We start from the raw sequence: 140,089 nt of genomic DNA, 5'->3' as shown, positions 1-140,089 counted from the left end.
ATTTCACTGGACATCTAATCTGACCCCCTGCTGTCCGCGGAGACACAACTCCTGCTTGGTCACTCTGCTTGTGTATAGTAAAGGTGTGAAAAATGTCAGCTTAGCAGGAACCTGGCATATAGTGACCCAGGGGGTCATTAAACTGCCAAAAGGCTGGAGGATGAAGCTGGAAAGAATGACCCATTTGGCTTTGGGGGGGGGTATTTTTCCTTAGGCTGCTTGAAAAATAATAGGTAAGTAGGTGTTGCCTCCGTCCCTGTATGTGCTATTAGGGGGTTTTTTGGTGCCTCAGGCCAAGGGGGATTGGGACTTTAAGGGCAAGTGCATAAATATAGAAACAAGTATATGAATATATGATAGATAATGTTCCATTTCAAATAAAACAAAATTTATTTACAACAATGTAAATCCATATATTGTAGAAGAGACAACATATATAGGTGAACAAGGTGCTTGGGGGTAGAGACCCCGGTGTGAAGGAAGTAATAAAGAGGTTGATTCAGAGATGAATCAGTGACAGTGGTGAGAAAAGTGACTTTTTGGATAGGATTTCCACAGATATTGAGTGGGACATTGGTCCCTTAGGAGAATCCTATTGCTGACGCGTTTCGGCTCACTTGGAGCCTTTCTCAAAGCGTTGAGTCACTCTGTACTTCAGTCTATGAAGATAATATATAATATAAATAGTTTAGATCTTTATTCATGTCAGGTGTAATTTCAAAAAATTATTGATAGCAAATTTTACCTACATGGATATAGCTGACGGTTACTGCGCATGGCTCCCTTCATCCTGTTGCAAACGCAGCGGGATCAGGCTATGCATATTGCCTGGGATGGGTGAGATGGTATTAATAGGTGTAAAACACATAGTATCTTTATGTTTGTGGAATGGGTAAAACCACTTACATTTACTGAAGGAGTTAAAGTATTTCCTCCACGGGGAATAAATTTCCCTCTCTTGTTTTCAGGTTGTTTGATCTATGTTAGAGAATTAGTCTATGTTACCTCAAATTGCATATGGTGTAAACATAAAGAGTGACTTTTCCCAATGGAGGTGTATAGCCTCCTAGTGCTTGTACAATACAAAGTGACTTTTGGTGCCCATAGTTATTGGACAGTGAAGCGGTCCAAGGAGCTTACATTTTGAAGAGAAAGGTGAGGTGATCCTTCCGGCTAAACGCAGGTCCGTCCGTCCTCTTCCCTCGGTTGGAGAGAAGTGAGGACCTGACGTTGATCCCCGGCCTTTTAAAGCCCTCCGCGCATGCGCAGTAGACTGCTGCACGTCGGAGGGTTCGTTCGAGCGTGACGTGGCACCTTGTAATGCGCCTGCGCCAAGTGGATGCGCGCGCAGGCGCTGGAGTAGAGACGCTCATTGGCCGCCAGCACGGGAGGAGGGGCCCTCCTTTCCCCGTGGGTGATTGGATGGGTCCCGGACAGCCCCTACGATGATGCGTAGGGGCTACCCGTGCTGGGTGCGATTGTCAGGGATGAAGGGGAGGGGGCCGATCTGCAGCGCTGACAGCTTATAAACCATGCGGGCAATTGTAATCATTTGGTAGTACATCTTATTGTAAAAGGTATATTCAGCTTTATAGTGTATCGAGACCGTATTGGGTCTTGGAAATGAACATGTATACAAAGCAAGGTACAATACAATATTGCATGAGTATTAAACAGCAGAATAACAGTAATAAAGACTTTGCCTCAGTGAATCTGATAGATTGGGGGGGAAAAATCTCGATGGGGCGGTCATCCAGAATGGTCCCTGGATCATGTTTAAGCAGGATTGGATGTATAGGGTATATATGACTAATTCATGGGACTCGTTAGGTTGTTGCAAGAGACAATTTAAATATCTCATTCCTAGTTGGGAGGTGTATGGTTGAGAGAGATAAAAGATAAAAAATGAAAAATAAATAAAATCTATGAATGGTGAAGGAAAAAGAAACGCATAAGGGGAGAAGTATGGGTGGATCTTTATGGATTGGATAGCCATAGGCCATATCAACTCAATTGGGGGGGAGGCAGATACCTAACTGTAGGAGAAAGAATATCTGAAGGCAGTGATTATGCCAGTAGGTCCCAACTGTTTATAAAGTAATGCGTTTTTGTTTGGTTAGTCTGTCTTTCCTGATGCAAACCCTTCGAGAAAGGGGCGAAAACTCTCGTTTTCGTTTAAACCAGGTGGTTTTGTGGCTTGGAGACGTCTTATCCATCTCATCTCCATTTGTAGCAGGTGTTTGTTCCAGTCGCCCCCTCTACACGGTATGTGTATCCTTTCCAGTGCTGAGAATGTAACATTAGGCATTTTGTTTTTGTGGAAATGTGCCACATGCCTGCCAAGTGGTACATAGAAATTACACATCTCCATACTGTTGATGTGTTGGTTTACACGTTTTCCAAATTCTTGTTTTGTTTTTCCAACATAAAAGGATTCGCATTGGCATCTCATCAGGTAGACCACCCCTCTCGTTCGGCAGTTAACAAAATGTCGGGGTGTAAAAAGCTCTCCATTGGGGAGTGTGGTGGTTGTGCATTTTTTAATCACATCACATTGCCCACAGTTTCCGCATGGGAATGTGCCCTTCTGTTTACAGGGGGTCTTTTCTCGTTTGTTTGTATTCACTGTGGGTGAGCGATTGCTTCATAGATCCCGCTTTCCTGTATGTGATCTGTGGGTGTTCCGATATGAAAAGATCAAACAACCTGAAAACAAGAGAGGGAAATTTATTCCCCGTGGAGGAAATACTTTAACTCCTTCAGTAAATGTAAGTGGTTTTACCCATTCCACAAACATAAAGATACTATGTGTTTTACACCTATTAATACCATCTCACCCATCCCAGGCAATATGCATAGCCTGATCCCGCTGCGTTTGCAACAGGATGAAGGGAGCCATGCGCAGTAACCGTCAGCTATATCCATGTAGGTAAAATTTGCTATCAATAATTTTTTGAAATTACACCTGACATGAATAAAGATCTAAACTATTTATATTATATATTATCTTCATAGACTGAAGTACAGAGTGACTCAACGCTTTGAGAAAGGCTCCAAGTGAGCCGAAACGCGTCAGCAATAGGATTCTCCTAAGGGACCAATGTCCCACTCAATATCTGTGGAAATCCTATCCAAAAAGTCACTTTTCTCACCACTGTCACTGATTCATCTCTGAATCAACCTCTTTATTACTTCCTTCACACCGGGGTCTCTACCCCCAAGCACCTTGTTCACCTATATATGTTGTCTCTTCTACAATATATGGATTTACATTGTTGTAAATAAATTTTGTTTTATTTGAAATGGAACATTATCTATCATATATTCATATACTTGTTTCTATATTTATGCACTTGCCCTTAAAGTCCCAATCCCCCTTGGCCTGAGGCACCAAAAAACCCCCTAATAAGACCCATTTGGCTTTAACACTGTCAGCTAAGCTTGTAACACAAGATGGATGCCTGTGACAGCGCCTGAACAAAATGGCGGCTTGACAAACCAGAGTGCCAACGCAAGATATCATTACAGCGTGTACCACTGTCCTCAGCTCCAGGCCCTGGTGTTATCATTCCAGGGGAGGAGGAGCACAGGGCAAGGAAATTAAGATTTGTGGCCCCGTGCACAGAGGCACGGCATGTGACGTCACAGCACATACGGACGTCAGGTGCATGCATGCGCCGCCTGCACAGACCCAAAACAGAGAGGGTCAGCTTTGCTTTTGCATCAGGTTTCTCAAACCTTTGAATGCCTGCTCTTTATGTGATATTGACCAAGCCCCTCCCCTTCATGACATTTTTGAAAAGGGGCTGAGCATGACTGACCTTAAAATGATGCCCCCGCCTGGAAAAAGTCCTGCGGATGTCCATGACTGGCTGTTCATCAAATTGTGTTTGGAAGGCATGTCATATATACAACTTAGGTAGATCATAAGCTTGCTTTAAGCTATCAAGGGCCCGCAGCTTTCCCTCTAAACAAATCTAGTCTAGGTATTTTATGCCCTTCAATACCCATAGGTGTAGATCAAAAATGGACCAGAACTCCAGCAATGTGGGGTTGAACCACAGGGGAGTATGTGAGGAGAGATGCACAGGAGGGTTAGGACGGGTGGCATAGACCACTGACCAAACTTTTAAGACCATTTTCATAGAATTAGTTAGTGGAAGAGAGGAAACAGGATCTTGATACAATAGATTTCGCAAAGCTTTGCAATTGCCTAAACTGGAAGCCTCCAACACCATTGCAGCATTAGAAACATCTGCAAGTAGCCAGTTATGAGCATGTGTTAATAGGGAGGCCAGATATTTATGGAGATCAGGGCAAGCCAAACCCCCTTGATGCCAGGGTCTTTGAAGGAATGACAATTTGATCTTGGCTGACCCAAGCCCCAAAGGAAAGAGACCAGGCAAGAATAAGTAGGTCAAAAAAAAAAAATTGGGGAATCCATTCAGGTGAATGACTGAAGGCATATAAAAAGGTTTGATTTTAAATAAATGTATGTGTCCAATCAGGGAAAGAGGAAGGATGCAACCAGGCCTTCAATTTAGCTTTCATGTGTTGTATCAATGGGGATAAATTTAAATTGCAATAATCAGAAGTTGATGGAGTGATTACAATGCCAAGATATTTAATCCTGGTCATCCATACCAATGGGAGGTCGGAGTCAGCCAAGCGCCTAGCCTCTGTGTCACTGGGCAGAATTTGAGATTTTTACCAGTTTACCTTTTAACCCGAAGCGTTCAGAGAAATGTGAAAGAATTAGAAGGGCCTCCTAAAGCAAAGAGCCTGAAATAAAAAAAAAAGGAGGGGGGGTGGTACCCACACGCTATCTGGCTCCAGAAGTAAAATAATGACGCCAAAGAAAGAATTGCTGCATACACCAAAATGACAGAGTCCTATGTCAAATAAATCATTAATGTAAAAACAGAGGTTCTGCGCTTTTCTGAAGTAATAAATAAATAAATATATAAAAACTATCAAAGTGGCAAAGTGCTGTAGCATCCAATAAATATATAAATAAATCAATCAAGGAGGCAGAGTGCTGTAGCATCCAATAAATGGATATAAATAAAGTGAAAAAAACTTCCAATGGTGAGTAAATTGAGTATCAGTTTGACAATAGTAAAAACCAGTGCGTTGTTTAAAGCATAAATAAAAATAACCAATAAGTAATTTCTCAAATCCTCATCTGTGAAAATAAATATGTGAAAAATCATAGGTGCTGCGCTATTCTGAAGTAATAAATAAATATATTAATAAATCTATCAAAGTGGCAAAGTTCTGTAGCATCCAATAAATATATAAATAAATCTATCAAGATGGCACAATGCTGTAGCATCCAATAAATGGATCTAAATAACAAGGTGAAAGAATCATTCAATGGTGAGTAAATTGGGCCTTGGGCAGCTGGCTGATACGGAAGTGTTGCCGGAGGTCAAGCCGGCCGGACATACTGATCGCTGGAGTTGTTAATGTGAGTGCTCTATTGCATTTGTAATAAAATTGTTTTAAATACTACACTATAGGAGCCCCCTTCTCTCCTGTCCACCCCCCTGCGATCCACTTCTCAAAGGTCACTTACACACGCCAGGAGCAGAGAGGATACCGGCATCTACTGACTACTACCGTGACCCCTGGGAAACATCTTGGCATGAACAACAGGATCCAGACACAGCGGAGTTATTATCCCTCTGGCTTTCCATGCTGTCACTTTACAGCTGTGAGTTAAGGATTTAGCACAGCCAGAATCACCAAGGATCATCTACTTATTGATATAGCTTTCTGCTCTCCCCCATCCCCTGCCTGGCCGAGGCTCTTCTATTTTGACAGAGAGTATATGGGTTTCAATTTTTCTACATCGGAACCGAACAGAGCCCTGCAAGGCTCTCCACCAGATGGAGAATTTATTTACCCAAACTGACTGTTTTTGGTGATACAGTAAAGAGTTTCTGTGCTTTGCTGCCACTCATTATTCACTCAGGCACTGTGGTTTTATCACACGTATTATTTATTTTCACAGATGAGGATTTGAGAAAATATTTATTGGTTATCTTCATTTATGCTTTATACAACGCACTGTTTTTTATTATTGTCAAACTGATACTCAATTTGCTCACCACTGGAAGGTTTATTTCAATTTCTTATTTATATCCATTTATTGGATGCTACAGCACTGTGCCACCTTGATTGATTTATTTATATATTTATTGAATGCTACAGCACTTTTGCCACTTTGATAGATTTATTCATATATTTATTACTTCAGAATAGCGCAGCACCTCTGTTTTACATTAAAGTGCCTGGATCATTAAGAAAATGGATCAAATCATCTGCATGCATGGCTAGCTTCTCTTCAAAAGGAGCCCTCTCAAATACCTGCTACTGCTGGTGAGCGTCTTAGAGCTGTGGCTAACAGCTCCATCTTCAGATCAAAAAGTGCTGGTGACAGTGGGCAACCTTGCTTCGTGCCCCTGTGCACAGCAAAACAACTAGAAAGAGCCTCCCCTCCCACCCGCCTGAATTTGATCTAGGCTGTCAGAGACCTATACAAAATCTCCATCCTCCTACGGAATTCCACACCAAATGCCATGACCTCCAGGACAGTGAACATATATGACCAGACTACTGTATCAAAAGATAAATATAAGTGTAGCACCCTTGTCATAAGCAGGGTTGCTGGTAAAATTTAGTTTGCTGGGGGATAGCTAGCCTTGTTGATTATAGCACTGTGGTAAATTGGATTTCCTTCTAATCTGGGTTTGGCTGTAGTTCTCCCTTCTGTCAGTAGGTAGCACTGTTGCCTTGGACATTAGAGTGATAAATACAGTCAATTAGGTTATAAATATGTATGTGTCTCCTAGCCAATTACATTGCAGCTGGAGCATGCTGGGAGAGGCTATGTATCTGGGGGAAGTCCAATGATCGTTCTCTTGCCACCCAGACCCCCGTATGGGGTGGGGGTGTGCTGCGGTGTCTGCTGCTGGGTAGGCCTGAAGCCTGGGGCCTAGCCACATGCCTGAGACTCTGCCAAGAAGACAAAAAAGGGGAAGGGGGTAAAATATCCCTGGGTAAACACTTCCTGCCCTGTAAGAGTTAAGGCAGGGATGTGACACCTATAATGTTTTCATACCTAACGGTAGTATTACCGAACAGCCAAGCAACTAAACAAAGTACTAAAGTAGAAAGAACAAAAAGGAATTGCAAAGAATGGCTCAAACACAGGTTTGTAGAAAAAAATGGTAAAATTACACTTTATTGAGATTGTAACAGATATAGAACCATATGAACAGATATACACAATATTGGGTATGTTCAGAAGCCTGTGAACACTATCCCAGAATAAACCACGTCCCAGGTCATTAAAAACACACAATGTACCTCTGTATCATTCCACCCCACACCCAGGTCACACACAGCCTCCCCTCTAAACCAATCTCCCCAGAATAGGGACCCAAATCCAAGATGATGTCAGGAGAGAATCCCCTTTTTCCTTTTAAAAGCTCTGATGGGCTAAATCAATGGATAGGATTGTATAGGGTCGAGGGGGCCGTGTGGCCCAGATGGGGAAGATGGGTAGTCCAATGAAATATATTAATTGGATAACCAACACAAGGATCTATTCCCGCATTCCAAACCGATGTTTAGATGGAAACAAATATTCAAACTAGAACGGTTTTGACACTTAAATGAGCTGCATTAGTAACATCCAGATCACTGGGAAATAGTAAAAGCAGGGCGACCAAAGGGAAATAACAATGATAAGAATATATTTAAATCACTTATCCATCCTCCAGACAGTTTTTAAGGGAGCATACAGATAGTCAAATGTGGAGCTCATTAGACTTCAGTTTGTCCCTCCAAAGTTGTAATCATAGCTATGTAGTGCCTCAATGTTCCATACCTCATGAAGAGCTGGTTACTTTTGGCTATGAGCCAGTGTCACTTACCAGTTAAAATATGTAAACAGTCCAGATAATGTCCTGGTTCAAGTAGTGCAGTGTCTGGCGTGACAAAATAGAATGAGGAATGTCTCTTACCAGATATGAGGTGATGGTTGAGGAGGCAAACAAGCACCTGTATGCTGCAGATCTTCCACCGAAAATAAGGCCGTTCTCACGGCTCCCAAAAAAAAGGGGGGATCTCCTCCTATTGAATCAGAGCATGGGAATGCGGGTGGACTTGGATTGGACTCCAAATATGGCCGCCAGCATGCAAACTTAAGACCGCAGGTGTCGGGTAAGTTCCCGTGTTCTGGACAGCTGAGGGGAATGGCGTCACCGCCCAGTTTCGTCAAAGAATGATGTCGTCACACCCCCGATGACATTCTGTGACGAAACCGGTAGGGAGGAAGAGTTTGGGACGCTCGCACCACACTGGCACTTGCTGGCATCTGGCAGCTTTCCCCTGCATTTCAAATGCCACACTGACTAATACCCCTCAGGATCACCAGTACTTATTGTGAGTGGCTATATATTGCTTACAATAAAATTACACAGATACACTATGAGAGGTTTCTATCGTCTTTTTACATATATCCACTGAGTGCTGATATGGCTGTCTATGGTTCTTGAGAGGAATTTGGATATAGCTGAATGCTGAGCATTTGCCTATGAGCCTGCATCTGGATCTTCATTGAGACATTGTGTATCTGTGGCCAAGTGCTATTTCCATCATGCCCATGTAGATCTCTGTAGTGGGGTTCTGCATTCTCTGGTAAGAAGCTGTGTGATCGGGTGTTGGTGAAGGCTATCTCACTGAACTATATTGATTTTTATAATTTCTTCATATGGACGGTTCATCATCTATGGACTGTTCATCATCTATGGACTTTGTTTGCTTAATTTAGCGCTGCACCATTTTTTATATTTTGTATCCTGTTGGTGATTGACGATATTGTGCTAGCTGCTATTTCTTTTAACCACTTAAGCCCCGGAAGATTTTACCCACTTCCTGACCAGGGCCTAGTTTGCGATTCGGCACTGCATGAATTTAACGGACAATTGCGTGGTCGTGCGACGCTGTACCTAAACGAATTTGACGTCCTTTTTTTCCCACAAACAGAGCTTTCTTTTGGTGGTATTTGATCACCTGTGCGATTTTTACTTTTTGCGCTATAAACAAAAAAACAGCGTAAATTTAGCAAAAATAACAATATTTTTCACATTTTTTTATATGAAATTCCCCCCCAAAAAAAAAAAGTAAAAATCAAAATTTTTTAACATTTTGGGCCAATTTTTTTTACCATATGTTTGGTAAAAAAAAAAAAAAAAAAAAAAATCGCAAAAAGCGTATTTTGATTGGTTTGCGCAAAAGTTATTGCGTTTACTAACAAAGGGAAAGATTTTTGTCATTTTTGTTTTTTTTTTTAACGCGTAATGGCGGCGATCTGCGATTTTTTTGCGGGACTGCGACATTGCGGCGGACAGATTGGACCCTTGACTGACATTTTTGACACTTTTGGGGTTACCAGTGACATTTCTACATATGCACTGTTACTGTAAAATTACACTGGCAGTGAAGGGGTTAACTTTTTTTGCGAGGGAGGGGTTATGTGTGTCCCTAGGGGCGTGATTCTAACTGTGATTGGCTGTGGCTTGAGGTGTAGTAACAGTGATCAACGATCCTACATAGTAGAACTGTACGATCACCATTCCTACACAGGGGAGAATGACAGTCGGCTTGTTTACATTAGCCGCCTGCCTTTCTCCCGCTCTAACGGACGATCGCGAGTGACCGGCGGACATCGGGTCCGCCGGGCACACGCGCGGGGGGGTCCATGACCACGCAGGAGTGGGAGCGCGCCTCCGGCAGCGCGCGCTCACTCCCTAGACCCTCACAGGCTAGCGACGTAGCCCTACGTTGCTCTGCCTGTGAGGGGCTGACCGCCGACGGAAATAGTCGTGCGGCGGTCGGCAAGTGGTTAATATTTAACATTATAATCCATTTTTTCGCCGAGCGCAGCAATTATTACAACTACTTTATCAAAAGCCTTCTCTATATCCAGTGCCACCAATACTCTAGTGGAAGAGTTGGCTGGGGGCAGTTGTAAAGAAGACCCTTAGCAAGCTGAGGTCGGTCAACTTCCCTGGCATGAAGCCAGTTTGGTCTATATTATTTATTGATGGGAGGACCATCAGTAATCGGGTTGCAAGCAATTTCGTGAAGACTTACAAGTCGTAGTTCAGTAAGGAAATCTACGTGTAGGAGGCACATTGCTTCGGGTCTTTTCCAGGTTTGGAGATAGGAACAACATGCGCCTGGTACATAGTAGGGGCATGTACATAGTACATGGTACATAGTAGTACTCTGCTCTTTACAAGTAGTGTACAATTTTAAGAGTCTAGGTGCAATTAATGGTGCAAATATACAATATCATTCCCTAGGCAAACCATGTGGGCCTGGCATTCTGCAGCTAGGAAAGGAGCAGATGGCGGTCTTGACTTCGACTGCAAAATCGTTGTCCAGAAGTTCAAGATCAGCTGTCGATAGTGGGCAAATTAAGGGCAGTGAGATGCTCATGTCAAGGTCTTACCTTGGCCTCCTGTTGGCAGCCATCTTGGACATGTGCAGACTACTGCCTCTTATAAACTCTGATTGCATCATCATTTGCCTGCTGTCTGGGTGTTGCACAGTGATGATGCTGCACACCTGACTATATTAATTACCTGATGGGTTGCAGTCCTTGCCCTTGCATTTGTGCTCAAAGGTGCATCTCTGCTAGCAGTCTTCTGTTCTCCGTGTATAACCTGGCTTGGCTAACAACTGTCCTGGCTCTCGACCCTGAATTGGCAGACGACCCTGCATCAGCAGACGACCTGCTTCTGGGGGGGTAAATCGAGTCAGTGTCGTTGCTTTCTAAACCAAGTGGACATTTCTTATGAGATGGTTCCTCAGGAATTTCCTTCTAAAAGGTCCAAGGTGGGCTTCCTAATCTTGTTGCTCTCGGACAAGGCCTTGGCCTGGGCAAATCCCTTATGGGAGAACGATAATCCTGTGATACTCGATTATCCAAGTTTTGTTGCCTCATTTCGTAGGGTATTCTATGTGCCTGCTTGCTCTGCCTCTGCTGCTAAGCTGCTCCTGTCCTTTTAACAGGGTATATGAATTATTGCAGAGTATGCCATTGAATTTTGTACCCTGGCAGCAGAGGTGGACTGGAATAATGAGGCTCTAGCGGCTGTATTTTCTCATGTGTATACAGTTTAGGCTTTGGCATAAGGCGCTAAGCCTAAACTGTATGCACATTCCTTACACCCCTGATTCATTGGGGGTGGGTTGGTGGCAGCTTACACCTGTTTTTTTACTTAGGCCCTCCATAGGGCTGGTCATACCTGACTTGTATATGTATTTTCTCATGGTCTCTCCCATGCATTTAAGGATGAGATTGTGGCCAAGAATCTCCCTGACGAGCTTGAGGCTCTCATTTCCTTCCTGATTTTGATCGATACCAGGATCAGGGAGAGATTATCGTTTAAGGAGCGCTTGTGGAGGCCTCCTACCAGATTGGCTCTTACGTTTTCTTTCCCACCCATTCCCCCCTCGCCTCCCACGTCTCCTGGGAATGGTGCGTCTGGCTGTGAACCCATGCAGCCGGGGTTCACTCGCCTTTCTGAGGCTGAGCGGGCCTTTAGGAGGGAGGGCAGGTGCCTGTATTGTGGTCTTGGTGGGTATTTTCTGAAATCTTGTCTGACTCGTCCGGGAAACGTTTGCACCTAAGGTCCTGTCGGGGCAGACCTTATGTGGAATTTCCTCGTCCCCGGTTTCCCCCAAAGATAAACCACTAGTCACTGTTGTCTTCTCTTGGGCAGCAGGTTCAGTGGTTACTCAGGAGTCAGTAGACTCTGGTGCTGGCGGTTATTTTATTGACAGTATGTTAGCTGCTGCGAATTCCATGCCCTTGCAGCTTCATGTTTTTACATTGGTTATCGAGGCGATTGATGGCAGACCCCTGCAATCGGGAAAGGTTACCCACGAGACTGTTCCAGCTGATATGGAGATAGGGGCTGTTCACAGGGAGTCGACCTGTTTACAGGTTATTTTGTCCCCACACTACTTCATTGTTTAGGGGTAGCCTTGGCTTCTTTACCGACCTTTGATTGACAGTCGGTTGGGAGCATCTCGATTTCCACAGTGTGGTGCGGTTTGTATCCATGGACCTGTTAAGGTACTTTGTACCTCTTCGGATTCAGTGTTGCCTACTGAATATCGTGAGTATCAAGATGTATTTTACAAGGTGCACGCTGGTACTCTTCCTCCTCATCGTCCGTACGATTGTGCTATAGACTTGCAACCTGGTGCCATTCCCCCTCATGGCAGGGTTTATCCTCTTTTGGTTGTGAAAGAATAAGGCCACGGAGGAGTAGGTTGTGGATGCGCTTGCCTGGGGGTCACATTCGCAAGTTCACTTCTCCAGCGGGTGCCGGTTTTTTTTCTTCGTAAAGAAAAAAGGGGATGAGTTGAGACCTTGCATTGATTATAGGGCCTCAATCGCAGCACGGTCAAGAATGCATACCCAATTCCTTTGATTCCTCAAGGGAGCAATGGTCTTTACCATGCATGAACTAAGGGCCGCGTAGAACCTCGTAAGGATCAAGGAGGGTGACCAGTGGAAGATTTTTTTTACCAGAACTGGGAATTACGAATCTCTGGTTATGCCCTTTGGCTTGTGCAATGCGCCTGATGTCTTCCAAGAGTTCATCAATGTCGTCTTTCATGATATGTTGCAGCAATGCGTAGTAGTCTATTTGGATGACATGTTGAGTTGCTGGGACTCCATTGAATCACACTACCTGGATATTAGATGGGTGCTGCAACGGTTACGGGAGAATGGGCTTTTCTGTAAGCTGGAGAAATGTTAATTCCACCTGTCTCAGGTTGCCGTCTTGGGCTACATTATTTCTGCTGAAAGGTTCTTCATAGATTCTCAGAAGGTTTCGGCTGTTCTACAATGGCCTCGCCCCAGTGGTCTTCGTTCCATTCAGCGTTTCCTTGGCTTTGCCAACTACTATCATAAATTTATCAGGAACTTTTCATCTTTGGCCAAACCTCTAACCAGATCTAACCAAGAGGGGCAGCATTTCCCACAATTGGACCTCTGCTGCCATCCAAGTTTTCGAGGCCCTCAAGTCTGCTTTCGCTTCGGCTCCCATTCTGTCTCATCCCAATCCTGGTTTGCACTTTGTCCTAGAGGTGGATGTGTCAGACGGGAGAAGGCGCCCTCCTGTCATAGCGTTGGACACCTGATGGACCCTTACTTCCTTGTGAGGTCTACTCCAAGAAGCTGTTGCCAGCTGAATGCAATTACGGAATTGAAGACAGAGAGCTCTTGGCCTTTATCTTGGCTCTCAAAGAGTGGAGACACTTGTTCGAAGGTTCTGTGGTTCCAGTTCTCATTCTCACCGATCATAAGAATCAGACATAGCTCTTAGGGGCCAAGAGGCTCACACCCCGTCAGGCCAGATGGGCCTTATTCTTGTCTCGTTTTAACTACATGAATTCCTATTTGCCCGGCTCCATGGTTTCCTATTTGCCTGCCTCCAAGAATGTTAAGGTTGATGCCTTGTCTCGCCAGTATTCCGAGTTGTCCAGGGAGGACTCTGTGCCGACACCGGTCATACCTTCAGATCGTATCCTGGCTGCCATCTTCAGCAACTTATCCTCTCCTCTTGGGGAACAGATCTTGGCTGCCCAACCTGACGCTCCCACAGAGAGACCTGCTGGCAAATGTTTTGTACCTAAGGGGTTTGCGGATTAGACTTACGCACGTACCACAATTCCAAGGCTGACGGTCATCCTGGTAAGAATCAGATGTCCTGGGCTATTTCCTGTCAGTTCTGGTGGCCATCTCTCCACACTGATGTTGCTGCGTATGTGGCTGCTTGTTCGGTCTGTGCCCATAATAAATCTCTGCACATTCCCTTGGGTCTACTGCATCCCATTCCCAATGGGAAGCATTCCTAGTCTCCCTTGGCAATGGATTTCATTGTGGAGCTTCCCACGTCTCGTGGTTGCACGGCTAGCCTCATGGTTGTTGACTGGTTCTCCAAAATGTGCCACTGTGTTCCGTTTAAGAGGCTGCCTACCGCTAAGGAGCTTGCCAGGTAGGTCTTCAGTTTACAGGGGTTGCCTAAGGAGATTGTCTTAAACTGTGGGAGCCAATCTGTCTCTAGTTTCTGGCACACCTTTTGCTCCCAGTTGGGCATTGGACTCTCCTTCTCCTCGGCCTACCATCCGCAGTCCAATGGTGCCGCTGAGCGATCCAATCAAGCTCTGGAGCAATTTCTCTGCTGCTATATCTCAGACCATCAGGAAAATTGGGTTGATCTGCTACCCTGGGTGGAGTTTGCCAGGAACTCTGCCATCAACTCGTCCTCTGGAATGTCTTCATTCATGGCCAATTATGGGTTCCAACCCACTGGGTCGTTCTCGCCACAGGACATCACAGCTGTTGAGGATCCTCTTTGTGCTCTCCGTTTCACTTGTGTGCAGATTCAAGAGTGTTTACAGGTCTCTGCACAGTGTCAGAAGCTCCAGACAGACTGGACACATTTATCTGCTCCTTCATACCAGGTCAGGGAGAGGGTGTGGTTGTCAATCTCAGCCTCAGGGTGCCCACTCCAAAACTAGCACCCCATTTGGATGGGCCTTTTCACATCCTCTGTAAGGTGAACCTGGTGGCCTATGCCCTTGGTCTTCCCCCTGGCATGCATATCTCCAATGTCTTTCACGTTTCACTTTTGAAGCCACTGGTTTGCAATCACTATACTTCTTCACTTCCTCATCGTGTCCTAAGCCTGTGGGCAGACATGAGGAGTATGAGGTTAGCGGCATCTTTTTTTGTCTGTTCCACGGTCAGCTTCAATACCTGGTGCACTGGAAGGGTTATCGTCCTGAGGAGCACTCCTGGGTTCCCTCCGCTGAGGTTTATGCTCCCTCCCTTCGCCTCGCTTTCCTCAGAAAATGGTTTTTGCTCCACAGAGGAGGGGCCGTTGAGGGGAGGGTACTGTCAAGGTCTTACCTTGCCCTCCTGTTGGCAGCAATCTTGGATATGTGCAGACTGCTGCCTCTTATAAACTCTGCTTGCATCATCACTTGTCTGCTGCCTGGGTGTCGCACAGTGATGATGCTGCACACCTGACTATATCAACCACCTAAAGGGTTGCAGTCCTCGCCTTTGCATTTGTACTCCAAGGTGCATCTCTGCTAGCAGTCTTCTGTTCTCCATGTTCCTCCGTGTATGACTTGGCTGACGACTCTCCTGGCTCTCGACCCGGCATCGGCAGACGACCCGGCATCGACAGACTACCCGCTTCTGGACTCGACCTTGGCTTGTTCCTCATTTCACTTTCCACTCTTGCTGTTCGTTTATTGTTGTTTTGCTCCAATAAACTGCTTTATTGTACCTGCATCCCTGTGTGGTCTGGTTTCCTGGCACCCTGACAGCTCCTGAAGGACTGTGACTGAATTAGCCAGCAATTTACCATTCTCATCCCCCAACTGGAAAACACGGCCAGACAAAGATTTTAATTCTAAGTAAGTGGTCGCAGTAATGTGTAAAAGATAAGGCTTGTCTAGTGTCAGTGTGTGCAGAAGTTAGAGTTTGGGAATCTGAAAGATCGCACTAGCCTCCAGCTGCTGGAAATGGGAGGATAGTTTGTTCCTAACTGTTTTAATGGCAGAAAAATATTACACGTGTATGGGCCCTTAAAGGCCTCCCACACCATAGGGATTGTGGCCGTACCCTTATTACTCCAATATTGCGGCAGTGTAGGTGAAAACAGCTCCTTAACCTTTGGATCCTGTATCCATTTAGGTGTTAAATGCCAGCAGTCATGGTGCCAGGCCTCCAAGATAACTAGTCCGAGTTTCAAGGAGGCATGGACAGAAAGGTAGGACGGAAGGTAAGATAAATTGCCTTGAAAAAGTATAATTAGCCCTTGAAACTTTCCACATTTTGTCATGTTACAATCAAACATGTAACTATTTTATTGGGATTGTATGTGCTAGACCAACACAAAGTGACAATTGTGAAGTTTAAGGAAAATGATAAATGGTTTTCAATATTATTTACAAATAAATATCTGAAAAGTGTGGTGTGCCTTTGTATTCAGCCCCCTTTACTCCGATACCTCTAACTAAAATCTAGTGAAACCAATTGCCATCAGAAGTCACCTAATTAGTAAAGAGTCCACCTTTGTGTAATTTAATCTCAGTATAAATATCGCTGTTCTGTGAAGCCCTCAGAGATTTGTTAGAGAACCTTAGTGAACAAACAGCATAATGAAAGCCAAAGAACACAACAGACAGGTCAGGCATACAGTTGTGGAGAAGTTTAAAGCAGGTTTAGGTTTTTAAAAAAAATATCCCAAGCTTTGAACATCTGAGCACTGTTAAATCAATCATCTGAAAATATAAAAAGAGTATAGCACAACTGCAAACCTACCAAGACATGGCCATCCACCTAAACCAACAAGGAGAGCATTATTCAGAGAAGCAGCCAAGAAGCCCATGGTAACACTGGAGGGGCTGCAGAAATCCACAGCTCAGGTGGAAGAATCTGTCCACAGGACAACTATTAGTCATGCACTCCACAAATCTAGCCTTTATGGAAGAGTGGCAAGAAGAAAGCCATCGTTGAAAGAAAGAAAACACGTGGAAGAAGGTGATCTGGTCAGATGAGACCAAAATTGAACTTTTTGTGTGTGGCGCAAAACTAACACACCATCCCCACCGTGAAACATGGTGGTGGCAGTATCATATTGTGGGGATGCTTTTCTTCAGCAGGGACAGAGAAGCTGGTCAGAGTTGATAGGAAGATGGATGAAGCCAAATACAGGGCAATCTTAGAAGAAAACCTGTTAAGTCTGCAAAAGACTTGAGACTGGGGCAGACGTTTATCTTCCAGCAGAAAAATGATCCTAAATATACAGCTAGAGCTACAATGGAATGGTTTAGATCAAAGCATATTCATGTGTTAGATGGCCCAGTCAAAGTCCTGACCTAAATTCAATTGAGAATCTGTGGCAAGACTTGAAAATTGCTGTTCATAGATGCTCTCCATCCAATCTGAAAGAGCTTGAGCTATTTTGCAAAGAAGAATGGGCACAAATTTGCACACAATTTGCACAATGTGCATAGTTGGTAGAGACATACCCAAAAAGACTTGCAGCTGTAATTGCAGTCAAAGGTGGTTCTATAACGTATTGAATCCGGGCAGCTGAATACAAATGCATGCCACACTTTTCAGATATTTGTAAAAAAATATTGAAAACCATTTATCATTTTCCTTTCACTTCACAATTATGTGCCCCTTTGTGTTGGTCGATCACGTAAAATTCCAATAAAACAAGTTTACGTTTTTTGTTGTAACATGGTTGTAACATGACAAAATGTGAAAAATTTCAAGGGGTATAAATACTTTTGCAAGGTACTCTACTTCCCTCACTGCCATTATAGCTTGGGCATTACCAAAAGTCAAATCAATTCTGGAATCGGATTTGTGTGTTGTAGAGAAACTGGAGTATGCCCTGGAGACTTAATGTTTCCTTTGCCAGATTTAATTCTAATGGAATGTCCAAGCTCAGTGGAGTAAGTAAGGAGTATAGGTCCTATGCGGATTAGAGGAGTCTAGGCACAGGTCCAAAGTACAATTAAAGTCCCTAGCTATATATAATCTGGAAAAATGCAACCTGGCTAGTTTTTCATACACAAGGTATAATACCCGCTTGTTGAAGGGAGGGGGAACGTATACATGGACTAGGGCATACACCACTCCCTGTACCTCTAGTAAGAGTATGACATATCTTCCTTCTTGATCTGTTAGAAGGTGTAAAACTTTGCACGCTAGTGACTTGTTTAAAAGAATGACAACTCCCCTCGCTTAGCTGGAATTAAGTTGCATTGCATGAAATGCTTGTTGTACCCAGGGTCTACGCAGGGCCAAGATCTTGTTGCTTAGGATGTGAGGTTTATGATGATTTAGGCATTTGAATATTAATGCTCTTTTCAAATTATAATTTTAGCCCCCTGACATTCAACGATAATACCTTCAGCTCCATGTGGGGTAGGTATAAGAAATGGATAAGGAAGGAAAATTAGAGTATGAGAGCCAGTTCCCACCAGATCACGGAGTGATCAACCTGCATGTGAAGATTATAAAACACATACTTGAATTCAAGTGTATAATGAGCATACGGTAACACAAACCAAAGAACCTTTAACTCCTTACAGACCATCTATGCACCAACAAAAATCGGGTCAGTTTTATACCCTAAAGTAATAACCAAGGTCTTCAAGGTCTGTCTGGAACCAAGTTTTTACATGAACCTGAGAACCCCCCCTACCGACTGGTGGCCCAAGCAATTCTGCCAGTCAGTTCAATATCTGTAACTATCTGAACTTCTGTCCTCCTTCAAGTCTCTCCAAAGAGTGGCAGTAGTAAAACTTACGATGTGGCGCCAGGAAAAAGAGGGATAGTTTTGAAGAACAGTCAACAATACAGTTGAGGTAGCTCCAAGAGGGTAAGGATCAAGCCGGAGTAATAAATACATAGAGGACCATAGGGCCTGTAGATGCCCAACAGGACTATGGAGGTAAGGTGCCACAGGTGGGGCAATGCAAAGGTGCAGCAACCACAAGAAGTGAGCCTTCAGAGGCCCCAGGCAGTTTTCTGTTTACTGACCCGGCCTGCCTCGACCTTACTTGAACACTACCCTCCCTGTGCTTGTACCCAAGACTCTGCTCTTGTCTTCTGTCTTTGCCTGATTCCCCTCACCATTGGACCTTGGCCTGTGTCCTGATCATTCTTCTGGCTGCTGTTTATGCCTGATCTGACCCAGCACGTCTGACCTTGCATCCTGCTCATCCAGTGTGCTACTTTGCCTCCTGACCAGTAAGTTTCCACTTGATTCTCGAGCACCTGCATTCTTTTGCCAAGGCAGCCTAGTACCTGCCAGTCTGCTACCAGCCAGCTCTGGTCCTGCTGTATCTGTCCGCTGTCAGCTGCCTCCGGCTTGTCCCAGTTGTGTGTCGGCTACCTACGCAGGGCTACTGGACTTACTCAAGCACTCGTATCTCACTGTGCTCCCCCAGCCACTTTCTCACTCCCAGTGGTTCCTTAACCGGAGTTGTAAGAGGCCTTCCTCCTCATGTCAGACTCTTTAACCAGTTACATGACAGGTCCAGTTATTAATGTTCACCTTCACAAGAGTGAGCTTTTTTTTTTATTCAAACCGCCCCCAATGCACTCTATCTCCCCTGATGCACTAGCTCTGAGCTCCTATATGTGATGGTAAAGATGTATAGTAATAGCTGGGCCTCTCCTAACGTCATAGGATTTTTTTTTCTGCCAGGCTTCACGTGGTAAGTAAAAGGCCTACACCTAAAGCAAGAGCATTATTTACCTTTCAAAGCTGCAAACTTTATTTTTATCCACAGACACCCCTTATCTCCCTAGGAAGATATATGGTAAAGATAAACTAACCCTTTAAATTAATCAGATTCAAACTGTTGCATTCCAACTGCCATGTTCTAGTACAAGGTTGAATTGATTGTTTACTGTAGGTTGCTTACTCCTAATAATCCTAGAAAGAGGCCCAATAGAATTTAAAGGCTAAGTTCACTTTAGCATCTTCACAAAAAATGTATTATTTTTTCCTGCAGGAGCCTGCAAAGTATTGCACCTGCAATCAGTGGATGGGGGGGTGCAATGTCAGGCCCCTGCACACTCTCCCTTTAGCTTTCTGCTTGTACCTCTGTACAGGGTGAGTTTGAAAGCTGGGGGGGGGGGGGGGGTGAATGCACTGAGCAGCATTGAAACTAAAATCTGTATGCCACAGTGGAAGAGTGGAAGATGAGACTTGTAATTTAATGCAGGTGCAGATGGAGCCCAGGCCAGCCATGCCAATTTAAAAAATGTGACAGTGGCTGTGGGGGAAGAACAACCCCCACTCACTGTCACAGGGAAGAGCTGGGGGGGGTGTTGGGGGATGCTGGACATGTTACACCTTTAACACAGGTGTAACATGTTCAAAAGGTGAACTTATCTCTTAATATGTGTGTATCTGTATGGGTGTGGTGTCAACTTCACAATACAACATTCTTTAGGGATCGTGAGTTGGTCTTTGTTTTTTGTTCTGCAGAATGTTTCTCTTCAATAAAGTGATATAAATAAATTGTATTAGAATGCATTTTCGAAATATGATAGTTACAATGGTGTGTGTGAAAACACAGTAACCACTTGCCGACTGCCGCACGACTATTTATGTCGGCAGTCAGCCCCTCACAGGCAGAGTAACGTAGGGCTACGTCACTAGCCTGTGAGGGTTTTGGGAGCGGAGGCACGCTCCCACGCGGTCACGGACCCCCCGCGCGTGTGCCCGGCAGACCCAATGTCCGCCGGGCACTCACGATCGTCCGTGACAGCGGGAGAAAGGCAGGCGGCTGGTGTAGACAAAGCCGCCTGTCAGTTCTCCCTGTGTAAGAATGATGATCAAACGGTTCTACTATGTAGGACCGTTGATCACTGTTCTTACACATCAAGCCACAGCCAATCACAGTTAGAAGCACACCCCTAGGACACACTTAACCCCTCCCTCTCCAATACAGTTAACTCCTTCACTGCCAGTGTCATTTTTACAGTAACAGTGCATATATATAGCACTGATTACTGTAGTAATGTCACTGGTAACCCCAAAAGTGTCAAAAATGTCAGTCAAGGGTCCGATCTGTCCGCCCCAATGTCGCAGTCCCGCAAAAAAAAAAAAAAAAAATCGCAGATCACCGCCATTACGCGCTAAAAAAAAACAACAAAATGACAAAAATCTTTCCCTTTGTTAGTAAACGCAATAACTTTTGCGCAAACCAATCAAAATATGCTTTTTGCGATTTTTTTTTTACCAAACATATGGTAAAAAAAAAATTGGCCTAAAATGTTAAAAAATTTAGATTTTTACATTTTTTTTGGGGAATTTCATGTAAAAAAATGTGAAAAATATTGTTATTTTTGCAAAATTGACGCTCTTTTTTTTGTTTATAGCGCATTATCAAAAAATCTCACAGGTGATCAAATACCACCAAAAGAAAGCTCTGTTTGTGGAAAAAAAGGACGCCAAATTCATTTAGGTACAGAGTCACACGACCGCGCAATTGTCCGTTAAAGTCACGCAGTGCCGAATCGCAAAATAGGCCCTGGTCAGGAAGGGGGTAAAATCTTCCGGGGCTTAAGTGGTTAAAGAAGAAACTCCCAAAAGCAAATATTGTCATGCGGCATGTGTATTATTCACAGCTTATGACGAAACGTGTCGGCTGGAACTTACGGCGACGCACGCCACACGTGGAGGAGACACGGCGGCCATCTTGTCAGTGGGATATCGGCAACAACAGACGGCTATGAGAGGAAAAACACAACGCTACACTATCTATGCGATTCTGTAAGTGATTTTTAACCATTTGCGCTGAATAAACTATGGAAACAGTATACACTATGAGGAGTGTTTTGTTATATGTTTTTTGAGCCTACATATGGTTGGAGAGGTGATCGTGTGCCATTACATGAGAGAGGAGAGGAGGACCATCCTGTACTTTGATTAACATGCTTTATATGACCTTTGTAATGAGGGTCATACATGTCTGGTAAGAGGCAGTGTGAACTGTTTTCTGGTGGTGGTTCTCTGGGCTTGTGGATCTTCACCTCTGTTTGAATTGGACACTTATGGACTGTTGTTTCCCTCTACGATTCATAAACATCTTGTGATAGCAGTGTTCAGATTAGCGCCACATTTTTACTACTACCTAATTGATCTGCTTTTAATTAAAGATTTGTGTTGGCTGCTTTTCGTCTTTTAATATACATTTTTATTTTATGATATTAGCGCATATTACTTACAACTTGGTGTGCTTTGTGTATTTTTTTTTTCAGACCTATGCAATAATCCAGTGTGAACCTTTGCTGGGTGCATAAGCTTTTTAAAATAAAGACCTTTTACTGCTGCTCGCTATCCTTGTGCACGGTGAATGGTCTATCTGCCCATAGTTTACTCCAGGCAGCCTGTAGTGGGTGGACCTGCTGGGTCTCTCCCATAGCTCTGCTCTCTGCATAGGTTAGTTACAGTACAGTGATAATGTAAAAAAGCATTTGGTGCAAGCAAATTAGATGTAGATCCTTTGTGGCTACTGAGGAATATGAATGTTTTTATGCCTGGAGCCAAGACCAAAAATGTAAGCAAAGATCAAAAAAATGTAAAGCTTTAAACTTTATTGCCAGCACATATAACAAGCAAAGAAAAAGTATAAAAAAGATGCAAATCCAAAAGCACCACAAAGTGAAATATTACATAAAAAGAGCTACCTTTTATTAATAAACATGTCTTTTTAGGTGTTGAAATAAAATAATGAAGCCTTTACCATTTAAAATGCTTTTAATGCTAGTTATTTCCTAGCATTTCGAAGACTAGAGCAGTAGAAGGGAACTATTCAGTACCGATTCTTTTACAAGATTAGAGTTCATAGAAAAAAGGCACAGCAATTCTTACCTACAATGCAAACATTGTTTTGCCCCTACATATTTGCTAAACACATACAAAATATTTAAACCATTTTTCTAAAGGAGAATTTAGAAAAAAAAATACAAAGCTCTCCATATTGAAACAAAAATCTTTCCCATAGTCAGTGCACATTTTACAATTTTTCAAAATGGGAACATGTAATTTCACTAATTTTTATTTTTTTGTTTTTTAAAAGACAAACCCAACCAATCGCCACCTAGATTCCAAGAGAGCCACTACTAACAGACTGGAAGGAATAGCTGTAAGTAGAAGAAGAACCTGTAGCATCAAAACTTCCTCTTCGAGATCCACTGCGTGACCCAGGGCGGGATCCTGACCGAGATCCTGGGGCTGAGGAAACATTGTAAGGACTACTTATGCCTTTAGAAGACACTGAAGCAGCTTCAAGCATTCTCAAACCTGTTATGTCTTCCACCATGCATCGATCTACGGCTTCTTTGTAAGAGATTTTCAGTTTAGTTTTTGGGCATGTCAGAATTTTGGGGTAGTTGTTTATGTCTCGCAGTTTCTGAGCGGCTCGACCATCAAGCATGCCTTTACGAATAGCCTCCTCTGTGGTTACCCTTGATTGTGTTTCTGGATCAAAAAGGCCTCCTGTTAGGTATTGAAACTCAAGAAAACGCTGTCCAGCTTCATAAGGCAACCAGTTCACCTTCATGGCTTCTGCGGCAGATAATTTTTTTTGTCCTTTTACTCCATCAAAGCCTGTGTAGGCCTTCTGAGCTTGCTTTAGCCTCGCTGACATATCATGGTCAATTACGCCTTGAGAAACTGCATCTTGCAAGGAAATTCTCTGCCCAGAATTAGGGCTAATAATTCCTCCAGTGCAAACTTGTGCTTCCAGTAAGCGTTGTCCAGTAATTGTATCTACAATGCCACGTTTGATACCTTCTGATATTGATATTTTTTCATAGTTTTCAGTATCAAATATTGCTGCAATAGGTGTGGTTTCTTCTAAAGTGTCTGAAAATGAACCACTTTTAGACCATGAACTGGTTCGAAAACTGGGCGAGGACAGGGATGCAAGGGATGAAACGGAAGAAACTGAATCTTGTCTAGCGGTAAATAACACATCATCGATTAGGTTTCTATTGGAGATCATATCTGCAAACTGAGTAAGGCTTAGTGTTCCAGCCCGATATTGTTCAAAATTGCTCTTGCTGATTGTACCTAGATCAATAGCCTCTTGGACATCATACTGGTTTCCTGTTTTTCGGTCAACCAGGACAACTCTCGTTGAACCATCTGAACCTGTAGTAGTTATTTCTTCCCATTCACATTCCTGTTCTGAAAGATCAATAAAGGTTTCATAATCAATAAGTCCTTTGTTATATGCTTCTTGTACTGTCATTTCTCGGTTTGTGTCTGGGTCAACTATGACTACTCTACGCTTCCTGGAAGTCTTCTTTTGTGAAGCTTGTACCAACTTTTTCTTTTCTTTTAGAGGCAGTAGACAAAGCTTGGTTTGGGAATCAACAATGCACCTTTCTTTTAGTTGTAGGTATGTCAAATTTTCTTCTGTGTTTGGGTCAAAAAAGCCTTTGGTATCATCATCTGGATCAGAAAGAATTGCATTCATTTCTTTATTAAAGAACCCACGTTTATAAGCAGCATCCACTGGTAAACGATGACTTGCCTTAGGATCAATGATTCCACCTGTGGCAATTTGGGCTTCCAGCAAACGGATTCCATGTCCTTTCTCAATTAGCTCCTTGTTCATAGCTTGAAAGAGTGATATTATATTCCCGGTTTCTGGGTCCTTGTAACCAGTAACTGCTCTTTCTGCAGACAGAAGCTTTTCCTTGAATTCAATTCCAACAAGACCTCTTCTGTAGGCTTCTTCCACTGGCAGCCTTAGATTATTTACAGGGTCCACTATGAATCCAGTAGCTGCTTGAGCCTCTAGTAGTTCAAGTGTTGTTCCAGGTCTCAACAAACCCTTTTTCATTGCATCATATATTCCTAATTTTTCCTTTGTAGCTTCATTATAGATTCCAGCAATGCAACTTGATCCCTGCAGGAAATCTTTAATCCTTTCACTGACCTCTTCGACAGATATCTGACCAGATTCTAGTTGATCTACTGTGGCAGAGCGAATAATTCCAGACTCTACTAATTCAGTCAGGGGCACTTGATGTCTAATACCTTGGAATGAGAGACTTTTCTTCATTACTGGCAACAAAAGCAATCCTGTGTGAGGTTCTACTCTGCACTTCTGTCTAAGTTGTGCATAACTGACATTTTTCTTGGTGACAGGTTCAATGAATTTCTTTGCCTGATCACTGGTATCATTTAATGATCGATTCAAATCCCTGTCAATCAAGCCTCGTGATAATGCAACCTCAACGGGTACAAAGACACTGTTCACTGGGTCAACAATTCCACCTGCTGCCAACTGGGCTTCTAAGAGCCGCAATCCAACATCTCGGCTGATCAAATTATTCTTAATTGCTTCTGCAACACACACTGTCTTTCCAGAAAAAGGATCTTTAAAGCCAGTGACTGCTTTCTCTGCAGTATAAATCGCCTCTCTGTCCGAAAAATCAATGAGATCCCTAGCAACAGCGTTATCTACAGTCAGCTTTTCATTTCTCTGCAGATCTATTATGCCTCCTGTTGCAGCTTGAGCTTCTAAGAGCATTATTGCACTTTCAGGTGAAATAAGCTTTTTCCGCTTAGCTTCCACAAATGAATACTTCTCTTTAGGTGTAACAGACACACCTGCAATTGCACCGGCACCTTTCAGGTAGGGCTCAATCTCTGTAGCTACCTCTTCCAGTGATTTTTGTCCTTTTATTAATTTTTCAAATGTTGACTTTGTTATTATTTGGCATTCGAGAAGCTGATGAGCTGTAATCTTTTTCCTTAGTCCATCAAAAACAAATTTAGATGGATCGATTGACATGTCTTCATCAGTCTGTGTCTGTCTACTGGAACCAGCAGGACGCCTCTTTAGATTTTCCATTTCCCTTTGCAATGCCAGTCTCTGTGCTTCAAAATCAGCTTGGCTAGTTCGATGAGTTTCCTCTACCTTACGCCTGTACCGCTCTTCAATTGATTTTATCTCTGCCTGCAATCTGTCAATTTCAATTTTATATGATGCCTTGTCCCTTTCACTTCTCTCCCACTCACTTTCAAACCTCTTTACATCCTCCTCCTTACGGGTATACTGACTCTTCCACTGATTAAAGTCATTTCTAATCTGCTGCTTCTCATCTTCTAGACGTTGCTTGTTCCGTGCTTCAGCATCTAGTGCTGCCTTTGCACGACTAAGTTCTTCTTCCAGACGCTGAAGCCTCATCTTGTCTTGTTCCAGAAGTTTTAGTTTCACAAGAAGGCTTTCTTTTTCTTGAAAGACTTCTGAGTATTTACTACTTGATTCCTGTATCTTACTAGTTGCCTAGATCAAAGAAAAAAAAAATATATATATAAACATGTTTATTGATCCAACCTAAAACTTTAAGTCTAAACATTTAATGTTTGTTAGTTACATTTTTAACACTGCTTCCAAAAGCAAACATGCATATCCCCAATAACACTATAGCTTTTTTTTGTAGCATAAACAACCTTCTTCTAGGGCTAAATCCTGTATTTTTAATTAAATTGTTATTCTGTGGTTTGTATTTTGTCCTTTTTAAAAAATGGAAAAATGATTTTCAGCTATTAGGCAATTTAAGGCTTTTATAACTTCTAGTCTAGTAGTAGGATTAGAGAATCATTAGCAAAGTAACCGAAAATAATAAAAAATAATAAAATTACAAACTCTGAAGGACAACATTTAATGAAAACAGACAATGGACTTCACCAACAATTGACAGACAATGTATATGATTAAAACAAGAGTAAAAAAATAACTAATCAAAATCACAACACATACAAGGATAGATGATAAAAAGGATTACAATGTTAGTATATTTCATATTGAGATCAAAACTTTTGATTTTTATATATTGTGCAGAATATTGGTAGTATAAATAATTTAAAAGCATATTTTATTTTTCTAAAATCTTATCTGCATTATAAGATTTTATATAATGTATACATAAATATATAAAAGCAATAGCTGCCTTTATCTGAGATTACAAGAAAAACATTGACTACTACACTGATGACCATGTAATCCTGTTCAAAGTGCATGAACCATGCATAAAATATAATGCCCCTATTAAATAAAGTGAACTGTTACAACACCAGTAAAAGTAGAATGTAATATTTTCAGATATACACCAAGTCTGCATGAGTTATTTTCTAAGGTACCCACTGAATTATAAATTTATCCTGACATGTTAGTAAACCGAGCCAGATTTAAACCTCATATTCCCATTGGTCTTGTTTCACTTTTCCAACTGCTAATAAACAATTAATATTAGTTTATTAAACAGATTTGACCTGATATTTGGATAGATTTGTTTAAGATGATTAATAATTGATATTATATCAGGACGCCAAACAGGTTAGTGCAAATGAACTACACTGAACTTAACTCAGGTGCCCTTGTCCTCAAAGCACCTGTAAATATACGTGTAATATCTACGATATAAATCTGGCTCTGATAGTAACAGATTATATAGATCAGGGAATTTACCAATTAATCTGAAGACAAATTAAGGAAATTTATCTGAATACCTCTAGTGCTTGCTTTTGGAATTTTTCAATTTCCTGTCTCAAATTTTGCCTTTCTTTCTGCAACTCATTAATAAGGCCCTGAAGCTCGAGGGATCGCTTGTTGCTGATTTGTAGCTGATTCTTTAATTCAGTAATAGTTGCACTTTTTTCACCATCCACTTCATCTTTACACTTTTTGACTTCTTCATTTTCCAGTCGAATATAGCGCAGCTCCTCTTCCAGCCTTAGGTGCTCTTTAGTCAGATTTTCTGTGATTGACTGCAGTCTTTCTATTTCTATTTTGCTTTCATTTAAACCTCTGTTTCTCTCCTCAATAGTTTTTTGCAAGTGTTCATTTCTAATATGAGCTTGGCGTAAGTTTTCTTGTTCTACATGTAGCTGACGGCGTAGACTTTCCACCTCAGCTACGAGTTTACTCAGCTCATCAATATTTCTTTGTTGGTCTCTCAGTTGACCATCTAAAGATTCCCTTTGCTGGCGCAAGTCGTCTTCGGTTTGCTTTTTAATAATAGTAATTTGTTCGATTTGCTGGGTCAGAGTAGTAATCTTTTTCAGTTGCTCACTGTTAGTTCTTCGAAGTGCCTCTAGCTCTTCTTCTAGCTTTTTATTTTTTGTATGCTCATCTGAAGCAATTCTTTTTTGCCGATTTATTTCCTCCTCTAGTTTATGCTTTTGTGTCTGTAGGTCTTTCAGATTGACTTGAAGCCTGTTGACATCATTTTCCTTTCCTTGTTTTTCTGTTGACAGTTTTTCAAAATTAGTTTTAAGTCTTATTAGCTCTTGTTCCTGTATCTTCAGTTTGCTTATGGTCTCTGTGGCAGTGCTGTTGGCTTTCTGCAAGTCAAACTGGGATCTCTGTAATTTAATATGCTCCTCCTCAAGTTTTTTCCTTTGGTCTGTTTCAACGTCAATCAGCTTTTTTAGACGTTCAATTTCCTTGTTGCGCTCCTGAATAGTTTTGGCAGCATCGTCAAGAGATTTCTTGTGTTTTTGCTGCTCTTCAGTCTTTAAAAGACTGAGCTGTCGCATTTCAGTCTCAAGATGTTGCCTTTTCTGAGTGAGTTCTGATACAAAGGATTTATGCTGGTGAGCATCATCTTCAGTTTTTTTAAGATTATTTGTTATTTGAGTGAGAGAGGTCTTTAGTCTATTGACTTCTGTCAACAAATCCCGTTTGTCTTTTGTTAAATTGTCAATTTGGTCATTCAAGCTGCTAATGTTATCTTCTTTTTGAACAGTTATCTCGTGGATGGTGGTTTTTGTAATATTAATTTCTGTCTCGTACTTGCTCCTTAAATTTATAATCTGTTCATCATAATTGTTTCTTACCTTTATAAGCTCGTTTTCATATTGTCTCTGACGTGCAGCTTCCTCTTGAAGTTGATACTTTAGCTTGTCAAGCTCGTTGTTTCTGTCCTGAATTGTCCTACTGGCCTCTTCTAATGACTTCTTGTACCCTGTTGTCTCCTCGGAATGAACACGGATTATTTTTTGTAACTCGGTTTCCAATTGCTGCTTTTTCTGAGAGAGCTCAGACCCTGAAGCCTTTTGTTGGAAAACATCTTCTTCTGCCCTTCTACGCTGCTCATTTGTTTGGACAATGGTCTCATTAAGTCTGGTAATTTCTTGTGTGAGGTCACGATTTTCTCTGGCTAGTTTCTCGAGTTGAGATCTGAGTTCATAAGTGTTCTCTTCTTTCTGAACAGTAATTTGCTGTATGGTAGTCTTCGTAATGTTTATCTCAGATTCATACTTGTTCCTCAAACTACTAATTTCGTCACTATATTGCTTCCTTACCTTTGACAGCTCACTCTCATATTCCCTCTTTCTGTGGCCTTCATCTTGAAGCAGAAGTTTTAGTTTTTCTATCTCGTATTCCTTCTCTTTGATTGTCTTGTCAGTTTCTAATTTATGACGGTTGGCACCTTCTAATTCACCTTGCCTTCTTTGCTGTATTTGATCAAATTCATTCTTTTGAAGCTCACATCTATCCTCCAGGGCTTTTCTCCTACGTTTCTCATCATCAATCTCATAGGTAAGCCTTGTTATCTTCTCATTTAATTCAGTTATCTGACTGTAACATTTATCAAGGTTCTGTTTAGCAGAAGACCCATCCATTTCAGCTTTCCTCTTCATGTCCTCCAAAAGAAGTAGTCTTGATTTATATTCTGAGCATTCTATTTGGTACTTTTGTAGGTTCTGATCAAGGAATTTATTCTTCTGTGAATGGTCACTGTGTGCATCTCTGGCAAGTCGAAGTTCTTCCTCAAGTAGCTCAATCCTGGTGTTTTTCATCTGGAAAAAAAATGAAGGAGATAAGTAGAGCAATCATTTTATGGTTTCAAAGGAAAGGAATACAAAAAATATACAATTTAGAATAAGTACTTGTAAGGCTGGCCATATAAGTTTAGTAATTTTTGTTTATCCAGTAGGCTGAATAAAAAAAAGGGTTCCTCCATCCACCCAAACATGGGAGTAGAAGGAGTCCTTACCCCCACCAAGACTGAACTGCACTTCTGTGACCTACAGAAAAAGTATAACCAAGATAACTTTAGCCATACTTCTCCTTCAAGGCTAGCCATTCACACTTATTTTTCGCAATTATCCCCTGGGTGAACGAGAGAAATGTAATAGGTTTCCTATCCATGCTTAACAGTGTGAATGAAGGAAACCCTGCTGCCAGCTATTGTATGCAGTTACTAAAACCCAATGGCTGCTTAAATTACCAAAAGTGACTGTATCTGATAAGGAGTAGTCACTGTATGGCTGACAATTTTCCACCCAACTCCTTCGATCTTTCAGCAAAAATCAGCTGAAATTTGAGCCGTGTATGGCCAGCTTAAGTAGCTTTTTTTCTATCTAGAAAACTAAACCTTTGCAGTCATTTCATGTGTTAGGGATGTGTTTAGTAGGCCAACAATCACGGGTTCCAAAATTTACAAGTAGTGCTTTAAAAGTCTGCGGTATCTTTTGATAAACAACTGAAACAATGAGGGCAGTGTGATTGAAAACAGATGATCTGTCCAAATTGGTGATTATCCTGAATGCACTGGTTTAGTTGGCTATCAAAGTATCAGAATATCCCGAAGTGCATGTGTGTTCAGCACTGTAATATGTTAATTTAAATATTATATATAGCAGGGTTGCACTTGGGCAAAGTCCATAAAGGAATAAGGGTAGTCGATTCTATAGCAAACTTCCCCTTTCTCTGCAGTTTTAAGAATCCATTTATGCTAATGTGTTGGGGTAACAAGTGCAATACAGCAACAAGCAACACAATATGTGGATTGGTGCATCCCCATGACCCCCCCAACACCCCTACATTGGGGTGCGTTGTGGTGCTCTGCTTTGCAAAAAATGGTTCCTTCTGGTGCATTGCAAGCCTTTTCAAATGGGCGGCCTAAAATACTTTTTTTTGGGTTTGTGAAAAGGAATTATACTTGCTGATCCGTGTTTCCATTAGTCCCCGGAGTTTAGAGATCATGTTTTTTTGTAGGTTAATTACCTTCAGGTCTTCCATGCTCTTTGAGATTTCATGTAGAAGTCTGTAGTAATCATTTCCTCTGGTAAGGAGTTCTATGTAGCGAGCCTGGGCTTCAGCAGACTAAAGAAAGAAAATATATATATATATATGTTAATAGCATAAGGTTTTATTTTATTTTATTTGTTTTTATATTTTAGGCCATATGTTTACAAGAAGAACTGCTGCTAAGACGAATATAGATATATATATATATATATATATATATATATATATACACACACACAAGCGCATATATTGTATATATTAGGGATAGACCGATATGTTTTTTTCAGGGCAGATACCGAAATTTTGGTCACAACCTATTGGTATCGGCCGATATTTTGTACATTTAAAGTTTTGAAAAATAAAGACAATTTTTGACACAAATATGGTTCTGAACATGTTATATTTTGTTTAATGCTTAATGGCTGGCTTGCTGGCACCCTGTGGTGGGTTGCTGGCTGGCAGCCTGTGGTGGGTGGCTGGCTGGCTTGCACCCTGTGGTGGGTGGCTGGCTGGCACCCTGTGTTGGGTGGCTGGCACCCTGTGGTAGGTGGGTGGCTGGCACCCTGTAGTAGGTGGGTGGCTGGCACCCTGTAGTAGGTGGGTGGCTGGCACCCTGTAGTAGGTGGTGGCTGGCACAGGGCCTTTGGGTGGCTGGCTTGTACAGGGCCTGTGGGTGGCTGGCTGGTACAGGGCCTGTGGGTGGCTGGCTGGTACAGGGTCTGTGGGTGGCTGGCTGTTTGGCACCCTGTGGTGAGTGGCTGTCTGTCTGGCACCCTGTGGTGGGTGGCTGGCTGGCACCTTGTGGTGGGTGGGTGGCTGGCTGGCAAAGGGGCTTGGGGTGGCTGGCTGGTACAGGGCCTGTGGGTGGCTGGCTGGCACAGTGCCTGTGGCTGGCTGGTACAGTGCCTGTGGCTGGCTGGTACAGTGCCTGTGGCTGGCTGGTACAGTGCCTGTGGGTGGCTGGCTCGCTGGTACAGTGCCTGTGGCTGGCTGATACAGGGCTGATGTGGGTGGGTGTATGGCTGTAATACACTCCCGCGAGATTAGTCCCGACTCCAGACGAGGCTGTCCAAGGCGAGGGAGGAAGACTAAGGCGGCAGAATGACGTCATAAAAATATCGGCCAGTTCCGGGGCCGATACCGATATATCGGGGAAAGTGCATATCGGCCTTGCCGATAATCGGTCTATCCCTTTTATATATATATATATAAAACCCCCACATTACATTGTGGGATTTGGAATGTTTGAGGTACAATTAAGTTCAAACAAACACTGTATTAGGTCAGGGGCTATAGGGGTATGCAAAATAAGAATTGTGTGTCTTACAGACTGTCTATGTAAGCTGTCTGCTTGTACCTCATACAAGCAGGCTGTTACATGCTAATATGAACAATTAACTATCTAGAGTTCTCATCAGGTCCTGGTAGTTCAGCCACAAAGGCTGTCAGTACTTTTAGATCTCCCATTCACAGAAATAAATGATGCCGCCAGGTGGACAGGGTTTTTAAAATTGTGATAGCGAAACCGGGAAGAAGATCCCCAGCTTGCTGTCACTACAGACAGCGGATTAGATGCTCCACACTAAAAATGCGTGGAACATGTAACATGTTCTCAAATGTGAATTTATCCTTTAACACCAGTGGACAAATCGGGTCTGTCGGTCTGTTTTTTTTTAGGCAGACCATTGTTCTCTATAGGGCAGCTGTTCTCTATAGACATGTGTCCGCTGACACCCGCCAGCATATGATCCGATAAAATCTGCTAAAAAACAGAAGAATGGAATGGGGATACGTTCGCCATCTGACCGGTGGATCAGATGGAAACAGACGTGTAGTCCGTTTCCATCCGATCGCCTCATAGGGCGCAATGGGCTGTGTGAACTTGTCATCCCCTTACTCAGAGGGGATCAGCGGAGAGATCCCCTACTGAGCAGGCGGATCCACTTCTGCCCCAGTGTGAAAGGGGCCTAAGAGTGCAGGAAAGAAAAGGTTGCAGGACCAGTGTAGCAGAGCAGAGGAGCCTGCTGGAGTGGAGGATTGGGTAAGTAAAAATTTATTTTCCAAATCTCGTAGACCAAATGAGCAATTAACCCTTGCAGTACCTCCAACACTGGCACTCCTGGATTTAGCATTTAGAAATGCAGAAAGCGTAATCTGAAAAGTCTAAATAACTTTTATACCACCAAGATAATTTTTTCCTGAGGTTCCTGCTCTAAAGTCGGTTTACATGCGTTTAGCTGCCTTCAGTGTGTCCAATCAGATCACGTACAGAATTATATTTTTTCTAAACGCAGCTAAACTGATTGCACTGAAAACAAGGTAAACTCTGTGTGAATGGCATCATTGAAAATTATTACATGCATTTGTATTCATTTTGAAATGTCTTCTAAACGCCTATAAATGCAGGTTTGACAGTGCCAGTGTGAATAATGCCTAAGAGATCATCTAGTTGATCTAGTGTTAACTTGATTGGTGAGGAAATAACAAATTCTTAATAAGAAAACATTGACCCTTATAGCTTTTGTATTGCAGCGGGTGAAAAGCAAAAGCAATTTCAGAACTCTTTTTTAAAACCTGCTATTCAGGTGTTAAAATTGCCTAGGAAAACTTTCATGCCCTAATAACACAAAGTTTTTACCTTGAAAAACTTTGGGTTTTATTAATGCTTCAAAGATTTCTCTCAATGAATCACACGTTATAACCATAACTGTAAATGTTGGAAGGACATTTTTTATTATGCCAGAAATGATCAGCTGCTTTTAGAATCAGAGCCCTTGTGCGAATTTACTAGAATGTTTAGCGTTCACAGCCATTCAACACCACATTGCAAACTACTACTGGATCAAGCTTTTACTGTTACTAAAGTGATCATCGCTTCCAAAACAAAATTTAAAACAATGCAGTGCCTATAATAGGAACAGTTATCACTTGCGTGTCCAGAGGCCTGTGCTACCAATCTTTGCAATGTTGCAGAGCTACCTTGCCTGAAATATCTTCAGTATCAAACACTTCCTGGAGTGTTGGATACCTGTTCCCACTTTCTGCTCTGAACTGTCCCACCAACCCATGTGTCACTACTGGACACAGTAGTGACATATGGGTTGGTGGAAGGAACCACAGTACACAGGAAACCTGGCATTTGACACACCCAGAAGTGTATGGTGGATGCCCAGGTTTCTTTGGCAGTAGTAGAGAGCACAGATCTGCAAGGCAGGCAGCAGGACTTGATAATACAGTGTTTTTTAACATTAACTGCATTCATTTTATCAAATACAGTAAAACCTTGGTTTAAGAGTAACTTGGTTTGAGAGCGCTTTGCAAGACAAGCAAATTTTTTTTTTAAATTTTGACTTGATATACAAGCGATGTCTTGATATACAAGTAGCGTCATGTCACAACTGGGTATGAAAGAGAAGAGAGGCGCCTCTAAGTGTAGCAATATTGTTACATTCAATGAAGGTTCAATATTTAGCAGCTCACATGGTTGATGATTAAAACAGGCACATCTAAGTTTGCAGGCATCCGGGGTAAAGCTTTCCACATAGACCATCCTCCGCACTGTAATCTTCATCACACCCTTCCACGCTGCACTCCAAAGTCTCGCTTTCAGATCACTCTACTGCAGGTTAGTCTTCCCAATCACAATTGCAGACTGACATCGGTGAGAGCCAGTGTTTCAGAAGATGGTCTATGTGGACAGCTTTATCCCGGATGCCTGCATACTTAGATGTGCCTCTTTAATCATCAACCATGTGATTTGCTAAATGTTGTACCTTCATTAAATGTCCCCATACTGCTACACTTCGAGGCACCACTCTTCTCTTTTATACTCTGTAGCTCCTGCTGGATTTTGCTTCTAATCCCCTTGTGGAGGCTGCCATTTGTGGATGGACATTGTATGATGACACAACCTATCACAATGCTATAATCTTTGTATATAGACTATAAACTGAAAGACTTATGAATAAATAGTTGTGGAATGGATCATCTGAGTTTCCATTATTTCTTATGGGAAAATTCGCTTTGATATAAGAGTGCTTTGGATTACAAGCATGTTTCCGGAACGAATTATGCTTGCAATCCAAGGTTTTACTGTATAGTCAAAGATACTGCTTTTACCAGTCCTAGAAAGGATTAAAAAATGTTCAAAATATTCAAAATCACCCATGTATCCTTACTGGCATGCATTCCAAATTCCCTAAGATTTGGGAGCCATAGTTGACATGCCTTCCCTGACCTTCCTCTGACGAGCGTGAGTTGACTTCAACAGATGTTTCAGGCAACCCCAGGTCCCTACCTTTTCCCTAACCCCCCTTACACACGCTTTACTCTTCCCTTTCTTCTTTGTCTTTGCTTTTTGTCTCTTTTCATTAGCGGGACTTTTTAGCCTCAAATTGTTTAATGGCATCCAGGACCACTTACATGGGGTTGTTGATATATGGGTGGGTCCTGGCTACTTTGGCAAAATTTGGGGTCTTCCCCCTGAAATTCACATAGGTTCTGTTTGGATTTAATGTGCTTGTTAGAGAAGGAGGCCCGCCCTCCCTCGCTTATGCTAGGTGTATGAATCTATAGGTTTTTTTTTTTTAGGTCACCAGTGGTAGCCCCTGCTTGGGCGGACTAGGTGCTTTTTTTTGTATTACTGCAAAATTTTGGACATATTTGCAATACAAGCTATTAAACCAGAAATATACAAAATCATTTGGTGCACTTACTTCGTGCATTAAAATTGAAGATGGTGATTGAACCATGGTCCTCTTTATTGGGATGTTAAGCAGGGTTTCCAGTCCAGAGCTATAAGATGCCAGTTGTAGCTCATAATCCTGGGGGTGAAAACAAAATTAAGCAAATACATCAAAACAGGGAATCTACATTCATATTGTAATGCATTCTGCAGCTTGAAGACTAGGTGGGAAAGCTAAGTGAAAACCTAATTCAAGCAACGTTCTCTCATATTAGCCCAACTCAATACAATTAATATGCTAGTTAGAGTCAATATACAATCTGAAAGTAAATATAGTCTTATGTGTAGTACTGCACATTAAATATAGTCACATGTGCAAAACCAGAAAAAAAAAACTCAATAGGACAGGCTAATTACCATATAGTCTAACCAGGTAAAATGAAGTACCTTAGTTTGATACCCATATGGCTAATAACTTTGGATTGTGATTACATTGTTGTACTTGGTTTCCTATTTTCTAGTGTAGAAACATCTAACAAATGTATTTGCCAGGTACTGCAAAATATGCATGCTTTGGCCTCGTCTTACCTTGATGCCCGATGCACACTGATCTGCCGTCTTTACAACTTCTTCGAGATTATCTCTCTTGCCTTTTATTTCTATATTCAAATTCTATTATAAAAAAAAAAACAAACATGAAAAAGTAATGTACATAAGGCATTTTCGATGAACAGTAACCTACTCCCTTATAAAGGAAAAGGAAGTAATTTCATTAAAGTACATCCAAGGAGTTCTGGGTTACCCTTTACTTTGGTTATATTGCTGTGATACATACCTTTTGCTCATTGATGTATCTTGCAACAGAGCTGGCATCTGTTAGCTTGCCAGACTCAAGGGTATCCTGCTTATGTTTGGTATCACCAATCCACCTCATTAAGCCCTGGTACATATCTCTATAATTTTTTAGCTGTTTTCCTTGTTTTTCTAGTTCCCATGACCTGAAAGAAAACAAATCCATTTTAACCACACACCATGCAGAGCAGCTAAAAGCGGTTTGGTGTATCTGCTGTTTCCAATAGACTTTCATTTAGGTCCCACATTTTTGGTGCATTTTCTAAAAGATTCAGCATGCAGGACTTTAGGTGCACTTTCGGAAATCACGTCAAAACATGGGACAGAATAGAAAGTCTATGGGAAACCGCACAAAACTGTGGGTACACCTGCGCTGTGGCCAAAACTGCAATGCGACAGTGTGAAAGCAGCCTTACTTTTACTTTGTGGGGCATGAATTGTAGCTTATTTTTTTTTTTGTTTTCACTGTAGGCTATAATGCTCAATTTTGAGAAAGGTTTACATTTAACAGCGGAAAAAAAAAAACAAAGACCATCATAAAAGACAAAAAGTATGGCCATTTCTTTACTAGCATCGAAATGGTCTTGCAGTGGAAACTTGGTTCCATAATTAAACCTGATAAAGAATAATGTATATATAGTATTTAAAAAATAAAAAAAGGAAGTATTTTGCCCTATGGCTTCAGTTCACACAGCACTGGTGTAGCAGGTTTTTTTGCACTGCGCACTATAACAACATTGCATTACAAAGCAGAAGGGTAGTAAAAAAAAATCCACCGCAGTACATTGCAGTGCAAGTTACAAAACACATGGAGATTATACATGTACTGGTGCATGTGCTATGATGTGAATGATCCCTACAGCAGAAAACAATGTGTAAAGGGGGAATAGCCCAAATGAATCCATTTTTACTAGCTTCAGTCAGGACACTTATTGACGAATGCCAATTGGTTGCGGAGTTCCTGTATTTTGCACATCATCCTTTGCCTTGTTGAATACCCAAACTTAAACATAAAATATAAGCCATTCTAAGTTACCTGTCATCTATTTCTTTCTCTATCCTTTGCCAGCGGTCTGTCAGTTGATTAGCCTTATTGGAGAATTTGGAGATGTCTACTTCACAATAAGGATAGGCCTGGCAAGCACGGGCATTGATTTGTAGAGCCGTATTCAGGTCCGAATCCAACCCCTTCAGTTGTGACTTTTTCTGGTCAAGCTCAGACTTCATTTTCTAAACATTAAATATTTATGTCAATGTCACAGGTCAATAAAAAGTTCTCGTAATTAAGCAAAATATAAAAAATCGAATTCTTAGAACAAGCAAAGCAACTTCAGAAAAGAATAAAATATTGACACTAGAACAGTAATTACAGTTATTGAATACCATGAGACATACAATATATGTGAAGCTGATTTTAAGTTGTATTTTTTGCAATAAAGGAGTTGTAAAGTCAAAAGTTAAAGTTAAAAGACTTCTGGGGTGTAGCAACCCCACCTCCCCAGCAACCCTAATACTTACATGTGCCCCTTTTCTGTCCAGCGATGTCCACGAGTCCCTCGGCTGTCTCCTGGAATTCTCCCTCCTGATTGGCTGAGATACAGCCACAGGGCCATTGGCTCCCTTGGCTATCAATCAAAGTCAGTGAGATATTCAGAAGAGAGAAGGGGTGGGGCCGAATGTTATCTCCGTGTCTGAATGGACACAGGGCGCTGTGACTTGGCTTGGGTCTCCCCATAGCAAGGTGCTTGCTGTGGGGGCACTCGATAGGAGGGAGAGACCAGGAGCAGGAACAAGGGACCCGAGAAGATGAGGATCCAGGCTGTCCTGTGCAAAACCAACTGCACAGAGGAGGCAAGTATAACAAAAAAACGAGACTTTACAATCACTTTAATGCTTGAGAAAAAACTGGTATTGCTGCAATACAGAGGCAGTTTTAATACTTAGTTTCAAATATCATTATTATTGGGTTATACTTTAGAAATAGCATACATGACCATCGTAATGGCAATATATATGACCAGTTCAAGTTACTTTCTCTGTTTAAAAAGATTCCATTCTGTCCTTACTTTTAAGGCATTTCTATATGCTTCAAGTTTTGCTTGGTCGAGGGAAATCGTTTCTTCCTCAGTCAATCTGGCTTCATAAACCTTAATGAGATCTTCTAACTGAAGAATACTCTGAAGCAAATTCGTCAGGGCCTGGAGTCTTGAAAGGCAAACACATGAAGGCATTGAAAAGCAATACATCTTTTTTTTTTTAAGAAATGTAATCAAAACAATATTGTTGGCTGCAAATTTAGGATGAGAATAGTAATTGTATTTCATAACACTCTTTTTCTAGTAGACTGTAATAAATTACAAGCGCCAATTACTGGATTTGCAAAAAAAAAAATAAAGTATATAAAGCATTAACACAGTGGGCGATATTTACAAAAACTGCTGCACTCAGAATCTGGTGCAGCTGTGCATAGTAGCCAATCAGCTTCCAACTTCAACTTATTCAAATAAGCTTTGAAAGCCGAATCTGCACCAGATTTTGCACCATGCAGCATTAGTAAATAACTCCCAGTATTACCTAGTTGAAAACCTTAAGCAAATATTGGTATCTCTGTGCAATGAAAGTTCTTTTGTACTTGTGATTCTTGTGTAATTCTAATTGTGGTTAGATAGGTCACTATGCATTAAAGAAATTCAATACTTTTGTAGACTGTAAACAGAATATTTTCTTCCATGTTAAACAGTAATGATACACCTCTACACCTCTACTGCTGCTTCTTATTTCGCCCACCCGCCATCAGAAGGCAACTCTACACCAGAAGGAAAAGCCCTGCCTCTACCAGGATGGGGTCCCTCTACACAGAAACTGTGTGGAACAATTCATACTAAGCCAGTAGTAAGAAAAAGGTCAGCTGCAGGGCTCATTCACACAGCCCACTGGGGAGCAGTGAAAATAGATAGTTGAGCCACATTTTTACAACCACAGACTGCTGCTCTTAAGCTACAATGGCAACCATACAGGGCTGTACACATTCTGCAGAAATGTCACATTTGCCGGATGTGAATAGGGCTGTGCTGCAACCAGGAGCCAAATGATTAGCCTGCAGTTGCAGCATAGTATTCTAATTTAAAACCTCTATTTAGCTGTCAAAGATAAATAACACAATCAGGAGGTGGCAATGTCCCTTCCTGAATGTCTGACAGCAACTCCTGTTCCACCTCAGATCGCTTTTCAGTGGGACAGCAAGGACTACTTTCTGTGTAAAGGGATCTGCCGGTAGACAACAGGAAATATACTGATGACTAGTCCTTTGTCCTCTACTTGCATTTTCTGGGCACAGCTTCTACACTGGAGATCTTTAAAAGGAAACCAGTGGTAACCATTTCTAACCTCTCCCTCTAATACCAGCTGCCTGGCTGTCATGCTAAAGAACAGCAGCTTCAATCCTTGAGTTACTAACTCAGAATACGCAGACCAAGAGATCTGACCTGCTCTCACTACTTCTGTTAAGAAAACATATCCGTCATGAGATAGCAAGAAGGCTGCCATTGCGGACTTCTCATTCTTCGTTCCTTAGCTGTCAAGCTGACCCTGTTGTATTTCAGGTCACAGAGCAGCAACAAACATTTAAAGACTCGTAACTTTTCTCTAACTTTCTAGATCTGCATAATTATTTCAGGTCAGAGGCAGTTTGGCTCAGCATAACAGTGACATAGCTGCATTTTTCCAATCATGAAAATTGTAGTAGCTAAGTCTAACAAAAAGAAATAGGATAAAAAAAAAAAGAAAAGAAAAAAAAAGTATATCTTATTTATCAAATTATTATTTGAATGCTAAAATATATAATGTAAGAAAAAGAACTTCATTGATACCAGAGTGAAGATTAAACAGAGTGCCCTTGATCTTTGTGGCATGCCAACTCCTGGTGCGAGAAGCCAGGGTGGTAAATATATTCCAATTGTAAGCTATTTCCTCAACGCAGACCTTCATATTTGGAAACTTTGTTTGTAACTCTGTTCCTCTAAGAGCTTTAAAATCTTTTTCGATCAGGCCACATTGCACTTTAACAGAATTGTGTTGTGAAGAGCGGAAAACCAAAATTGTGGAATGTAGACTAGAATTTCCAACCACATTCACCTGATTTTCCAGATGAGCTAGAAGTGGTATTTTTTCCATAAATTACCCTAATTGTTTAAGCCATTTATGTAGAAAATATATGTCAGTTTAAAATATTATTGTGTGTTTGGTAAAGTGGACCTTTATTCAAAAAATAAAAAAAATGAATCCTCATTCTATTCCTCCCCCAGCCTTTAACAAAATTGTATTTTTTTGTTTTTATTTTTCAGGGAGCAAATTTCTCTAGTGATGGTACTGGCTCTCACTTCCCAAATCCTCACGAAGCGGGCGTCACCTCGGAATATCCCCCACTTTGTAGCCTCCTTGATAACGTCTTACATTCCAGGAAGCTACAGGTCCCTTCGATCTCATCCAAGCTTAGCGTGGGGCCAGCTGTGAGTCATCAGAAAGTGACAACTGGATTGCAAAGCCAAGATAGCAGTATCTGTAGCTGCTTACTTTAATCCTCACATGTCCAGGTGGAGCCCCTCTTTGTAACATGTATAAGTGCATTTATCAATAGGAATAGAAAAATAAAATACTTTATTAGCCATATATGCAGAACTCACAACCGTTTTATACATTTGTTTTGCAACTGCATATTTTTGTGTGTTTATACGTTTATTGTAGCAATATACATCCATCAGTCATAACATTGATTATCTTGTTGGCATCTAAATATGGGTGGGATATATAAGGCAGCAAGCGAACATGCTGTCCCTGAAGTTGATGTGTTAAAAGCAGAAATAATGGGCAACGTAAGGACTTGAGCGACTCTGGCAAGAGCCAACGTGTAATGGCAAGATAACAGGGTCAGAACATCTCTAAATGGCAGCTCTTGTGGGATGTTCCCCGTGTGCAGTTGTCGGGACCTACCATAAGTGTTCCCAGGAATGAAAACTGGCAACAGAGTCATGGGTGGCCAAGGCTCATTGATGAATGCGGTATGCAAAGGCTACTATAGCTCAGATTGCTCAAAAAGTGAATGCTGGATCTGATTGAAACATGTCAGAACACAGTGTATCACAGTTTGTTGCGTATGGGGCTGTGCAGTCGCAGACTGGTTAGGCCGCCCATACTAACCTGTGTCCACAGCCAAAAGCACCTACAATAGGCATGTAAGCATCAGAACTGGACCATGGAGCAAAGGATGTAGTGGCACTTTTCCACTGCAAGTACCGGCTCGGCTCTACTCGGCCCTGCTTGGCCCGGTTTGGTTTTCCACTGCATGGTACCGCATGGTACGGTGTTGGAATGGTTCGGTACTGTTTAGTATGGTTTGCTTTTCCACTAAAGTAGTACTAAAGTAAGTGGGTGGGATAACAATGATTCTCTGACCAATCAGTGGCTAGTAGTGACAAACAGTCAGCTGCATGCAAAGGATTGTGGGATATGGTACCGGTATGGTACCTCTTGGAACCACAATCGAGGTGGTACTGTTTTAACGAGCCGTACCGTTCAGTTCCATGTAGTGGAAAAGTGCCGCCGTACTGTACCGAACCGTTCCTACACCGTACCATGCGGTACCAGCAGTGGAAAAGCACAAAAGCGAGCCGAACCGTTCGGTTCCATGCAGTGGAAAAGCGCCATAGGTGGCCTGTCTGATTAATTCAAGAATGGCTTGAGGAACAAAACAAGCCTGATCCATGGAGGCCCCAGCTTGCAACTAACAGGACGTAAAGGATCTGCTACTGACAGCTTGGTCTCAGATACCACAGCATACCTTCAGAGATCTAGTGGACTCCATGTTTCAATGGGTGGTAACAATGTTATGACTGATCTGTGTATGTTTATCATACCTCTCTGAGTGATCTTTTGAAAAGCCTTGAATATTTTCCAGTTTCTTTAGCAGCACAGCCAGCTCCGATTGTAGATATGAAGACTTATCAGAGTCCTTTAAGTTCAAAATCATTTCTTTAATTCTGCTAATTTGTGTTGCTAATCCTTGTCCCTCTCCTCTCAGGGCCTGATAAATGCAAGCACAAGACACTTTCTATTAAACAAAGGCAAAGAACACATTCTAGGAACACATCACTTCCACACTTCCAAATCACTTTGTTATAATGCCGATATCTGTATGGTATGTTCAAGCAAGGCCACTAAACACACAAAAAACTTGTAAATATGAACTATAGTTGACAAAACGTTTATGATAATGCTTAATCACTTTTATGGTATATATATTTGCCTGACACACCGCATAGCCAGATAGGGTTACCTCTATCCACTAAAACTGGAACACAGAATATGGTGCAGCTGTGCATTGTAGACAATCAGCTTCTAACTTCAGCTTGTTCAATTGAGCCTTGACAATAAAACCTGGAAGCGGATTTGTTGCTATGCACAGCAGCACCAGATCCTGCGTGCACCAGTTTTAGTAAATCTCCCCCAATATGTTTATAGCCAGCTATAGGCAGATAGCTTATCAAAAGGTTTATGTTAATGGCATTTCTAATTATGAAACAATAACACGCTCTCAAAATTTGTACAGTGTATCATTTCATGTTCGATATCAACCCTGGTGACATACCTGTAGCAGCCTTCAAGATCTTGCCATTATGACTGATTAAAAGGATGTTCTAATTGGCATAGCTGACACTTCCTAGTCCACAATGGTGGGCTGTCTCACTAGCCTATATGAATGTGCTAAAGGCAGTAAGAGGCAAGCAAGCTTTAAAATATAACAGTGTTTCAGAGCTTTTCAAATTAGTCCAGGTCATATGGGCCATTTTTACTATATAGGGTTTATTGTGCTGCTGTAGGTAATTGAAGATAACTTTAGATTTTGGGCTGACCTGAGTTAGGACCTGTCTCTGCGGGCTTTTGTATGCATCAGAACTACTTATCTCCCTGTACAAGTTGATAGAAAATACAAAAGCAGCTTTGCAAAAAAATCAACTGCAGGCCAAAAATACCCATCAGTGTTCTAAATGATCTCAAAAGCCCACCATCAATTGTCACAGGCTCCAAAGCCTGTTGATACATTTTTTTAAGCTTAAAATTGAACAAATAGACTCCGTAACACCTGGTTGAGAAGGATACAGCTAGACCTTATGAATTTGTGGTTGGTGCACACGATCCGACTAATCAAAGATTTTTCTTTAATTGATCTTTCTATTAGCAAACATGCTTGTGTTCCCCAAACATGCATACTACATTTTGTAGACTAAAGCCCCGTACACACGTACCGAATGTCGGCCGAACGATCGGCCGTCTTTTGTCCGGTGCTGTCCTGTCGGTTGAAAAGTGCTAAAGACTGCACACGAATTTTGTCGGCAAACAACAGCCGACTGCAGAAGTGATGCCATGTGATGGTTAACTTTCCGTGTGTTTTTTCTTCTCTGAGCATGCCCAGTCTTGCTCATCTGCTGTTAGTCGGCCGAATTCTGTACTGACTGGAGAACAATCGGCCGTTCTGGTGACGACCAACAAAAATTTTATAGCCTGCACACCCGATTCTGTTCGGCCGAAAAGTCGCAGTCGGTTGTCGGAAGCATCATACTAACAAGCCGACAATCGGCCGATCGTTCGGCGGCCGAATATTTCCGGCCGACAATCGCTACGTGTGTACGGGCCTTAACGGATCACTTGGTTCTCAAAGAATGAATAGCTAGGTGTGTCTGAAACTACCATAGACTCAAGAGAAGTCCCTTATCTGGATTAAACTGGCCAGATCAGGAAATGATCCCCTTGTTTCATTAATCCTATATGACAACACCAAGGTTAAAACCGTTCCAAGCAAAGTACTTTGGGAAATACAAAAGGGGAACAATTAAAAAAAAGGACATAGAAAAAAAAAAAAAGTAAAGATTGGTATATAAGTACCTCTAGATCATCTATTTTGCCGGAGAGATCGCGGAGTGTATCATGGTCAACATTATAGACATTTCTCTGTAGTATTCGAGTCTCATAGATCTCCATTTGCTGGCGGATCCTTTGCAGTTCCAGTAACAGCTGGTTTTCCTGCCTCAGCCGCTCCTGGTCTATTCCGATACTACCAGTACTGCTTTTCACATTCTGACTTTGTGTCGGTGTGACGTATTCTATTCTTTCACCTTAGAGACAAAAAAAAAAAAAAAAAATACAAAATATCTTTATTAAAAACAGAATATTTTGAATAAAAACATTTATGTAACAAATTTTTTTCCTGCCCAACACAAAAAAAATGTAGATATTCATCAGATTTCTGAAATGTATTTCAAAGTTACTCTTTATTACTAAATGTAATAGGTACCCAGTTGAAAGGATAAGTTCACCTTTTGTAACATGTTACATAATCCACTAATATTTAGGGAGTAATATGCAACATGTTCCAGTTCCAGCTCCTGCCGCCTCTAACCTCAGATCCCCCCTCAGTGCAAAATTGAGCAGTGGATCCTCTACCCACTGTCCTTATTCAAAAACAGTGCAGATGTGCGGGGCTCCGCCCACACAGCCACATCATTCAAAGTTTCCTATCCAGCCACTGCTGCAGATGGCTTGAAGTTCTGAATTAACTCTAACAGAGCTGATATGGATGCATGCGCATACAGCTAAAATAAATAAACCCTCTCCACCACCCCTTTATAAAAAAGGAGTAGTTGCTTAAGTGAACTGAACAAACATAACTGGGTGTGTTTCTACAGATGATCAACATCCATTAGTACATACTGTACACTGTGCATTTACCTCCATGGACTTGCAGACTGTAATTTACATCTGACGTGTTTTAGTTCCCACAACATCTGAATGAGTGCACCTGAACAGGCCTGCATCATGTTTACATTACAGAGCCCATTTAGGAGATATATATATATATATATATATATATATATATATATACAGGGCTGCTGTTAGAAAATCGCGGGACCCCGTACAGACTACCTGGCAGGGCCCCCCCAAGAAAATATTAAAGATATATTTAGCTAAAATTACAACAAAATCACTATTAGCAGACACGAATATAACATAACTTGCATAATTCCTGCTAAATCTAAAAAAACATATGTTAAATAAAAAAGATGAGATGAGAAAAATATACAGGCTGGGCAAGTTGGAGCTCAGTGATCAGAGAGACAGAGAGAGAGAAACAAAGTTCCAATTTACATATAAACTCCTGAGCAGAGATAAGTGCTGGAAGGGGCGCCCACACAAGGGAGTGAGGGACAACTGTCTCTTTCTCAACAGATACAAGCTGATAGCAGGGAGAGGGACAGATCAGATTCAGGTGCTGGAGGAAGTTTTCTGTATTTGTTGTCCACCACTAATCCCCCTCTCTGTGTGGGCCCCCCTGCTCGGGCCCCCTACAAGAGGGCTGGTGGTCCCCCCCTATCAGCGGCTCTGTGTGTATATATATATATGCACACACATACATACATACATACATATACACACACACACACACACACACACATATATACACACACACAGCTAAAAAAAAAAAAAAGGTACATTTCGAAATCACAGTATAGCATCAAGTTATTTAAACTCCTGTGATATTGATCTGATCAGTTAAGTAGCAGAGGGGGTTGTTAATCAGTTTCAGCTGCTTTGGCATTAATGAAATTAACAGGGGAACTAGATGGACAACAATGAGATGACCTCCAAAACCGAATGGTTTTACAGGTGGAGAACACTGACATTTTTTTTTTTCCTACTCCTCTTTTCTGACTGTTTTTCACTAGTTTTGCATTGGGCTAGTGTCAGTGTCACTACTGGTAGCATGGAGGGGATACCTGGACCCTATGGAGGATGCACAGGCATTCCAACTCCTCCAGGATGGCACATCAATACGTGCCATTGCCAGAAGGTTTGCTGTGTCTCCCACCACAGTCTCAAGAGCATGGAGGAGATTCCAGGAGACAGGCAGTTACTCTGGGAGAGCTGGACAGGGCCTAAGAAGGCCCTTTACCCATCAGCAGGACAGGTATCTGCTCCTTTGTGTAAGGAGGAACAGGATGAGCACTGCCAGAGCCCTACAAAATGACCTCCAGCAGGCCACTGGTGTGAATTTCTCTGACCAAACAATCAGTAAGACTTCATGAGGGTGGCCGGAGGGCCCAATGTCCTCTAGTGGGCCCTGTGCTTACTGCCCGGCACCATGGAGCTCGATTGGCATTTGCCATTGAACCAGAATTGGCAGGTCTGCCACTAGCAGCCTGTGCTTTTCACAGATGAAAGCAGGTTCACCGTGAGCACATGTGACAGACGTGAAAGGTTCTGGAGAAGCCATGGACAATGTTATGCTGCCTGTAACATTGTTCAGCATGACCGGTTTGGTGAAGGGTCAGTGATGGTCTGGTTAGGTATATTCATTGGAGGGATGCACAGACCTCCACAGCCTAGACAATGGCACCCTGACTGCCATTAGGTATTGGGATGAAATCTTTGGACCCATTGTCAGACCCTACACTGGTGCAGTGGGTCCTGGGTTCCTTCTGGTGCACGACAATGCCCAGCAACATGTGGCAAAAGTATGCAGCCAGTTTCTGGAGGATGAAGTAATTAATACCATTGAATGGCCCCCATGCTCGCCTGACGTAAACCCAATAGAACACCTCTAGGACATTATGTTTTGATCCATCTGATGCCACCAGGTTGCACCTCAGTCTGTTCAGGAGCTCAGTGATGCCCTGGTCCAGATCTGGGAGGAAATACCCTAGGACACCATCCTTCGTTTCATTAGGAGCATGCCCTAACGTTGTCAGCACGTGGGGGTCATACAAACTACTGAGTACCATTTTGGGTTGCTGCAATGAAGTTTCAGCAAAATGGATTAGCCTGCTGCATTATTTTTTCACTTTGATTTTCGGGGTGTCTTTGATCGGCCCTCTGTAGGTTGATCATTTTAATTTCCATTAATCGATTTGGCATCCTTTCTTTCTAACACATTACCCAGTCCATATAGATATCCAGCATGATATTTTTCCCCATTGAGATCTGATGTGTTTTCAAATCGTTCCATTATTTTTTTGAGCAATATACATATTATATATATTTATTACACACACACGGACCTGTAACTATGCCTCTAAACACCACTCAGCATTACAATGCATCTTTAAAAATGCATTCATCTACACATATGTAACAGTCTTGAAGCAGTCTTTAATAATGTTGCAGTACATATTATCCATATCTACGTACTAGTGGTAGGTGGGGGTGGCTTTTTCGTTATAACTGTAGTGGTTTCTCGCGTTTGGTACCCAGGGAGCTGTACCACCAACTTCTGATAATGATTCTGTGCTTCGGAGAAATGACTTTGCATTTTCCTCTTCTCGTCATCGCCAAACATGTTTGAGCCCTGGCTATTCCTCATGAAATCTTGGTAATGCAATTCCAGATCTGAAACCACCTTTTGGTAGTCTTCTTGGCGCATAGTCTTCAGCTGTAACATCAAATAATGCATTTAGTAACCATGAGATTTATACCCTATAATAACTTAGGGGCTACTAAAATGCCAGATTATAGTTAAAGATATATTTGCAGACACCAGAAATCACAATATTAGGACAAATGTAATACCTTAGCAAGTGTCATGGCTCTAATTTTCTCAATGTCAATCATACAGTAATGCCAAGATACCAAACTCTTCATGTTGATATATAGCTGGCTCCACACAGTTAGAATTGCTTCATAAAATTGCTCAATTCTAAAAAAAAAAAAAAAAAAAAAAAAGTTTATAAAATACAGATAACGGTATATGGGAAAATTAAACTGTGTATGGGATTTATACCTATAAAATCTACTAGAAATGCAGTAATCTAATAATCACATAATCAAGAATTGCAGAATGCCTCCACCTCTCCCATGGTTGAAAGCAGTGACATTCATTTTTTCTGTCAGTTGGAGATACAGTGCCTGTACATTTAGCAACTGCCTACATTTCCCCTTACTTTTGGGAGATATCCTTCAACCTACATTTATAGCTATTGGAAATCTGTTCAAGAATATGCTCTATCACCCAATTCACCCTTATACCAGTTTAACCTGCCAGTGAAGTCCACCTAATGCAGCTTCTTGTGATGGGGTGGCAATAATGCTGCACTGCTCTTGCATTCAGAGCAAATGTTGCACTTTTGAAAGCTGAGCCTTCTTGCACTACAATGAAATAAGAATGTTGTTGGGAGAGTGGCTTTCAGCTTTGTCACTGCTGATTTACAAGCATGTAGTTTGTCAATCAGCACCTGGCCACATCTACTCTTGCCCGCTGCTTTCTCGATTCACAGCACTGCTTGTGTTGCTGAAACCCTCCCACTGTGTGCTGCAGTGACTGGGAGGGGAAGCGTGTAAGATACAAATGAAAGTGGCTTTGCCTCAGTCAGGGAAGGTAGGTTGCATTTTTTGTTTACTTTATTAGGCTTGTGCTTTACATAGTACCTAGATTTGCTACTTGTTTAGACTGTCCTACAGAAGCCTTTAGTTCTACTTTAGCCATGCCCTAACCTATCCAAAGAAAGTGAAGAACTAAAGTCTCTTAATGAAAGTGAAAAAGGAGAGCGCAAAAGCTGGCCTAAAATTGAACATTAGGAAAACTAAGATCATGGCAACCAGTCCCATCACTCCCCGGCAAATAGAAGTAATAAAAACTGTGACAGATTTTATCTTCCTAGGCTCCAACATTACAGCAGACAGTGACTGTAGCCTTGCTTCTTGGGAGGAAAGCAATGGCAAACCTAGACAACTTTATAAAAAGCAGAGACATCTCCCTACCGACAAAGTGCCATATAGTCAAAGCTATGGTATTCCCATTATTAACCTATGGCTGTGAAAGTTGGACCATAAGGAAGGCAGAATTGGTTTTAAACTGTGGTGCTGGAGAGGACTCTTGGAAGTCCCTTGGATGGCAAGAAGATCAAACCCTGTCAAGCCTGAAGGAAATCAACCCTGAATATTCACTGGAAGGACAAAACCTGAAGCTCGAATACTTTGGCCACCTAATAAGAAGGGAGGACTCATTGATGTTGGAAAACATGGAAGGAAAAAGGAGGACGTAAAACAAGATGGATAAATTGCATCATCGAAACAATGAACATGAAGTTAAGCAAGCTCCAGGAGGCAGTGGAGGACAGAAAAGCCTGCCGAGCTATGGTCCATGAGGTCACAGAGTCAGACACGAGTAAACGACTGAACAACAACAACCACCTATCCAAAACGTAAACAAAATTACATAAAATGAAAAAGTTAAACCATCCAGTCATCCACAAGAGTTATACTTTAAAGTGGTTGTAAACCCCCCTGTAATGTTTGTACCTATAAGTAGGAATTATAGGCTTACCTATAGGTAATGTAAATATCTCCTAAACTTGCACCGTTTAGGAGATTTACATCATTGGCACATGCGCTCTGAAGGAACGGCCGCCTGTGTAGTTTCTTCAGAGCCCTGTGCTGTGACCAGCGGCTCCCCCGCGCAAGCGTGGGAGTGACGTCACACGGCTCTGGCCAGTAGCACAACTGGAGTCCGCAGACCCGGAAGGAAGATGTGCAAGGATGGATGCAGCCTCCAGTGGGGACAACGTGGGCTTCGTTTGCAGGTAAGCGTCACATAATGTGCTAGTATGCACATTATGCATTTACTTTGCAGGTAAACAAAAAGAAAACATTTTTTGTTTTACTTCTTCTTTAAAGACACCGTGATAAAGGTATAAAAAGTGAGATTATTATTATCCTGTTAAAAATGGTTTAAACCCATCTGTCCAGTGGCTCATTTAAGAATCCCTTGTTCTCTTCAAAAGTGCTGTGCATTGACTGAGGCTCCTCCAAAAAACTCTTAAATCACTACAGTGTCCTGCAGGGACTAGTGTCAGCAGGTAAACCACATTGGCAAGCAGGGGGCATGCTATTTGACAGACAAGAGGTGAGTCCAGAGCTCTGCAACAAAGTCAAATTTCAGCAAATGGCCATTGGACAGGTAGGTAAAAAAACACAAAAAAAAACACTGCTTTTTTCACAGGGTATTGCGGTTTTCTTTTTTTCTTAATCCCCCAACAGGGTTACTTTAAAGTAACACAAATGGACACAGAGCCACTGGAACCCTCACTGAAAACTTACTTGGAAGACAAATCCACAGCTTCTGGGTTTGGTGGTGGGACAATCAAACTGACAGAAGGAACAACCATATCCAACCCACCGGGACCAGTCACATTCCATTTGCTTCGTTGAGAGTTGTTCTTCAGAATGCATTCGTCTCCCTTATGTATTACTTTCTGTGTAAAAGTTGTAAGGCTTTGGTTATTTTTCCAAAACACTAATTTGGAAAACACTAAATTATATCACATGCATGTATAAATTGCTGCATAAAAACTAACACAAAAGATATACTTTCTAAATTACAGTTTTATATTGTTTACATGACTTCTGCTGTATAGTTTTTAAATTCCATAAGAAAGTAACCTAATAAAAAAAAGATAAAATTCCTCTCCTTATTCAGATTTAATAGTTCAAGCAAAAAAAAAGAAAATGCTTAATATTGCACCCAAAATAAAACTTTTAATGGAAGATCACAAAAACTAATCTGGATCCAAGGATCTAATCTACATATTACTAGATTCTGTGAGTACAAATAATCCCTCCCCAGCTTTGCCAGCCCATCCGCTTTTTCAGTGGGTTCATGCAAGGTTTTCACTTACCAGGGTAAAAAGAGTAAAGTATAGATATTAGGTGCAAAATACACCAACTTCTAGATCCATAAAATCCAGAATATCAGAATACAGCAGATAATTACTGGTTGAAACGGTTCCAGCTCTTTGGTCCTTGCACTATCCATTTATTTATTTTTTTTTTTAAAGTTCCCCGATTTAAAAAAAAAATGTACAGTATACCTCTCCTGCTAAGATTAAAAATGCACTTTATACAAATATGGAAACAAAAAAAAAACCAACAAATCTCTTATTCACAAAAAAATCTTATAATAAGTATAAAGCTATATTACCTGGTCCTGCTTGTAGTCACAGAGTGCCTTTAGAACAATTGGCTTTTCCCTCCTGTAGTCTGGATTGCGTGGTTTTAGTTGTATTATTTTCTTTGATTTATTGACTAGGTTTTGAACTTGCCTCTTGTACTCATTTATTTTATCTCGTTCTTTCTGGAATTTAAATAAAGATTAAAAAAGATTTAAAAGTTTGATAACGAATTTAGACTGCAATTATACCACGAGGGCTCCCTAGCTGGTAGGTATAGTGAGTTTCTCCCTCTACTACATCATTTCGGTCATACTTATTTTTTTTTACTGACTCTGGTACTAGGAGGAGCATACACATGCTTTTCCTATTTGTTTCTAACCACCGATTTCACCGGTTACAGTTTGTCAAAGGTGCTACTACTAATGTTTACAGGCTCAGTTACATATTTAGCATACAAATATCTTAATTATAATATATCTATCTATATTGATCTTAAAGTGTGAAAGTTGTACCTGGGAAACCATATTTTCCCACTGACACCTGGCAGTAAGAAAAACATCCTATAGCTAGTTTTCAGTGTCAGGTCATACTAGATTGTGAGCCCAAGAGGTACAATAGAAATTATAAGGAGATATGTTAAAGAGTCTCACAGTTATTGCTACAATCATTTACTAATTTCACCAGGTATTCCACTTTTTGGAGGTTTCCCTTTTGCATACATAAAAAAAAAAATCTATATATATGCTTATTGACCAAATATTAAAGTGGAACTTTACTAAAAAATAAATGTTATTTAGAAAGGATCATACAATTGACATAATAATTATGCTACCAAAATGAGTGTGTGCTGTAATTTGCCTCCAGCATTGTTCCCCTTTCTTCTTGCAGGAAGCTGCCATTTTGCTGAAGCCCAGAGCTCCTGAGGAGCAATAAATCTTTAGACCATCATCAGATCGGCCTCTAGTGGCTCTATTTTTGACACAGTACAGAAAATAAAGAGTCTCAGCATGTGCAGAGCAGGGTGAGACCATTGGATTGGATTTTAAACAGTATAGGCACTTATTGTTAATATTTTACAGCTATACCTGCAAAAGGGACAAGCCTGAAGTGATCTAGCTGACTTAATATTCTGCCTAAAGTTCCACTTTAATGTGGTTGTAAAGTCAGAAGGTTATTTATCTTAATGCATTAAGATAAAAAGTCTTCTGTGTGCAGCAGCCCCTCAGCCCCCCTAATACTTACCTGAACAGTAGCCTTCCAGGACTCTCTCCTAATTGGTTGAGACACAGCAGTGGTGCCATTGGCTCCCGCTGCTGTCAAACTTGGTTAGCCAATCAGAGAGAGAGGGGCAGGGCAGAACAGCAGCTCTGCGTCTGAATGGATACACGACGCTGCAGCTCAGCTCGGGTGCCCCCATAGCAAGCTGCTTGCTGTGGGGACACTCACCAGGAGGAAAGGACCAGGAGCTCCAGACAGGGACCCAAGAGGAGGAAGATGCGGGCTGCTCTGTGCAAAACCACTGCACAGAGGAGGTAAGTATAACATGTTTGTTATTTAGAAAAAAAAATAGATAAAAATGAGACTTCACAATCACTTTACCAGATAAACTAAAATAAAAAGCTTCATCTAAAAATTAGTCATTGAACATTTCATAAGATATACTTTATTAATCACAAAAAAAAAAAACAAAACAAAAAAAAAAAACAGTTTCTTATTGGTTTTCTCGTAGGGTGTTTCTGTCCCTAATATATGCAGGGTAACAAACTAGATCAAGGAATGGGTCATAAACATTAGGATAGATGCTGGTGTACCAAAAGCAATACATATTAAGATAGAGGTTTGTGTATTAAAAGTAATTTTGTTTTCTCAACTCTTAGTAAGCAACCAGTTTCCTTAGTTTGCAGTCAATGTATGGTAATCCTAAAATACCTCAAGATCTTTAATCATCTCCAAGACACGCTGCAATGGCATACTTTTGTCACACGGGTACTTCTTCCTGATCGTATCTTGAAGATTTGTCAAGTAAGTTTCTGTGCTTTGTGCCTCATCGAAAAACTGTATAGAAATGAATTTAGGAGTAAGAACAAGAAGCTTCATTTTTATCTTTTATATGTCTGCATAAATTCTATAGCAAGCCACAATGCAATTTATCATATAAGCCAGATGTTGCTTTTACAACTACTTTGCTTTTTCAGTCTTGCATTGTTAACGGATCATTTTCACGTGATCAGGCATGTCCTCTACCATACAGGTTTCCCAAGTCTCCATATACATTATAAGGATTACATACAATTTCCTGCCTTCTCAAAAGTGGTCAGTATTTCAATTCCTAGGATCCTAAGATTAAAGTGTATACCACAGTAATGTTTTAAATTTCTCTTTTAGCAATATATCCTTTACCAGTAATAGTAAAAGATCCTACACTAGAAGTCCAGGCGTTTTACTGCTCATTGATTATTTTGTTACACCCCATTCCTCACTGATCTCCATACCTCTTCTGAATTATGTTTGATTATCCTATAAACAGAATCATTTAGTTACAATACAACAAAGCTCATAAATCCTCAGCTAAGGATCATTTATTTCGACAGGTTCAGCAGGCTCCAGCCACGATTCGAACCATGTATGTGCAGGTTGAATGTACCCAAGTTGAACCAATGATACAGCTGGAAGGGCTTGCATCTGCTTTAGATAACTTGCACGCAACACCTAGTGTGGTTTCAGCTCACTTTAACAGCTTCCAGTCACAACACTAAAGTGCTCAGAAAATATATCGTTGCAATAATAGTGGTACTATACACACACACACACACACACACATATATACATACATACACGCACAAACACACAAATGTGGCATGATTGAAACCTTGACTTTCTACATCATGCTAGCTCATAGTCCTAGGTTTAATTCAGACTTTAGAACAGAAAAAAGGGCTAATAAAGTAAATATTTAATTGTCTGACTGGTGAAGTAAATTAAAAAAGACAGGAGTCATATCAGAGTATTCCAAAACTGAACAACACATATACTGCATATGGAGTAGAAGGACTCCGAAACTGAAAAGTGTAAATCTTGTAATTGTTAACTTACTTGGAAATATGCTGCATTTTCTTTCAAATGGACATCTATGCATTTGGTAATTTGAAGAATCCAGCTCCACTGAGTCTGCAGTGTATCCATGTATGCCTTAAAGAGGAAAGCCTTTGTAAAGACTGCAGTAAATCAACATTAAACAGAAAGACGGGGGACAAAGGAGAACAGACCTCCAGAGATGGACCTCTAATGGGAATAGGTAGAAGTGCCAGTGTTTCGTCACCGGAGTAGATCTTGTCCAATAAAGCAGGTCACAGACTATACTAAAATGGTGCTGAAGCCCACAATTGCAGATAAAATTATTTCCGCAACCTTGACTTTCCACTCTGCATACCAGTTTGCCAGAGTCCATGTCTTCACAAAAAACTTTAAGACAAGTCTGGAAAGGCTCCCGATGAAGCAGCCAGTTCAGGCAGTACAAATGTCTTAAGGAAGGCTTTTTCTTGGACTCCGTTCTACTACATCTTTACTGATTACTTTCACTGATCCCTTTCTGTTGAAAATTTGTTTAGCTTCTGGTGTTTATCACCCGTATCACGTTTGCAAGTACACCTTAGTACTGGTTAACTTTATGTTAGAGATTTTGTTTTTTGCCAACTAAGAGTGCACATTAGTTTATCCTGGTTATCTCTCGCCTCGACTATTGCAATTCCCTCCTCATTGGATTACCCTTACATAGATTATCCACTCTTCAATCCATAATGAATGCTGCTGCAAGACTTATCCACCTTACCAACCGTTCAGTGTCCTCCAACCCTCTCTGCCAATCCCTTCATTGGCTTCCACTCACCCAACAAATAAAATTCAAAGTGCTAACAATAGTTTACAAAGCCATCCACAACTCTGCCCCAAGCTACATCACTAACCTGATCTCAAAATATCAACAAAGCCGCTCTCTTCGGTCCTCCCAAGACCTCCTGCTCTCTAGCTCCCTTGTCACCTCTTCCCATGCTCGCCTCCAGGATTTCTCCAGAGCTTCTCCCATTCTTTGGAACTCTCTACCCCAATCTGTCCGACTGTCTCCTAATCTATCCATCTTTAGACGATCCCTGAAAACCCTTCTCTTTAAAGAAGCCTATCCGTCTACTAACTAATAACACTGTTTCACTTGCTCCATCAGCTCATCCCCCACAGCTATTGCCTTTTGTATCAATTGACCCTCCCTTTTAGATTGTAAGCTCTAACCAGCAGGGCCCTCTGATTCCTTTTGCTCCAAATTGTAGTGTAACTGTAATGTCTGCCCTCATTTTGTTAAGCGATGCGCAAACTGTTGGCGCTATATAAATCCTGTATAATAATAATAATAATCTTGGATTTGACATACATCAAAAATGTTGAATATATTTATTCGTATGCAAAATGTTAGGTTGCAAACCATTTTTTCATGTATACAGTTCATTTATGTAAATGTCACGTATGATTTAAGTCTGAATAAAGTGGGATCCAGGTCCAATCATTTAAGGGTATAGATTTATAGACCCTATGGTATCGACAGAAGGTATAAGGTGTGTTGGGAGCACAGTGAAAGGAGTCTGTTCTATTCCCAGTCTGATTTTTAGTTACATGGGTTGTAATTATTCAAGGTAGATACCAAAATTGATTAGACAATCAATGTTCATGGTTTTCTTTATTAGAAAATAGTCTGGCATGGCAAGTTTCAGATCGCTGACCCTAATCATTAGCTTTGTCCCAAGAATAATGTTTAGGTAGGCATACATAATCTTGTGTATGAAAACATTTCGCATTACCTCAATCTTGTCTGCTGCTGGGTGTTGGTTGAGAATCAGTTGGTCACTGTCTAGCTTCACCTTATTAAGGTCTTTTTCTTTTACTTCCAACTGGCTCATCAGTTTCTGGAAAGAAAAAAAAATCATATAGGACGTGCTTTTTAAAATGTTTTTAAATGAAATGCTTCTAAATTTTTGTTTGCAAATTTAAATTCTATTTTATGTTAACTATGGTAAATTTGGTAACCTAACACAAAAGGAGGTCCAAAATGTTAATGGACACCATGTTTCCCAATCATTGTGACACACATGTAACTTACAGAAAAGGCTTCTTGTTTACTTGGAATGTCTCTATTCTTGTCGCTCCAATCATAGACCAGTTCTTCTTCCTCTCTGTCATTGATCCACATGATCTCCTTGGAAGTGGCTTGAATGATGCCCTGCAGCTGCCGCAACTGGTCCATTCTTTCAAAGGAAGCTTTCTATATATATTTATATATGATAAAAATACATAAAATGTTAAGCTACCTATACTTGGGAAGTAATATCATCATTGATAATGGTGGTCAGGTATACTTTTAACATAACATTTAAATCTTTAAACATGGGCCTAAAAATAACATACAAATCAAATTTTTGCTGTTTTTGTTAATATGTTCTGTAGGACAGACACATTAGGATATCAAAAAGATAATATATATGTTATACTGCAGTACATGTGAACTAGATACTACTACATCTATTGCAACATGTGAATGCAGTAGATGTGAACTAGATACATAGTACTGAATGCCATTTTATCTTAAAAGGCAGTAAAGGACATTAACTTTAATGTGGGAAAACAGACAAGTGTGAAGGCTTGAAGAAAGACTTCTAACTGGTGGTAAGAGATTAGCATTTGGACACCGATTATGAGAATGTTTCTGGCAATGGCATAGGACCAGGCTCATTACAAATAGATCTGCACAATTTACATTACAGCAACATACAGTACAGTGCAAAAGTTTAGGCAGGTGTGAAGAAATACTGTAGAGCAAGAATTCTTTCAAAAATATACATTTTAGTTGTTTATTTTTTATCAATTTACAAAATACAAAATAAGCCAACAGAAGAAAAATCTAAATCAAATTAATATTTAGTGAGACTACCCTTTGGCATCAGTTCTTACACTTGCACACTTTGTACACTTGCAAAAAGTCAGGGATTGTGTAGGATTAGAGTCAAGTGTATGACTAATCAACTATACCATGTAGGTGCTAATAATCATCAATTTCATATGTAGATTGAAACAACCATTACCTGAAACAACTGTGTAGCAGGCTTATAACTTGGGGAGAAATAGCCAAACTCTGCTACTAAGTTGAGGTCGTGGAAGAAAGTTTCATGTCACAGTTCATACATCATGGCAGGGCTAAGCACAGCAACAAGATAAGGTAATTATACTGCATCAGCAACGTCTCTCCTTGGCAAAGATTTGAAAGCAGACTTAAAGAAGCACCAAGAAACGGCAATGTTAAGGACTCAGTGGTCGGCCAAGGAAACTTGGAAATGCAACAGGGGATGACACATTATGCTTACTTTCTTTCAACTTTGGAATATGTTCAGCAGTGCCATCATCACAGAACTAATGGAAATTAGTGGGACCCAGGTACGACCATCTAATGGTCAGAGACATCTGTCCAGTAGTAGTCTTTATGGAAGAATTGCAGCGAAAAAGCCATACATCAGATGTAGAAACAAGCCTTATGGGCCATACACACTATAAGATTTTCTGAAGACTTTTTCCTTTAGACTTACCAAAACCATATAATATGAGGTCAAACCTAAACACTTTCAATTTGTATGCAATCTGGCAGGCCCTTGCACTACATAGAAAAAGGTAAATCTGAAGGAAATCTAACCACAAAAGTTGGATAGTGTGTATCCAGCTTAAGCAACTCAACAATGCGCAAAAACATCGGAACTGGGGTGCAGAAAAATGGCAGCAGGTGCTCTGGACTGAGGAGTCAAAATTTGAAATATTTGGCTGTAGCAGGAGGCAGTGTGTTTGCCGAAGGGCTAGACAGCAGTACAATAATGAGTGTCTGCAAGCTACAGTGAAAGTTCCCTGCAAGTTTGGGGCTGCATTTCCGCAACCAGAGTCGGAGATTTGCTCAGGATCAGAAATACAGGCGGATACTTTTCCATCATGGGAGATGTGTAATTTGCCCCAAAAGTATTCTGCAGCAGGACAATGACCCCAAACATACAGCCAATGTCATTAAGAACTATCTTTAGCATAAAGAAGAACAAGAAATCCTAGAAGTGATGGTTTGGCCCCCACAGAGTCCAAATCTTAACATCAAGTCTGTCTGGGATTAAGAGACAGAAGGATTTGAGGCAGCCTACAACCACAGAAGATCTGTGGTTAGGTCTCCAAGATGTTTGGAACAACCTACCTGCCGAGTTCCTTCAAAAACTGTTTGCAAGTGTACCTTGCCTAGCATTGATGGCATTTTTAAGCCAAATATTGATTTGATTTGGATTTCTATTCTGTTCATTTACTTTCCATTTTTTTTATTATTAAAAAATAATCTAAAATATTTAACACCTGCCTGAAAACTGCACAGTAGTATATATAAAACTGTACTACTTTCTAGTGTATATAAAGAAAGTGAGCCATAAGAGATCCGTAAGCAATATAGATGCAATTTGAATCAGTTTTATCATTTTTGTTATATCTAAATTTTATAATCCATAAGAACAGGATCACGGTGGTGCTATTAAAAGTCTTACCAGCAATCCATCATACTCTTCCTCTAGCTGGTAAATTGCTCCTTTTTCTCTCTGTTGTGAGAAAGACAAAATAAAAATGAGTTTGTTAGCAATGTTAAATATATTGTAATATCAAGAAATGCATGTTAAATAGACTGCAAGTATCCTTAAAAAAAAAAAAAAAAAAAAGAAGACTTAAATAAAAAACTTTTTGTAAAACAGCTATATAAAAAACAGTACACACAGCGTTAAAATGCATAGAAGTAAACTTATACAGGTTTTAATATATTCCTAACTCTGTATTGCCACTCGAGATTCACACACCCTTGCTTTCGATGTGGATGTACTCTTTCCTATTGCAGCTTTACAACTGTATCATCCTGCCTGTTCGTTGGACTATTGATGATAATCCATTACACTGATGAGGCCACTGTAGGCTCCCTAAAAACAAGGGCAAAGTAGTACTGTATCCTTAGTCAATGCTGCCATGGGTACTTTTGACAAATATGCCAGGGAAGTATGTATCAAGTTTCTCACAGGCTAATGGCTTAAAATGGGGCCAACACCTTGTCTATCACCATTATGGTAAAGGTGGTACAATAAAGCCCTGCTCCATGATTCTTATAATATACCATAGCCTCCTTCCAGTGTTGGGGTAGTTACTCAAAAAATGTAACTAGTTACTAGTTACTTCTGTAAATTGTAATGAGATTACTTTACTAGTTACTGCATTTGAAAAGTAACTTCACTACTTATTACTTTACTTTACTCTTTCTTAATTGACCGTGTAGAAGAAGATACATGACACTCTTTCTGCATAGAGTTTATTGTATAAACACAGGCTTTGGGAAACATGAGAACAAAACCTGAAAAAAACAGAATAAAACAAAGTGCAACAAAAAGTCATAAACTTCATCCCTCTCTATTCTTCTTAATAACGATTGTATCGCACGGCTTGGGTAACGCAGGAAAGCGCGTTCCTATAGTCTAGTAAAGTAGTGTAGTTACTTCCTATAGCCTAGTAAAGTAGTGTAGTTACCAATATTAGTATTGTAACTAGTTACTTTACTTAGTTACCAAAAAAAGTAATGTAGTTACTATAATCAGTTACTTTGTAACTAGTTACCCCCAACACTGCCTCCTTCCACTACCATTCTTGCACATTTTCCTGCTTATTGTTTCTGAAAAATGCGTCTTGAACATTGCTTGACGCACTGGCATCACTGCAGGGGGCTGCAGGAGAGACATAAGTGGCCATTGATGAAAGGAAAGCACAGGGATGCACGCTTTAGTTCTTATGACTATAGGAGGCATATTATATATATATATATATATATATATATATATATATATATATATATATATATATATATATTAGTCAGGGCCAAGGGGAAAAGGTTGAAGGGTGCTGGTTTTCCTGCAACCAGAAAGAAGGACAGCAAGAGTGGAGGAATGAGGGACCATGGATTTGTTCAATGGTGATGAAGGTAAGGGTCACAATGGCCATTTATTTTGGGGGGATACTGAGGTATGAAATTGACAGTTAAACACATGAATAGAGTTTTACAAGTAAAGGATATACATCATTACAATTGTAAACCACACTTAAACATTTTATTGCAGCCCTAGACACTTTTAGCTAACCCACATAAAAAATTCAGCCTTTATGATCATAAAAAAAAAAAAAAACACTTTGGTAGCTGCTTAAGTATAGGAGAAGAATGAATGTTTACCAGATCTGCTTTAATTTTGTCCAGTTCCCAGCGATAGTCAGCGATTGCATTGTGAAACTTTCTGTGGTTACCAATTTGCTGTTCCACAGACGAGGCGTCAAACCCCCAATCAACACTCTCCATCTGACGCTACAAATACAAACGAGAGATCAAATGAATTTTAATCACAGTGTTTACCAATGCTGTATTGCGAATACAAAGCATCACATATCATGGCCTTTTAGCTATAGCTTTCCTCCCAAAATTTGTCCTATATGAACCAATGGGAATCCAATCTTAACGCAGACCTTGTGCTACAAGCGTGGCATAGGATGGCTGCTAATCATTAAAAAAAAAATCTAAAAATACTTTTAGTAGAGGCCAATTACAATACCATGTTGACCGGTTAGCTCTGGATGTGCATCGCTCAGGCTCGATACACAGGGGATATACAAACAGGTGCCTCCACAACTGCTGCTAGGAGTGCTGGCAGGGGATGGAGCCCATACTGGCCCCAGTAGTGGTTCAAAAGGAGAAGGGGTGTCCCCTAGTGCTGCACATCTGAGGAATTCTAAGAAGGTAAGTGGAGTGCCAACCTCAGCCTGGACTCTGGGCAGGCCATGATCCAACGTGTTTTGCTCAACCCCCTGGAGCTTAGTCATGGGGAAATTCTTGCACGTGCAAGAATTGCTAAATTTATTCCCCAGGTCTTTTCTAGACGTTTTAGGTAATGGCAATATGATCCTTATATAATGGACATGCAAGATGAAGAATAGATTTTAGATACAAGTGTACTCAGCGATTTACTTGCCAACATAGGCCACACTTCAGAAGTCTCCTCTCAACCCACAATTCATTAAAATAATGCAGTGTGGGTCACCAAGAATACTAACAAACTCATATTCTTAGCTTCTCTAATAGAAGGCCAATATGTCCACCCACATTATATAGCACTGATAATTCCTTTTTCTATGAAAACACGGATGGACTAAGATATGAATGCATACTTTAAGACTTTAGTAATTTTTCAAGATGCAAGGCAAATCTTTGATTGAGTGATTCCTCCTGACAAAATCTGTGCTTGACTTAAGGATGTTCACGGGTAAAATACACACAACTGTAAACATATAATAAATGGCCATTTGCCAATTTTATTGGTACAAAATACACTCTGTCTGTTATATAGAAATATGCCATACATTGTATCTTTAAAAAAAAAAAAAATAGAAAACAAAAACCATAATAAAAGAAAAAAAATAAAGCCATCTAGAGTTGTGCTTTTCATGTTTTATCCCTGGTTCACACCAATACGGTGTCGGAAACGCAGAGATCCATGCACATTTCCCACACCACATTCCAATTGCACTGCCTTTCCGCTGTGAATGTCAATACAAAGTTAACGACATCCTAAACTCGCTTGCCTGTACCAGATCGCATGGTACAAACTACTCATGCGATCTGGAGTTTTTGCAGCTCTAAAAAAAGATGCATGCACATCTTTGGTGCGATGCGGTGAAATTTGAGCCCATTCATTTTGAATCGCACTGCCCTGAATTGTATGTGAATTGCAGAGGAATTTAGTGCACTTCCTAAGCGATTCACATGCGGTCCAGTGTGAACTGAGGCTTAAAGTTAATAAATTGCTACAACATTTCGGGTTGAATGAAAAAAAAAAACGGACAGCTCCAGTTGGACCCGCTGTACTAACTATCCAAAGTTAGTACAGTGATCTCCCCTGCTGAGCTGTTGAGATGCCCAGCCAGAACACTCCGATTAGCGATCTCCACTATTGGCAGACATCACTGATCGGGAGCCAGTCGGCTGCTGGTTTCCCAGCAAGCTCGTCTGACAGAAGCCGGCTGTTTGTGTACTATACAGGGTGCCATAAACACAGGCCGAATATCGGCGGTTTTTTTTTAACTGGCCGATGTCTCCTGACATTTGGCCTGTGTGTATGGGACTTTAGGCCCCTTTCATACGGGGTGGATTCTGTGAAGATTAGCAGGGGATCAGCTTACAGATCCCCCTGCTGATTGGAGCAGAGTGGGAGGATTACGCATCTGTCTCCCCTTAATTTCTGCAGGGCAGACACGGACAGACTCTGCTTGCTCTGCTCTACATGTCGCCAGTAGTAAACAGACTCCACTGTGTTTACACCCAACTACTCTCTGATCCGCCTAAATGGAAGAGAACGAATCCCTTTCACTTCTTATTTGCTAAAAAAAAAAAAAAAAAAAAAAAAAAATGGATCTGGAGGTATGCGGGTGTAAATAGACAAGTTAGTTTACACCCACCTGTCCATAGGGATAAATGGACCTTCCAATCAGGTCTGCCTGAAAAACTAACAGGCGGATATGATCGGTACAAGTGCGTGAAATGGGCCTAAGCCCTCGTTCACATTGAACGCTGCTTTGAAATAGCACAATTTCAAAGCCTCATTACAGTGAAACTTCAGGTGCAACTTAAAAGACATCTGTGCAGCTTCATGCATTGATGTGTATTGAAGTCGCCCCTGAAATTGCCAAAATTATTGCAGGAACTAATTTGGGAATCGGTGCAGCCCTGCAAAGTCAGCGTCGCACTGATTGGAACGTTGCCATTGCAGGCTGCGACTTGTCATGCGATTTGACCTGTCAAATGGCATGACAATTTGCTCCAATGTGAACGAGGGCTTAGGCGCAAATCAGTACTGCAAAACATTTAAGTAACAGAGTTATTATGTGGGACTAGATTTTTTTTTTTTTTTTTAACCAGCATAGCATTTGGTACATTCTTAAAATCTGGGAGTTTTGTACAGATTGTAGCAAAAAAAATATATATATTTCTAGTAGCACTGAAATTAAAAGGATGGGTGGGGATGTGATCAATGTATAATTTAAAGCAGTAATTGCTGCATTGAAGCAACATGCTGTACACAGGCACACCCATACCTGCAGGAGTTTTGGCACCTTTCCAACAAGGGAAGCCATTCCGCACATACAGAGACACATAGGACAGACTAGACTGGAGTCATATGTTCTGGCTCATTGGCGAGATTGCTCACGATTTACACATAAAACTACTGGTCATTGTTGTAGGACTACAGCTCTGGAAGCTGCCACCACAAAGCATTTCTACAACCTGAGTGAGAACTTGAACCGTGACAGTGAAAATAAAAACTGATGGCCTGTATAAAAAAAATAAAACTTCCTTAACGCAGTTTACGGCTCCTGTATGATCTTAAAGGGCACCTGTTCCATGTACTGGATTTGTGAAAAACAGCAAGATAATGGAATACATTATTAGGTTTGGACTGTTGTAGGGGTGTCTGAAGTCCTATTTACATTGTTGCAATGCATTTACATATGTTGTTTCCATCCTTAATATGCATATTTCTAAGGCAGCCCAATTTTTTTGAATGGCCTTTCAATGTCTCACAAGACATAGAAAAAAATGGCACAGGTGCATTATTTTACCACCACACCGCAAGGCACAGGGAGGGCATTATCTGTTCTGTCACGCAGCAAGGCAACGCTAAAAAAGAGCATTGAGACAGATTTTGAAACAAATTTACTACAAGATTTTGAGAGCAATTTACTACGGGAACGTGATGGTATGCTATACATGTTCTATATAATGAATGCACCATGCAAAAGCAAAGATAAGCACTCATTTACAATCAGCATAAATGAGATTTCTGCTTTGTGATCATTTTTGTACCTACCCTTTGCTGTCGGATTTGGTTCAAGGTTTCTGTAGTTGTACGTTTGGTGTAATCATCCCATCCTGAGCCACTCTGAGAGGAATATCCACCACCTCCCTTCGATCCCTTGCGCATGCGTGGAGCCTGGATGGCTTTATCAATGGCACGCATCTGATCGTAATACTGAAGTAATCTAGAAAAAAAGCAAGAAATTACTGTGTGTCCATAAAATGTTCAGCATTTGCAGTGGCAAAGCAGTGTAGGACTGGCCATAAGAGGGATTACTTTGACACACCAGCTTAAGCATGTTTTGCAATATGTGTGAACTAAAAATCCCTGTTTTTTCATTGCATAGTTTGCTGGAAATGGTGTAGCAGTGTGCAGAGGGTCCACCCAGAATTAGTTTCATAAAATGTTCTTGTCACTCTAATTGTGGTGCAAAAACTTGTACTTTCAAGATACCTTCTATGATATGCATCGCTTGGCTGTCCCATCACACGCATTTCCTTGATCAATCCCTCCACTATCTCCATTTGCTCATGAGCACCCCCAAGACACTCTTCCAGTTCCCTATTCCGAATCAAGGATCCTCCATCTCCATACTGCAGTTCCTGAAAAACAAGGAAAAAAAAGAAAATCACACCTAAGCAAAGATTAGGGCTGAACTTTAGGCAGATCCATAAATCCAGCTCTGTATTTATTTATTAACTATTACATGTTAAAAGAACAGTCTGCTGGTGTTCCTTTATTGTTCAATTACCAGGCTGTGAGACCACTGTGATCCTTAAAGCGTTTTTTTTTTAGGGTAACAAACGATCCTGTTCCCTTAAAGCATGATATACAGCACAGTACTTGTGCTGTGTAATTTGGCCCCTTCTATCACCTAAAAAACCTGGCTGATCCTGCCAATTTCTACCCTCCTCCCTGTACACTGACCATGGTGCATCATGGCTGCTGAGTCCTGACACCGTGGTCAGTGTACGTGCCTCCATCATCCGCAGCCCGCCTCCCCCCTCCACTCCCTGCCTGTCAGCTCACTAGCGCTTCTCTGCTCCCCTTCCAGCTGCTATAAAACAATGTAATCTTTACGTCATCCCCTCTGTAAAATTACAAACTGTAGTTTACAAATTTACAAACCTAGTGCCTGTGCTTTATTAAAAAAAAAAGAAGACTATTTCTACCAGTTTTCACAGCGCCGCTCGGCCATCACGTGATTCTCAGCTCTCTCCTCTTTTCTTTCCCGCCTCCCCGGCTAACATCGGAGGAAGTTCTTGACCCTGCCCCCTGGGGATGTCACACAGGGAGAGAAGAGAGCCGGGAGTCACGTGATTGCTGATAGGAGCTGTGAAAACAGGTAGAAATTGGCTTTTTTTATTAAAGCACAGGCACTAGGATACAGTTTGTAATCTAACAGAGGGGATGACGTAAAGATCACATAGTGGCTTAACAACCACTTTAAATGAAACAGAGAAAGTCATGTCATCCACCTGGCTGTGCTGTGTGGCAGTGCTGTGTAAATCCCAGGACTGAATGGAAAGAAATGTATATTCACTGGCAGGTAAAACAATACCTATGTATGGGTTGCATTTATATTTTATATTTTTTTTTTTTCTGGAATGCACTGATGACTGAATATTCAGATTTCTGAGATGGAGAATTTAATTTGTTCTATTCAGCTTGACCCTGCGGGGATCAGAAAGACATGCATATATGTTGGTTAAAGGCTGCAAAGGCTCAGAACTCAATGGAAGACCTGCTCTGAGGACCACATGTAGTATATTCCAAAGCTGGACCTCCCTTTTAACTGTTGAGTGGTATTCAGAGAATTTCTACCTTTATGTGGAAACTGTAAGTAAGCAAGGCATGAGGATTGAGTAAAAAAAATGCTCTCATTCAAACTTCATGAATTTTTCACTTTAGTGAGGAAATAGCCCCTGTATATTAAAGCGGTTGTAAACCCACTGTGTTGACATTTACCTATAGGAAAGCCTATATTAAGGCTTACCTATAGGTGCTATAAATATGCACCGTTTAGGAGATATTTACAGTGCATGCAGCCGATGATGTCATCGGCGCATGCGCTCTGAAGGAACGGCCACCTGTGCCTTTCCTTCAGAGCCCAGTGCCGAGAACGGAGGCTCCCGCACGCATGTGCGAGAGTGATGTAATCGCGCCTCCGGGCAATCAGATGGCCGGAGGATGCGAACAAGGAAGCAGGGCAGCCGGACATGTCAGCTGCCCTGTAGCTGAACGGGCGGCATTGCGAGGGCTTCGTTTTAAGGTAAGTATTTCATAATGAACTAGTATGCAATGTATACTAGCTCATTATGCCTTTGCCTTTACAGGTTTTTTTTTTTTTTTTTTTTACTGTTTACTTCCTCTTTAAAAAGCATGCACCAAAGGTTACATTTCACTATACTTCTTAAACAGTAAAAACAGTACATAAATTATTCAGGCTGATTTAAAAAACAAAAGGAAGGAGAGGTAGTTCCAGTAGCATCTAGTTAGATTGCGGCTGTCATTTTTAAACATTCAAGTAGAATTAGAAACTGAAAGTGGAATTTCTGCCTAACGCCAACTGTGTTTAAAAATGTCCCCTCTCCCCCCCTCCTGCAACCTAACTGGTGTTCAAAAAAATAAAACAAATAATAAAGTGTATATCAACTTTTAGCCTGCTCTGGTACAGGCACGTGATCCTCTATATCAATGAGTAGCAGCTGCAGGGGAGAGGGGGGAGCTCTCGACAATGGCTGGGACTTCCAGGAGCCGCAACATGGCTAATAAGCTCCCTTGTCTCAGCCATTGTTGGCACTCCCTCCTCTCCCCTGCAGCCACCCCTGCCTGACAGCGAAGCTGGAGCGGCTAAATCATGTGACCAAACTGGGCTGAAAATGGTTAAATATACACATCTTTTTACACAGGTTAGACAACATAGTTAGTGGTAGGTGGGAGAGAACATTTAAAAAAAAATAGTGTTAGGCAGAAATTCTACTTTTAACATACCTCCCAACTTTTGGAAATGGGAACTAAGAACACCTATTAGCAAAGGTGTGGAGGCATAGGACTCATCCCCTGCCACTCCCTCTTAAAATGAGAATTATACAAAAAAAAGAAGGAGGATACAAATGCAGCTTAGAAATTGGATGAAAAGGTTTAGAACTGGGAAACCCTTATGAAAGATATAAGGTGCATTTTATTTACAACTCTATACATCAGACCAAAATGAGGGAAAAATGAGAGGAATGAGGGACAGAGGGACTTTTTTCCAAATCAAGGACAGTCCCTCCAAATCAGAAACAGCTGGGAGCTATGTTTTAAGTGTATGCAAACCATAAAAATTAACTTCTATTATTTTCTTTCTTTTGGCACGTTTAATTACCATTGGAAGCATTCGGTTTGATTTTCTTGATAAGTACAAAAAACCTGTAGATGTTGTCAGAAATTCAGCGCTATTCTTTGTTATTTCAAAGAGCCCTCCTAGTTCTTATCTTGAACTACAGAATGGTCAAACTTTATATTGTAGAGATCGGAGAGAGTGTGGGAGTGGTTGAGTAGGTTGACAATGGGCAGGCATGATAACACTTAGTCCTCAGAAAAGTTTAATAGTGGAGTGCATATCTGGCAGATTACCAGGTATTTTTCTGTACTTGTAGGGTCATTAGAGGTATACAACATGGGAAAATGCACATGTATTTCAGATATGTACTACATACTTTTTTATTTTGCCTTGACATGCGCTCTAAATTAATATACAATAAGACACCTGCACTCATCCAAACTTCCCCCAAAACCTATAACTACCCAGCTGCTGCACTTAATTGTACACCTAGTACAGTGATGGCGAACCTTGGCACCCCAGATGCTTTGGAACTACATTTCCCATTAAGCTAATGCACTCTGCAGTGTAGTTGAGCATCATGGGAAATGTAGTTTCAAAACATCTGGGGTGCCAAGGTTCGCCATCACTGACCTAGTATATCCAATATGGCTGAATAAACAGAAGTGCAGAGCTCTAACTTAACTAATAATAAAAGTTACAAGTGGGTATCCAAATAAACATCCAATGTGAGTAATTAATAAAGTGCAACATTCTAGATAGATTGTCTAAATTACATTATAAATAATGCAGAAAAAAAATACATAAGACACAGAAGCTTGTAAAACGCTCAGCTCTGAAGCTACATAAACGCCCATTTATTAAAATGGCCCGTGTTCACATAAGGGTGGTCGGTCGCCTGAAGCTCAAAAAAAGTACATAGGCTTCTTTTTGGCAGATTACAAGCATTTTTGGTCCCATAGTCTTTTTGGCCCTATAGAAACACCTGACTTGAGCAGAAAAACGCTTGTAAAACGCTCAAATAGCTAATTTCTTCTCCCTCTCCTCCCCCTAGAGCTTTCGATTGGGTAAGCAAAAAGGCTGAAGCTGTAAAATGCTTGTAATACACTTCTAAAACATTTTAGACATACTTGTAAAAAGCTGCAAAAAAAAAAGCATAAAAGAAAACGCCAGTAAATTGATACGCTCAGGTGTGAATGAAGCCTAAAGTGCATAAGCGTACATCACAGTTGATATAAATATATCTATTATAATCTCCTATGCTTTTTTTTTTGCCTTCTGTTTTTTTGTGACACAAAACAGTGGGAACGGTTTACTATTAGCAGCATTTTTGTGCATAGGAACTTATGCAAGAAAAATGGGACTGTGAAGCACGCTTGAGAACTTTACTGATTATTGATATTTATATATTTATTTAGGCAATCAATTTATCTAGAGTCCTGGACTTGACAAAGCGCATGCACGCGAAACATGTAGGCACAGCAACCTGAAGCTTGAGTTCCACGCTGGTCCGCTCTCCATCTTTGTCTCGGCTGCCACTTCCTGTGACCCTGTGCAGTAGGAGGTTCCCGGAAGTGACGAGAGGTCCGGCACCTTGCTTGTGTTACGGCCGAAACATGCGCCGTGCGGTTTCACCCATCCGTCCCCGAGATCCTCCGGATCCCCTTCCTCTTCCTTCCTTTGAATCTGGAATATTGCTCTTTTGACCATACTGAGTGGGACCCCCACAATGCCTTATGCGATGCCGAAGACCCCAGGACTGGTTGGTGGTTTTATCAATAATTGTTACCAATAAACTTTTTTGTCATTCCTGTCATCAATGTCCATCAGTTGGTTTATCCAAGAGGAACAGTTCTATACTACACGGCTGTGCACCATCCCTTCTTCCAGCCTTTCTACATTATACACATCATCCTGTGTCAGGGATTTGGCAGCATTACGTGTAACATTCTATTTTTATTATTAAACTGTTGGGACTACGGACTCCCACTATCCTACAGGAGGTTGTCCATAGGACCAATGCCAGGACTGTTTGGTTTGTTTATTTAGATACCCACACTTTAAATTCTCTTTTTATTTTAACTAGCGCAGTGCACTTAAATGTATTCATGCACTCCTAAATTACTAACAATGACAACATTTCTCTTTCACCTGGCCCTTTTCTTGTGAAATTCTGCAAATCAGCTTTAGACTTGGAAAGAATTGTATCTTAAAATCCAAGGGAGTAAGAGGAATGTGACACATAGGCGATACACTCTACAGCCCTCAAATCATTTGCAGTTGAAATATAGGAAATGTAATTCACAACACTATTTAAAAGCGCTTCTATTTAATTTGTCTTCTTCGTTTTTTATTTTGGAAAAAGTTCTGGATGAATATACCCGTATTTATTTGAGTATAACGCGCACACGTGTATAACACGCACCCCTAATTTTCGATTAAAAAATCGGTATAAAATTTTGTTTCACACCAAGCATTGTAATTGACAAAAAAACGTTGTTGAACACGTGCGGCCATGATAAAAATAATTTATTGACAACGTAAACTGGTATAAACACAATACCGAAATAAAATTACCGGTAACAATATTTATTACGCAAAACACTGAATTGTACAAAAGCAATGCTTACCGCAACGTGTGGGCGAGGCGAGGAAATGAAGCGGCGACCATACAGCGGATAATAAGAATTCTCACCCCCAGTTCGGGCCGCCCACTGTACGCGACGAGGGGACGTTTTTTTTTTCTTCGCTCTTGCGTACAGTGAGCGGCTGCAGCCCGGAAAAGGCACAGTGCGGACTCACAATTCGCCTTCGCCCTCAATGGACCGGCCGCCACTGCCACCCCACCCCTCGTTTATAACGCGCACCTAAACTTTGATTTCTTTTTTTGGTAGAAAATTTTGCGCGTTATACTCGAATAAATACGGTAGATTACAGTTAATTGGATATTGTTAAATCAAATTTTGTGAAAAGTGTTGCACTCCATCTGTGATGTGCAGCCAGCATGGGGAAATTACACTAGAAAAGAGATTTCAAACCGCTACGGTCAGTTATAAAACTCTTGATGTAATTTGATTATAAGGCAGTAGGAGCACAAACAGTCATACTACAAGCAACCAGTGGCCATTTTTGTTGCACGAAGCATGTGGATTTATAAATGCCACTGTACTATACTAAAAGTCTCATGTACACAATGTTATCAAAGGCTGATCTTCCAAACTATCACAGGAGCATGCTAAATTTCACTCACAATATTCATGTTTCCATAGTTACATTATCCTTCATTTTCTAAGAGCACTGAAAAGGAAACTTAGAACCACCATCAGGTTTTTATTGTGGTCGATTGTCATTATGAATATTCGCTCTAATGATCCTGATCACCAATGTTGCTAGAATGAAAGCGATGGTAAATCCAAAATTTTGCATTGCTACCAAAACAGGAAAAGAAGGGAAGTCTTCTTGTTCTTGTGACAACTAGAAAGTTTTCTCTAACATTGGAAAAATATCCTCTCACTTCCTGTTGGATCTACAGGACAGAAAATGAAGGGAAATCTTCCTAATGAGATATAGAAGCAAAAAGAAAAAAAAATGTATATATTTATATTTTTATTACAGCAGTATTAAACTTTTTTGTATCTTGTACCTGCAGGTAAGCCTATATTAAGGCCTACCTGTAGATACAGTGATTATCTCCCAAACATGCACTGTTTAATAAATATTCACACTGGATGCAGCCGGTAACTTCAACGGCACATGCACTCTGAAGATCCGGCATACCGTGCTGTAGCTGAGGACATGCGCGGGAGTGACGTCAAACTGAAAGGAAGACTGGGGTAAGGAGGAAACCCTGTCAGCAGTGACAGCGCACCGCTGGATGACTTTGTTCTAAGGCAGGCATGTCCAACCTGCGGCCCGGAACCGCAGGCAATGCGGCCCGGAACCGCAGGCAATGCGGCCCACTGCCCCCTGACAATAAAGTAGTAGAAAACTCTGTATTTTTATTTTTACCTACAGGTAATATAATAAAGCTTACCTGTAGGTTAAATGAACCACTTAGAAGTTATTCTAGCAAGCAACAGCAACCAACGCATGCGCTATGAAGGAATGGCATACCTGTGCTATTCCTTCAGAGCTCTATGCCATGGCCATGACTCCCGCGCCCATGAGCGGGAGAGACATCGCGGCTCAGCTATTCAAGCGGCCGCAGCCCGGTAGACAAGGTGAAGATGGAAGCCTCTGCGGCAATGACAACATGCTGCTTTTAACCTTTACTACAGATTTATTCTCTATGTACTGTGTCAGTTGGTTTCCAATCTGCAGATAAAGATTAGCAAATTTTCTTCAAATCAAAACATGTAAAGATATGGAATTACCCGTTGATTTCTGCTAAATTCTTGCATCTAAGGGGATATTAATAGTAAGAAATGATCATTATTTTAATGAATTTGTGCTTTATTGTTTTAGTTAAACTGATATTTGTTTATCCCTGTTTTTGTTATTTGTATAAAATCTTAATTCTACAAATCTATATTTCATCAACCCAGCATATCTGCATTTAATAACTGATCCTGTAAACTGAAGATGTAGAGAGCTCCTCTTAAAAAGGGTCATACACCAGTAGAATTTTGTTTGAAAGTCTTTGTTTTCAGAAAGTTCCTTTGATTTTCGAATGCTTTAAGGGGGTCAAATCAGAAGTCGAAGGGCTTTCAAATGAAATTAGTTGACTCAAAGATAACAAGAAGAACAGGACAGCTGATGTTTCTATGAATGTTCGAATGAAAAATGTATAGCCAGCTTTAGGAGAATTGGTGAGGTCTCATTCACCTGAATTATTAGGACCTATTGGTTGCAAAAGGGTACATATTATGCAATAATTCCAATGTACCTGACTGCATTAAAAAAAATATTTTCAAAAACATTTTTTTTTACTCTAACATAATTCACATAAAAAAAAATATGGAAAGAAAACTATTCATGGGCTTTCAAAATAATTACGGTAATCAAGCACCAGCATTCTACAGACCACACTAGCACATCAGTATTTGAAGTTACTGGCATACTGGCAGTAATAAATGGTATAACAAAACAAAAAACGTATTTTTAAATCAGATTACTTACTTGCTGCATAATTATCTCTGCCTTTGCTAAGCTGCTGGATATGTTCTGCAGCATATCCTGAACAGTATTGGGCCGTCGGGACATAGTACCACTTTGTCTGTTAAGAGAAAAAATAAAAAAGACAATTAGCACAAGATGATTGGAAATAAAATACCAAAAACTATATTAAATATACCACATATACTAAGCAAATGATTTTAAAGACCTTTTGTTGCCTGCTCAATAAGGGCAGATGGACAGTGCCTCCTGATAGCTTACTCCCCCAGCAAGCTGTATTCACAAATCTTGCCACCTCTACACCGCAGGAGCCTTACTTGAGTAAGGTCCAGTTTTGGTTACTATAGGATTTCACTGTGCTCATCACCCACATGACCGTGTTTGTGCCTGGAAAAAGGCTGCATGGGTTCGAGCACAGTCATAAAGAATAGGCTGAAAGCTCTCCGTCTCCATACCCAGAATCTCAGATGCATTATAGTGACAAAGCAGGAAGGCAACAAGTGACAAGTCAGTATACCATGCAGGGAGGTGGGCCATCAGGAGGCAGTGACACTAAGTTGTTTTATTGCTATCCACATACATCGATATTAGGAAGACTCCCCCTTGCTTTCTGTGAGGACAAGAAGAGATTAGTTAGGTTTTAGGTACTGCTTGCAACATTCGCAGCCTGAACTGGTTTCCCATTAGCTCCACCTAAGCAAAAAGAAAACTGGTCTTGATAGCCATAACCCTAGAACAAACACAGAGTTAAGGAATTGTGACTTTTACTTTCTGCATGTTTGCTTCATGTGTATTCAAAGTATTGAAGTCAAACACAGGTAATTTACCTATTCCCAACCAAGTCAACAATGGTAGCTTTTGATGATGGGCATACGCAACAAAGTCTTTCTTGTTGACCAGTTCAGTCAATTTAAATTTGCAAATTAGCAGTCAGTCTATCAGCAGGAACAAAAAAAAAAATTGTAGGTTACATATTTTAGAAAGCTAAACAGCTCTGCTACTAGACATAAGTAAACAAAGCCATCTAAAAAGGATTTCCAGGTCTATGACTTACAAGTAATTTGCAAAAATAGAGGCCAGCCCCAGAATTTGCACCTTTAAAAGTTAGTTACAAGCTAGTTATTTAGCTTGCTAGCCAGTCAGCTAGTTTGTCTTAAGAGAAAGTGTGAATTGCAATAAATTTAACCAAACCACCCCTGCCCACATTTACATAATAAGGAGGATAAGAGCCAGAAAGGGTTTTCCAACATAACCTCCTAGGAGTTATTTACCTTTCTAAGTGACCAACTTATCAAAACTACCCTATTTGTAATGTCCTTTATACTGGCTATACAGCGAAAAAATGTTGGTGTTAAAATGACTCTGCATCATTAGTACATATATAATGGCACTTTTCCACTGCAAGTACCGGCTCGTACTGGCTCGGCTCTACTCGGCCCGGTTTGCTTTACCACTGCTGGTACCGCATGGTATAGTGTCGGAACGGTTCGGTACGGTATAGGTTTGCTTTTCCATTAAAGTAGTACTAAAGTTAAGTGGGTGGGATAACAACGGGGTGGGTGGGATTCTCTGACCAATCAGTGGCTAGTAGTGACTGCATGCAAAAGATCGTGGGATATGGTACCAGTTTGGTACCTGTTGGAACCACAATCGAGTAGGTACTGTTTTTTCAGAGCCGTACCGTACCGTTCGGTTCCATGCAGTGGAAAAGCAAACCTATACCGTACCGTACCGAACCGTTCCGACCCTATACCATGCGGTACCAGCAGTGGAAAAGCACAAAAGCGTGCCGAACCGGTACGGTTCCATGCAGTGGAAAAGCGCCATTAGAGTACATGCTGAAGACTAACTTTGTAAATAACTACAACAGCATCTGTAAAATAAAAAAAATAAACCACAAACAAATGTAAGACACATTTTTTACAAGCGGATGTTAATGCATTCCATTGGCTAGAATATTAAATTATTCTGGCCATTTGAACGCATCAACACACAAGCCTGCATAAACATGTACATTTTTCTCTGCCAAAACACTCCTCTCTGAATGCATAAGTGATACAGTATTTTTAAACACCTGTAAATGCCTTTGTGTACATGGGCACATAGGCAGGCATGGGGGATGTTTAGGCTCCATTCAAATGTGGTGTTTCTGGAACATTTGACAAAGTACACAGAAAATGCAGGTTTTTGCCTGCGATTCGGAAATTCACTGCTAATTGGTAATGGCACCCCAAGTACAGTTAAAAAAGGCTTGTTTTGCCGCACTAAAAAAAAGCGCCATGCATAAAAAGATCCTGGAGGACGTAGGACAGCCCATTCAAACAGAAACACGAGAAAAAATTGCAAAAAAAAAAAAAAAGTTCTTGCTACGCAAATACGTGAATGCAGCCTTGGGGCAGAAGAAAGAAGAAAAAAAAAAACACGTCAAACGCCTGTGAAAGGCATTTTTTAAGCTGGAGTGTTACAAAATATATCTCCAGTTGCTTTATTTTATGCTTTGATACAGTGATAAAAAAAAAGTATATATTTTTTGGCTTCAACTTTCTTAAGTGAGTTTTACAAAAAGAATTTGGTAAAATGCTTTCAAAATTTCTAAACGTGAAAACTTAAGTTATTTACGATATACTAATTAAAAAAATATAACAGACACAAAATTAAAAAATTATAATACAGAAGAGCTTGCTGCACCATTTGCGTTTGGATGATGTCACACAATAACACGAACATTATGCAGGTTTCCACTTTGTCATCGACGTTAAACACCTTACATAGAGGCCTTACACATTTGCCAAAACAAGCCTTTGCTGGTTTGCAGTGGGTGGGCATAGTTTCATTTGAACAATGTCTCAACTTGCAAGCAACAAAAGGCTGATTTATTATGCTGACTCATTTAAAAGATGTGCCGCTTAGAAGAGCTTTAGAATATTCAGCAAAGTCTGCTTTAATTACACCCATATTTAAGTAACTAGTGCTGAAACGAATGAAGGATTTGAAGAACAAATCTGAGCATAAATTGGCAAAAAAAGGAAAACTCCTGACTTAGGTTTTGCTAAAATCACAATAGGAGAATTTGTTCAGCTACCCAATTTCAATGCTCCACTTTTATGCAGGATTTTTCTACACACTCCTCTTTCTTATTATTGGTCTTTATTATTGGTCATTAGGTAGGTATGTTTTGTAAATAGATCACAAAGACATCGGCACCTGCTAGTGTGTCCATCTACCTACCTATACCATAACTATGCCTGTAGCTGAAACCAAGGAGGAGTATATTATAGAAATACTAGAGGTACTTGAACGTCAAGGCAAAGTGACAGTGAATAGGCCACCCCACCCACTTAACTATATTCACCCATCCATGCTCCCCCACCACATCCACACTCCAAAAGGTGCCAAAGGATCAGTATTCAGGCAAGTCCAACAACCACCAGGAAAAACCTTAAAAATTCAGATTTTTTTTTTAGGTCATGTTTTTATAATATAAACCTATCCAATAACCTCAAACTAGGTAACCTTAAATATGGTATGTCAAGAAACCAGAGTATAGATTAGTGTTCATTTGCAGAATATGTTCGTTGCTGCTGAGCACATGCTCGCTGCATGGTCACCACATCAATTGAATCTCGGTTGCTTAGATAGAATTTTGAAAGCCATAGGTTATGCCAGGATTTTGTGAAACTCAAGGGTTCCTCCTGAGGTTGCTAGAGGTTCCTTGAGAAAAGGGCAATTTCTGCCTCTCAGATAAGTTCTCAATTACACCATTGTTCCTTTAAGCAATCTGTAAAGGGGGTAATTCTTCCCAATGATGACAAGAGTAAGGAGCATTCTTCCCACTGACTGTCACACTAATGTGTCATGAGTTGTAGACTTTTAATTTTAAGCATGGGGTTCCTCGAGACCAGAAATTTATTTCAAAGGTTCCTCTGTGTTGAAAATGTTGAGAAAGGCTGGGTTATGATTTTCAGTTTGACAATGGATCATAAATTAAAAATGCATCATGTCCCATACACACACACTTGGGTTCATTTAATAAAGCCAAATAGACTGTTCACTTTGCAAGGCAAGGTTCCCCAGAGCTTGCCTTTTTTTTTTTTTTTGTTAACGGTCATGTTATTAAGTGCCCTTTTTCCCACATTCGCTAAGCTCTGGGGGGAATTCTCTTCCAAAGTGCAACTTCCCTTGCAAAGTAAACAACCTATTGGCCTTTAGTAAATCGACCCCACAATGGCTAGTTTGGTACATACACCTACTCCATAATGCAAAGGCCACATCATGTAGCTGCAACTCAAAACATAAAGCAGGCAGACATGGGTTAGAGTTTAGACACATGCCTGTTCCCAGGGACCCAGTAACTGCTGACATTTAGGGATTTCCATGCATTATAAATTTTAAAGAGGATAGATTTATTAGAAAAGGGAGGAAAAAAAAATCAAGGGAAAACATTTTAACAGATTAAATTCACAGCACCTTTAAAATGAACTTCAAGTAAATGGCTAATCACACAGTTAAATTTTTATTACTGCACAGTTAAATATATGTGCATATATAAAACAACTAGTCTAGTCACCCCTACAAGGCACCAACGCTGTACTAGTGAACTGTCACCTACCCATTCCAACCTAAGACTGGACAACACAGCAGCTCAGTGATGAGGTCATCCCTGCTGTTCACTTCTGTAAGCATGCTCAGGAAATAAGCAGAACTGCCAGCAATATGCAAAGCATCAGAGACCTGACTGTCTCTGAGTAATGCCCTTTTCTCTCTTACTCTACTTCTCTGCTGTTCAAAGAATTACAAAAATGTTATATCAAGACATATTCAGATACTTATACTACTTTTAGGACCCCTTTGTACCACTGTGTTGCTTTAATGCCTTTTCATGCATTGGTGTGTGCCATGCATTCTGGACACCAGCACTGAGATACATCATGGGTAAAAAACGTATAGGTGCATTTTTGTTTACTATGATGCATTCAAATGCATAGGCTACCTTAACACAGCATTTTAAGGATCACCTTTACAAAAAAAATAAAAATCAATGTACTTTTTCTTTGCAGGTCTGGGCAAGGACTTCACCCATAGGCTAAAGAGAATAAAAGGAAGCTCTGGGTAACAAAATGACCTTCTTGGGGGGGGACAAATGGTCATGAAGAAGGAGCGAACATGCATGCTCCGAAACGCGGCACCGCCCCCTTTTGACATCACTTTGGTGGGGTATCTGCGTTCCACACTGGTCCCGACAGTGCAGCTGCACTTCCTGGATTGTGTCCTACACAGCTCCCCACCACTGGCCGGCTGGGTTACCACCTGTAGTGGTCACATCCTTCAGGAGACACCCCCGCTGGTCGCCATATTTTATTATTATGAGCCTGTACACGGCATACCTCTTGTAAGTGTTTTTAACCTTATTTGGAAATTAAAACCTTTTATTACTGCACTTAGAAGCACCTTCTCTCTTGCTTTGTCACCCATAGGTTTACTATGTTGCATCTATTGCTTGCTGTATTTGTGTTCTTTGTGATTTGTGCCCTTACAAAAGAAATCTCCTGATATTTGCTGTAATTTCCTCACTCCATCTAATTTCTAAAGCAGAACTATAGACAGATGCCACACAGTCACAAATTAAAGCATCTTCATATTTCTTAATTGTATTTTTAAAATGTATTTCTTAAAATGCAAGTAGTAGTAGTAGTGTAAGCCACTTAATCTGCCTTTGTACGAGTCTCTTCCATTCCTTGCCGTACTGGCACATAGCATTTGTTTAGAATAATCTCCCCTGCTAGACAAAGCCTTGAAATCCATATAGTCATTTTGTAGTTGCATACACTGAGCTTTAAAATAAAAAAATGTCCATATTGATTTGCGTCTAGTTCTGCAATTACAGGGATGCATAACCACTTATTATCAAGAATATAAAATCACATAAAAATACTTGCGTGAGTGAATATTGTAAAAACTAGTCATTAGAAAGCCAATTATAGCCTGGCTCCCTCCTTAACAAAAAAAAATATAAAAAAGTCATATACATTTTATATGCCGTACTCCATTTTTGCTATAGAATATATTAAAGGTGTGTCTATGGAGAATAGATCTAAAAAGGTCGGCAGCTGTGCTGAGAATTTCAACTGTGAAGTGTGCTGCTTACCCAGGTCTATGTGCCAAGCACTTCTTGTCTGTACAACAAATTCATGGAAACCTACTATTTTCAAGACTTGGCTTATATCAAAACTGTGCACAGCAGGTTTCAGTATAATAAGGAATACAAACATCTCAGCTTGAATTCCCTCATACCGCTGTTTTAATTTATATCTGATGTCCAGCCAAATATAAAGACAAAAAACGCGCTGCTCCATATTTATTAGCACATGATAAAAATAATTTTTTTTAATAGTAGCAGCGCAAGTACCTGAATTATACTTGGGTGTTCTCAACAGCACTTAAGCCGGGTACAGACTATTGTTTTTTTTTTTCACGCAAGACCATGGGTTTCCCGAAAAAAAGACTGTCAGCTCTGGTCGCAGCCGCTGTACTAACCATGCGAGGTTAGTTCAGCGATATCCCCCACTGAGCTGTTGTGTTCTGACAGAACACACCGATAAGCTCTCTCTGCCATTGGCTGAGAGCGCTGATCGGGAGTTGGTCGGATGCTGGTTTTCCAACATGCACGTCCAACATTTACACGGGCCGAAAGTTTGCCTTTTTTTTTTTAACCGACTGTTGTGTCCCAAGATTTGGCCAGTGTGTACAGGGCTTTAGTCTGGAAGAGGGAGGTGCAGGGCCGGGAGCCAATCAGGTGTCCTGTATGCAAATGTTCAGACAAGAAACATGCTGAAAGCAGGAGAGAACAGAGTGAGAAAGGAAAGGGACTCACTCTGTGATGCTCTTTCACTGTCTAGTCAGAAGGCAGAGGTTGACAAAGTACATCACCATGTTCCATAGAGAAAGATTTTTTTTTTCTATATTATAGAGTTCCTGATGCTACAAAGTAATGTAGTGTCTTGTCTTATCGCCCTACACTGTAACACTAAATGTGAGGTCAGCAAGGGTGTAGCTGGTTTGCAGTGCCTGTCTCTAGCTCCCAGTACTTGCCAGAGGCAAGCACCAGCAAGAGGGATAAAGATGGACAGTGGACAGACACGTCCCACCTTCCTCTGGCAAGTTCTGGGAACTGGGAGGCAGGCGCTGTCCTAAGGTGGTACAGATCATGGGAGGAATAGATGAAGAAGTCGTCCTGTCTCCCTGACCTCCTTCTGCAGGTCCTGTAAAAGGGGTGTTCAAGGCCATAGGGGCTGGAACACAGTTCTCATATGTGAGTAGTGGTGGAAGCCTGGAAATGGGATGGTCATCTGGGAGCATACCTGGCTGGGCAAGGCTATAGAAGGAACACTGAGAAGAGATGGGTATACTAATGGAGGCACCTTGCTCCCCTCCAGACCCTCAGCTGTGGGTCCTGTGACTTTGTGATGGAAGATGAAGACTGTAAACTTAGTACACACCGGGAGGTGGTCCCGCTACTATGGTGCTCCCAAGGCAGAAAAGGGAAGTTGGCTTAACTAAGATGTGTACTTGTGCGCTGCACTGAAATGACGGCTTTAGAATGTTCAACCTTACACGTGATGATCCGAGCCAAAGATTCTGACATCATGTCAAATGTGAACAGTCACAGGAAGTTCCATGAAGATGTGAAGTTGCAGTAAAGTGCTGAAAATGCATTTGTGCGTGGACATTCCTTTATTCTGAACATTAAGGCTTCTGGACAGGGATGCGGTGAGTGGCCCTATGGCCAGGAGATGTGTGTCCAATGTGGTGGCTACCAAGGCAGGAAAATGGGTGCGCTAAGATAAAGTGGGGCAGGAACTGTAAAACTTGGCACCAACATCTGCCCAAGCACAAGTCTACCCTACAGGCTAGAGGAACTAGGGGCCCATTAGAATGATTTCCTAATCTGGGGCTGCACTAGCAATGAAGCTGTGCATAGCCATCTCCTCTACTGGTATCCCCTATGCCAAGATTACACCGCCCCAAGAGCCAGACACCAGGAGAGTTGATATGCATCTAGATCTGGGGTTAGGCAATAGTAGGAAAATGTTAGAACTTTTGTTATTTGTGACTGTCCTTACAGAAGAAATTTCCTGATATTTGCTGTAATTTCCTCTCTCTATCCAATTTTCCAAAGCAGAACTACAGACAGATGCCACACATTCACAAATTAAATCTTGATATTCCTTAATTGTATTGGTAAAATGTATTTCTTAAGATGCAAGTAGTGTAAGCCACTTAATCTGCCTTTGTACGAGACTCTTGGAATCCCCTATACAACAGTGCTTAGACTGGAGGAGGGAGAAGCAGCAAGTGAGCTTATCAGTTATGCTGCAGTTCTCATATGCTAAGAGGGGACAGGCTGGTGGGGGGGGGGGGGGGAGTTCAGAGTGGAAGAAAAGTGAGATCAGTTCGCTGCTTCTCCTTTTATTGTGTGGTCATCGGCTGAGCAAGGGGGAAAACCTGAAAAGTAGTAGTAGTAGTACTGCAGAATAAAAAATCAAGTCTCCTGCTGTACCAGACAGGGCTGGGCTGTGTGGCATAGCTGTATGATTCTCAGAACTGGATAGACAGAAATAAAATTCTTAAGGCAGGTAAAACAGCCCTCATATGTGCCTTCCATGCATGGTTAGTCATGTCTGGAATGCCACTTTAACTTTCATTAAAAGAAAATACATCACTGATAAAACGTACAGCATTGGTGGCATTACTAAAACTAAGAATTGTGACAATCACTGTATAGTGCTTGAGACTCATGGCTGATCTATAGCTAGTATTTACAGCTTTGTTTCCCATGTTATAAATGCTTTAGGACACACCTAGCAAGAATGATGCAATTTTTCTCTCACAGGGAGGAGGGCAATGTCTCTTAATATGACATAGAAATGCAAAAGAAAACTCCTGAACTTCAGAGAAAATGATCTGCCAGCCGACAAGAAAACAGATGAAGTTCAAAGTACAAACACACAACTAAATGAAATCCTGCCTCCCTTCCTGTTATGTACATCTCTGTAAGTCATTTCAATTAGATACATCCACAAAGGGAGAAGCTGCTGCTGTGCATGCTGGAGAACAGAATGCCCTGCCAAACCAGTGTCATGAGTGCACTCTGTATTAAAAAGTCTAAGTACAGGCAAAACTTTTTTTTTACCTCTGGATAGAGTGTAGAGGGATTAGATCATCTGTCACTTTTTATTTCGGTCTGTGCTTGTTAGGGAGATTTTCCCTCTTTGTAAAGGTAAAAGAAAATCCCAAATTTTAGGTTGACATCAGAACAGAAATTTTACGGTAGTAATTTAAAAATTAAAAAAAAAAAAAAAAAAGAGAGATAAAAGCGAAACAAACAAAGTAATCATTCAGTAGTAGACAATCTTAAAACAAAAAAACAAAAAAACAAAAAAACCTATAAAAAATTGTTTACATTTCCGAAGAGGAGTGGGAAGAAGAAATACACTTTTTTAATCCCACCCCCTTCTACATAATTATTAACTATTTAGAGCAGTGGTTCTTAACCTGGGTTCGATCGAACCCCAGGGGTTCGGTGAGTCAGTCTTGCGGGTTCGGCGGAGGTCAAGACACACCCCTCCTGACACCCCATGGCATGTCCTCCCAACCCCCCCAGTGTGTGCCCTCCTGACACCCAATGGTATGCCCTCCCAACCCCCCCCCCCCAAGTGTGTGCCCCCCTGACATCCCATGGTATGCCCTCCCAACCCCACCCCAGTGTGTGCCCTCCTGACACCCCATGGTATGCCCTCCCAGCCCCACCCCAGTGTGTACCCTCCTGACACCCCATTATATGCCCTCCCAACCCCACCCCAGTGTGTGCCCTCCTGACACCCCAATGGTATGCCCTCCCACCCTCCCCAGTCACACTGATTTGCAGTAAATATTCATTATGTTTTTGTTTTTGTATGAAAATCATGTTTTAATCATGGTTTTGTTCTTTAACGGTTTTGTTCATTTTGTGCACCTATGTATAAATATATACCCAAATATATACCTATGTTTTGAATTTGAAAAAAATCATATTTTAATTTTCCCAATTAAGAAGGGTTCGGTGAATGCGCATATGAAACTGGTGGGGTTCAGTACCTCCAACAAGGTTAAGAACCACTGATTTAGAGTCTCATCGCTATAAATGGTAATAGGAAATATCTTCCAATGGGGACACTAGTTCTGGTGGTGGCACCCCTGGATTCCCTCACTTTTGGGAGGGGGGGGGGGAATTTCTTTTCACTCCCTGTTTAGCCATGGGACAGGAAGTGAAATCTCCTATTGGATACACAAGGCAGATGTAAAAAAAAAAAAAAAAAAAACAAACACACACCACACTGACTGAGGTTATAACCCCCCCCCCCCCCAATTTTTATTCTTTACAAAATTGAAAAAAAAGAAGATTTCCCAGCAGTTGATGTTTCTGCATTTCATTTCTGTTGTTATACAAGACTGCATGTATGTTTATTAATGTGCCTTAAAACTTCAATAAACACTATTAATAAAAATTAATAAAAAAAACACATTATAACATACATACATTATATATATATATATATATATATATATATATATATATATATATATATATATATATATATATATATATATATATATATATATATATATATATATATATATATATATATATATATATATATATATATATCGAAGGAAAATCTAAAAATATTTAAAATAAAAAAAAAATTTTTTATAGTTCTTCTTCTCTTGTATACAAGTTGGAAAACTAGATTTAAAAGTCAGAAAGAAAGATTTCTTCCATTCTTCTGTAGTGATCATGTTCTCTCTCACAGTTTCTGATATAATATGGGCAGAAAGGAAATGCATGGGATAGAAGTATGCCATATCATAGAGCTAGTGCGAGAGCATACTGTATGCCCACTACAGAGAGACTCAAACAAACTTAGGGTCTCTATGAAGCGAGCCCGTTTTAGATTGATGTATGTAAAAGTGCTGGAGCGGAAAGTAATGAAACCAACAACCCGGATAATTGCACTCTGTAGTCATTATTTAATTGAACGCTTGAAGTCCTTTAGGCGCAAGGGCTTGTTTAATAGGGGAAGGAGCCAAAAGTGTGTCAATCGTAGGAACCTATCCGACAACAGACCCGGCAAAAGAATTCTGGATTGCCCATAATCGGGGTAAGTGGGCCTGGTAATGAGGAAACACCCCACTTTCGAACAGTCCAGTCCCAAACTTTTAATAGATGTTGGGTCAAAGGAGAAAGTGTTTGTCTAGATCGGCGAGATTTAAACATGATCCAGAGGGGAGAGGTCAGGGGGACAGATGTTATTTGTTGTTCAATAGCTACCCCATGGTTTTGCTCGCCCGTCATGGAACCAGTCGAATATTTTAGTCAATACTGATGCTATATAATAAAATTCCATATACGGTAAGCCTGCTCCCTTCCTCTGTCTTCCGCTTTACTAAAATATCGTGGCAAAGTCTAGCAAAAGAAAATCAGCCAAAGATACCAAAGTAGAAGCCCGTGGAAGGACTATAGGTAGCATTTGAAAAAAGGTACAACAAGGTAAAATATCCATCTTGTATATTGCCATTCTCCCTAGCCAAGAGTGTTTCCATGTGGCCCTAGAGCTCAACATAGGAAGATAATTCAACTCATACATTTTCTCTTCTGAGGGGGCAATATTCACCCCAAAATTTAGGAGATTGCAATTCCCATTGGAATGGGAAGTTAATCTTCTAACATTTCTTCTTCAATTATTGGTAAAGTGATATTAAGACACCAAGATTTTGTGACATTTACGTTAAAGTTGCAAAAAAAAAAAAAAAATATATATATATATATTCCCTTTATATATATATATATATATATATTCCCTTTAGTTACACTTTAAATGCTTATCTGTAAAATTCAAATTTTAAAAATTTTACAAATAAATTGTGTAAAACATCAGTTTAAAAAACTTGTAAAAAGCACTCAAGCTGGCCTGTTTAGTAAAAGGAGTACAAAGACCATTACTGATTGCAAAATGTATCATCCCATAGGACCCAATCAGAGATCATGTCTGATCTTACAACAATAATCTAAAGCTTGGTTGCTGTGGGATACTGCATTTCACATGCCAGCACTGCTCATTCTGATACCCTATGAAAAAAAAAAAAAAATAAATAAATAAATTGCTCACATGTTTGTTTGTAAAAGTATTATAGCTTTGCTCCTCCGCTCTTCAGAAGCCAATCAGATACCACGTGCTCAGTGTGCAAATGTCATTTTCCATAAAAATTGGTCACATACTACTTTTTAGGACAGGGATACCACTTGCAGTGAAACCAAAAACTTTGCTAAAACAAACAGCAGGCAAACCTTCCCTGAGATCTGCCACATTTGCATGCAGCTTATAGAACAAAGTGGAAAAGAAAATCTTTCCGTTTATACATTCACTATGTAAACACCATTGCCTTCATAATATAAATGTGCAATGTAATATTAACCCAAGGTAGAGCGAGATCACGGCTATAAAGCACACGTTTAACGATTTTCAATCTCTGGCAACATGCAAACTATCCAAAGATGCAGATAGGACTGCTGGGTAAATATATTGTCCCTTTAAGAGGGTGGGGCAGTCACTTAAAGGGAAACAATTCTGTAGGCTAATTGTATATATTAGAAGATTTTTGGAAACATTTTTGCTCCCGTCTTATAGCTCCTGTCCTATAGCTACAGACATTCTATTATCTCTTTTCTGGGTACTAATCAGAAGGTCCATCTTCTAGAATCACATAATCAAAGTAAGAAAAAAAGTAAAACTACTAGCAAATCGAAAAGTAAAGCCTTCATACAAAATTATAAGCCATAGCCCATTTCCTATGGTGGGAACAAATATACAAAGCCAGTTTGTCCAGTTCTACCTTTGTAACAGATCCACGGAAAGCTTCTTGTGAATAGGACAGTCTTCACACTTATACTAACAATAATCCAGATATTTTACATTTAACACATGTGGAACATAGAGCCTGTGAAACTGATTCTAAGGGAGTTACAACCCCGAGAAATGGTGATTCACAGCAATGCACGCTGTGGAGTAATAGAGGATTCGTTTACAGGGGTGGAGGCAGGTAGGTTACTCACAGCCATAAATACAAAAGTTATCTGCAGGGGAGGAATGATGTAATACTTTATAAAAGGTGTACAATCATAAAAAGGTACAAAGATCTGCTACTACAGTGTCTTGATTTACATTTTTAACCTAGACAACTTGAGAGTGTCACTTGCTCCGAGCAAAATAATGGTTAGCATGGAGCATGGTTAGCATGGACAACTGCTTTTGGCATGGTAATGCTTTTCTTGCCATTGAATTAATAGAGGATCAAAGCACAGAACCAAGATTGCCCCTTCTGTCTCTATGCTTCTATTAGAATTCACTTGTTTGCATTATTACCCTCCTTTGAGTAATGGGCCGAATTTACAAACAGGCACTGTAGGTATGTGCCTACGTACCATTCCTAGAGGGGCACCCATCTGTATTTTTTTTTTTTTGTTAACCATTGCCCAGGGTCGGTGCCAGCAACATAAGGCAGCCTTGGCAGCTGCTCGGACGCCAGCCCTAGGGAGAGGGCTATACAAGCCCGGGATAGTGATTCAACCCCCCCCCCCCCTTCCCCAGCTGCTGATCAGGCACTCACTTCTATATGGAACATCCATGGGGTGGACCGTTATTGGTTATTATATTTATATAATGGTCCACTAAAAATCACATGGTATAAAATTTAATAGGTACAAGATGACAAATCTTAGGCTTAGGGTAGCATAAGACCTACCCTAGGTTCACATTATGTCAGTTTTTTGGTGGCTGCTCTGGTGCGGGCAAAGCAGCCCATTCATTAGAATGTACTTACAGAAAATGCAGGGAAAAGATCTCTACCTTTTCCAAAAACACAGCCATAGTGCTGTGCGGTTCGCAGCACGGCAGACCACATTGCAATTTCCAGTGCATGGGGTTGCCATTATGATTAATGGCAACCCCATACATTTGCTAAACAGCAGTGAATTTTTTTTTTTTTTTTATATATAGGAGGGTGCAGAAAGGAGTGAACCTAGCCTAAAAGTCTGAATTAGACTGGTGCTGGGGAAATATCTGCAACTCTTTAACACGTTGATACATAAGGCCGAATTGTACACAGAGAGGGTTATTTAAACCTACAGTGCAATGTTCTAAAAAAGGGTCAATTAAGGTTTCTACATTGTTTCCTTTGGGGATTTTCTTTCATCGGAACAATGGCAGACTTAGAAATATGCTATTTTATCTTATTAGTGGTCTGCTGCATTTTTAAGTGTGAATGTGAGAGAGGAGCCATTCTCTCCTAAAGGAAAATTACTCAACTGCCTTATGGTATAATTATATATACACACACACAGTATCCCAGAAAAGTGAGTACACCCCTCACATTTTTGTAAATATTTTATTATACCTTTTCATGTGACAACACTGAAGAAATGACACTTTGCTACAATGTAAAGTAGTGAGTGTACAGCTTGTATAATAGTGTAAATTTGTTGTCCCCTCAAAATATCTCAACACACAGCCATTAATGTCTAAACCGCTGGCAACAAAAGTGAGTACACCCCTAAAGATAGCTTAGGCTATAAGAAGATTGGCAAGACCCTAAAACTGAGCTGAAGCACAGGGGGCCAAGACCATACAGCGGTTTAACAGGAGAGGTTCCACTCAGAACAGGCCTCGCCATGTAGTAGTTGAGTGCACATACTTAGCATCATATCCAGAGGTTGTCTTTGGGAAATAGACGTATGAGTGCTGCCAGCATTACTGCAGAGGTTGAAGGGGTGTGGGGGTCAGCCAGTCAGTGCTCAGACCATAAGTCGCACAAGGCATCAAATTGGTCTGCATGGCTGTCATCCCAGAAGGAAGCCTCTTTTAAAGATGATGCACAAGAAAGCACGCAAACAGTTTGCTGGAGACAAGCAAACTAAGGACATGGATTACTGGAACCATGTCCTGTGGTCTGCTGAGACCAAGATAAAACTTCTTTGGTTCAGATTGTGTCAAGCATGTGTGGCGGCAACCAGGTGTGGAGTACAAAGCCAAGTGTGCCTTGCATCGAGCATGGTGGTGGGAGTGTCACGGTCTAGGGCTGCATGAGTGCTGCCGGCACTGGGGAGTTACAGTTCATTGAGGGAACAATGAATGCCAACATGTACTGTGACATACTGAAGCAGAGCATGATCCCCTCCTTTCGGAGACTGGGCCGCAGTGCAGTATACATACATGATAATGACCCCAAACACTTCCAAGACGACCACTGCCTTGCTAAAGAAGCTGAGGGTAAAGGTAATGTACTGGCAAAACATTTCTCTGGACCTAAACACTAATGAGCATCTATGGGGCATCCTCAAATGGAAGGTGGAGGAGCGCAAGGTCTCTTAACATCCACCAGCTCCGTGATGTCATCGTGGAGGATGCATTGTGATCTGGAAGGTCTTATATAGACAGGTGTGTGGCTTTCCTAATCAAGTCCAATCAGTATAATCAAACACAGCTGGACTCAAATGAAGGTGTAGAACCATCTCAAGGATGATCAGAAGAAATGGAAAGCACCTGAGTTAAATATATGAGTGTCACAGCAAAGGGTCTGAATACTTAGGACCATGTGATATTTCAGTTTTTCTTTTTTAATAAATCTGCAACAATGTCAACAATTCTGTGTTTTTCTGTCAGTATGGGGTGCTATGTGTACATTCATGAGGAAGAAGAATGAACCTAAATGATTTTAGCAAATGGCTGCAATATAACAAAGAGTGAAAAATTTAAGGGGGTCTGAATACTTTCCGTACCCACTGTATATTATATATATATATATATATATATATACACACACATATATATACACACATATATACACACACACACACACTCACACACTGCTCACAAAAAAAACATTTAAGGTACACGTTAAAAACACATCAGATCTCAATGAAGAAAAATATCATGCTGGATATCTATACTGATATGGACTGGGTAATGTGTTAGGAATGAAAGGATGCCACATAGTTTGATGGAAATGAAAGTTATCAACCTACAGAGGGCTGAATTCAAAGACACCCCGAAAACCAAAAGTGAAAAAGCGATGCAGCAGACTAGTCCATTTTGCTGAAATTTTATTGCAGCAACTCAAAATGGTACTCAGTAGTTTGTATGGTCCCCACGTGCTTGTATGCATGACTGACAACATCGGGGCATGCTCTTAGTGAGACGACGGATGGTGTCCTGAGATATTTCCTCCCAGATCCGGACCAGGGCATCACTGAGCTCCTGAACAGACTGAGGTGCTACCTGGAGGCATTGGATGGACCGAAAAATAATGTCCCAGAGGTGTTCTATTGGAGTTACGTCAGGCAATGGTATCAATTCCTTCATCCTCCAGGAACTGGCTGCATACTCTAGCCACATAAGGCCAGGCATTGTTGTCCACCAGGAGGAACCCAGGACTCACTGCACCAGTGTAGGGCTGGACAATAGGTCCAAGGATTTCATCCCAATACCCAATGGCAGTCCGGGTGCCATTGTCTAGCTCCATGGATATGCCTCCCCAGACCTTCACTGACCCACCACCAAACCGGTAATGCTGAATGATGTTACAAGCAGCATAAAATTTTCCACGGCTTCTCCGGACTCTTTTGAGTGTGTCACATGTGCCCAGGGTGAACCTGCTCTCATCTGTGAAAAGCACAAAGCGCCAGAGGCAGACCGGCCAATTCTTGTGTTCAATGGCACGGTTCCACGGTGCCAGGCAGTGAGCACAGGGCCCATAGAGAATGTTGGGCCCTCAGGCCACCCTCATGAAGTCTGTTTCTGATGGTTTGGTCAGAGACTGCTGAAGGTCATTTTGTAGGGCTCTGGTAGTGTTGATTCTGTTCCTCCTTGCACAAAGGAGCAGATACTGGTCCTGCTGATGGGTTAAGGACCTTCTACGGCCCTGTCCAGCTCTCCTAGAGTAACTGCCTTTCTCCTGGAATCTCTTTCATGCTCTGCAGACTGTGCCAGGAGACACAGCAAACCTTCTGGCACACACATATATTATATATACATACATATACACACATATCTTCTATTTTTTCCTTCCTTATGGCATCCTTTAAAGGAAGTTTATAGCCACAGTGTACACTTTCATTTTATAATATCAGCATTGAAATATCAATACAAACAACAATAGTTTGTTTTGACAATCCAATATAAGCCTACTTGAAAAATGTTCTGTGGGGTTTTGAGTTCTGCCTGTCTGCTGGCCATCTCTTTCCACAACGTCCTGGATTCCCTGCATGCTTTGCAGCTTTTCCTCTGCGGTTTACTTTTTAATTTCTAAGGACTACATATCCCATGGTACTTTGCTGTCACCTGCAAGCTGTGATTTCTGTACTGATTCTGCCTCCTGAAACTCCTTCTCTCAGCACTTCTGTAGTTCAGAAGACAGGCTCTGAATTCTGTGACACAGCAGTGCTTACTCACTATGCTAAATTTAAGGAAGAAATTGTGTGGGGGGATCTTCAGAAAGTCTACAAACCTAAAGATCATTCAAATTAAAAAGAGCAGCGGGTCCAAAGCGCTTTTTGGCCCTAGTTCTGTGGGTCACAGGAGTGCACTTATTTCTGCACTCCTGTAACCCAGGTTGAGCCAAGAGTGGGCTAAAGACCACTGTCAGCTAACATCACTCAGCTGCTCCAGACTCTGGAGGGATCTTGACTTCAATGTTGGGATCTACCCAGATGCCGCTCCTGCCCCCTCCACAGCCCAGCACCCTAGTGAGATTTGAAGAGGCTGGGCAGAGAGCCGGTGACAGTCACTGCTCACTGAAGACTAAGAACGGAGCAATCAGCTGTGCTTGACCGCACAGTTCTCGGTCTTCGAGGCAGCGTGGGACCGATGCTGCATCCACATAGGGGAGTATAAATAGTTTTTTTTTGTAATCCCGCACTTTTATTCTTATTAGAAATAGGCTAGAAATAATCTAAATACAATGTGGAAATGAAGATATGATTTTACATTTTGATCATAGATACACTAGATTATATAAAGTCCACTGAAGTTTCTGGGGCTTTATTATCAAATATTCTTGTGTAAATGATGTAAAGTGTATTTGTCTGCCAGTATTAGACAGGGGTAGGAAATAAGCAGGATGTGGGAGTAATGAAAGCCTTTCCTACAAAGGTTACAGTGCATGTTGATTCTGGTTTAAAGACCTGCATCACATTATGTAAAGCACAGTTTTGTGTTTTCAACAGCTTGTAATTATAAAAAGGCAATATTCATGGTTTAATTACTATTGAAGTATAAAGTCAAAAATTATAGCAGGGAACGGTTAAACCTCCTGTGGAAATTTCCCTGAAACACAACAGAAAATTAAAGGGAAATTTCTCCAAAGCATAGAGTGGCTGTCATGGGTCTGCCACTTAAGGGTTAACTTAGTGCAGACTAATTTCAGTGATTGGCAACAGGCTGCATTATTTAAACACCTTAGCAGCACTGTGTCTTTGCTGTCTGATCTGCATCTTCCTGTGACCCCTGCTCCTGTTTGCCTGCTTCTGTGATTGATCTCCTGTATGACCCCGCTTGACTTTTGGACTTCCCTTGCTTTCTGTCTGTACCTGACCTCGGCTCACCTCTGACCCTGAATCTGCCTGCTCCTTTGGATTCCACGCCGCCTGCCAGTTGTTGACCCAGCCTGTGTTCTGATCCATTTGCCTGTGGGCCCCGCTCCAGCATCTTCCGTCTGAGCTCTACCGGCCTCCTTACCTCCGCTTGAATCCACACCCATCTGAACTATGTACTGTCTGCCACCAGATCTTACTTCTGGGTGTGCGCGAGTGTGGACTCGGGTGTTCCAGCCTTCAGCCTGCCTGCTGTTCGGATCCTCCTACCAGCTGGTTATCTCCTCTAAAGTATCTGGGACCTTGGAGCTGCCCGTCCAACAGCTGACCTGCCAGGCCCTCATACCATTCTGCTCTTCCATGCCACCTGTCTACTCTACCAGGGGCTGCGAGTCAGATACGTAAGGGAGGCCTTCCTCGGCACTATCGGACTCATCAGTCAGGTACGTGAGAAGTTGACAATGGCCCTATACAACACAAGTTCCAAAAAACGTTTGAACACTGTAAAATCGACATAAAAACAAACTGCAAATGTTTTGCAAATCTCTTAAACATATTTTATAAACAATAAAAAAATAGAATAGAAATTGGAAAGCATTTAAAAATGTGTTATGGCCATCAAAATTACTTATTTTCTAAAATGGTACATTTTTTCATTTTAAACATTTGATATGTTTTCTATTTTCTATTGTAAATAAAATATGGGTTTAGGAGATTGCAAATCATTGCATTCTGTTTTTTTCACATGCAGGGCCCAGTGGCACCGGGGGACTTTGGCTGCCCTTCTGCACAGTGAAGTAAACAGTTGCAGTAGTAATTCGACAACATTTATGTATAGGAAGTTTGGGAACCTGTATAAGATTGCTTTGAAATTCATTAGACTTTTAAATTATTGGTCTTTGAATTGGAGGTGGAGACGTAGGGAACCCTTTAAATAGTCATAGGGGTTAATTTATTAAAGGCAAATGTACTGTGCACTGTAATTGCACCCATATGTGCAGTTGCTCTAAATCCGAGGGGAAGCTCTGCCGATTTCTATCATCTGCAAACCCAAATTTTTAACTTTTTTAACTTGCAAGTTACCCTCTGATCTAGAGCAAGTACACAGACTATTTACCTTTAGTAAATAAATCCCATAGTTATAGTTCCAAACAAAATTGAAGGGAAATTCCATCTTGAATAATTGGCCTTTCTTGGGTTCTTTCTTCCCAACTTGACCTGCTTCCAGACAAAGAAAATGTCCTTCCTGCAAAAGTTTGTGCAAGCTAAATACCTAAAGTCCTATCTGCTGGGCTGCCCGAAGACCTGTGAGGATAGATTGGCTGCATAAGTGACCTGTCTGCCCATCAAGATTGGCTGGTGGAACAATAAACAAATGCTGTCTGCCTGGCAAAACATTTCTATTGGACAAGAAAGGGAGGAGATGAATGATGCCTACAACACCACTTCTCTAATGGCGAGAATAGTTATCAGTACATCTTTTCTAACCTAGCTGATGAACTTTTCCAACAGACAATAGCTGTAGAGTGAAGTTAAGATCCGGTCCACACTAGCACGACTTGTCAGGCGACTTGTCAGCCTGACCAGTCGCGCTCCCTCGCGGTCCATTGACCGCCACAGGACCCGTTCTAATAGGAGCGACACAAGTCGCTCTGACTTAGAAAAAGGCTCCTGTACTACTTCGGGGCGACCTCGGAGCGACTTGCATAGACTTCCATTATGTGAAGTCCCTGCAAGTCGCTCCGAAGTCGTGGTGCATGGCAATGCACAAGTCGCCCCCGAAGTAGTACAGAGTCGTGTCGCCTTAGTGTGAACCGACTCAGGCTCCATCCAGGACATTAGTTTGTCACACAATCTGGTCAAAAATGGCTAGTCAAAGTAATCTTGACTACTGCAATTTCTGACTCCCTGATCTGGAATCAAAATACTCCTTCTGGGTCAATGACTGAAAACATTGAAGCTAGAGCATAATGATAGTTGGACAAAATAACATTTTCAGAGGATAGGGTTTCCAAAGGCAGTCTTCAAACTTCATTCAGCACAAGTTTTTTTTTTTTTTTTATCTCTATGATCCTCTTCGAATGTTCTCACAATAGCATTTTGCTAAGTTCCTTGCAGGTGTTACAGCTCAATCAGATATTTGGTGACTTATCTTTATTAGAGTTGCTCTTTATCAGTTCCATTGCATTTCTCTGCTGACCACGTCAATGAATGGCCCTCACAGTCTCATTACCTGAAATGGTTGTAACCACTACTAACTTAGTTGGAAATTGTATTTTATTTGTATTGTAAACTCAGGTTTATATTGATGCCACTTATTTAAAAGCTACCTGGGATTCAAGATTATCTTTTTTTTTTTGATTTGCCCGTGCTGGGAATTTTTCAACTATCACAGAATCTGTAAAAGCCAGTGAACAAAGATCACATTCCAGTTTCATTACGTTAGAGCTAGTTTGTGATACATTAAAGTTCAATGTGCTGAACTAAGCAAATTAAAGGATTGTTGTGCGTAAAACCGAAACTGGTTGCTATAGCAGTGGTAAAAGCCTTGAAAATATTGCCTTATTCAGTTACTGCAACTCAAAACTGAATATCTTTCAACTACTATGCATCCCAAAGTCACAAAGTTTGCAAAACAAAGAAAAGTGGCTTGAGATTTAGTGCAGTCCTTTTTGCCTTGGACACATTCTTTTGTTAGAGGCGGGGAGGGCGAGTACTGTCCTGGAATGTAAGGTCGCCCTAACAGCAGCAACACATTCAGAAACATCATCCAAACATGCAGAGATTAACTTGCTTCTAAACATGTGGGGGTTGGGGGGAGTAAGACAAATGAAAAAAGAAAAAAAAAAACTGCCCACCTGCCATTAAGAAACTTCCAAAATCCATTTTATGTAATATTTTTGCATGCTTTGCAAAGAAACTAAGAATCTCTGTTCATGTTTTGCATTTCAAAGTGGCGTATTTCTACAGTATAAAGAAGAATCCATACAATCAAAATTGATAAACCTGTGCCTTTAATTAGGGTGAAGATGATTCATAGGCTGACAAAGTACAGAAATATACAAGCAAACTGATTTAAAGCTTATTCCAACTTTTTTGTTTTGGTCAGAATAGGAAAAATGTAGAATTTCTGCCATGTTTTTATTTCTATATGTGGCCCAATTGAAGAGTTTTCCCATTTCAGACAGCAACAAAATTTGAACAGGCTCTAGTCATTCTCTGCCCTATCCAAAACTATAAAAAAACGTTTTTGGAGTTGGGTTATACATTTACAGCAGACATGTAAATGCATGTAGTTCACATTAGTATCATGATTTATTGGTAGTACAATAAAGTTTCTGGCAGACCTGTTTTTGTTTTGTTCTTCAATATATGGTTGTTTATGGTAACACACACGCTGTTGCACAAGACAACCTATCATCCAACAATTTCTTTGTGAATGGCATGAAAGCCAAAGCTGGAAACACACTATACAACTTTTGTTGTTAGATTTCCTTTGGATTCACCTTCAATTATGTAGTGCGAGGGCCTGCCTGATTGCATACAAATTTAAAGTGTTTAGGTCTGACCTCATATTACCGTATATACTCGAGTATAAGCTAAGTTTTTCAGCATATTTTTTGTGCTGAAAAACGTCCCCCTCGGCTTATACTCAAGTCAAAAAAAAAAAAAAAATGTCCCCAGCCGGCCCGACGTGCTTTAGATTTAAAAATGGTGCCAACATGTCACCGCGCATGCGCCACCATCGCTCGGGACAAGCCGAACTTATACGAGCTTTCCCGAGCGGCGGTGGCGCATGCACAATGACGTGTTGGCGCCGGGCGGCACCATTTTTAAATCTAAGGCGCCTTGGAACAGGTAAGTGAAACCCAGCCGTACTACCTGCCATTATGCGGGGATACTACAAGGGATGCAGTGCTGTGGGCATGGTACACCTGTACCATGATCACAGCCCTGCATTCTCCTGTACCATGCCCGCAGCCCTGCATTCTCCTGTACCATGCCCGCAGCCCTGCATTCTCCTGTACCATGCCTGCAGCCCTGTATTCTCCTGTACCATGCCCGCCGCCCTGCATTCTCCTGTACCATGCCCGCCGCCCTGCATTCTCTCCCTAGGCTTATACTCGAGTCAATAATTTTTCCCATTTTTTTTTGGTAAAATTAGGGGCCTCTGCTTATACTCGGGTCAGCTTATACTCGAGTATATACGGTATATGGTTTTGTTAAATCTAAAGGAAAAAATCTAAAGACAATTGTACAGTGTGTATCCAGCTTTATTGGGGAGATGAGGTCTGAGGCTTAAGCGATTGAGCAAGATTAATTTTTATTATTACTATACATTTTTGCCCAAATCTCTGCTGATAGAGAAAAAAAAGTATTGTCCAGGGAAATAATTTTCATTATTTGACGGGTATAGTCAACCTAAAAAGCTATAACTACTACAAATGCATGGCGTGCTCTGCAAGGCAACACTGGCACAATTAGAACTAAATATCTGAGAGAATCCACCCAGAAGATACAAGACCCCAAAACAAAGGATCAACAGGTCTTTATTGTGCAGAATTAATCATTTTGACATGTTAGAAGGCAATAAATCGGCTTCTCCCTTATTTTAGTACTGAGACAGGCCCTAGGGTCAGGTATCAGCAGAGCACAATCTTATAGCTTCAATGGCCAATCCACCACAAAGCCTGTATCCGTAGCTGAGATATTTGGAGCACATTTGCAAAAGTGCTTCAGCTTTCCATGTTATTTTATGTTAACATCTAAGCATGTTCTGTCCCCCACAGTTTAGCACGCTTTTGGCCTCAATAGACTTCAATAGGAATACCTAACAATCGGCTCCTCCTAGTACCTAGCTTTCCTTTGAAAAAAGCTTAACAACCAAAGATGCCGCTGCTCAACTACGTTTAGATCATTAAACCAAGGACTCGGACTTGAGAAAGAATAACAAATACTGTTACACATGACTCATTAGTTTCTCCAAATAAAGTAGACCTGTCCTTCACATTATCTACTGTGAATCATATGCAACAATGTCTGCACATTTGTCTGATAGGTGAGGGAGTGCTTCATATCTTGTGGGAAAGGAGAGATACAGGAAACCCGCCAAACCTCCTACGCATCTGCCCTGTGAGGAAGCCTGGAGCAAGAAAAAAAAAAAAAAAATTCCTGTCTGCTTAGCAACTTCTTGAAAATAAGGCCTTGTGATCACAAAACAGTGGTCACCTGACCTGCAGCTTTTACCTAGATGGGGGGGTTGGAGGCTGGGAGCACTGTGTGCTTTTTTTACCTGGCCTGCCAAGCAGTGGCGTAGCATGGGTTGTCAGCACCCGGGGCAAGGCAAGTAATTTGCGCCCCCTAAGACGCAGGATTTTAGCACTCGAGTCTCTTCCTCTAGATTAGTTAAAGAAACCCTTACCCCCTAAGCACATGTATTGTTTGTTATGAAAATACTGATGTAATTAAAGTAAAATGCATCTAAATACAAGTTTGAATGACCAGCGTGCCCCCTTTCAATGCAGAGAGACCAGCATGTCCCCTTTCAATGCAGAATGACCAGCGTGCTCCCTTTCAATGCAGAGAGACCAGCACGCCCCCTTTCAATACAGAGAGACCAGCGTGTCCCCTTTCAATGCAGAATGACCAGCGTGCCCCCTTTCAATGCAGAGAGACCAGCGTGCCCCCTTTCAATGCAGAGAGACCAGCGTGCCCCCTTTCAATGCAGAGAGACCAGCATGCCCCCTTTCAATGCAGAATGACCAGCGTGCCCCCTTTCAATGCAGAGAGACCAGCCCGCCCCCTTTCAATGCAGAATGACCAGCGCGCCCCCTTTCAATGCAGAATGACAAGCGTGCCCTCTTTCAATGAAGAATGACCAGCGCGCCCCCTTTCAATGCAGAATGACCAGCATGCCCCCTTTCAATGCAGAATGACCAGCGTGCCCCCTTTCAATGCAGAGAGACCAGCGTGCCCTGGGTCCACTCTTTTTTGAAGCCTATTAGAGCCTCTGGCTCTAATCAGGTGATTAAAAAAAAAAAAAAAACCCACTCTGTGACAGCACCAGGCTGCTGACTCACTGTTAAACTGACTGAGCAGTGAGGAGAGGCGGCATAGGCAGGGCTTGGTTTGCAACGCCACCCCACCCTACACCAATGGACAGGTGAGGCACAGTCCATCCCCTCCCCGCTCCTCCCCGCCATTTTCAGCCATAGGGCGGCCGCGCTGGACATCTCCCAGCCTAAAGATGGAGGCAGCCACAGACAGTGTGTGAACTGTGTATGTCATAGTCAGACAGACAGAGTGACACTGCTGATGCGCCCCCCCAGATGTTGCGCCCGGTGCGGTCCGCCCCCCCTGCACCCCCCACGCTACGCCACTGCTGCCAAGTTTGGGCTTGGGAACAAACGAGTCAGCACCTGCAGTGTTGAACCTTATGTGTTTAAACTAAATGAACAAGACTGCTGGGAATTCAAATGGTCCTTTTCTAGCTAGATCATCAAAAGACTGATATGTAAACATCGCTTAAAGTTGAAATTCCAGACACCACCTAACTTATCTTAAAATGGTCTTCTCCGCCTCCTTCTAACATCTATTCTATATAACCTTTGTAAGATAGATCCGTACACTTACCTATTTCCAGGCTGGTCCAGTCACATGATCACCCATAGGCTTCAGTGGCCCATCTACTGTCGGCACTCCCTCTCCCCTGCAGCACCAATAGCTGACACAGGGGAGCTGAGTCACATGACCGGACTGAAGCGACCTGAAAATAGGCAAGTCTACAGATCTTTCTTACACCGGTTAGTCAGAGTAGGAAGTGGGGGTGGGTGAGTGCTGTATTTTGGCCTAGGCCGACAAGGCCCAGGCCTAGGGTGGCAGCAAAATAGCCGTCCCCGCCTCCACATAAGACTCTATTGGCCACTGGTTGCTAGAGCCACCAGGCGTCTAGCAACCAGTGATGTCACAGCTTTAACGCCCTGCCCCCTTGCCCCCCTTCCCCTCCCCCCCTTCTCTCTCCCTCTCTCTCTCCCGCCCACCCCCTTCTCGAGATCTCAGGGGTTCTTGTTTGGAATTGTAGTCGCATCCGTTAAACAGGAAAGGGTTTGGAAAATTTACATAGAAGCGGGAGAGGGAGTGCCCAGTTTTAGTCTGGCCTAGGGCAGCACAAAACCAAAATACACCACTGGGGATGGGTATTAGATGGTTTTAAGACTAGTTAGGTGGTGCGTGGAACTAACAATTCTTAGATCTTTCTATACAAATACATGTATCATTATTCTGTAGTTTGACTACAGTTTGACATATTAAACAATGTCAACAATGTAAATGTAAGCTGTCTACAAAGGTTTTTATAAAAAAAAAAAAAAAAAAAAGCACAGGCCAAGTTTGGATGTGCTCTTGCAGATTCTCTTTTCAGAGTTGTTTGACAGGCAGTGAAGAAGCAATAGGTCACCTCCTCGCTGCTTGATGTAACCCTGTAAATACCACAGCACCATGCCAAAATTGTGTGGGTTATACACAGTTGCAGGGTGGTTGTGGTGTAGCCCTATTTACTTTAATGGCTTGCATTCAGCAGTGGTACTGCCCACCAAATGTGATGGGGGGGGGGGGCATACATTTTTGCCACAGCATGTGTATAACCCCATCCAGCTACCTTTGCAGAATAAGGGAGGTGGTAAAAATGTGGCTTAACCATCCATTTGTACTGCTCTCCAACCATATTCAGTATAAACGAGCCCAGTGTCATATTTTGGTATCACAATACTAAAATATTTATATAGACGCTTTGAAATGTTCACATTAGCATTTACCAAACAACCTTATTCATAAGGGTACCCAAAGCGTATCTAAACCCAAGAACAAAAATTGATTACCAATTCCTAGATGTGGTGGAACCTGGTAACATACTTCCATGTCCTAGGGTGCCAACTGTACTAAGAATCATTGTCCCCTTTGAACAGGGAGTTTAAGATTACATAATATCTCCCTCTCTGCTCCATAACAGAAGGAGGTGTTTTGTAGTCCACAAAGTTGGCAGGAAAAATGCTGGCAACAGTCAGGAGGCAGAGAGTACAAGAAGGTATCATTCACAAGACTTTGGCTGGATAAAGAGCTATCTTAATCAAAGAATATAACCGAAAACTTTCAATGGTATATTAACCAGCCCAAAAGGAAACAAATGAGAAGTAGAAGAGACATAAGCTGGCAACTCGATAGCTTCTTGGTGAAAAAAAGTTTATTTTTGCACTAGAGCAATGGCAGAGTCCAACAGATTCTAACGCGTTTCAGCCAAAGTCTTCCTCATAGAAGAAAGGCTTTGGCCGAAACGCGTTAGCATCTGTTGGATTCTGCCATTGCTGTAGTGCAAAAATAAACTGTTTCATTAAGAAGCTATCAAGTTGCTGGCTTATGTTTCCTTTGGATCTGCAGTGAATGCCCTAGCCAGAGCACCTAAACTCTGCTCATATACTCTTCTTCAACATAGCAGTAGAGCTTGGGTGGGTCTTTGTGTGCTTCCGTTAAATAAGTATACACTTTCCAAAGTAATAAGAACTCTTTAAAAGAGTTCTTAAAAGAAGAAGGCCAAAAGTCCACTACAAGTTCATTTTTTTTTTGTATACCTGCTGTTCCTGTACATGGGTAAGTATGCAGCTACTGTGTATATAATCCATTTATACTGCAGCTTGTGTAACATACATGTAAATGCATGACCATTGATGTATACACATGCAAATACTCATCTAAAATAATGAGCTGCACTATGCAGAACCTGTTTATTTACCTGTGTACAGAAAGGGAGGGGATGAACAGTCCATGCACACCATGCATGGTTTCACTTTTGTGTGAGATGAAAAGCCAGAGAGAAGGTTCAGATACTAAGTATCAGCTGTTTTGTCGAGCTAGTTGATGCCCACAGGGCCACCCACTGATTGAATTTTCAGCAGGAATCAACAATTTGAGCCAACCATGATAGTAGTCAGTTGCAGACTTCTAGGCCTAGCATTGAAAAATGTCAGTAGGTTGTAAACCACCTTCAAAATATACATTTACAAGACTCAAGAGTAACAAAATACAACCTAAAACGGATATGACTGACCCATACACTGGACCACTTTGTTTAAAAGAAACCTGTGCTAAGAGAGGTAAAGAGACTGCCAGCTCCTTCTGGAGATGCTTTTTCCTTGTTTGCCTCTGGCTTTAATTCTTTCAAGGACCCAGAACAAGCATGCAGAAATAAGGCCTCCTTTATACGTGGTGTACTATACCATATCCATAATCGGTCCCTGATTTCAAAGGACTGTCCCCGATTCGGAACAAAGTCCCACTGTCCCTCTTTCCTCCACACTTGTCCCTCATTTTGGTCTGATCTATATAGTTGTATATAAAATGCACTTTTTATCTTTCAAAAAGTGTTTCTCTTTGCTAGACCTTTCACCCAATTTTAAAATTGCTGCATTTGTAAATGTCAAAAGCCAGTATAAAAGGAATAGTAGAGGTAAAAAACAAACACTTGTGGGTTAGCGAATCATTTTTTTTGTATAATCCTCCTTTAAAGGGGGGCATGTCAGGGTGTGTGTCCTATGCCTACAAACTTTTGCTAATAAGTGTCCCTTGCTCTGAATCCCAAAACGAAAAAAGGAAATTGAATAAGAAAAGTGTATGGCAAGCTTAAAAGCGGTAGTAAACTGCGGCTGGTGGGAAAAAAAAAAAAACGCCCTGCAAGGCAATGGCCTAATGTGATCGTATGCAGAAAAACGTATCTTAGAATGAAGCCCTTCAGCGCCGTGCTGTCACCACTGAGGGGGGCTTCCATCTTCCTTCTGGGATTCGCGCCCCCGGCTTCATATATGGCCATGGGCGTTAAGACTTCACTCCCGCGCATACATGCGGGAGCCGCCATTAATGGCACAGGCTCTGAAGGTCTGGCACCGTGAGTCGGACCTTCAAAAACGCATGCGCCGGTGACGTCATCGACTGCATGCACTCTATATCTCCTAAACAGTTCAAGTTTTGGAGATATTTACAGTACCTACAGGTAAGCCGATTATAGGCTTACCTGTAGGTATAAGTGGTGTAACAGTTTACTACCACTTTAAAGTGGTTGTAAGCCGCTGGGTGACTTTTTCTGACCTGCAAGGTAAAGCCATAATGTGCTAGTATTCATCGCATACTAGCACATTATGTGAAACTTACCTGCAAAATGCACGTCATTGCTGGAGGCCGCGTCCATCTTCACCGATCTTCCTTTCGGGTCTACGGACTCCGGCTTTGTGATTGGTCGGAGCTGTGATGACGTCCCTCCTGTGCATGCGTGGGGGAGCTGCCATCAACCGCACACTGCCCAGGCGGCAGCTCCTTCAGAGCCCATCCCCGATGACGTCTTTGGCTGGATATATGGTAAATATCTCCTAAACGGTGCACGTTTAGGAGATATTTACAGTACCTATAGGTAAGCCTATAAAAAGGCTAACCTATAGGTACAAGTCAAAGATTGAAGTTTACAACCACTTTAATTACAAGTTTCTTTTCATAAAGTAGGTGTATAGTGAATGCACAATAATAAAGATGCAGACTCTATCTGTCTAGGCGTGATAACTGTGAGGTTTACAGGTGGCAAACTATTTCCTTGTTGCAAATCGAAACTTCTAAATGATAATGCCCTATCCCTGGTTTAGATGGCATTCCCTGGTAATATCAATGTTACTACCTTCACATATTCCACAGCACACTACAAGTGCATGAAATTACATCATTTTTCAATGGCAATAGACAATTTAGAGAATCTGCAGTGAGCACATATTTGAGTTATCATCGCAGTGTTTTCCTGTAGGTCATTTTTTTTTTTTTTTTAATGCGTCATTTACTTTTCTACATGCTTCATGAACCACGCTATATAGAAATTTAGCAACTAGAGGGAGCTCTGTATTTCACTACAGTTGCTTAGCCTCACCACCAAACTCTAAGATATCAGCCACATAGGAAGTGCATGATTTTCATAGATTGGCACGGTGACGAGGAGTAGTAAAAATACAACCAATGTGTTGTACTACATAGCTGGAATCGGATCCTATGCAACAAGCAAACATGGCTGCTCCACTGTGCTTCGCAATGACAACTTTGCAAAGATACAGAATATTTAAAACATTAACACATTTTATTACTATTCTATAGATCACGCTTACTCCTCAGAGAAAGGAAATATTGGCCATAATTATCCTAAAATCTTTTGGATCTTATACATTCAGCACCCACAACACAGAACTTGCTGTCATCCATTGTTCAGGAAGCACTCTCTAGGGAAGTTTTTAAAAGACTCCTCAAGTCACACTTTTTACAACACTTTTTACAACAACTGACCAATCCTTCATTCCAAAGATCGCATCAACCTGTGCCTTGAGAACCCTGGGAGCACAGTGCTATAGAATTATTATTTGTAGAAGTAGTAAGGCTGGCCATACATTACACATACATAGTCAGGTTAAGAGCCGGTTCACACTGTGGCGACTTGTCAGGCGACTTGGTCGCCTGACAAGTCGCCGTGGGTCGCCTGCCATAGATTAGCACAGGACCCGTTCTAATAGGAGTGACACAAGTCGATACGACTTAGAAAAAGGGTCCTGTACTACTTTGGGGCGACCTGCATTGACTTCAATGATATGAAGTCCGTGCATGTCGCTCCGAGGTCGCGGTGCACGCTGTGCACCGCGACTTCACAGGTCGCCCCGGCAAGTCGGGTCGCCTGTATGTGAACCGGCTCTAAAAAGAGACACAAGTCTATCTAATTCAATAAATAAATAAATAAATAAATCACACAATCCTATACCCGCAGTTGATCCAGAGGAAGGTGAAAAACCCCAGCAAAGCATGATCCAATTTGCTACAGTAGGAAAAAAATCCTGATACGCCCAGAGGCATTCAGATTTTCCCTGGATCAACTTTACCTATAAATGTTAGGACAATTTTCTAGTACAATTTTCCTTTAGATTTACCAAATCCATATAGGAAGTCAAAACTAAACACTTTCAATTTGTTGGCGATAAGGCAGGCTCGTGTACTACACGAGTAAATCTAAAGGAAATGGAATAAGAAAATTGTATAATGTATGGCCAGCGTAATAGTAGTATTATATTAATCTTGTTTACATGTCGATCTCACATACATGTAAATAAAGCTGAATTGATGATGCATTCCCTTTAAATATTTGCAAATTCATGCACAATTGGTGCAAAGCAAAATTTTGTTGTCATTTTTTCACTCACCCGTAGCTATCTCCGGTTTGTTCGCTGTAACTTTGTTGGGCATAGTACATCTTCTGCATCCCTCCTGTTCCTGCTCCTGCTCCAGTAATTATCTTGTGGTGGTTGTTCATCATATCATACCTGCCGGAAACATCCTGGCCAGACTCTGCTCTGGTCAGTTTGCCTAGGGTATTGATCCGATTGTTGGACCCGTAAAGACTCATTCTGTTCGGAGATCAGCAACTAGCAAAGCATTTGCCCTAAGAAAAGAAGAAGTTGCATATGCGTCCGTAGTTAGACAGGTAGGCTTGCCCAGCCCAAGGCCAGAATTCCCAGGTATGGCGAGAAATTGGAAACCAGAAGAGAATGAAGCCAAAATAAATCTATTGTATGTGCAGGATGGACAAAAACCAAGCAGAGGAGCTTCGTCCTGTTTGCTGTGCAGCTCTTTGCCTCTGAACAGGGAGAGCCTGAAGCCAGAGACTGGGGGAGGAGTAGGAGGTGGCAGGTCTTATCCAGCACTCTCCTGTGAAAAGCCAGACACACCTTTCTTTCTCTCTCTCTCTCTCTTTTTTTTCCCAGAAGTATTGTGATTGCTGGTGACGCCCTAAATATCTGTTGTCCTAAGCTCTGCCTCTGGTATGACAGCTCCATTCACCTGAGCACAGCAAATTCTGCACAATGCATGCACAGTGCCCTCAAGCACACACTCAGACCTTTTTTCTTTTTATTCGAAAGGGCTTCCTCCGATTGTGAACAAGATATTGGCATATGGTAAACTGCAGTAATTAATGTAAAATAATCTATAATATAATAACTATTTCCCTTTACATTTTAGAGAGTTCTGGACCGGAAGGATTTGCTCATTAATGACCAGGCTATTTTTTACGATTCGGCACTGCGTTACTTTAACAGAAAACTGCGCGTTAGTGCGCGACACTGTACCGAAATAAAATTGATGTCCATTTTTTCCCCTCACAAATAAAGCGTCTTTTGGTGGCATTTGATCACCTCTGTGGTTTTTAGATTTTGCGCTATAAACAAAAAAAAAAAAAAAGAGCGACAATTTTTGAAAAAAAAAAAACAATATTTTTTTTAACTTTTTGCTATAAAACATTCCCAATAAAAAATTTTTGAAATCAAATTTATCAGTTTAGGCCAATGTATTCTGCTACATATTTTTGGTCAAAAAAAAATCCCAAAAAGCGTATATTAATTGGTTTGCGCAAAAGTTATAGCATTTACAAACTATGGGATAGATTTTTGGACGTATTAGTAATGGCAGTGATCAGCGATTTTTAGTCAGACTGCGACATTGCGGCGGAGAAATCTGACACTAAGTGATACTTTCTGGGGACCAGTGACACCAATACAGTGATCAGTGCTAAATAATATGCACTGTTACCGTATAAATGACACTGGCAGGGAAGGTACTGGGGGTGATCAAGGAGTTAAGTGTGCGCCTAAATTGTGCTTACTAACTGTGGGTGGGGGGGTGGGGGGACGCTCTGTGACAGGTACACAGAGATCAGTGTTTCTGCTTAGCTGACAGGAGAGCTGCCTGCCTTGTTTACATAGGCAGGCAGCTCTCCTCTCAGTTTCCCTGAAGATCGCGGGAGGCTGGCGGCAATCGCGCCCACTCATCCCGCGGTCTGGCTCCCACTGTGTCTCCTCACAGCGGGAGTGAGGCTCCGGGAGAGTGCATGCCATCGAGACCCAGAGCCAGGACAAGGGGTGGGCAGGAGGGACGGTTTCCCTGGGCGCAATGGTTTATTGCAGGGATGGGGGGGCGCCTTGACCCTAACCCTAAGGGAAGGGGGGAGCAGTTCGGCATCCTTGCCCTGGGCGCTGGATGACCTTGTCCCGGCACTGTCGAGACCACATATACATAGTCACGTAGATCTACGTGATTATGCGCAGCCGAGCCGCTCTGCCACAGTAAATCTGCGTGGGGCGGTCAGCAAGTGGTTAAAGGAGAAGTCCACCCTAACACTAAAATCCCTGCATGTATAGATCTCCACATTCTAACACTAACCTATCTAGCCCTGTAAAGGAAAAAAAAAAACACATCAGTACACACACCTTTTTTGAAGCCAATCCCACGCTGAGCAGTCAACCCCAGCTTCGCTGTGGAGGCGGGTGCAGAAGACATGGCCGACAATGGAAGTTTATGGGTGACGTCACTTCCCCATGCCCGTTGTCGGCCATGCCCTCTGCAGAGTTTCCGCCACTGGAGATCAGGTCAGATCGGCTTCAAAAAAGGCAACTATACTGCTTTCTTTACAGGGCTAGATACTAGACACTATAAAAATGCCAGTAGCGTTAGCTGTAGGAAGCTTAGAATAAGTTTTGCAGTGTATACCTTTTTTTTTTTTTTTAGCAAAAACTATACGCCCAGAAAAGCCTATGGCTCAAAAAACACTGATAAACGCAGAATAGTCGCAATTTTTAGCGTTTATCAGCATTAAGCTTTTTTAAAGTTAGAAAGTTTTTACAGCTGTAAACTCCTCTTTAGGCCTCATGTACACTGGACGTTCTAAAAACTCCAGTAATGTTAGCTGTAGAAAGCTGTAAAATGAGTTTTGCAGTGTTTTTTGCTGTAGCGTTTTTCAGAGTTTTTTTTAGCTGCAGCATTTTTAGCAAAACTATACTCCCACAAAAGCCTATGGCTCAAAAACTCTGAGAAATGCAGAATAGCATTTGTAAGGTTTTATCACCTTTAGGAGCGTTTTTATACCTAAAAAAACTCCTCCTTAAACCCACTAGTTCTGGGGGTTTTTTCCCAGCCAGAAAACACCCCTGCCAAAAAACGCTGATAACTGCTTATGTGTGCAAGGACACATAGGATAACATGCTGGGGAGTTTACGGGGTGCAGAAAAAAAAAATCTACACCTCCTCCCTGGGTCAGCTGATAGCCTCCCATGGCTTTCAATATAATTTCTACACTGATGACACTCAATCTATCTCTCCGTTCACTCCATCAGTCTCCTCACGCATCAATAATTTACTAACAGACATCAGCCTAGATGTCACACCACTTCCTCAAACCCAACTTGTCAAAAACTGAGCTCATAATATTTCCTCCCCCACATGTCTCTTCCCTGGACTTCTGTCAAGACCAATGGCACAACCATCCACCCATCTCCGCATGCCAGAGTGTGCTAGGTGTTATCCTGGACTCTGAACTCTCCTTTTGGCCCCACATCCAATCCCTTTCCAAGGCTTGCTGCCTCAACCTCCGTAACCTCTCCAAAATACACCCCTACCTAACCAATATAACCACAAAGCTCCTGCTATAGTCCAAATCATTTGGTCGGGGGGGGGGGGGGGATTATTGTGTGAGGTTGTTTTATAGGGATTGGGCATGGCCCCTTCACTCCAGTGAAGAGAACTATTAAGGCGTCAGCATACCAAGACATTTTGGACAACTTCATGCTCGCAACTTTGTGAAAACAGTTTGGAGATGGCCCTTTCCTGTTCCAAAATGACTACGCACCAGTGCACAAAGCAAGGTCCATAAAAGACATGGATGCGAGAGAGTTTGGGGGTGGAACTTGACTGGCCTCATCCTCATAGAACACCTTTGGGATGATTTAGAGCGCAAACTGCCAGCCAGGCCTTCTCATCCAAGATCAGTGCCTGACCCCACAAATGTGCTTCTGGAAGAATGGTGAAACATTCCCATAGACACACTCCTAAACCTTGTGGACAGCCTTCCCAGAAGAGTTAAAGCTGTTATAGCTAGCTGCTAAAGGGTGGGCCAACTCAATACTGAACCCTATGGATAAGACTGGGATGTCTTTAAAGTTATGTGCGTGTAAAGGAAGGTGTCTCAATACTTTTGACCATATAGTGTAGCTCTACAGATAATGGCGTAAGGCTTAAAAGTCTCAGAAAAAATGGCTAAATAAAACCTTCAAATGCAATTATGTAGGAGGCTAGAGATCATAATGAGAAAGATCTACTAGAAAATGGTGCTGGGAGTTGTGAATAAAGATAAGTTGGGAGCTTCAAAAAATTGTTGCAGTTAGAACAAGCGGTCACCAACAAAAATGATGCAAGTATTTGCGGCTATAAGGAGGAGAGAACGGTCATCCAATAGTATCACCTTTACGGAGTGCACAGGTGTTGGTGATGAAACGCATTGGGCGGAGCTTTTGGATGAAGTCACTGCATAGTATGGAATTCTGAAATTATAAGGCTGTAACAAGTAATGTGTTTATGCACATTGGAATGGGATTGTATAGTATGTAAAATGGACATGATTAAATTGTTTTTAAAGAGGTAAAAGCACTATATAGTTTTCTTTTTTGTGGTGATCCCTTAACATCCTGAAGAAACAGAGGAGTAAGGACACCTGGTGCAGAAAGAGGATTGCATTTATAAAAAGGGACCACACACCTCTTGAAGTGCGAGAGGCGAAAAATAGTTGGAATAAGAAGGGTCCCATTTAAAAAGGGACACAAGCCATTTATGACCCTTATATTAAAAGTGTGGGTAATACATTTACCCAGTGGAGGATGTTTGGCACTGAAGGTTAACAAGTGTAATGAATGTGCACTAAGGACTGAAGATTTGAGAGACTTCTTGCGCATGGACCCTTGTTTTTGGGATATTGTGATTATAGCACTACATTTTTTTTAGGTTAAAAAAAGTCTTGTACATACAGTAAGTGAGATAGGATATAGGTGTTGACAACTGTTTTTAGGATAGTGTGGATAGTTGGTGTCACATTGGTTTTTGAAAGAGCAGCACAGAGGAGAATTTAAGAAATTTGTTAAACTGCATGGGATCACGTTTTAGGGGATGTTTGACAGGCAGTGAAGAGGTGATACCTGTCGTGCCACAACTGCATACCTTGCACGCAATTGCACTGCAATTGCACTGCAATTGCTGCGGGGCACCATTTATTTGATTGGGTCCCCTTTGCCAGCGGTATCACCGGCTGAAAGCGACGTCATTACATTTTTCCTGAAATATGTGTAAAGCCCTGAGTGTCTGCAGGTCCTAGTTTATGTTGCTAGTCAGGGGGCAGTGAAACCATAGCTCAGCAGATCGATCCCCCGCTAAGAAATACGGAGTCCGCCTGACGTAAAAGGGGCCTTAAAAAAACCCTCATTAAATAAAAAACACAGCACTTAAAGCGGTAGTAAAACTTTGTTAAAATAAATAAATCACTTAAAGTGGAGTTCCACCCTATTTTTATACTTACCTCCATCTTCTCGCTCCGGGTCACCTGAAAAAGAAATGGATAATCGCATATTTTTTTTTTTTTTACTTACCTCGTAGCGAAGAAAATATACTTACCTTACTTCCTTCTTCCTCCTTCCTCGGCCGCGGCCCGTCGTCACTTCCTGGCTCTGCAATGATTCCTGGGAGCTGGACGTCATAGCTCCCAGGAATCATTGCGCCTGCACCGGCCCCGACGTCAGTTCCGGGTCGCGCGCGTCATCCCCTTCTAAACAGCTTCTGGGCATGCCCAGAAGCTGTGGAGGGGTGACGCGCGCGACCCGGAAGTGACGTCGGGGCCGGCGCAGAGCATCGTGGGACCACAGAAGGCGGAAGAAGACGCCGAAGAGGACGCGCTGGCTTCAAGCTGCCCACATCTGAGATGGCAGCGCTGGACAAGACGTTTGCAAGGTAAGTATTTCGTCTTGCAGGTAAGTGCAACCCGGGACAGATCAGAGGCTAGCCATTGTGGAATGCACTAGCCCTGACTGTCCCGGGGGTATTAAAAAAAATAAATAAAAATCCAGGGTGGAACTCCGCTTTAATAAAAAAATGTAACCTGCAAGGCAATGTCATAATGTGCTAGCACATTAGGAGAGACTTGCCTTAACCACTTCCATACAGAGCAGTTAGACACCCTTCCTGCCCAGACCAATTTTCAGCTTTCAGCACTCTCACACTTTGAATGACAATTGCTCAGTCATGCTACACTGTAACCAAACAAAATTTTTATCATTTTTTTCACACAAATAGAGCTTTCTTTTGGTGGTATTTGATCACAACTGGGTTTTTTTTTTTTTTCGTGATATATGCAAAAAAAGAGCAAAAATTTTGAAAAAAAAACACTTTTTTTTAGTTTCAATTATAAAATTTTGCAAAAAATTAATCTTTCTTCATACATTTGGGCCAAAATGTATACTGCTACATGTCTCTGGTAAAATTAACCCAAATTAGTGTATATTAGTCTGTGTGAAAGTTATTGAGTCTAGAAGCTATGGTACCAATTACTGAAAATTGATCACACCAGATGTACTGACGGCCTATCTCCTTTCTTGAGGCCCTGAAATGTCAGGACAGTACAAATACTGCCCAAATGACCCCTTTTTGTAAAGTAGACAGTCCAAGGTATTTAGTAAGAGGCATGGTGGGTTTTTTGAAGTTGTAATCTTTTCCCACAATTCTTGGGAAAATGAAGAAAAAAAAATTTTTTTCTTTTTTTTCCCACAAAGTTGTCAATTTATAAGCTATTTCTAACACATAGCATGTACACAGCAAAAATTACACCCAAAAATACATTTTGCTACTCCTTCCGAGTATGGCGATACCACATGTGTGAGACTTTTACACAGCCTGGCCACAAAAAGAGACTCCACGTCCAAGAAGCACCTTCAGGCGTTCTAGGAGCATAAATACACATAAAACTTTCTTACTACCTATCACACTTTTCAAGGCCCTAGAGCACCAATACGATGGAAAAGTCCACAAAATGACCCCATTTTGGAAAGCAAACACTCCAACGTATATTCTATGAGGCATTATGGGTCGTTTGAACATATCATTTTTTTCCACAGGTTTTTGGAAAATGTGGGAAAAAAATGAAAACTCTTTTTTTTTTTTACACAAAGTTGTCAATTTATAGGATATTCCTAACACATAGCATGTACACAGCAAAAATGACACCCCAAAATACATTCTGCCACTCCTCCTGAGTATGGCGATACCACATGTGTGAGACTTTTTCAAAGCCTAGCCATATAGAGGGGCCGAACATCCAAGGCGCATCATCATGCATCCTAGCCACTTGCCTAGGCCTATTTTTGACATTTGGTGTTTACAAGCTAAAATCAGTTGTTTTGCTAGAAAACTGCTTAGAACCCCCAAACATTATATATTTTTTTTTAGCAGAGACCCTAGAGAATAAAATTATTCCCCTTGCTCTAACGATCGCGGCGATACCTCACATGTGTGGTTTGAACACCGTTTACATATGTGGGCGGGGTTTCTGTATGCGTTCGCTTCTGCGCGCGAGCTCACGGGGACAGGGCGCTTTAATTTTTTTTTTACTATTTATTTTATTTATTATTTTTTATTTTTACACCGTTTAAAAAAAAAAAAATTGATCATTTTTATTTCTATTAAAAGGAATGTAAACATTCCTCGTAATAGAAATAGGCACGCCAGGACCTCTTTTTTGTGAGATCTGGGGTCAAAAAGTCCTCAGATCTCACAAGTACACTAAAAGATAGAAAAAAAAAAATTATTATATAAAATGAAAAAAAAAAAAAAAGGACCTTTAAACCGGTTGCTAGGCAGCTCCGGTCCTCCAAGACCATAGAGTCAAGTGAGGGCAGGCTTGCCCTCACTCGACATCCTGTCTGTGAGGATCTGGGACCGGATCGTTTTCCCCGCTGCCGGCGGGTCCGGTAAGCGGGGAAAAGGACCGGAACGTGGCGGGAGGGGGGGCGCCTCTTCCGCCATCCCGGAAGGGTGATCCCACGGCGAATCCGCTGCTGGGACCACCCTTATCGGAAAGCCAACCGTCCACCGTTTAAAAAAATACCAGGGTTATGGCAGCTATCTGCTGCCATAACACCGGTATTTAGGTTTAAACGGAGGACGTATATAAACCTTTTTGGACTTGGACATGGTGGCTGTATGAAGGGTGATAGGTACTCGGGTACTTTGTTGGGCAGGTGACAGGTACTCTGGTACTGATGAGCAAGTGGCAGGTACTCGGGTACTCCGATAGGCAGGTGACAGGTACTCGGGTACTCTGATGGGCAGGTGACAGGCAGGTGATAAGTACTGATGAGTAGTACTGATACTGATAGGTGATACTGTACTGATGGGTACTGATGATCAGTACTGATACGTGATAGGTACTGATGAGTACTAATGAGTAGTGATGGGTACTGATGAGCAGACGGCAAGTACTCGGGTACTTCAGGCGTCAGGTACTCTGATGAGCAGGTGGAAGGTACTCGGGTACTCTGATGGGTAGGTGACAGGTACTCAGGTACTCTGATGACGGGTACTCCGTTGACAGGTACTCAAAGTACCCGAGTACCTGTCATCAGAGTACCCGAGTACCTGTCATCAGAGTACCCGAGTACCCGTCATCAGAGTACCTGAGTACCCGTCATCAGAGTACCCGAGTACCCGTCATCAGAGTACCCGAGTACCTGTCATCAGAGTACCCGACATCAGAGTACCCGAGTACCCGTCATCAGAGTACCCGAGTACCCGTCATCAGAGTCCCCGAGTACCCGTCATCAGAGTACCCGAGTACCTGTCATCAGAGTACCCGAGTACCTGTCACCAGCCCATCAGAGTACCCGAGTACCTGATGGGCTGGTGACAGGTACTCGGGTACTTTGATGGGCTAGTGACAGGTGCTGTTTATTGGGGGGGGGCAATCAGTGTGTTTGGGGTGCACTATGATTGGTAACTAGCTGTTACCACACTCTCTTCCTCACACAGGATCAGTGTGTGAGGAGGAGAACACGGTGACAGCTAGTTACCGTGTTCTCTGTTGACATTTGTGACCGGCTGTGATTGGACACAGCCGGTCACGTGGTAAAGAGCCAATTTCATTGGCTCTTTACCTAGATCGGGGATCGACTCTGTCCGAGGGACGAGCCTTGTCCCCGATCGCTGCTCTGCGCGCCCCCGGGGGCGCGCATTGCAGAGAGAACGAGCGGCTCGTGCTGGAGCCGCTCATGTGATCGGCTGTGATTGACACAGCCGATCACGTGGTAAACAGCCAATTTCTATTGGCTGTTTACCTTGATCAGGGATGGGCTATGTCCGAGGGACGAGCCTCACCCCCGATCGCCACGCTGCGTGCCCCCGGGGGCGCGCAGTAGAGGGGAGATCCGGGCGACGTCATATGACGACGGCCCGGATCCTCACAACCACTTTGCCGACGTAATTTTACATGACGCGGTATGGAAGTGGTTAAAACAAATCCCTCCAGTGGCGCACTGTCACTGCTGACAGGGCTTCCATCTTCACCCCGTCTTCCTACCAGGTTCGCAGACTCTGGCTTTCTGACTGGTCGAGACACGATGACGTCACTACTGTGCATGCGCATTGGCATAACTGTTTACAGCACAGACCTATGAAGTAACAGCATGGTATGCCATTTCTTCAGAGAGCATGCGCCGTGACGTCACCAGCAGCTGCTCCGTGGAATATCTACTAAACTGTGCAGGTTTAAGAGATATTCGATTTACCTACAGGTAAGCTTTAATAATAGCTTGCATGTAGGTAAAAATGGCAGACACAAGTTTACGCCTACTTTAGGCCAGCTATACAATGTTCGAATCTTCGCCGGTTCAGCAGGGACCAGCCGAGATTCGAACCATGTATGGGCAAGGCTGAATGTACCCAAGTTGATCGATCAACTTGGGTACAACCAGCCTGTTGGATTTAACATGCGAATATACCTAGCTGCAATTATAGCCATTAGCGGTAATCACTGTGTTCTCCCTGCGGGGATGGCTTCTCCTGCCCTTCCATCTGGAGAACACAATGACTCCTTGGCAGGGATTCCCCCACACTGGCTGTGTTGATGGGGGAATCTAGCGATTCTTTCCTGCAGGTGCAAACCGCTCTGTCTATGGCCAGCTTTAGGTGCGACATTTACCAGCCTCTTCCCCGCTCTCCATCCTGAAACAATGGGGGGGGGGGAGGGGGGGAGCACGGGTGACACATTCAGCAGAAAGAAGAGTAAGAGGGACAGGACAGGTGGCATATATTGGTAGCAATCCCCTGTATTTTGCTCCTGTGGCAGCTCAATGTCGGTGAGAGGGAGAGGAGGAAAAGCCTATTTCCAACTGCTGCAGCAGGAAAAGACAGATTGGTTCATCAAATTACACCCCCGCTGCTCCTCCTGTCCAGGTTCTGGGGGTCGGCAAGAAAGGATCGTGGTTTACCTGTCATCTGCCCACGATCGACAGATTGTGATTGACAGGTTGCCAACACCAGAATTAGGGTGTGCTCAGGCACACCTGGCACACCTATGGTGTCTTGTTCAAAATATTAACAACATACAAAGCCAGTTACAACTCTGGCCCAAACTACATCACCAATCTAGTCTCAACCTGTCACCCAAACTATACTCTCTCCGCTCCTCCCACGACCACCTGCACTCTAGCTTCCTTGTCTCCTTCTCCCATGTTACTCTCCATGACTTCTCCAGAGTCTCTCCCATCCTCTGGAACACTCTACCCCAATCTGTCTGGCTATCTTCTACTCTGTCCACTTCAGGCAATTCCTGAAAACTCATCTCTTCATGGTAGCCTATACTGCCTTCAGGTAACAGCTGAATCTTTAAGGCCGGTTGCACACTGATGAGGCTGTGGCTCACAGTAGGGGGTCCGGTGCATCCCTCTACCGATTCAGGTATGACTTGGGTCCAAATTTTTGCCTGAATTCATACCTAAAATGGAGCCAAAGACCACAGGACCCTTCTGCAATCTGGACCGCAGCCGTCCCGAAGCTGAGTGAACCGACTCCATTGCAAGCCGGTCACACTCTCCTGTCATGCAATTTGGATGCGGGGTATGAATCCAACCTTATTCAATTCTTTCCTCGTTATTACCTTTTGTTCCACTTGCCCCTCCCTATTAGAATGTAAGCTCTCAGGAGCAAGGTCCTTCCAACCCTCTTGTATTGAATTGTATTGTTGCTTTGCTGTGCTGTCTCCCGTCATATTGTAAAGTGCTACTTAAAGCGGTTGAATACTGCCGAAAAAAAAAAAAACCCTGCAAGACAAAAGGCATAATGAGCTAGTATGCATAGCATACTAGCTCATTATGAAATACCTAAAAAAATGAAGCCCCGACACAGACAAACACCGATGTGGGAGCTGTCATGCTCCCTCGGCATCTCTTCCGGGTTCGGCGGCTCCGACGCTGTGAGTGGCCGGAGCCGCGATGACGTCACTCCCGCCCATGCGCGCAGGAGTCACTTTCCGGCAAGTTGCCGACAAAGAACTCTGAAGGTCCGCCGGACCTTCAGAGCGCATGCACCGCTAGCGTCAGCGGCTGCATGCAGGGCTAATATATCCTAAACCGTGCAAGTTTAAGAGATATGAATTGTACCTACAGGTAAGCCTTATTATAGGCTTACCTGTAGGTAAAAGTAAAAAAATTGAGTATACTACCGCTTTAAACTGTTGATGCTAAATAAAATCTTTAAATAGCAGTAACTGAAACTTGTGGCTTGAAAAAAGTGCATGAGCTCTTGGTAAGGTACAAGCTTCAAGTGTTTTAGGCCTCGTAACTAGCTTTTCATCAGAAAAAAAAAAATGTTTTTTTTTTTAAATAATCAAGCCCAAGACACCCACAAAATGTTCAACAACTCCTGTACAAATACTTACAAAAATAAATACACAAGTGTGAATGGCACTGGTTTTAGCTCCTAACATTTTTTGACTAATCATTGCAAACCTTTCAGACACATTATTGCTGCACTAGAGTAATGCCTAGACAGACTTTTTTTTTTAGAAGTTTTCTCCGTGATCAATAGGGTGAGCAGACAAGGCATTTCATGATAGGGCATGGATATTTTTCAAACCGGCATAAAAATGAAACTGGTGGTTTCAATAAAATTCACTATTAGACTTAACAGCAAGTGATTGTCATACCCGGCGAAACTGGAATATTGTACATGAAAAACACTATTATTATTTCATGGTGACTGCTATTTCCTATTTTACACTGACAATAAAACTACCTGTGAGCCCAGCCCTGGGACTGACTCACAGCTTTACAACCAAGGGTGTGAGTTACTAAAGGGAGTAGTTTTTAATTTTTCCGCCAGACAAGTAAACCTCTCTCCCTATAACCGGTGGTGGATTTAAGAGGAGGGGAGTAATGATATGGGCCTGATTTACTAAAGTGCAAAGAAGTTACGTCAACCATCCAATAATGGGAAATTAATGAAAAAATAAATAAAAAATATATGACACCGATTAGTTAAGCTTAGATAATTAAATGAATCCAGCCCATAGTTTGGTTTGTGCTTGCATATCCTTTTTGTAGCACAAAGTTAGTGCCGGTTCACACTATAGCATGTGCGGCGATCGCATGTAATATCGGAGCGCACTGCTCCTTCATTACATGCGATCGGATGTGCGGTGTGAATTCAGCCATACACTTTGTATGGCTAAATTCGCACTGCACCCGCACAAAAGTCGCACATGACCCTTTTTTTCAGCCGTATCAGGATCGGATCGCACAGTGGTTCACACTAGTGCGATCCGATCCTGTGCGAACTGTCAGATCGCACTGCGATATGCGATCAAACTGGGGGTGTCGTTAACATTTAATTGACACCCCCTGCGTATCGCATATGGCAGTGTGAACTGCCAGATGTGCGTTTGCGATGCGGGAACAGGCTGCGAATTCGCAGCCTTCCCGCATTGCACAAGTGTGACCCGAGAATTTTTTTCCTTACAGATTTGATAGAAGCAAACAAAAAAAAAAAAAAAAAAAAAACACAACTGTATCACTGAATTTACAGATTCTGCATCCAATTTGAGTGCCCGTGGTGACGTATTTGTGTAGCCCATACATGAACAAAGAAGGAAGCTTTCAATGAACCGTGCAAATTCCATTCACTACTAGGGAGTGGCGCCCCTCCCTTGGCGGAGGCCAGTGGCTAGTCACCAAGTAGCTCTGTTGTGTCTGGGATAGAATACAAAATTTCAAAAGTTGCTAGACAGTGATTAAAACACCAAATCACACTCATAAAATCCCCTTCTATCGCCTATTAGTGTTCTGCACTATGAAAGAGGTTTGCATAATCTAGACTGCATTGCTTGGCTGACAAACCTACCTTATCTTACTCATTATCAATGTCCGAGGAAAAAGTCCAGCTGTGTCGCTCCTTCTTGCAGCCACTCAAAATGTCACACAGCTTCCGCATTGTAAGTCTGTAAATACCTGACTACTCAGCGATATACATTTCTTCTATTTATCTGGTATGTTAACAATTTAAGATTCAAATTTAACGAGCCTTCTGCAGTAAGCAGTGTCACTTGTAACCCGGAAAAAAGACCAATATCACATGCTAGCAACAAATGGCACGTAGTTACACAAAAAGTTACAAAACTAAAGTGCTTGATGCATATATGCTTCACTTACCAAAAGAGTTAAAGAAGATCGCTCATCCATGTAAATCAAAACAAAAACCTCATTTGTCTGCTCTGCTGCCTTTAGTTACAAGTGCAGACAAAAAGGTTTGGTATGAAATGTACAGATACATAATCTTTTCATTATGCTATAGTCTAAGTTAACCATTAAGCATGGTATGATAAACGCATAGAAAATGAAGTGGAATAAAAGTTACCCGATTGGAGGTGACTTCCATTTTACAGACCTGAAAGAAATATAAACACAAAATAAATCATCATATAGGTTTGCAAGCGTAACGAAAAATGACATTTACTTTACATTGCACTATTTACATAGGTTTGAAATGAAAACACTAACTGCTAACAAAGGGTCAGTCCTCCCAAAAACTAAATGCACCTGTTCCCAGACAATGGATATCAACCCCTTCACGTGCACAAATATACGGCCTCACTGGACTAAGCAGTTTGCCGTGGGGCCACATATTTGTGTATCTCCCTTTGTGCTTGGAGCGCTCCCAACACAGAGACAGGGGTCTCACCAAGAGCCCTGTTTAAAGCGGTAGTATACTCCTTTATTTGACTTTTACCTACAGGTAAGCCTATAATAAGGCTTACCTGTAGGTACAATTAATATCTCCTAAACGTGCACGGTTTAGGAGATATTCAACCTGCATGCAGCCGCTGACGTCAGCGGCGCATTCACTCTGAAGGTCCAATGGACCTTCAGAGCTCCTTGCCGGGGCTTGCAAGAAAGTGAAATGCGCACGGGAGTGACGTCATTGCGGCTCTGGCCACTCACAGCGCCGGAGCCGTCGAACCCGCCAAACCCGGAAGAGACACTGAGGGAACATAACAGCGCCCTCAGCGTTCTCCAGACGACCGTGTCGGGGCTTCATTCTAAGGTAAGTATTTCATAATGAGCTAGTATGCGATGCATACTGGCTCATTATAAACGACAAACAAACAAACACAAGGGCACACTGGCCTAGTGCATTATCCTTAAAAAGTTTATTGAAATAATTAAATAAAAATACTCACAAACGAGTTCTTAATAAAAGCATATCAGACAAAATATAGAGTCCTCAGCATCGAGATCAAGATTGGATCGTCCCCGAAGCTGTATAGGCTTACGCGTTTCGAGGCATCGCCTCTTCTTCAGAGCCTCTTTCCACACTGACAGGAGGAGAGACAGCCGTCACCCTCCTCCTGGGACCTGGTTTCCCACCCAAAGATGCCCTGTCACATGTGCCCTTGGCTTTTATGACCTATCCCAGAATACACCACTCTTCTGCCAACCGACTGGGACAGCCACAAAAGCCTGTGTGTCATTGGCTGGGTTTCCTCCACTGTCCAACAGACTTCCCTATTGGATACAGTGGGGACACTCCCTCAGACCAAGTGAATCACACATGGACACATGTAACAGGCCTAGCTATTTACATATTTTAATGGCAGTAAAAGCTTTCAGGACCCATTCACATTGCTGGCACCACTAAACAGGAGAGAAGTTTAGTGTGTGGGCCGCTGTCCGTTTCCACTGCAGTGAGCAGCGGTGTGATGCGCACTTTAGCGCATCACACAGTTCCTGTAATTTATCTTTCCATACTACTAGTGGGGGTGATCAGTGACTTATAATGGGACTGCAATAGCGCAACGGGCAATCTGACGCTGAAGCTGGAGGGGGGAGCCACTGACTAGGGACATTAATACAGTGATCAGTGATAATACTATACACGGTCACTGTACTAATGACGCTGGCTGGGCAGGGGTTTACATCTAGTGGGACCAAGGGGTTAAATGTGTGCAAAGTGTGCTGCTTTTGCTACTAACTCAGTTTCTTATCCCTGATTTGCAGATCGCTCCCTATGTATAGGGCTCTGTTCTGGCTGCTGCTGTACTGTAGTGTTTATATGTGGCAAGCTGCGATTTTTATAAAGTTGATAGGGAACCAATATAGTGTAGTGAGCAGAACTGCAGAAGTGTTTCCCGGAGCTCTGCTGGAGAGAGATTTGTTTATTTCTCCTAGCCTAGACTTTTCCTATCCCTCCACTGGTGCTTGGACTTCACAAGCCCTCCACCTGTCCAAGAGCTAGGAGATCCGGAGGCGGGAGACCCAGGGACACACTCCAACTAGGCCTTCAATAAAAAAAAAAAAGAAGGGAGGATGCTGTGGAGGATGCTGTGGAGGATGCTGCTCCTTTTTTGCCTGGGATTCCCAAAGTCATGGCGGCTTTTACAGCTGGTCAGGCTGCTCTTACCAACAATATTGAGGTGGTGCAGCTTAACCTAGGCCTGATCAGGCAGTATCTGGATAAGATCCGTTCCTGGCTTGCCACTGCAAAACAAAGGGTCCACACAACAGCTTTCCCAACGTTGAAAACTAAAAAAGGTCCTGGAGTACCGGGCTGAAGGCGCTAAAAAAAAACAAAACAAAAAATGCAGCAGTCATAACAAAATTCATATTGTGGGGCTGCGGTGGGGTTGGCAGAGAGAGCAGAGGGTAAGAACCCAACTGTGTTCATGGAGGAGCTACTGCAGTCCCTGCTATCTTCTGCCCAGCTCTACACCCCCCCCCCATTTTACTGTGGAGTGGGCCACAGCTGGGCCCCTTGTACACTCATACTGCGGCTGCTAAATTTCTTTAGGATGAGATCTTGAGGGCCACTTGCACAGCTGGGGAGCTCTCCTACCAAAATGTAAGATTGCTCCTACTCCCAGATTGCTCAGTGGAGACCCAGAAATTGCACAGGTCGTTTGACTAGGTTAAGGGAATCAAAGTATAGTATCCTAGTCCCAGCTAAGCTGCAGGTAGTGGATGGAGAGAAGGTGCATTTCTTTACCACACCTAAAGATTCTGCAACCTGGTTGGAGACTACCACCGCTGAGGTGAATGTGCTTGTTGCCCCATGTTTTTCTTGTTTACCCTCATTTGCCAAGGTACCGATTGATATTCATAGTTTAGTCCATGGCTGTGATGACCTTCCTACAGTGCCTTACTATATTGCCTACTCTGTTCCTGGGTTCTGCAGTGGCCCCCCAGAACTTCAACGTAGCGATTGTTGGCAGGCAACTGTTGTCACTGATACTTCTGTTCCTGTTGAACTTTTCAAGTTTCTCTCTGAAACTGACTCTTAATGTGTGTGCGTGCGTGTTTAGTGCTAACCGTACATTGTATACCGCTGTATGTTGTGGTCTTTAAGGTGCCCATCTAATAGTTTTTTGAAACTATCGATGCTCCCTGCAGATCACTGCTTGTGAAAGAGTATTCCACATCCTTACCGCTCTGATAGTAAAGAACCCCTTACGTAGTTTAAAGCGGAGTTCCACCCATTTAATAAGTTTAGATATACGTAATCCCCTTTAAAAATGCTTTTACCAATGTAAACTATTTTTTATTTTTTTGCAAGGAAATAACTTTTTTCTTCTTTATTCATCCGCACTTCCGAGTCCGGCTGCCTATAGGCGATTATGTCACTAGGCGATTCGCAAGGGCTCCTGGGATAGCGGCATCATGTATCCCAGCAGCCCTTGCGGATCGCCTAGTGAAGAAATCTTGCGTTATTTCCAGACTGGCACCAGCTGTACTCAGGGATGTATTGCTTTGAGTCCGTGCACTGCCCCACTTTCTCTCAGTGAGCGTGGACTGAAAGCATTACATCCTGTAGAGCTCACTTGGGTTTTTTTTTACTCTTCCGCTATATGTCTCTCGTGTTCTATTTTAGCCTCCTTGATTTCACCTTTACATTTCTTATTGCACTTTTTGTAATGTTGGAATGCTGCCAATGACCCCTCAGCCTTGTATTTTTTGAAGGCCTTTTAGTCCTTTCCTTTATTTTTAATGCATTTTTATGTTGGAGTTTAGCCACCCAAGGTTTATTTTTGCTCTTTTAAACTTATTCCCCTTTGGAATGCACTTGCCAATCCCTTTATTTAGTATGTTCTTGAAGCACTCCCATTTTTCCGCCGTGTTCTTTGTTCCTAGGGTTCTATCCCATTTGCTATTGTCTAGCAAAGAGCGCAGTTTAGGGAAGTTGGCTCTTTTGAAATTCAGTGTTCTTATATTCCCCCTGAATTTCCTATTTCTATGATTTATACTAAAAAACAAATTGATCTATGGTCACTGTTTCCTAAGTTGCCCTGTATTTCTATATTCGTGATCAAGTCAGTATTGTTGGTAATCAGTAGGTCTAGTATCGTATTGTTTGTCGGTGCGTTCACCATCTGACCCATGAAATTATCCTGCAAAACATTTAGGAACTGCCAAGCCTTAGACGAATGCGCGGTTCCTTCTGCCCAGTCTATATCTAGATAATTCTTCTAGATTGTAAGCTCTAACGAGCAGGGCCCTCTGATTCCTCCTGTTTTGAATTGTACTGTAACTGTATTGTCTTCCCCCACACTGTAAAGCGCTGCGCAAACTGTTGGCGCTATATAAATCCTGTATAATAATAATAAATAATAATAATTAAAGTCCCCCATTTATAATGATATTTCTCATCCTTGCTGCCATTCCAAACTGTGATAGGAGGTCTGCCTCCCCCTCCTCCCTCTAGTTTGGGGGCCTATAGTATATGCCCAATATCACCTTTCCTTTAAAGTTCTACCCATAATGATTCTACCTCCTCCTTTGCTCCATTTACAATGTCGTCCCTCATATTTACCTGGACATTGTTCTTAATATACAGACATACCCTTCCCCCTTTTTTACCGTCTCTATCTCTGCGATATAGGGAATACCCTTGAATGGTTGCAAGTCAATCATTAGAGCTGTCAAGCCAAGTCTCTGAAATTCCCACAAAATCGAAATCCTCCTCATACATTAGCAACTCCAGCTCTCCCATCTTGTTGGCCAGGCTTCTAGCATTGGTATACAGACCTCGTAATTTTGTCCGGTTGCATACTGTATCCTCGTTCAATGTTTTTAGGCAGCACTTGCGATTTGTCCTCCTACCCACCATGGGTTTAGGAACTGTGAGTAACCTATCGCTAATGCCCCCATTACTGCTCCCCTCTGACTAATTCTACATCTGTACCCTCCCCCATCACCTAGTTTACCGGCCCCTCCAACTTGTTGGCCATCTTCTCTCCCAGTACGTCTGCACCCTCCCCATTTAGGTGCAATCCGTCCCTACTAAAGAGCCCAGTTCTCCAGGAACCCGAAATCCTCCTTACTACACCAGCTCCTCAGCCACTTGTTTACTTCCCTAATCTCCCGCTGCCTCTCTGGTGTGGCTCGAGGTACAGGTGGTATTTCAAAGACACCCTGAAAATCAAAGTGAAAAAATGATGCAGCAGGCTAGCCCATTTTGCTGAAATTTTATTGCAGCAACTCAAAAAAGGTATTCAGTTTGTATGGCTCCCACGTGCAGTATGGATGCCTGATAATGTTGTGGCATGCTCCTTTTGCAAAGATTTCAAAACAAGCTTCTTTCACATTATGGGGTATTGTTTGTAGAATTTTGAAGAAAATAATTAATTTAATCTATTTTGGAATAAGGCTGGAAAAAGTGAACCAATGTGAATACTTTCCAGATGCACTGTAGTACCGGTTACGGGCTTGGCAGCATTTCCTGAGGGAGGTGGCGTTACTTTGTGTTGAACTAATCCATAAATCTATGCTTTACACAGCCCAACGGGCGTTTAATTATGGTTATAAAAATGGCAGGCTGTTGGCCTAATTGGCCAAGGGGCAATTCTCAGATACTCACATTGGTAGGTTAGGGACATAATGGCAGTAAGCTTACAGCCTCTCAAGGCATCAACTACATATTCTTGCAATACTACCAGTCACTATATTACACCCGCATAGACTATAACCTCTCTAAGACGTTAGTACTTACCTCAACCAGACTGGCCTTCCCACTCTTGACCCTGACGCTAGTGCCAAACTAGATCGAGATATATCCCTTAGGGATGTACAGGAAGCTATAGCTCAACTCCAGCCCAGTAAGGCCCCTGTTCCTGATTGGGTCCCTGTGGAATTTTACTCTATCAGGACTTGCTAGCACCCAAGCTCAATTCCTTGTTTGCCCAGTTCTCCCTAGATTCCTGAGTCTATGTCTGCAGCCGGTCATTATGTTGGTACCCATACCAGGCAAGGAACCTGAAGACTGTGCTTTCTATAGGTGTAACAATGTTGATCAGACACCGCTTTCTCAATTCATCTATCATCATGCAAATGGTGGAACAAGAGTCATTGCTTCCTTAGATGCAAAGGTGGTGTTTGACTAAGTTGAGTTGGGATACCTTTGGGAAGTGATGCGTCGGTTTGGGCCTAGGTTTCTCAGATGGTTGGGTATGCTTTACCAAATGCCCCATGCTTGTATACATACAAATGGTAGGGTCTCTGGAGGCTCTTCCTTTGCAGCGGGGGACTTGCCAGGGTTGCCCCGTCTCCTTCCCTTCGGCCATCTTGGTTCAGAGCTCCTGGCTTGTTAAGGGGCTGCTGGTCTGTCCCCGCTTGTTAAGAGGCTACCGGTCAGTCCTCTGGGAGGAAAAGATTTTGCTTTAGTCTGATGATGTCCTTTTGTATCTAGAGGGCGCAAATTCCTCGTTATGGGCTGCTCTTGCACTCTTCGATGAGTTTGTGCAGTTTTTGGGTGTCCAAATCAACTGGTTATAGTCTGTTCGGGGCATAGGAGACTGCAGCAGCCACTCCACTGATGTGGGTTGACTGGTTTAAATACCTGGGTTCAATGAGTTTCTATGGTCTTAATCTACAACCATTACTTCTGCAGTTACTTGGCAGATGCTCCTCTTGGGGTACTCTATCACTGAACCTGATGGGCTGCATTTATCTCCTCCTCTTCCCCAATGCAATTACTTATTCCTTAATGGCCTTGGAATGGCGTGTGCCCTGTGTCTTTGCCATAATTTTCCTACCTGGGTACCCAACTCCTTTGTGTTTAACCTTTCATCTGGGGGGCGCTCTCTCTTGCCTGGCGAAATCTACATTATGTCTTCCTGTACGGTGTGAAGGGTTGGTGTTGCCCAATTACCTGGTATATTAATGGGCAGCTATTTTGGCTTCAGTCCTATGGTGGTTTATTGGCTCCCAGGCCGATGCAGTGTTCTGTATGGAGGCTGCCCTGTTAGGTTCTCTTAAGGAGCTTAGTAATCTGGTGTACAGTGGCCCAGGGCTTATGCTGACCCTCCACACCCTAAAAGGAAAGTGTGGGCTAAGAGATGGTTTTTGAACCCTGATCATTGGTCACTATATCAGCCGTCATGGGGTAACCCGCTATCTTCAGCTGTGGCAAGCTGCTTGAGCTCAGTTCCCGCACCCCCCCCCCCCCCATGTTGGTGATAGATTCCATTGAGGACCTCACCGCTTAGAAGTCTTTACCCAAGCCCCTTCCCTCTCTTTATGTGGCATTACTCAGTCTTGAGTCCCCTAAGATAGAGAAGGTGTGGGAGGAGTGGAGGCTGACATCCCTACTTTGGAAAGGGATGACAGAGGGTAGTTTTGAAGACAGCCCCAAACTACTTATCTCCTCTAGGGGCAAATAAATGTAAGCCACATTTTTGCATAAGATGTACTACACTCCCCAGAGGTCTCCTGCTTGCACTGTCAATTGGCTGTTGGCACTTATTTCCACATGTTCTGGAGCTGCCCTAGGGTGGCACAATTCTGGACGGATATCTTTAAACTTAATGTTAGTCTTTAACTTTCCCTCCCTTTGTCTCCCAAGTTGGTGTTAATGGGCATCCAGGATGATGAGTGAAGGCATTGTTGCACTAAATGTGTTGGTATCCCATTTATTGTATAATGCTAAAAAATAATTACTCTGTAAATAGAATGTATCCTCCCCTCCCTCTGTGGTTTAATGGGAGAATTCAATTAACACTGTACTGCCTATGTATAAACTGACATATATTAAAAAGGGATTGTCCTAGGAAGTACGATAGGATTTGGCAGCCATGGGCGGCCCAGAAATTATATCTTTCCTTTTTAATGCAATGCTTTAAAATTGTTGCTGCTTACTACTGCCCAGTTTGGTTTGTTTGTTTAAACTCCCTCCAATCTTTCAGGGAACGCCTTTTTGTTTAGACTATCTGCTTACTTTTGGCTTTGCCATACATTACTGTGACTATATATTGTTGAGACTATATGTACCACCCGGTTATATGCTATTATTGTACCATACTGCAAACACAAAAATAAAAACACACAGGAGGGCGCAAACACTTTGTGCATTACCATTTTTGGCTCTGTGGAAGGGGTATGTCCCCTGAAACGTGTCAGCCATTCAATTGGAATTGGTCCTAAGATGGGCAAATCACATTCGGACAAAGCATTTGTGATTCATGCTTATTGCTTTTACTATCTGAGTATCCATTTGTTTGTGTGTTGAAATAAACTTATGTCTGGTAATGAACAAGGTGTTTGCGCCTTCCTGTGTGTTTTTTTTCAGTTTGTTGAAGATACCACAGTCTGAGGAGGGCTTTACACTAAAATGGCATAGAAACACTGTGAAAGCAAAACCCCTGGATCTAGCGTGCCGCTAGAGTGATTTTTAGAGAGTTTTTTTTTTATTATACCATGCCTACGTTTTCAAAAACTACTATTCTGGGCGTAAAAGTTTATGGGGAAGCCACACAACTTCAGGTAAGAAGGGAGTCTTAGATTGTGTGCAGTTTACATATTCCAAGGTGACTCTTGTCAACAATTAATGTCACTGTACTGTTATTCTCTAACAGGTCCATAGTGCTGTCACTTGTCACTTTTACCTCAGTTTGGAGTTTTTTTAGCTTCTGCATACCAAGCATAATAATCATAATGGAATTCAAAACGTGTTTGCAGTACTGCTTTGACAGTAATAAATCAATATTTCTACTGCAAAGATGGTCAAAAAACACTTTGTTCAACACATGTGACATCCCGATTTCAGCATGCATTGTTAGGATTGGGTTGTTGCTGACCTACCTATAATAACTTGCCTCTCTGGGTGATGTAGACTTTGTGCAAGCAATGCCCAACATTTCCCTCTTCTGTGGAAGGATGATGGACATTTTTGGCTAGGTTCAGCAAGAGAACTGTGGAGGGAGTGATGAGTCCTCAAAAGACTTACTATAGGGAGAATAATATGGATGTGAGTGTAAAGCAGATGTAGTGCTACCCCCACATAGGCCGCTGGTAATTGCTGGTTTTTCCCTAATAGTACACAGGCTGCCCACCAGTTCACACACTCTGGCTCCAATAACTCAGTCTATGGGGGATGTCTTTTTAAAATGTTTTGCTTGAAGAACGTGAAACAAGAGGGGTTAGGACATGGGATACTCCAAAGAATAATCAGCAAAAGCAATAGGAGGACAATCTTCTCCCTAGTCTCTTTCTGGAGGTAACTGGGGGACAACGAACAGCCTAAAGCCCTGTACACATGGGCTGAATATCGTCTGAAATCAGCCAATACAGTGGAAAACTGTCCGACTTTAGGCCCGTGTGTGCTGGTCCTTGACTGACAGAAGCGGATCTCAGGACTGCTTTGGTAAAATGAGCATATTGGAAAACCAACAGCCAATACTTATCTGATCAGTGCTTGTAGCCAGTGCGAGCGCTGACACTTGTGTTCTGGCAGGAGGGGGCTTTCTCCAGACACAGTCTGATGAGGGAGACAATCCTTTCCCAGACCAGATCTCTTCTGGTGCACTCCTACATCCAGCTCATCAGGAGATCAATCCAAGCTCTCAGCCCTGACACTGCTGAGGCTTCAAGAACAGCCACACAGTCCATGGACTACCTCAGGGCAGCAGTCTGAGGGTTCCTCCCTCCTGGGGAAAGGAACAATCTCTCCAGTGCTTCAGACAATTTATCACCTCCCAAGCTACCGGCTGGACACTCTTCAGAGATGGGCCAGGCCGTAATGGGAATTTCCCTCCCTTTTTTCTGGAAGCTTCTTCCAGAGGCAGGGGGGAAGCAGTTTGAACTCCCAGTCCATGAAAAGCAGAACTACTACAGAAGGAGCCAAAAAGTAAATTTGCCTAGCATCCTTCTTTAGGAGGGTGCTACACAGATAAACGCATGTGTACTTGCTAGCTTGGAGGTTTTTAACAATACAGATCTGTATATAAATCAGACCTCGTGCGTGCTGCCTTAAAAACAGAGGGCTGGAAGATAGTCCGAATTGTAAACCCAGAAGCGTGCCCTGGGACAGGGCTTAGGGCTGCCAAAAGTTCTACAGGTTGCTGTGTGTTGTGGCTGGGAAAAAAGTGTGCCTAAAGAAGGGCTTGTGGAGGTGCCTACTGCAGGGTAGTCACAGGACTGTGTGCCATACTACAGTTCCAGTGCTGCTAGGAAAGAAGAGACCAGGAGGCTGCTGCTGTGCTGTGGTCAGAGCTGCTGCATGTGCCAAGGGTTCAGAGGGAACTCTTCGAGCAAGTTAGGGCAGCATTACAAGAATAGAGTTCCATGGTTCACCAACAGGGAGGTGTAGGTTTGAGGGGGAAGCCCAGAGCCTTGTGGGTTGCCTTTTGCCCGACTTCTTCTAGTTGCCAAGATCACAGAGGTCTTCATCCAGTCAAAGATACTGCAGCCTAATCCACATCCATCTTGTCCAAAGAAGTTGCTGTTAAGGGATAGACTGCACTCAATAAGTCACCAGAGCATCAGAGTGGTAAAAGGATTAAGGACTACCACTGTGTATTTATTGGCTGTTATACAAATGGCTTAGTCAAGGACAGAGAACAATAGAAAGGACATTCTATATTTGAGTCTTTTCGTGTCTGATATTGCATGTGCTAGTAATTGAGATTGTTCTATATTGAATTTTGGGAAATATTGTTAGAGGTTTATGACAATGAGAAGCACCACATCCCTGAAACAAATGAGAACTACAATAGAGGGGGCTAGGTGGGACTTTAAAGGTGCAAATGATGGAGAAAAATCTGAATTCTCAAAAAATACCCATTTTATTAAACATATAGGTTTGGGACAAGACACAACATTGGTTAAAATGTTAAAAGCAAAAAAATGCACTCGATAATATCAACTCTACATGTTTCGCCATTTTCATAATAGCTTCTTCAGGAGTTTTGATAGATATTTGTCGAGAGTGAACATTTCTGAATTGCAAAAGAAAAAAACATGAAAAGTAGGACAAATATAAATTACAATGGGGCATATATCAATAGTCCTATATTGAATGCCCAAATAAATGTCATAATTCTGAAACTAATGACACCATGTACCTTAAAGAGACCTGAACCTTTTCGTTTGCCGGAAGTGGAGACAACGAAGGTGCAGAAACCGGGGTGAGTGGAGAGGAGAGGACGGAGACACCTGACCTCTTAATGTTGACCCATAGAGGAGATGATAGCCAAGTCAGGTATAACACGTATAGTAATGAGAGACTGCAATATAGGAATACATTGGAAGATATAAATTGCATGAGATCTCCTAATAGGGAGTAGGTATCAAATTTGATAGCATGAATATATTTACCAGTTTAATTCAGGGGTAAAGATACCTCAAAGAGTACCCCAATAGTAAATGGAGAAAGGAAAGGTTATCTCACAAAATCCAAAGAGACAAATATCCCTTTAAAACAACAAAGAAGGATGTTGTCAGTATGTATCTTCCATAGGAAAAGACTGCCAATATTGTATTGATTATATCAAAAAATGCTATTTACCCTGGTGATCCAGTGCTGTACACATCAAAATTCCCATGCATAGATATCTATGAGGGCCTGCCCAAATCGACAAGAGTCTCCAAATAGTGCGCTCCAGTATGAAGGCTGCGCAAGATATAAAACAGAATATATAGGAAAAGACGGTTAGGACGCCATATTTCATTATCAAAGGGTAAAGAGAAGGTCTAAAAAGAAGGATTCCATTACCGCATGGGTCTCCAAACAAGTGTCCTGTTCCCCGGTGGTCTAGTGGAATAATAACCATGTTGCGCCGGCATTTGTACATCTCCTCCACTCCCTCGGCGTCTGACGTCACCGAGGGAGTGAGAGCAAGGCACACCCAGTCGACCAATCGGAACCCGAAGAGGAAGTGCGTCATTACGGCGCGACGGCATCACATGGTCAAAAACCGGAAACCGGAAGTCGAGGATGACAACATCCGGTCCGGCCACCATGTAAAATGCTGTAAGCAGGAAAGTATATAGAAGGAATACGGGCCAAAGCGGAGGAAGATCATTCCTCGAACCAGGTCAAGCAGTCCAAGGCGGATCAAGTTAAACCAAGAAAAAGTGCCAGAAATTATATTCCAGCAGAAATGCATCAATACTATAAAGGATTTTATAGGAACTCCGTCACATACAAAAATCCAAAGCAAGAATATTCAGATAAAAAATCGTTGATCTATTCACTCATTTGACAAGTGTAGAGGGAAAAAAATCTATTAAAATGAATATTGTAGGGTTCCAATGGGGGAAAGGCTGGGAGTAGAAAGCGGTGCCTCTACTAACCAGGTCGGACCGAAATACCCGGAAATAAGGTAGGGCACCACGGGTGCCCATATGGGTAACAATGATAGAGGCAGGAAATTTATACTCAGTCCAGTGATCCTCCCACCAGATGGAATATTGTCACCATCGCAGCTCAGCACCCATAGTTGCATTCACTTACCGGCAAGGATCAGGAAAGATGTTACAAGGTTAAATCAAAGCGAAATCCTTTGTTCAATCATAGGCAGATGAACTACATCTGAAAAATACAATGCAGACAAACTGCACACAGAATATATATTCATCAGTATTAATACGTAAGACAAAAAGGAGGATTTATAGCACAAGTACAAAATCCAATTTGTTAGTTTTCAACCAAGATTTCTGGATGAGACTAACAATGAATTATATTGACATTTCCCTAGCCAAGAAATGGTTTGAAACTGATGGATTCATTTATACCAGGATACTGAGTGGCCGATAAATTAAATATCCACTTAGTTTCACTTTGCAATAAGTTTTTATCTACACTTCCACCTCGTTCATTGAGTGGAATGTGTTCCAAGGCAAAGAAGGTCATCATTTTATCATCAAAACTATGATAGAGGCCCATATGACGACTAATGGGACTTTCAAACTTTTTGTTTTTGACAAGTTTAACATAATCACAAATTCTATTGAAGAAAGGCCTTTTGGTTTTTCCTATGTAAAAAGCTTTACAACTACAATACATTATATATACGACCCCAACAGTTTGGCAATTTGCATAGAAGTTGGGTCTGTATATTTTACCATTTGGAAGGATGATTTCACTGGTGTTAGGTAAATATCTGCAGAAGTTGCATCTTCTGCAAGAATGTGTACCAGTCACCGATCTTTTGAATTTACCTGAAGAGGAATAATGACTATGGACCAATTGGTCCCTTAATGATCGAGATCTTTTGAATGTTATCTGGGGGGCGGTCTCCAATGTGTTTGGATACCTTTTCATCAGCCTCCAAAAAGGTACCAAAACTTTTTTAAGATTGATCGTACCTGGTCATGTTGACCCGAGTACCCTGTAATTAAACATACCCCATCAGTATTGTTTGTTTTTTTATTATTTTTTTTGCCAAAAATTAAAAATCAGTTCTGTCCCATTTTTTTGCTCTGTGATATGATTTTTTCAAGTAAGCCCTACTGTAACCTCTACATAGAAGTCGTCTCTGTAGATTTTTAGCCTCTCTCTCAAAATCCTCTGATTTAGTGCAATTACGCCGCAATCTTAAGTATTGGCTATACGGTATACTGAATACAAGCGGCTGGGGGTGGGAACTATCTGCCCTCAGAATGGTATTGCCTACAGTGGTTTTACGAAAAAGAGTGGAACCTACGGCTCCATCATCACCTATATAGACTGTAATGTCTAGAAAATTCAAAGATTTTTGATTGTATGTATACGTGAATTTGAGATTAAAATCATTGGTTTTCAAAACCTCAAAGAATCTCAATAGCATAGTTAGGGAACCCGTCCAAATCATAAAAATGTCATCAATGAATCTTCTCCACAGGAGCACACAGGAGAGAAATGATTCAAGATCGTCCCTGGAGAAGAGATCACGTTCCCATCCCCCCAGGTGCAGGTTAGCATAGGAGGGGGCACATTTAGTCCCCATAGCCACCCCCTGCACCTGGAGGTAATGGGAGCCATTGAACAAAAAAACATTATTGGACAAGATAAATCTAAGAAGTATTGAATTGAATTGTTTAACTCAAAACCACCCTTCCAGGGCTTTTACTAGTTTCAGTAAAGTCCATTCAACTGTTACTGGTGTCGGTGATTGTTGTAGCCAGGTATGGGGCATGTCGTCATTAGCAGAAGGGCCTGACAAATGGGTCCTAAGGGAGTAGCGCTACATTATATCCATCTGCTAACTACTATAACGACAGGTCCCAACATTGAAGTTCTAAGGGAGATATCTGCCCATCAATGGGTTACCCCTTTCACAAGTCACCCAATTTCATACCATAAATTACATAAAATGCAAATGTACACAATATAAGATTATCTTAGTGTCCACAAGGTGAGAAACTGCAGGGCAGCTTGCTTCACTCATACAGCTAAAATAAATACCCCTGAGGCTTGTGAAGTCTATGTTGACTGCTGCAGTTCTACTCAACCTGTTTTTCCTCTATGAATTCCCTCAGAAAGAACCTGCTATTTTACTGAATAGTCAGCTGCTTCAATATACACAATATACAATGGCGTGGTTTTTCTAAATTTCAGCCATTTGTTTGAATTACTTTAAGCAAGAAATTAGTACAAAGTTTTCTTTTTTTTCTTCATATCCCCAACATGCAACCAAGGTCTAAAAACATGCTTTCCAGGGTGAAATAATTCTTCCCCCTACCTGCAACTCCTGTGACAAGAATTTGTTAAAGATTAAGCGAACCCATTATTTGCCCAAAACCAGACCCCTCTGCAAAATAAACTTACAATTCCTTTGCTATCTCATTGCTCCATTTACTCCCAGGTACAGAAGAAGCCCCAGAATTCAATTTAATCTAGTGAGTCACTTTAAGTATGGGCCACTTTAAGGGTCATGTCTTTTGGGCAACCATCTCAATAATACATGCTCAGCTTCCCAAGCTTTGGCGAATGGAGACAGGAGAATAGAGAAGGGAATACAGACAAAAGATGCTGATGATGGCTTTTGCTGGGGATAAAATACTAATCAACCAAGCTTATCAAACTCCTTTCAGCCTGTCCACTCAATCAGACCCTAAGACAGTGTTTAACTGGGCTGGGGGGGGGGGTAATGCCATTGAGATTGTCCGCTAATCTGGCCAATTTGCAGCAGTTGTCCCATGTCTGAAGATATAAATAAGACGGCTGCCACTGTGGACCTGCTTTTAAAAAAGACAGTTCCCTGGCTTTTTTGACCATCTGGATTCAGTTCTTTTTGAGTTGTAAAACTGGAACTAAAATGCAGACCAGGAAAGCCTGAGAAAAAAAAAAAAAAAAAGAAGTTTCAAATATGCATTGAAAATTTTTATTTATTTCGTTTTGGGTAGAATGTGGAAGGGCTGGAACCATATAATTGGTCCTCATGAACATGGTCTCCGGTAAAGAAATTGATGGGAAATCCAAAATTATGGAACTGCCAGGGGACAAGAGGCGAGTGAAAATCTTCCAACAAAACTATCTAAAAATGGATAGCCACTTGCTTTGGAGTGTCGCGCATGCTCTGAAATGCATTGTGTTCCTTTTCCGCCCTCCGTTGATGTCATGCGCTCTAACCCTGTGATTCAAGCCTCTCTCCAGACGTCTCGGTACCCTCCCTGTCTCCCGCTGACATCCTTGTGCTGCAGTCTTGGATCCTGGCCACACCGTGCTACGATCACCACTGGGCCCTGTTCCGTCTAATGAGCCTTTCATTTTTTACCTATGAGTCTACAATTGTTAATTTTGTACCCATTAAATTACTGCACTTAGAGGTGCTCTTGCTGTCTCCACCTTGCTGTGGAGTGATCTCCCTTTACTTCCTGCTGTGACTCTGGGACAGGAGAGGAATGAAAACCTCCCGAATCACTGCCATTGTGCTATTGCTGGGTGTCCAGTACATCCCTGTACTTTTTAAGGAGGGGTGGGCATACCTGCCCGTAATCTATACATTATTATGTGTTCAAACTCAGGAGACTCAAAATGATAGGATTTAGGACTGCAGTACAACGGGATGCTGTGAAGTGGCCACTGCAGTTTACGCATGTATTTGTAAATGTGTGCAAACTAAACCCCTTGGTTTTAGTGTTAACTGTTTAAGAAGGTCAATTCTGTTTTTTGCAGGCTGGCAAGTAAGCTGGTATATTTTGTTTGTTGTTTTTTGACAGTCTTTAAACCCATATTATTAACCACATAAAGTCCGTCCTCCGCAGTTTTAATGCGGCAGGCAGCCGCTCCTGGGCAAAGCGACGTTATACTACGTCACTCGCTTAGGAGACTCTAGGGGGCGCGCTCCCACCCCTTCTCGTTAGCTGGGGAGCCAGTGCGTGTGACCGGCGGCTCCGATGGCCGCCAGCCACTCGCGATCTCCCGCAGCAGAGAGAGAAGGACAGACGGCTGATGTAGACACAGCCGTCTGTCAATCTCCCTTATCACAGATCGCTGCCATTACTAGTAAAAAAAAAAAACAATAAAAATGACATAAATCTTTCCCGTAGTTAGTAAATGTAATAATTTTTGCGCAAACCAATCAAAATATGCTTATTGCGATTTTTTTTTTTTTTACCAAAAATATGTAGCAGAAAACAAATTGGCCTAAAATGTTAAAAAATTTTGATTTCTAAATTTTTTTTTGGAGAATTTCATATAAAAGAATGTGAAAAATATTGTAATTTTTTCAAAATTGTCGCTCTTTTTTTGTTTATAGCGCAAAAGAAAAAAAAAAAAAAAAAATTGCACAGGTGATCAAATACCACCAAAAGAAAGCTCTATTTTTGGGGAATAAAAAGGACGTCAATTTTGTTTGGGTACAGCGCCGCAAGACCACGCAATTGTCCATTAAAATAACAGTGCCGAATCGCAAAATAGGGCCTGGTCATTGAGCAGCCAAATCCTCTGGGGCTAAAGTGGTTAAAAACTGTCAGTACATGCTGTTCATACTCAATCACTATGGGATTTGTTTTCTGTATTCTGCAACACACTGGTCGATCCTGCTGTTCACTGTCCCTCCTTCCTCGTCTGTTTCCTCGCTGCAACCTGAAAATGTGCAGACCCATCTTTGCCACATCTGAACATGATTCAGTTTCAGTTCTAAGTTGTTAATTCCCTCCTTTTTCAGATCTGTGTAGCCCACATGACTATAGAGTCAAACATGCGGGCATATACACTCTGGTTAAAAAGGACAACCCCTCCTCCTCCAGGCCCACTAAACAGCTGTATACTATGGAGTGGTATATTACATGTTGATTGGACATATCGGCTCCCTGTAATTCTAAGCACATACAAACACAATAGACACAAGCTAGAGGGGTGTGAAACAGGCTGTGATTGGCAAAAAAAAACCCCTAGATAGCCCATAGCACGTTTTTGCACAAAAATAAAGATTGTGATCAAATACATATATGTATAATAATTTTAAAAACATTTGATATCAAATATATATCTTTCGTTTGTATTTTGAAGACTGTTTTTTTTTTTTTGTTCGTGACCAGCAGCAGAGGACTGAGGCCCCGTTCACATAGGGGCGACGCTACTTCGCACCGCGACCTCCGAGGTCGCGGTGCGAGCAGCGCGCCGCGACCTCGGACCGGCCGCCACGGACTTCATAACATTGAAGTCTATGGCAGTCGCCTCCTGGTCACCCCAAAGAAGCTCCGGACCCTTTTTCTAAGTCGGAGCGACTTGTGTCGCTCCTATTAGAACAGGTCCGTAGCTTCCCTATGGGAGGCGACCTGCGGCGACCTGTGAGGCGACCAGGTCGCCTCACAGGTCGCCCTAGTGTGAACCGGGACTGCTCCTCTCGCAGATATTTCCCTGTATATCGATTATGAAAAAAAATACATACAGTGCCATCATCCATATACATAAAGAGAAGGGATAATGTAAATTAATCAGTGTGCGTTTAGTAACATTTTAACCATTACCTACTCTGTCTAAAACTAAAGAAAATATTGCTGGATCCACTTTAAGTCCAGGGCTGGGAACTTCCAAGTGACCTTTTTCTGTGTATTCTTATTCGTAATGTACACCTTTGTCTGCAATGTGGAAAAAGGAAAAGTGCTATTTTAGCCCATTTATTCTTTTCTACATCCCTCCTTCAGCAAATTGAACCTTGGACATATTTACCTACAACACTGTTCTCTGGAGATCTTCACTGTGCGGCTGACCTGCTGCTGTACAGGATCTGGTTGAAACCATTAGAAATCTATCTCAATTTAGGTGTGCATAATGTGGTTATATGTTTATTTTAGTACAAAATCCATCAATAGGTTGACAGATACCCATAGGAATCACTGAAGGCTACACCACACACACACACACACACCAGTACAGGTCAGAGGATTTGTAAAGACCGAAGGCAGCCCATACATTCTTTTTTCATTCAACCAGTGAATTGGAAAAAAAAAAAAAAAAAAACACTGACCCGATTCCCCATCCACACATTTAAGGTGGAAGGGGGTACCCTCCTACTGAGCAAATGTATTCTGACAGTACAATGGTCAGCGCTAGCGGCTGTAGCCTGGGGCACTGATCAAGCAGCAAAACCCCACAGGGTGGTTGTACAGAAGTCAGCAACCACAGGGTCCATGCATGGGTCGAAATTCAGCTGGTCTCTGCAGAACCAGCCTAGTTTTGATCCATGTATGGCTAGCTTAATCCCGAAACTGTGTGCACACAGGTACAGTATATACTATGCTCGTGATCCTGGGAGAATAGGGGAAACGCATGGTGCTTTATTGCAGGCTTAAAAGATGTTAAGGTTTCGGTGTACTGCAAAGTACTAGATAGAACAAATATACAAAGTCTGAATTTTTAATTGTGGCATTAAGGATCCTACCTTGTCCAGTAGCATGTAAAACTGTCACTCAGATCCCCTTTGCTAGCCTGTCTTTAAAAAAAAAAAAAAAAAAAAACCTGGTTATCATTAGGGACCCTTTCATTTCATTACTTTAAATACCTGACTTGACCAACTGTAGGACTGTAGAACTCTAGCTTTTCAAATCTTCAAGTTTGCTCCTGGATAAAGATACCTCTCATCCTCGCTGTACCCCGTTTAGTGGTGAGCATATTTGCTTCTCTTCCTTTTGAGGATTGAGATTGATATCCTTTGTGGTTAATTTCATCAAGTAATTATGGTTGTGAAGTTGGGTCTTGTGATTCTTCTGATCTAATGCATATACAAGCTGGAGCAAATTAAAGATATCCTCTGGGTCCTGGTGCTTGCCAACATGCTACAGTAATATTTGTGGTTAGGGTCAATTTCTGGAGGTGACGCCTCTGATGACGTCTTATGAAAAAACGCGTAAGACGTAACCACGTCACATCCGCTGCCCGTTGGAACGCATTTCCGGCTGTTGTGGTGCACGGCTTTCCGGAAGCCCTGCTTTTCTATCTGGCTGCATTGCGGTTCCACGCTTTTAAAGCTTATTTTACCTGTAACATTGTGAGTACCACTTTTTGCTTTATAATAAATCTACTGTTTGGCAATACTTCACTATGTGAGGTCTTTTTTTCCTTCATATGGTCCGGTACTTCCTTCTTTTCCCTGATCCTTTACCGATGTCCCCTGGATTCATTTGAGCTATACCATTTGTGGAGAGGTGTCCCAGTCCTAGGTTATCCTATATTGATGATCCTGCCAGAAAGAGGTTCCCCCTAATTCCTCCCTAAGAGGGTACAACACTCTATACCCCTGTAGGGGTAAGGAATTTCTGGTGAGTGCGGGCTGGATTGTGAGGGGAGCACTTTGCATTCCTCACATGCACCCCCAGAAACGGATCACCTAGGAGCAATTCAGTTAATGAGATTACCATCCACAATATTATATGGACTTTTCACACATCACTTTAATCACCTAAATCATCATTTATATATGTTTGGTCCACTTGATTTATTTATTTATAGTCACATTGTTTAAGTTATATACAGTGCCTTGCGAAAGTATTCAGCCCCCTTGAACTTTTAGACCTTTTGCCACATTTCAGGCTTCAAACATAAAGATATAAAACTGTCATTTTTTTTGAAGAATCAACAACAAGTGGGACACAATCATGAAGTGGAACGAAATTTATTGGATATTTCAAACTTTTTTAACAAATAAAAAACTGAAAAATCGGGCGTGCAAAATTATTTAGCCCCAATAAGTTAATACTTTGTAGCACCACCTTTTGCTGCGATTACAGCTGTAAGTCGCTTGGGGTATGTCTCTATCAGTTTTGCACATCGAGAGACTGAAATTTTTGCCCATTCCTCCTTGCAAAACAGCTTGAGCTCAGTGAGGTTGGATGGAGAGCGTTTGTGAACAGCAGTTTTCAGTTCTTTCCACAGTTTTTCGATTGGATTCAGTTCTGGACTTTGACTTGGCCATTCTAACACCTGGATATGTTTATTTGTGAACCATTCCATTGTAGATTTTGCTTTATGTTTTGGATCATTGTCTTGTTGGAAGACAAATCTCCATCCCAGTCTTAGGTCTTTTGCGGACTCCATCAGGTTTTCTTCCAGAATAGTCCTGTATTTGGCTCCATCCATCTTCCCATCAATTTTAACCATCTTCCCTGTCCCTGCTGAAGAAAAGCAGGCCCAAACCATGATGCTGCCACCACCATGTTTGACAGTGGGGATGGTGTGTGTTCAGGGTGATGAGCTGTGTTGCTTTTACGCCAAACATAACATTTTTCATTGTTGCCAAAAAGTTCGATTTTGGTTTCATCTGACCAGAGCACCTTCTTCCACATGTTTGGTGTGTCTCCCAGGTGGCTTGTGGCAAACTTTAAACAACACTTTTTATGGATATCTTTAAGACATGGCTTTCTTCCTGCCACTCTTCCATTAAGGCCAAATTTGTGCAGTATACGACTGATTGTTGTCCTATGGACAGATTCTCCCACCTCAGCTGTAGATCTCTGCAGTTCATCCAGAGTGATCATGGGCCTCTTGGCTGCATCTCTGATCAGTCTTCTCCTTGTATGAGCTGAAAGTTTAGAGGGACGGCCAGGTCTTCGTAGATTTGCAGTGGTCTGATACTCCTTCCATTTCAATATTATCGCTTGCACAGTGCTCCTTGGGATGTTTAAAGCTTGGGAAATCTTTTTGTATCCAAATCCGGCTTTAAACTTCTCCACAACAGTATCTCGGACCTGCCTGGTGTGTTCCTTGTTCTTCATGATGCTCTCTGCACTTCAAACAGACCTCTGAGACTATCACAGTGCAGGTGCATTTATACGGAGACTTGATTACACACAGGTGGATTCTATTTATTATCATTAGTCATTTAGGTCAACATTGGATCATTCAGAGATCCTCACTGAACTGGAGAGAGTTTGCTGCACTGAAAGTAAAGGGGCTGAATAATTTTGCACGCCCAATTTTTTAGTTTTTTCTTTGTTAACAAAGTTTGAAATATCCAATAAATTTCGTTCCACTTCATGATTGTGTCCCACTTATTGTTGATTCTTCACAAAAAATTACAGTTTGATATATTTATGTTTGAAGCCTGAAATGTGGCAAAAGGTCGAAAAGTTCAAGGGGGCCGAATACTTTCGCAAGGCACTGTATATTGGATTGATCACCTATTTATTGTTATTGTTATTTACTATCACAGCCACTACCTCATAGTGTCTCTATATACGAGACTTATTTACCTGGTGGTACTTCTATAAACGAATTCATGTTCACTGTAGTGGTTATTTTTTCTATTTTTCTAGATTGCCTCGCACTAATTTATTCCCTTTCCCCCAAGTCAGTCACTATTCACTGACCTTTATTTGCCTCACGTTGCACTTTATTTTTATATTTACATCAATTGTTTTTGCATATTTGCACATTTGTTTGCACTCTTGCACATATTTGTGAATTTTATATGATTACGTTATCTTATATTGCATTAATTTATACTATTGAATTTTATCTGTCTATATCATATAGTGTGCATTTGCACTTTATTGCACCATTTATCTTTGTGCAACTCTATACCTATTATACCATTACTATCTGCCATTTTCTGTCTAACACCTATTATTTATTTACTTACCCACGGCAGCGCCATCTACCTCACCTTTTTTTCAATTCTGGAGGGGATAGTTCACACTAGGTCTAGGAGAAGGTGGAGGATTGGGTCTCTTCACTTTCATTGAAGAAGCCTTATTTTGCACTACTGGGATTTATGTTTTTCCTCACTCACTATTCATACTTTTGGATGATTTGAATATTTTTCAGCAATATATTTTTTGCAACATATGAGCCGTTTTGGGTAGCATACAGATTGTTCTTAGATAAAATGATTATCGTCAATTTTATACACACACATCTGTGGGAACCTCCAAGAGCAAAAGGTTCTTGTAAACACAGAAGGCTTCTGTGTTCACAGGTGACAGTGGTTAGCGGGCAGTGGAGGGCAAAAGACGAAGGTGGCCGAACAGGGTTTCACCTTGTTACGGCTGAAAAATGCCCTGGGTACGAGGGCCACTTGAAATGCCCTGGTGGGTCAGATCCGGCCTTGTGATTGACACATTTGGCATATATCAGCATATCATTTTAAGGAGATTTTTATTGCAATGCTTGCAATATATATATATAAAAAAAACTCTTTATATAGTTTTCAGCGCAGCATATTTATACACTTTTCAAATCTGCATGTTTGCTCTAGGTCAGTGAGGGAGAGTGCATTTGGGCTAGTTTACTCAAAAGTTGCTCTCTAAAGAGCAATCCAAGTTTGGATTCATCTTTAGAGATCATTTGACATGCTCTTCAGAGACCATTTAACTCTCTAAAATGTCACACTAATGCTACAGTGTGCACTAAGCCTGGTTGCAGCACTGCCCCAGTCATTTGAATGGGATGTGTTTGGCAGGCGGTAGTGCCCACTGACCTCAGCCAGAAAAGTAAAACATCCCGGCTGCACCTCTGTTTGCTGCGTTTCCAGTTAAAAGGGGAGCAGTTGAGGGGCAGTAAAAAAAATGCAGATCAACTGCATGGTTTTACAGCCCCTCTCCAACCATTAGTGTTAACAAGCCCTTAAAGCATACC

At 41.8% G+C, this 140,089-nt stretch overlaps 1 protein-coding gene across 3 annotated transcripts; it reads right to left on the bottom strand.

The window, feature by feature from the left end:
• Positions 1 to 22,747: 22,747 nt before the first annotated feature.
• Positions 22,748 to 104,095, bottom strand: DSP (desmoplakin). 3 transcript variants are annotated; one of them, XM_082259203.1, is made up of 24 exons: positions 103,612 to 104,095; positions 72,670 to 72,766; positions 64,677 to 64,825; positions 64,236 to 64,407; positions 60,554 to 60,682; positions 58,842 to 58,892; positions 56,387 to 56,548; positions 56,088 to 56,192; positions 54,337 to 54,432; positions 53,173 to 53,298; positions 51,273 to 51,425; positions 50,393 to 50,547; positions 47,867 to 47,993; positions 47,489 to 47,729; positions 44,189 to 44,418; positions 42,163 to 42,329; positions 38,317 to 38,455; positions 37,287 to 37,480; positions 36,234 to 36,396; positions 35,987 to 36,070; positions 35,430 to 35,537; positions 30,691 to 30,789; positions 27,186 to 29,480; positions 22,748 to 25,959 (listed from the first exon to the last, which is right to left on the bottom strand). In XM_082259203.1, exons 1-24 carry the CDS (start codon positions 103,812 to 103,814, stop codon positions 22,756 to 22,758), a joined length of 8,649 nt encoding a protein of 2,882 aa, XP_082115329.1. In that variant the 5' UTR covers positions 103,815 to 104,095; the 3' UTR covers positions 22,748 to 22,755. The 3 variants fall into 3 exon arrangements, with proteins under 3 accessions (XP_082115329.1, XP_082115330.1, XP_082115331.1); XM_082259204.1 differs by having other exon boundaries at positions 28,515 to 29,480; positions 103,612 to 104,090; XM_082259205.1 differs by having other exon boundaries at positions 28,983 to 29,480; positions 103,612 to 104,089.
• Between the last annotated feature and the right edge of the window lie 35,994 nt (positions 104,096 to 140,089).

Source organism: Pelophylax lessonae (assembly GCF_965119305.1).
Source record: "Pelophylax lessonae genome assembly, chromosome: 5".
Classification (NCBI taxonomy): Eukaryota; Metazoa; Chordata; class Amphibia; order Anura; family Ranidae; genus Pelophylax; species Pelophylax lessonae.
This window is presented reverse-complemented; position numbering and strand designations above follow the sequence as displayed.

Excerpts from the sequence above, each read along its gene's own strand:
- DSP (XM_082259203.1), bottom strand. The coding sequence starts at position 103,814 with ATGAGTCTTTACGGGTCCAACAATCGGATCAATACCCTAGGCAAACTG. Across the intron at positions 56,193-56,386 it reads GTAAACAAGAAGCCTTTTCT|AAACTGATGAGCCAGTTGGA; the intron begins GTAAGTTACATG and ends TTTTCTTTCCAG. Across the intron at positions 35,538-35,986 it reads AGTGTGCATCGGGCATCAAG|GATTATGAGCTACAACTGGC; the intron begins GTAAGACGAGGC and ends TTTCACCCCCAG.